Below are 144,179 nucleotides of genomic sequence, written 5' to 3'. Positions count from 1 at the left end.
AAGTAAAGTAATAACGGCATCGTCCACTGAATTGGATGTCAGTGTCTGACAATATGACGTAAAGATGATCCGAATGAGGCAGTGAAATTTCACCCGAATAATGTATAAGGATTTTGTTTTCTTGTTGCTCTAATTTTGTTTGTATCTATCTGCGGAATGATTTAGTATGCAGCACAAATAAGAACACTTTGTTCACATATGACGATTCTTTGCAAAATGCAATTTGCCCTTTCAGTTTTCTAACTTTGAACCAATTTCCAAAACGAGAGTGCTATAGGGCAGTATATGAAATCCTTGCAAATGTAGTGATTCATGTCTGAATTATATTACATACTTATGTCATAAGTAAGTTAGACAAAATAAGATAAAAAAACGATCTCACAATACATATATTTTGGGTACAAGAATACATAAATACGGTTAAGATATATGAAGATCCCAGTGTTTGGTAATCAGTTTCTTATATTACATATTTACACATCTTTAGAAATAGAAATAAAGCCAGTCATTGCTTGGTCGTCGCTACTGTGACATTGTGCTTGAATATTTTGTCGTTACAAACAGGAGAGCTGCTGACATAAGTTATAAGTAGTGAACAGAATGGTTTACTTGAAATTTAAAGATTGATTGTATAATTTAATTTCTTTTTCTATTTTTATAACTTTGAAATAATTTCCAAGTCTTGAATGCTTTCCAGCAGTACAACAAGTCACTCCAAATATATCGATTCATTTGCGATTAATATCCAACATTAACCATATAAACTTGCTGAAAGTGATTAATATCCAAAGCATTTACCTCAACACATTTAGTTTTGAATAAATCCACAAATGCATACCGAAACGAGCATCGAATTGTCCATTTCAACGTTCGTGTTATGATACGTAGAGACATATACGATGTATGAGATATATAGCCATAGATAGTTTGTTAATACATGCAGTGGACATTTGTTTTTTGTATAGTCAAAAAATGCAATAAGGAATTTAGAAATAAATTCCAAAGAACAATATATTATTTCATCATTTTTCTTTTATGTAGTCATATTAATTGCTTCTATCGAATTAAGTATTTTTACTTTCCTTTCTTTCCATTATCACCTTCACAATAACAGCTTGTAACTATTATGAATCCACATTTTCTAATACTTTCTATAGTCATCAGAGACACACACACAAACATTGAAAATTTGATCAATATCTCTTGTTATTCCGTTTAATATTTTGGAACTATATCTCCCTCTCTCTCTTGTAGCGGTCGAAAGTTGAAATGTTAGAAAAGCAATATATGAAAAACAAATCATAGATAACATTTTGTGAAATACTGTTGCAATTAACATTTTTTTGCTGGTGTAAAGGCATTAATGTAATTATTTTCAATAATAGTCATGTAAAGTAATAGCATCATCGTCCAGTGAATTGGATGTCAGTATCTGACAATATGACGTAAAGATGATCCGAATGAGGCAGTGAAATTTCACCCGAATAATGTATAAGGATTTTGTTTTCTTGTTGCTTTAATTTTGTTTGCATCTATCTACGGAATGATTTAGTATGCAGCACAAATAAGAACACTTTTTTTCACCTATGACTATTCTTTGCAAAATGCAATTTGCCCTTACAGTTTTCTAACTTTGAACCAATTTCCAAAACGAGAGTGCTATAGGGCAGTATATGAAATCCTTGCAAATATAGTGATTCATGACTGAATTATATTACATACTTATGTCATAAGTAAGTTAGATAAAATAAGATAAAATAACGATCTCACAATACATATATTTTGGGTACAAGAATACATAAATACGGTTAAGATATAGGAAGATCCCAGTGTTTGGTAATCAGTTTCTTTTATTACATATTTACACATCTTTAGAAATAGAAATGAAGCCCGTCATTGCTTGGTCGTCGCTACTGTGATATTCTGCATGACTATTTTGTCGTTACGAACAGGAGAGCTGCTGACATAAGTTATAAGTAGTGAACAGAATGGTTTACTTGAAATTTAAAGATTGATTGTATAATTTAATTTCTTTGTCTATTTTGATAACTTTGAAATAATGTCCAAGTCTTGAATGCTTTCCAGCAGTACAACAAGTCACTACAAATATATCGATTCATTTGCGATTAATATCCAACATTAACCATATAAACTTGCTGAAAGTGACTAATATCCAAAGCACTTACCTCAACACATTTAGTTTTGAATAAATCCACAAATGCATACCGAAACGAGTATCGAATTGTCCATTTCAACGTTCGTGGTATGATACGTAGAGACATATACGATGTATGAGATATATAGCCATAGATAGTTTGTTAATACATGCAGTGGACATTTGTTTTTTGTATAGTCAAAAAATGCAATAAGGAATTTAGAAATAAATTCCAAAGAACAATATATTATTTCATCATTTTTATTTTATGTAGTCATATTAATTGCTTCTATCGAATTAAGTATTTTTACTTTCCTTTCTTTCCATTATCACCTTCACAATAACAGCTTGTAACTATTATGAATCCACATTTTCTAATACTTTCTATAGTCATCAGAGACACACACACAAACATTGAAAATTTGATCAATATCTCTTGTTATTCCGTTTAATATTTTGGAACTATATCTCACTCTCTCTCTTGTAGCGGTCGAAAGTTGAAATGATAGAAAAGCAATATATGAAAAACAAATCAAAGATAACATTTTGTGAAATACTGTTGCAATTAAGATTTTTTTGGTGGTGTAAAGGCATTAATGTAATTATTTTCAATAATAGTCAAGTAAAGTAATAACGGCATCGTCCACTGAATTGGATGTCACTGACTTATAATATGACGTAAAGTTTATCCGAATGAGGCAGTGAAATTTCATACGAATAATGTATAAGGATTTTGTTTTCGTGTTGCTCTAATTTTCTTTCTATCTATCTGCGGAATGATTTGGTATGCAGCACAAATAAGAATTCTTTGTTCACATATGACGATTCTTTGCAATATGCAATTTGCCCTTTCAGTTTTCTAACTTTGAACCAATTTCCAAAACGAGAGTGCTATAGGGCAGTATATGAAATCCTTACAAATGTAGTGATTCATGTCTATATAATATTACATATTTATATGATAAGTAAGTTAGATAAAATAAGATAAAATAAAGGTCTCACAATACATATATTTTGGGTACAAGAATACATAAATACGGTTAAGATATAGGAGATCCCAGTGTTTCGTAATCAGTTTCTTTTATTACATATTTACACATCTTTAGAAATAGAAATAAAGCCAGTCATTGCTTGGTCGTCGCAACTGTGACATTGTGCTTGAATATTTTGTCGTTACAAACAGGAGAGCTGCTGACATAAGTTATAAGTAGCGAACAGAATGGTTTACTTGAAATTTAAAGATTGATTGTATAATTTAATTTCTTTGTCTATTTTGATAACTTTGAAATAATTTCCAAGTCTTGAATGCTTTCCAGCAGTATAGCAAGTCACTACAAATATATCGATTCATTTGCGATTAATATCCAACATTAAACATATAAACTTCCTGAAAGTGACTAATATCCAAAGCACTTACCTCAACACATTTAATTTTGAATAAATCCACAAATGCATACCGAAACGAGTATCGAATTGTCGATTTCAACGTGCGTGTTATGATACATAGAGACATATATGTTTTATGAGATATATAGCCATAGATAGTTTGTCAATACATGCAGAGGACATTTGTTTTTTGTATAGTTAAAAAATTCAATAAGGAAATTTGAAATACATTCCAAAGAACAATGTATTATTTCATCATTTTTCTTTTATGTAGTCATATTAATTGCTTCTATCGAATTAATTATTTTTACTTTTCTTTCTTTCCATTATCACTTTCACAAAAATAGATCGTAAGTATTATGAATCCACATTTTCTAATACTTTAAATAGCCATCAGAGACACACTCAAAAAAAAATTCAAAATTTGATCAATGTCTCTTGTAATTCCCTGTTTAATATTTTGGAACTCTCTCTCTCTCTCTCTCTCTCTCTCTCTCTCTCTCTCTCTCTCTCTCTCTCTCTCTCTCGTGTAGCGTCGAAAGTTGAAATGATAGAAAAACAATAGATGAAAAACAAATCATAGATAACGTTTTGGGCCATACTGTTGCAATTAACATTTTTTTGCTGGTGTAAAGGCATTAATGTAATTGTTTTTAAAATTAGTCAAGTACAATAATAACGGCATCGTCCGTTGAATTGGATGTCACTGTCTGACAATATGACGTAATGATGATCCGAATGAGGCAGTGAAATTTCACCCGAATAATGTATAAGGATTTTGGTTTCTTGTTGCTCTAATTTTCTTTGTATCTATCTGCGGAATGATTTGGTATGCAGCACAAATAAGAACACTTTGTTCACATATGACGATTCTTTGCAAAATGCAATTTGCCCTTTCAGTTTTCTAACTTTGAACCAATTTCCAAAACGAGAGTGCTATAGGGCAGTATATGAAATCCTTGCAAATGTAGTGATTCATGTCTGAATCATATTACATACTTATATCATAAGTAAGTTAGATAAAATAAGATAAAATAAAGATCTCACAATACATATATTTTGGGTACAAGAATACATAAATACGGTTAAGATATAGGAGGATCCCAGTGTATGGTAATTAGTTTCTTTTATTACATATTTACACATCTTTTGAAATAGGAATAAAGCCAGTCATTGCTTGGTCGTCGCTACTGTGATATTGTGCTTGAATATTTTGTCGTTACGAACAGGATAGCTGCTGACATAAGTTATAAGTAGTGAACAGAATGGTTTACTTGAAATTTAAAGATTGATTGTATAATTTAATTTCTTTGTCTATTTTTATAACTTTGAAATAATTTCCAAGTCTTGAATGCTTTCCAGCAGTATAACAATTCACTACAAATATATCGATTCATTTGCGACTAATATCCAACATTAAACATATAAACTTGCTGAAAGTGACTATAATCCATAGCACTTACCTCGACACATTTAGTTTTGAAAAAATCCACAAATGCATACCGAAACGAGTATCGAACTGTCCATATCAACGTTCGTGTTATGATACGTAGAGACATATATGATGTATGAGATATATAGCCATAGATAGTTTGTTAATACATGCAGTGGACATTTGTTTTTTGTATAGTCAAAAAATTCAAAAAGGAATTTTGAAATACATTCCAAAGAACAATATATTATTTCATCATTTTTCTTTTATGTAGTCATATTAATTGCTTCTATCGAATTAATTATTTTTACTTTCCTTTCTTTCCATTATCACCTTCACAAAACACAGGTCGTAGTATTATGAATCCACATTTTCTAATACTTTCTATAGTCATCAGAGACACACAAAAAATTGAAAATTTGATCAATATCTCTTGTTATTCAGTTTAATATTTTGCAACTATATCTCTCTCTCTCGTTAAGCGGTCGAAAGTTGAAATGATAGAAAAGCAATAAATGAAAACAAATCATAGATGACTTTTTGGGAAATGCTGTTGCAATTAACCTTTCTTGCTGGTTTAAAGGCATTAATGTAATTATTTTCAATAATAGGCAAGTAAAGTAACAACGGCATCGTCCACTGAATTGGATGTCACTGTCTGACAATATGACGTAAAGATGATCCGAATGAGGCAGTGAAATTTCACCAGAATAATGTATAAGGATTTTGTTTTCTTGTTGCTCTAATTTTGTTTGTATCTATCTGCGGAATGATTTGGTATGCAGCACAAATAAGAACACTTTGTTCACATATGACGATTCTTTGCAATATGCAATTTGCCCTTTCAGTTCTCTAACTTTGAACCAATTTCCAAAACGAGAGTGCTACAGGGCAGTATATGAAATCCTTGCAAATGTAGTGATTCACGTCTAAATAATATTAGATATTTATATGATAAGTAAGTTAGATAAAATAAGATAAAATAAAGGTCTCACAATACATATATTTTGGGTACAAGAATACATAAATACGGTTAAGATATAGGAGATCCCAGCGTTTCGTAATCAGTTTCTTTTATTACATATTTACACATCTTTAGAAATAGGAATAAAGCCAGTCATTGCTTGGTCGTCGCTACTGTGATATTGTGCTTGAATATTTTGTCGTTACGAACAGGAGAGCTGCTGACATAAGTTATAAGTAGTGAACAGAATGGTTTACTTGAAATTTAAAGATTGATTGTATAATTTAATTTTTTTGTCTATTTCTATAACTTTGAAATAATTTCCAAGTGTTGAATGCTTTCCAGCAGTACAACAAGTCACTACAAATATATCGATTCATTTGCGATTAATATCCAACATTAAACATATAAACTTGCTGAAAGTGACTAATATCCAAAGCACTTACCTCAACACATTTAGTTTTGAATAAATCCACAAATGCATACCGAAACGAGTATCGAACGGTTGATTTCAACGTTCGTGTTATGATGCATAGAGACATATATTTTGTATGAGATATATAGCCATAGATAGTTTGTCAATACATGCAGTGGACATTTGTTTTCTGTATAGTCAAAAAATTCAATAAGGAATTTTGAAATACATTCCAAAGAAAAATATATTATTTCATCATTTTTCTTTCATGTAGTCATATTAATTGCTTGTAACGTATTAATTATTTTTACTTTTCTCTCTTCCCATTATGACCTGCACAAAAACAGTGGGTAAGTATTATGAATCCACATTTTCTAATACTTTATAAAGCCAACAGAGGCACACTAAAAAAAAGATGAAAATTTGATCAATGTCTCTTGTTATTCCCTGATTAATATTTTGGAACTCTGTCTCTCTCTCTCTCTCTCTCTCTCTCTCTGTCTCTCTCTCTCGTGTAGCGGTCGAAAGTTGAAATGATAGAAAAGCAATAGATGAAAAACAAATCATAGATAACTTTTTGGGCTATACTGTTGCAATTAACATTTTTTTGCTGGTGTAAAGGCATTAATGTAATTATTTTCAATAGTAGTCAAGTAAAGTAATAACGGCATCGTCCACTGAATTGGATGTCACTGTCTGACAATATTACGAAAAGATGATCCGAATGAGGCAGTGAAATTTCATACGAATAATGTATAAGGATTTTGTTTTCTTGTTGCTCTAATTTTGTTTCTATCTATCTGCGGAATGATTTGGTATGCAGCACAAATAAGAACACTTTGTTCACATATGATAATTATTTGCAAAATGCAATTTGCCCTTTCAGTTTTCTAACTTTGAACCAATTTCCAAAACGAGAGTGCTATAGGGCAGTATATGAAATCCTTTCAAATGTAGTGATTCATGTCTGAATCATATTACATACTTATATCATAAGTAAGTTAGATAAAATAAGACAAAATAAAGATCCCACAATACATATATTTTGGGTACAAGAATATATAAATACGGTTAAGATATGGGAAGATCCCAGTGTTTGGTAATCAGTTTCTTTTATTACATATTTACACATCTTTAGAAATAGAAGTATAGCCAGTCATTGCTTGGTCGTCGCTACTGTGACATTGTGCTTGAATATTTTGTCGTTACAAACAGGAGAGCTGCTGACATAAGTTACAAGTAGTGAGGAGAATGGTTTGCTTGAAATTTAAAGATTGATTGTATAATTTAATTTCTTTGTCTATTTTGATAACTTTGAAATAATTTCCAAACCTTGAATGCTTTCCAGCAGTATAACAAGTCACTACAAATATATCGATTCATTTGCGATTAATATCCAACATTAAACATATAAACTTGCTGAAAGTTTGATCAATGTCTCTTGTTATTCAATGTTTAATATTTTGGAATTCTCTCTCTCTCTCTCTCTCTCTCTCTCTCTCGTGGAGCTCTCGAAAGTTGAAATGATAGAAAAGCAATAGATGAAAAACATATCATAGATAACCTTTTGGTCTACACTGTTGCAATTAACATTTTTTTGCTTTTGTAAAGGCATTAATGTAATTATTTTTAATAATAGTCAAGTAAAGTAATAACGGCATCGTCCACTGTATTGGATGTCAGTGTCTGACAATATGACGTAAAGATGATCCGAATGAGGCAGTGAAATTTCACTCGAATAATGTATAAGGATTTTGTTTTCTTGTTGCTCTAATTTTGTTTGTATCTATCTGCGGAATGATTTGGTATGCAGCACAAATAAGAACACTTTGTTCACATATGATAATTCTTTGCAAAATGCAATTTGCCCTTTCAGTTTTCTAACTTTGAACCAATTTCCAAAACGAGAGTGCTATAGGGCAGTATATGAAATCCTTGCAAATGTAGTGATTCATGTCTGAATCATATTACATACTTATATCATAAGTAAGTTAGATAAAATAAGATAAAATAAAGATCTCACAATACATATATTTTGGGTACAACAATACATAAATACGGTTAAGATATAGGAAGATCCCAGTGCATGGTAATCAGTTTCTTTTATTACATATAATTTAATTTCTTTGTCTATTTTGATAACTTTGAAATAATTTCCAAACCTTGAATGCTTTCCAGCAGGATAAAAAGTCACTACAAATATATCGATTCATTTGCGATTAATATCAAACATTAACCATATAAACTTGCTGAAAGTGACTAATATCCAAAGCACTTACCTCAACACATTTAGTTTTGAATAAATCCACAAATGCATACGGAAACGAGTATCGAATTGTTCATTTCAACGTTCGTGTTATGATACGTAGAGACATATATGTAGTATGAGATATAAAGCCATAGATAGTTTGTCAATACATGCAGTGGACATTTGTTTTTTGTATAGTCAAAAAAATCAATAAGGAATTTTGAAATACATTCCAAAGAACAATATATTATTTCATCATTTTTCTTTTATGTAGCCATATTGATTGGTTCTATCGAATTAATTAGTTTTACTTTCCTTTCTTTCCATTATCACCTTCACAATAACAGCTCGTTAGTATTATGAATCCACATTTTCTAATACTTTCTATAGCCATCAGAGACACACACACAAACATTGAAAATTTGATCAATATCTCATGTTATTCCGTTTAATATTTTGGAACTATATCTCTCTCTCTCGTGTAGCGGTCGAAAGTTGAAATGATAGAAAAGCAATAGATGAAAAACAAATCATAGATAACTTTTTGGGAAATACTGTTGCAATTAACCTTTTTATGCTGGTGTAAAGGCATTAATGTAATTATTTTCAATAATAGTCAAGTAAAGTAATAACCGCATCGTCCACTGAATTGGATGTCACTGTCTGACAATATGACGTAAAGATGATCCGAATGAGGCAGTGAAATTTCACTCGAATAATGTATATGGATTTTGTTTTCTTGTTGCTCTAATTTTGTTTGTATCTATCTGCGGAATGATTTGGTATGCAGCACAAATAAGAACACTTTGTTCACATATGACGATTCTTTGCAATATGCACTTTGCCCTTTCAGTTTTCTAACTTTGAACCAATTATCAAAACGAGAGTGCTTTAGGGCAGTATATGAAATCCTTGCAAATGTAGTCATTCATTTCTGAATAATATTACATATTTTTATCATAAGTAAGTTAAATAAAATAAAGATCAAACAATACGTATATTTCGGGTACATGAATACTTACATACGTTTAAGATATATGAAGATCCCAGTGTATGGTAATCAGTTTGTTTTATTACATATTTACACATCTATACTAATATAAATAAGGCCAGTGATTGCTTTCTTGCTGCTTGTATATTATGCCGATACAAAAAAGATAGATGCTGATAAAATTTTAAATAGTAAAGAGAATGATTTTCTTGAAATATCATATAATCTTTGATTATTTTGATAACTTTTTTTGAAATAATTTCCAAACCTTCAATGCTTTGCAGCATTTTATCAAGACAGTATACATATATCATTTCATTTGCGGTTAATATCCATCATTTTGCATATTAGCATGTTGAAAGTGAATAATATCCAAAACATAGACCATGATATATATCATTTTTAGTAAATCGACACATTTTGACTCCATAGTTTCTGTTACTTTCTTTAAGTAATCATGTATGACAAACAACAAACGACCTGAAAATCTGATAAATTCGTCTTATGAATCTTCATTTAATCTTTTAGAACTCTCCATCGTCTAGACGGAGAAAGTTGAAAGTATAGGAGAGCAGTAGATGGAAAACATATCATAGATTCCTTTCAGGATACGAGAGTTGCAATTAGACATTATTGCTGCTGAAAATTTTACATTATAGTCAAGTAAAGTAGAAATGGATTCGAACGCTAAATTGAATGTCAGTTTCTAGTTTTATCATGTAAAGATGATCCGAATGAGGTTGTGGAATTGCAACCGAATAGGATATACTGATTATTGTTCTTAATGCTCTAGTTTTGTTTGCATCTTTTTCTGGAATTATGTCGCAGGCAGAGGAAACTAGAAAGCTTTGTACACATTTAAAGATTCATTGTATAGGGCAATTTACCCTTTCATTTTCCTAACTTTGTTTAAACGAATCTCCGAAAGGTGCGTGCTGTTGTAACTTTGTTTGAAATAATTTCCAAAATGTCAGTGATATCCAGCAGTGTATCAAGAAGCTGCAAATATATCAATTCATTTCCGATTAATATCCAACATTTTTCATATTAACAAGTTGAAAGTGAATAATATCCAAAATAATGACCTGGATATATATCATTTCGAATAAATCGATAAATTAATGCCGCTAAATGTATGGAACGTTCTATTTCAATGAGTTTATCATGATATATACAAACATATATGATGCATGGGATATTTAGACACAGGTAGCTTCTCGATAGCTGCAGTGCACGTTTGTTTTATTTTATAGTGGAAACATTGAATAAGTAATTCAGAAATATATTCCTAACAACATAACATTATTTCATCATTTTCATTTTATTTAGGCATATGACACGCTTTTATCATAGTATTATTTTTTACTTTTCTTTCTTTCCATTATAACCTTCACAAAACAGAAGGTAATTATATTTACTCCATAGTTTCTGATACTTTCGTTAAATAATCATGTATCACACCACCAAACAAATTGAAAATCTGATAAATTAGTCTTCTAATTGCATGTTTAATCTTTTATAACTCTCTGTCGTCTAGACGGAGAAAGTTGAATTTATAGAAAAGCATTAAATGAAAAAAAAAATCATAGATTTCTTTTAGGATACGAGTGTTGCAAATGGCCAGTCTTATGCTGCGAAGGCATCAATTTAAATATTTTACATCATAGTCAAGAAACGTAGAAATGGAATCAAACAGTAAATTGAATGTCAGTTTCTGATTTTATCATGTAAAGATAATCCGAAGGAGGTAGTGGAATTGCAACCGAATAGGATATACTGATTAATATTCTGGTGCTCTAGCTTTGTTTGCATCTTTTTCTGGAATGATGTCGCATGCAGCAGAAACCGGAATGCTTTGCTCACATTTAACGATTCATTGTATCAAACAATTTCACCTTTCATTTTCCTCACCTTGTTGAAACGAATCTACTACTGCGCGCTTTTGTAACTTTGTTTAAAATAATTTCCAAAATTTCAGTGATATCCAGCAGTGTATCAGGAAGCTGCAAATATATCATTTCATTTGCGATTAACATCGAACATTTTCCATATTAACAAGTTGAAAGTGATTAATATCCAAAAGAATGACCTGAATACATATCATGTCGAATAAATCGACAAATTCATGCCGCTAAAAGTAGCGAACGTTCTATTTCAAACGAGTTTGTCATGATATATACAAACATTTATGATGCAGGGGATATTTAGACACAGGTAGCTTCTCGATAGCTGCAGTGAACGTGTTTGATTTTATAGTCGAAACATTGGATAAGTAATACTGAAATACATTCCAAACAACAAAACATTATTTCATCATTTTCATTTTATTTAGGCATATTAATCGCTTCTATCATATTATTAATTTTTACTTTTCTTTCTTTCCATAATAACCTTCACAAAACAGAACGTAAGTATATTAACTCCATAGTTTCTGATACTTCTTTTAAAAAGTCATGTAAGACACACAACAAACGAATGGAAAATCTGATAAATTAGTCTTCTAATTGCATGTTTAATCTTTTAGAACTCATTGTCGTCTAGACGGAGAAAGTTGAAATTATAGGAAAGCAGTAGATGACAAACAAATCATAGATTCTTTTAAGGATAGGAGTCTTCCAAGTAGCCATTCTTACTGCTGCAAAGGCATTAATTTAAAAATTTTGCATTATAGTCAAGTAAAGTAGAAATGGAATCGAACACTAAATTGAATGTCAGTTTCTGATTTTATCATGTAAAGATAATCCGAATGAGGTAGTGGAATTGCAAACGAATAGGATATAATGATTATTGTTCTTGGTTCTCTAGATTTGTTTGCATCTTTTTCTGGTGTGATGTCGCATGCAGCAGAAACTTGAAAGATTTGTTCACATTTAACGATTCATTGTATAAGGCAATTTCCCCTTTCATTTTCCTAACTTTGTTTAAACGAATCTCCTAAAAGTGCGTGCTGTGTTAACTTTGTTTGAAATAATTTCCAACATTTCAGTGATATCCAGCAGTGTATCAAGAAGCTGCAAATATATCATTTCATTTGCATTTAATATCCAACATTTTCGATATTAACAAGTTGAAAGTGAATAATATCCAAAACAATGACCTGAATACAATCATTTTGAATAGCTTGACAAATTCATGCCGCTAGAAGTACCGAACGTTTTATTTTAACGAGTTTGTCATGATATGTACAAACATATATGATGCAGGGGATATTTCGACACAGGTAGCTTCTCGATAGCTGCAGTGAACGTTTGTTTTATTATATAGTCGAAACATTGAATAAGTAATACTGAGATACATTCCTAACAACAAAATATTATTTCATTAATTTCTTAAATAGTCATCTAAGACACGCAACAAACGAATAGAAAATCTGGTAAATTTTCGTCGTCTATTTCCCTGTTTAATCTTTAACATCCCTATATCGTGCATAAATTATAGGAAATCAGTAGATAAAAACAAATTATAGATTCCTTTAGGATTCGAGTGATGCAATTAGCCTTTCTTGCTGCTGCAAAGGCATTAATCTAAAAATTGTAAATCAATGTCAAGTAAAGTTGAAGTGGAACCGCACACTGAATTGAATGTCAGTGTCTGCTTTTATCATGTAAACATGATCCCAGTGAGGGACTGGAATTTACACCGAATTGGATATACTGATAATTTTTCTTGTTGCTCTAATTTTATTTGCATCTTTTACTGGAATTATATTGCTTGCAGCAGAAATAAGAAATCTATCATCGCATTTGACGATTCATTGTATAATGAAATTTCTCCTTTTATTTACCTAACTTTGTTTAAACGAGTCTCCTAAAAGTGCATCCGGTCCAACAGTATATAAAATCCTTACAAGTGGTGCGATTCATTTGAGACACATATTAAACATTTGTGTCATAAACAAGTTGGATACTAAAAATATTGAAACCATATATTTTAGTACATGAATACACATATACGGTTAAGATATAGTAAGATACCAGTGTATGGTAACCAGTTTGTAGCATTGAATATTCACACATCTAAAGAAACAAGAACAAGCCAGGCATAGGTTTTTCATTGCTACAAAAACATCTTGTTTGAATATTATGGTGGATACAAAGAAAGAGAGCAGCTGATGGCATAAGTGTCAAATAGTAATGTGAATGTTTTTCCTGAAAATATAAAGATTGATTGTATAATTTAATTTCTTTGTGTATCGTTGTAACTTTGTTTGAAATAATTTGCAAAACTTCAGTGCTTTTTAGCAGTGTATCAAGACGCTGGAAATATATCGAGTCCTTTGCGATTAATATCCAACATTTCCATATTAACAATTTGAAAGTAAATAATATCCAAAACACTGACCTGAATACACGTAGTTTCTGATAAATCGACAAATGCATACCGCTAAAACTATCGAACGGTCTATTTAAACTTTTTTGTTATGATACATACAGACATATATGGTGCATGAGATATTTAGACATAGATAGCTTGTCGGTAGCTGCATGGAACGTTCTTTTATTTTATAGTGAATACAGTGAATAATTAATAATGAAATGCAATCGAAACACAATATATTATTTTATCATTTTCATTGTATTTAGTCATATTAATCGCTTCTATTATATTATTAATTTTTACTTTTCTTTCTTTTCATTATAACCTTCACAAAACAGGTGGTAAGTATTATGACTCCTTAGTTTCTAATTCTTTCTTTAAATAGTCATCTGAGACACACAACAAACGAATTGAACATCTGATAAATTCGTCTTCTAATTCTCTGTTTAATCTTTTAGAACTTTATCCTGTAGACGAAGAAAGTTGAAATTATGGAAAACAGTAAATGAAAAACAAACCATTAATTCATTTTAGTTAAAGGGTGTTACAAATAGCCTTTTTTTGCTGCTGTAAAGGCATTAATTTAAGCTTTTGTAAATCATAATCAAGTATTGTAGAACTTGAATCAGATCTTGAATTGAATGTCCGTTTCTGATTTTATCATATAAACATGATTAGAATGAAACAGTTGAATTTCAACCGAATAGGATTTACAGATTTGTTTCTCTTGTTGCTCTATTTTGGTTTGTACCTATTGCCGGAATTGTGTCGCACGCAGCCCTTTGTTCACATTCAACGATTCGTTCTATAATGCAATTTCCCTTTCATTTGCCAGCTTTGTTTGAACGAATCTCCTACACGTGCGTGCTGTCAAACTGTATATGAAATCCTTACAAGTTCTGTGATTCATTTGAGAAACATATTAAACATGTGTGTCATAAACAAGTTAGATCCAAGAAAAATATTCAAACCATATATTTCTGTACATGAATACGTAAATACGGTTAGGATATAGGAAGATACCCGTGTATGGTAACCAGTTTGCAATATTATATTTTCACATATCTAGAGAAACAAACAAAAAGCAAGTCTTTTCTTGTTCATTGATTGAATATTATGGTAGATATAAAAGGAAAGAGTTGATGTCATACGTTTTAAATAGTAATGGGAATGTTTTTCTTCAAAATAGAAAACTTGAATGTATAATTTAATTTCTTGGTTTATATTTGTAACTTTGTTTGAAATATTTTTCAAAATTGTTGTGCTATTCAGCAGTGTATCAAGACGCTGCAAATGTACCGATTCATTTGTGATTAATGTCCAACATTTCCCATATTAACAAGTTGAAAGTGTCTAATATCCAAACCACTTACCTGAATACATATAGCTTCGGATAAATCAACAAATGTATACCGCTAAGAGTATCGAACGGTCTATTTCAATGAGGTTGTCATGATACATACAGACAAATATGTTGCATGAGATGTTTAGACATAGAGAACTTGTCGATAGCTGCAGTAAACGTTTCTTTTATTTGTATAGTCGATACACTGAATAATTAATACTGTAATACATTCCAAACAACAAAATATTATTTCATCATTTTCATTTTTAGTCATATTAATCGCTTCTTTCATATTAATTTTTACTTATCTTTCTTTCCAATCTAACCTTCAAAAAGCAGGTGGTAAGTATTATGACTCCATTGTTTCTAATACCTTTTTAAATAGCCATCTAAGACACACAACAAACGAACTGAAAGTCTGGTCAATTATTCTTATTCCTCGTTTAATCTTTCAGAACTCTCTATCGTGTAGACGAAGAAAGTTAAAATTATAGGAAAGCAGTAGATGAAAAACAAATCATAGATTCCTTTTATCATAAGAGTGTTGCAATTAGCCTTTATTGCTGCAGTAAAGGCATTAATTTGAAAAATTTAAATCGTAGTCACGTAAAGTAGAAATGCATTCGTGCACATAATTCAATCTCAGTTTCTGATTTTATCATGTGAAGATGATTCGAATGAGGCATTGGAATTTCAACCGATTAGGATATACTAATTTTTTTGCTTTTGGCTCTAGTTTTGTTTGCATCTATTTCCGGAATTATGTCGCATGCAAGATATATAGGAAACCTTTTAACTCTTCTAACGATTCATTGTATAATGCTATTTCCCCTTTCATTTTTCAAACTTTGTTTGAAAGAATTTCCAAAACAAGCGTGCTGTCCAGCTGTATGTGAAATCCTTACAAGTGGTGCTATTGATCTCAGAATGATATTAAACATTTGTATTATAAACAAGTTAGATGCAAGAAAAATATCCAAACCATATATTTCCCTACATGAATACATTAATATGGTTAAGATATCTCAAGATACCAGTTTATGGTAACCAGTTTGTTATGTTACATAATCATAGCTGCTAGCATAAGTTTTGAATAGTAATGGGAATGTTTCTCTTGAAAATAAAAAGATCGAGAGTGTATAATTTAATTTCTTTTTTTTTCTTTTTTTTCTTCTAACTTTGTTTGAAATAATTTACAATACTTCAGTGCTAGCCAGCAATATATTATATCTCTAAAATATATGAATCATTTGTGATTAATATCCAATAGTTCCATATTGACAAGTTTAATGTGATTAAAATACAGGACACTTACATGAATACACATAGTTTCTGATAAATCGACAAATGCATATCCTTAAGGTATCGAATCGTCTATTACATATAGCTTCGAATCAATCGACAAAATTCATACCACGGAAGGTAACAAACGGTCTAGTTCAAAGAATTTGTTATAACACATACAGACATTTATGGTGCAGGAGATATACATTCATAGAAAGCTTGTCTATAGCTGAAGTGAACCTTTTTGTATAGTCGATAAATTGAATAGATAATACTAAAATTCATTCCATACAACAATATATTATTTCATCATTTTCATTTATTTAGTCATATTAACTGATTCTATCAAATTAGTTTTTACTTTTCTTTCTTTCCATTATAACCTTTACAATACAGAATGTACGTATTATAACTCCAAAGTTTCTAATACTTTCTTTAAACAGTGATCCAAGACACAACATACAAATTGAAAATCGAATAAATTTATCTTTTAATTCCCTGTTTATTCTGTTAGATCACTCTTTCGTTTAGACGAAGAAAGCTAAAAATATAGGAAAGCGGTATATGAAAGAAATCATAAATTCCTGTTTGGTTCAGACTATAGCAAATAGACCTTTTTGCTGCTGTAAAGGCATTAATTTAAAAGAATTACATTATTGTAAAATAATTGATAACAGTATCATCCACTGAAGTGAATATCAGGTTCTCATTTTATCACATAACGACGATATGAATGATGCGGTAAAAAGATATATTGATTTTGACTTTTTTGGTTGCTTTATTTTGATTTCATCTATTTCCAGAATTATATTGCAGTCATCACAAATATAAATGATTTGTTGATATATGACGATTGGCTGTATGATGCAATTTTTTCTTTCATTTTTCTAACTTTGAACGAATTTCCAAAACGTGAGAGCTTCAGGGCAGTATATAAAATCTGTGCAAGTGTAGCGATTGATTTGAGAATTATATTAAACATCTGTATCATAAACAAGTTTTATCCAGAAAATAATACTCAAAACACATTTCCTTCAATGAATACATAAATACGGCTAAGAAGTAGAAAGATCCTAATATATGGTAACCAGTTTGTTATAACACATATATACACAACCGAAGAAAGAAATATATATCCATTATCAGCTTGTTTATTACTACAATGACATTTTGCTTGAATATTATGGTCGATACAACGAAAGAGAGCTGCTGACATAAGTTCTAAATAGTAATGGGAATATTGTTCTTTAATATAATGATTGATTGTATAATTTAATTTCTTTGTTTATTTTTCAAACATTGAATTAATTTCCAAAACCTACAGTGCTATCCAGCACTATCTGAAGTCTCTGCAAGTATATTGATTCATTTGCGATTCATGTTACACATTTTTGTCATTAGCAAGTTAGATCTGGAAAAAGCACTACAATACATATATTTCGGGAACAGGAATACATACATACGGTTAAGGTATAGGAAATTACTAGTCTATGGTAACCAATAAGATATATTGATTTTTTTCCTGTTGCTCTAATTGTGTTTGCATCTGTTTCCTGAAGTATGTTGTGTGTTGCAAAAATAGGAAGTGTTTGTTCATATGAAATAGTTGATAATATAATGTAATTTCTTCTTTGATTTTTATAACTTTCTATTTGCTAATTTCGAAAACGTGGTTACTGTTAAACATTATATGAAATCATTGCAAGTATATCAATCCATTTGCGAATCATAATAATTTTTTTATCATAAACAAATTTGATTTTGGAAAAGTACCACATTAGATTTCACTCACATTCTTTATCTTTATCATTGTATCACTCTTGATGCCACCATTGCCCCTATCTTCTATCCCTTTAACCATCTCTTTCCCAGTCTTAGAACACTTACTAGAAAGGGGTGGCTTAACGGGTCAGTCGGGAGGTAATTTTACCGACTGATTATATCTAACGGGATGAATCGGGAGGCAATTGTGCCTATTGAGAATAGCATCACTGTATCCCTGCCACTTGAAAAGTTTCTCCTTGTTGGGCTCGAAGAGGGAGCACGGGCACTGAATTTTAAACAAACCAACATGTATAATTCCAAAAGAGATAGAAACAAAATCTGTATCGGACTCGGATCACGAACCATGTAGTGTTGAGTCATGTCCACGCTTTATGGTTATGCAGTCTAAACATGCCTCAAAACCGCTTGCCGCACTCTCTCCCTTTGTGATTGAAAAAGACAATTACGGAAACAATCGGAACACCTAAATATGTAACAAAAATGAAATCGGGTTGCCTTCTTGTTGAGAGTCATTGACGAGGTCAAACAGAAATTATCAAGAAAATGAAAACTTTCTTCCATATTCCAGTGACCTTATTCACTCACAAAACTCAATAGGTCCAAACGCATGATTCGCTGTCGTGACTTGGCTGGTGCCAGCGACACATACAATTGAATGGATGAAAACGAAGGTGTCACTGCAGCCCGCAGAATACGTATTAAACGTACTAAGAATCTGCACGACACCAACAACATTGGACTCACCTTCAACAAATCATCAGTACCAAGAGTGGTCAAAGTTGGCTTTATGCACGTGAAGGTCGAGATCTACATACCGAACCTCCTTCAATGTTATAAGTGTCAGAAATGTGGCCATTACTAAGACCCTTACTCAAAAAGCTAAATATGTAGTCGATGCGTAGACCATTCCCATCAGACATTTGAATGTAGAGCAACTCCACAGTGGAAAGCAGCACCATGCCAATTCCAAGGATTGTGATACCTGGAAACAGAAGAAGGAAATACATTGGGTAAAGTACAAATCTAACATTCCCTATCTATAATCCGGACAACTTGTACAGGCCAAAACAGCCCATCATGACCCATCCTTCTCCGCTTTAGTGAAGAACAGTCGCAAAACAACGAAAGACCCTCAAACACAAATATATCCACCCGATTCAACATCCAGCTCTAACACCCCCACCCCCCATTACCAAGCACACAAAAACACATATACTCAAACACATTTCAATAATACACCGCCACCAAAATCACCAATAAATATAAACAAATCTAAAGGAAATAGGTAGCAAAAGGGATCGGATGATCTCATCAAACTCTATAACAGGTTTGGAGACATTCAGGACATGGATGCAGAAGCAACTGCTCCATGTGCTCAAGGTGGCTCGAGACCTACCAACAAAATATTTTCATCCCCATGCTTCCTTCAGAGAAATAACCACACAGATTTCCTCCTCTAAGGTCTAACCTAGCTCCACAGTCTTAAATTTAAACTTATGATGAAGAACACCATCAGATAATGGAACTGTCGAGGACTTAAAGACAACGAACATGATCCTGCAGTAATATGCCTTCAGGAATCATTCTTGAAAGATACGGATAACTTCACACTTCAAAATTACTCCCTGTTTAACACCTGTTTTCAAAATGTTGACAGGGCCTCAGTAGGAGTTTATGTTGATATGAACAATATAAACCCTGATAGCGTCATCCCTTTATCCGTTTAAACACAAATTTGCAGGTCATTGCTGTAAGCGTCACTCTACACCGAATGATTACCTTTTCTTTTATTCACATACGACCAAACACCAACCTAGTACCAAACAAATTAGACAATCTTGTTCAATAACATCCCACGCCCTTTGCTTTATTTGGGGATTTTAACGCCCAAAACATTTTATGGGGATCGAATCGCATAAGTCAAAGAGGCCACAAAATAGAAAACTTCATTTCTAGACTCGATTTATGTCTATATATCACCAAATCATCCAAATAGTTACACCAAGGAACGGGTACATACACGTTTATCGATTTGACAATTTGTGCAACTTCGTTACATTTAGACTATGAATGGAAGGTCGCTGATGACCTTCACAGCAGCGATTATTTTCCAATCTCTTTCCGATCAAGGATGAGAAAAAGGCTGCTGCAACCTTTTTTAGTGGAAAACACACAACAAAAGTTGGCTTTGACAAATGGTACATCAATATTTCAGCCGAAACCAGAGCAATAGGCCTTGCTCTGCAGTATATCGAAAACAAATGTAGTTTAAAAAGCATCATCTTCTCCGACTTACTATCAGTACCTCAGTCGCTACACAATAGAAACTGGAGAACCCATTATTGACCAATATACTCGTCAGAAATACTGAAGTGAATACCTCCCACAATATAATGTCGGTTACCCAGCCATATTGGTATCAAAGGTAATGAAAAAGCAGATCGCGCTGCGAAAATGACCCTAATCCTAGAACCATCTGATTTTGAAATACCGTATACTGATTTTAAACCTAGTATCAGTGAATAACAAACTTCATGCAATCAAACCATCCCTCGGAGAATGGACTCCTTCCTACAGAAACATCCGTAGGAAGGCGGTAGTCATTTCAAGAATTTGAATTGGTTATAACTCATTGCCATATACTAAAAGGCGAAGACCCACCAGAGTGCATTTCTTGCAATGAACCATCCACAATTAATCGTTTGTGACGGAGTGTTTCGACATCCAACCTATGCGCGATCAGTAATATAATGTGCCTGACATGTTGGAACTTTTTGATAATATAAACGTGACTTGTATTATTGAATTCCTGAAAGAAGTCAACATTTATTACTTTATGCCATCATCTTGAGTAGTTTTGTGTAATGTATACACCGTCCCTTACTTTCAATGCCTTTTCATCTGTCTTCATTAACATACAACATTTAATTCCCCATTGAACGGGAAGATTTATTTATTACCGTTTTCATCTTGTAGTTTTACTTTCAACTCTTTTGTTTTATATCGCTGGTCGATGTGAAACTTATTACCACTTTTAAATGATCCTACATATAAACTTTTGTATGGCGCTAAATAATCTAACAGTGCTGAAACGCCGTAAAAAATATAATCAATAAATCAACATATATATCTGGTGAAAGATATATATTGCCATATATAGCGTGTTCAATATTACAGTGATATTTTGCTTTAATATTATTTCGGTAGAATGAAAGAGAGGTGTTGTCGTCAGTTCTAAATAGTAAAAATTATGACATCAGGTTCCTTTAGTATCTTTTTATTTATTTTTACGTTTCATTATATTCTAACAAAAGAGAGAAAGGGAGCACTATATCTCCCTATTTTCTCATGCTTTCTTATAACCATCATCTGTCACACGGTTCAAAACAATAGAAAATGTGATATCTTTTTCTTGCAATAGCCTGCTTCGTGTCTAAATCATTAAACAAAAAGAAATGTCATAACATGGGAAAGAGTAAATAACATATCTATCTATCTTGAGAGGGAGAAAGCTGAAACTAGCAACGATCTAGATTAAAAAAGTTATAAGTTTCATTTGGAGCAATTGTTTTACCTTAAGTTGAGTTCATTACTGCACAGAAAACAATAATATATATGTCTTGACTCAATGTGCAGTAATGTAATGTCGGTATTGTCAACTAAATTTGGTTGTTCAAATTTTAATTCATTGAATTTCAAAATTTGTTTGCATGCAGCCGAGTTTGGATATTTTTTGACATATAAAGATTGATTGTATAATTTAATTTCTTAGTTTTTCTCACTTGTTTGAAAGAATTTTCAAACTTTTAATGCTATTCAGCAGTATATCTATACTCTGCAAATACGTCGATTCATCTGAGAATCATTTTCAACAGGTTTGTAATAAACAAGTTGAGAATAACTAATGTCCAGGAAAAAATGTCACAATACATATATTTCGATTAAAAAACAGATGAATGGGGATCAAGATGTCAGAAGGTTTTAATGTATGGAAGCGAGGTTGTTATAATAAATATTGACACGTTTGGTGAAAGAGGTATATATAAATATCTAGCTTCGTGATTGCAACGATATAAGTTTAATTTGCTGTTATGGTCAATGCAACGAACACGTAATGCTGAAATAATTTCTAAATAACAATATATTGTATTATCAGGTTCCTCGTTATAATGATATTAATCGGTAGTATCATATTATTGATTTTTATTTTTGTTTCTTTTCATCATGTCCTTCACGAAACAGTCGGTTAGTATTATATCTGTATATTTTCTTATACTGTCTCTTAACAGTCACCAAAGACGCGGAACATCAGTATATGAATTATCTGTGTATATATTGATTCATTTAAGATTCTTAAGTAAAATATGTTTCTCCGAAAATATATACCCAATCATATTGGATAAAAACCTTCCCAACCTCTCCGACATGCAAGCATCCTCGTTAATATCTCGCTCAGCAAAATTCTAGCGACACCTGGTCATACGAAGGGGATGTAAAGGAAAGAGTTATTGCCCTCCATCTATTGAAATAAACAGAGCAAGAAAAGGTTAGTCTTCTAATAAGGGTGGATTCGGGAGGTAGCAGGCTAATATTCATAGAGTAATGCGATTGGGTAAATTTTCTAGGAGAAACATAATTTACTTAAAATCTGCTTTCTGTAGAGTAGCAATATTGATATATCTATTTTGAATTATGGTCCAGTAATTAAATGATGGTATTTTTAAATGAATATTTGCTTACACTTTGTGAATATATCCAGTAAATATAATCTGAATGAGGTAAAAAAAATCTCATTTGCATCAAATAATTAGATTTGTATTTGTTCTTGATGCTAAATGTTTGCTTGAGTCTATTGTCATAATAATGTTGTATCCAGCAGAATGAGAAAACAATCTTCACTTATAATGATTGATTGTATAATTAAATATCTTATTTTGTTTTCAACTATTCTGTTAAATCTCCTCCAAAACGTGAGTGCTATTCAGCAGTATGTGCGGGCTCTGAGTATATATCGATTTGGTGTGAATAATAGCCAGCTTTTTCACAAAAAGTAAGTAGAGCATGGCTAATAACCAGTAAAAGCAATACAACAATATATATATTTTCGGGTACACAGATACACGCATACGGAGAAAGAACAAATGCAGAACCTGTGAAATAAGAACTAACAGGTCAACCAATACTATAGAGGACGAAAGCTTAAATTGTAGATAACAGTGAGACAAAAAACAAATTCGACATACCATTACAACCAATAATTCTACATTTATGTTTTTTCGTTTCTGTAGAAACATTAATATTTATATTTTAAATCATAGCCCGGTGGTGTAATGTGGATAACGTTTACTGATGCTTGTGTATGTTTGTGTTTATATCCAGCATAAAGTATCCGAATGAGGTAAAGAAATCGCAGCAGCAGCATCTTATTTGATTTTGTTCGGTTGTTGGTCGAATATTTATTGAATCTTTCTCCAAGGTTATTTTGTATTCAGCAGAATAAAACAATTTTGTTTAAAATATATTGACTATTTGCATCAATAATTGTTTTTATTTCTTTTTTAAACTTTGAAATAGTTTACAAAATGAGAGTGCTTTCCATGTGTCTGAATGATGTGGGAATATATTGATTCGTTTGCGAATTAAATCCAACATTTTCATCATAAGTAAGTTGAGAATGACTAATATCCGGTACAAAATACCACAATACATACATTCTCGGGTACATGCATGTTAATACAGATATCTCAAGATCCTAGACAATATGAAGGTGTTTGTTATATTATATACAGACAACTATGGCGAAAGAGATATTTAGTCATATATCCCTCCTTGGTCCCAACCATGAAATTTTACTTTGTTATTATGGTCAATTCACTGAATAAGCAATGCTGACATAAATTCTAAATCAGAACATTTTATTTTCTTATGTTACCCTTTGTAATGATAGCAATCAGTACTCTCATATTATTCACTTTTATTTTAATTTACAGAACACATTTTATATTACTTTCTCTCTGAATAGTTACCTTGCACAGATAATAAAAGAGTTGAAAATATCATCATTTTATTCAACAATAAACTGTTTTTGGTGTCACAAATATCATAAACGTCCCTGAAAATAATTAGAAACTGCCGAATCTGTAAGAGAACATTGCGAAGATCAAATAGACTGTAGCCGACGATAATTGAATTTGTTGAAAAGAGATGAAACACAAACTGTAGACGCCATTTGTAGCATTTATTTTCTTTTCTTTAACGTTACAATACCCATACGTCTAGTTTGAATTGTGGTGCAGTACCGAAATGTCTGTAGCGTCCACTGAATATTTGCTGTGACGTTGTGAAAATATCCAATAAAGAAGAGATCTGGGGTAGTGAAATCACTTTCGCTTCAAATAATTTGATTTGGAATTGTTCTTGTTCAAATTTTGATTTAATCTGTTTGCAAAACTACATATGTCAATCAAGTGTAGAAGTCAAATTTTCAGTTTATATTTTTGTAACTTTATTTAAAATTGTTTCTAAAATTAGGTTTTTTCTACATCAGTACACAATCTCTCCAAAATATATCGATCCATTAGAGAATGATGTCCCAATTTTCGAGAATGCCTAATATCCAGGCAAAAAATACCGCATTACATATAGTTACCACATTACTTATACTTTCATGTACATGGATTAATGCATACTAAACATATGTATAATGTGAAAGATATCCAATGATCCTAGTCGATGGGAACTACTTTTGTTATGTGATATATAGACATATATATGTTTAAATAAATAAAAATTATATATATATATATATATATATATATATTGTTCAATGGTAATTTTGCTTTAAATTACCGTCCAACAAACAATACTGATATAAGATCTGATCATGAACACATTACACCCTCGTCAATGACGCTAACCAGTAGCAACATATTGTAAAGGTGTATTTTTCTTTCTTTTCATTATATCCTTCTCAAAACAGAGCGTAAGTATTATGCCTCCATATTTTCTAATACGTTCTCTAACCAATCACCTAAAACTCAGAATAGCATGTCTTTCCTTTGAGTTTGCTTGTATTGTGTCTAAAAAATGATCCTTAAGAAAAAAAAATAAATAAAATACAAAACTTGTGAAAGAACAATAAGCAAATCAACATACAATGTAGAAGCCGAAAGCTGAAATTGTAAAAAAGAGAAGAAAACAGATTGTACACGCCATTCAAAGAAATGTTGTTACATTTAGTTTGTATTCGTAATAATATAAATATGCCTATATTCATTTATAGTCCGCTATGCTATTTTGATGTCTCCGTTAAATTTGGTCTCGCTTTATGATTATATCTCGCACAATTGATTCAAAAGAGTAGTGGAGTTTGATCTGCATCAAATAATTTGATTTTTGTGGTTCTTCTTCAACTTTTGATGAAGCAATTTCCATAATTATGTTGCGTCCAGAAGAATGGAATCGTTTTGTTGTTGATTGTATAATTCATTTTCTTCTTTTATTATTCCAACGTTGTTTGAAATAATTTGCAAATCTTGAGTGCTATCCAGTAGTATAGGAAGACCCGGCAAATTTATCGATTGATTTGAGAATCATATCCAACAGTTCATGATAAAGAAATTGATAATGAGAAATATCCTGGAAAAATGCCATTATACACATATTTTCCGTTATATACATACTGATTAAGATCTTGGAAGATCATACTATATGTGAATGAGTTTATTGTAATACATATCTAGCATGTTCTCGAAGAGATATAAAGTCATATATTGGTTCTTGGAATGGAAAGATAGAATTTTCTATTGCATGTTTCTGTTACAATGACGCTTATCAGTTGCACAATATTTATAGACGTTTGTGTTTCTTTTCCATATATTCTTTACAAAACAGAGAGTATGTATTAGATCTCCGTATTTTATAATATTTTATCTCAACAGTCACCTAACACAATGTATAAGAACATAGATAATATCATCTCTTTCCTTCGAATACTCTGGTATAGCGTCAAATCCATTTTTGAAATAACTAAACAAGCAACGGCAGTTGCTGTAAAAGAATCCGGAGATTATTCTATTCAGTTAAATTTATAGCTATTTCGGTAACGTCAATGTATGTTTGGTATATATTTGTTCCTTCTTTTCCTTATATCCTTCATAAAACAGATAGTAAGCGTTTTATCTCCATATTTTCCAATAGTTTTTTAAACAGTATTTTTTTTCCAATACTCTTGTATAGTGTATACACGCTCCCAGACAAAAGGAAGAAAAATATGCAGAATCTTTGAAGAAAAAAACAATTAGCAGGTCAAACTGCACTGTAGATGACGAGAGTTGAACTTGTAGAAAAGCGCTTGTTGCAAAACAAACTGAAGCCGCTAGAGACAGTAATTTCTTCCCCTGAGTTTCTGTCAGTTTATTATTATATCTATTAAAGATGATTCAAATGGGGTAGTGGAATCTCATCAACATAAAAAAAATTTGATTCTATGTGGTCGAAATTCTAATTTTGACTGAATCTATTTTCAATCTACGTATATTTCTAATACTTTAATGCATGTATACGGATACATATATCGGAATATCCTAGTATATAGGAAAGAGTTTCTTATAATACACGTATAAATATACAGTGAATTATGCACATTCACACACACGCACATATATATATATATATATATATATATATATATATATATATATATATATATATATATATATATATATATATATATATATATATATAGAGAGAGAGAGAGAGAGAGAGAGAGAGAGAGAGAGAAAGATTGATAGCGTGTTGATTGCTACTAGGGAATTTTGCTTTATTATTAATGTGGACGTACCGAATAAGTAATGCTGATATAAGATCTAAGTTACAGCATATTATTTTTTCATATTATTCAGTAGTGTTACCTTTTACATTTTTAATATTTTTATTTTTAATTCTTTAACATTCTTTCATTACAAAACAGTTGGTAAGTATTATATTTCCTTATTATCTAATACTTTTTGTAAACAATAGTCTTGTAAGACTCGTAACAGATTGGGCAAAATTGGATTTCTTTTTCTGCGAATACCCTGTTTAATGTCCAAGAGGAAACTTCAGAACCAGTGGAAGAAGAGTCAAGAGCTCAAACTGTACTGCAGACGACTTAACATGGACTTGTTTAAACGAGTCAGTGGAAAGCATTGTCGACGATGTTGAGTGAAAAACTGTTATGTCTGTTTTATTTGCTAACTTTAATAATATGACTTTTTTTAATTCTAGTCTTGTAGTGTAATGTAGGTATCTTCGACTAAATTTGGTTCCAATTTATAGTTTTGTCTTGTAAGGATGATCTAAATGATGTGGTGGAATCTCATCCGCATAAAATCACTTGAATTTGATTTGTTGTTTTTCAAAGTTTTATTATGTATATTTCCAAACTGCTATTTTCGGTTGAATATGAATGCTTTGTTCACATATACCGATCGATTGCCATAATTGAAGTTTTTTCTCTTTGTTTTCAAACTTTTTTACATATCCAAAACTTGAGTCGAATCCAACAAGATATGAAGTCTCTGCAAACATACCGATGCTTTTGAAATTCATATCCAACCTGACTAATAAATCGGAATACATAACATCATGACTTCAAATGTTAACATATGGATTAGCATATGCGTAATTATATCGAAAGGTCCAAATCATGCCCGTTTGCTGTATAGACAAGGAAACAACATCACAATAACTTATAACCAGAGACATATAGCTGCATTGCTTGTGTATATCTTTTTATGTAACAATAAAGATGTTTTAGTCTATTGTGAGTAATAGGCTAGCAATATAATGTCGGTATGGTTCATTTTGTTCTGTCGATTAGCTGTGATTTTTAAAATCATATTGTTTTCAGCAAAGAGTATAAAACGATTCTCCATAGAATTCACTCTCATATTTAAGTTTTCTTATATCGAATTATTTGCGAAATAGAACATGCAATTTCATTATGCAGAATTTGAGAGCGAATAATTGCACTCGACAAATTCAAATGAGTACAATGTACAAGAATATTCTTTCATTAGCCTTTTTTTTTGTATCCTATATCCGATTTTTAAAACATAAGGAATATATGGAATATATATATATATATATATATATATATATATATATATATATATATATATATATATATATATATATATATATATATACTCAAATCTTTCATTAGTTGATAATTTTTAACCTGGTTTCACCAGGGGCTCCCAAACGCTGTAAACTTGGTGGAATTTTCACTCAAGCAGGGGTTTATTTGTCAGCACTCTCACCATATTTGCATTATCCAGTATATTTGTTTTCAAGCAACATATGTGATGTAGATTATTGTCTTTGATGGTCTCAGTAATTCCGAAACGTAAGAGATGCATTTCCTTGAATACATGGATACAAAGCTATTCAAATTTATTTGTGCAATTAGTTTTAGAAATATCATAACTGAGCATTATAAATATTGGACGCAGACGACAACATTTGTACTGAAATTGACTATTCGAGAAATAAGAAAAGGATAGGGAACAGCATGTCTGCTTGTTTACATTTGTATCTTGAAATGCCAGAATTTTGACATTGTTACTCACCTGTTTTTGACATTCAGGTTAACAATTATAAATCAATGTAGTAAATGACAATGTTCCGTGCATTTTTTATATCCTTGATCCCATTCGATATTAAAATCCATCGGTAGTACAAACAAACATGAGCTATGGGAGCCACTCACAATTAGTTCCCAGAACAACCATCACGCGAGGGGCATAAACTCATGAACAAATATTGGAAATGCAAAGTGATTAATATGTCCCAATGGGCATGGGTCAACAGGGGATCTGGACATGGGTATTGTTGTGGACTTTATTCCCCTTCAGTTTTCTCTTTTGAAGATATATATATATATATATATATATATATATATATATATATATATATATATATATATATATATATATATATATATATATATATATATATATATATATATATATATATATATATATATATATATATATATATATATATGGGTGTGTACTTGTATGCGTGTGAGATCCGACATTAAAATAATAAGAACTTGGGAGAATTCTTTTCAATATAGAATCAGTGTAGGTTGGCATGACAATGTCCTAAATAGTTGCCAAACCTTGCCATGGACAATGCTGATATTAAGGTACCTCGGTAATGTTGAATCTTTTCCACATGGCAGACATAACTTTGGTTTATATCATTAAGGGTAGTATTTTTATGAGTTTGTAGCCCAATTTCGTAAATATATGTTGTTAGAATTTATTTATAAACTTAGAGTCAATATAATTTTGAATTTAATTTGCTTCATTTTAGGTCCAGGTGTTCCAACAGAAATTTTACAAATGGATGAAAGATCTCTCAAGTTGTATAGAGACGCGTTGAAATATGGAAAAGAAAAGGTTTACAATATTAGGATAATGGTTGTTGGCCATTATGGCGTCGGGAAGACAACACTAGTACGACGTCTTCTTGGAAAAGATGTAAATATTTCCGAGAGAACAAGTACTGAAGGCATTGACATCCATATGCACTGTGTGGACGTTTCCTTAACTAGCCAGGAATGGTCTGTGCAAGAAAAAGGTATGCATGACTTTTTTAGACAGTTTAAATACAGTTAGGCAGATTACTTCAAGATGTTGTCATCTCTATAGAATAAGGTATGGCTAATTTTCTTAACACATTTGAAATACAGACTGAGAGCAAGTATCAGTTTATATGTTGTGTTCTTCATCTGCTAAGTATACTCCTGGATCCATTTTAAATTTAAATAACTTGTATAAAGCACAGAACATTATGCTATGATGCTGTCTGGCATCCATTGTGCCTGCTTGTCCTTTTTTAATTTCAGTATCGCACATATGTATTGAGTTTCTGCAAGGAGAGGGATTGTTAACTTTTTCATAAAAGGTACTAGGTCAGGGTTACATTTACTGAACAATAAAACTCTTTTTACACCAGAACGTTTCTTTATACCAAATATCTTGGCCAAACGTTGTCAATCATGTTCATCTGAGATGAGAAAGATGCCTATCAATTTTGGTGATCAATGGTGCCAGAGGTTTCGTCATGATATATACGGTCGTATCCCCTACTTTGACAAAACTTGCATTGAGTCATTGAAATTACCTATTCATTTTGGGATCAAAAGGTCAAGGTAACAGGGATTAAAAAAGGCACGTCCACACAAGTCCTTAACTTCAGCACATGTTTTGAATAAACTTTGCATTTGGCTTGCATTTAAGACGCTAAGGACATCTTTAGCTTTTTATTTGACAAGCAAGGTCAGGTATAAAAGTCAAAACGATTTCAGAAAGGAGAATGGTCTTCATACTATAAGCAAAGCCCGGTTCTACAAACGTTGTGTATGTAAACCAGAATTTGTTTGCGAATGTTGTGGTCAATGACATCATCAACCACCAATGTCTGCCTGGGTTAATATCTCGGGTCGGCCAGCACGGCTATACGAGAAACCTCGAAGGTGACTGCATCTGAGTCTTTATCGGGATTTCATTCGGGTTCATCCTCTGCCAAATAAGCTGGCCACCTGGTATAGCCTATAAGGTTTCGTAAAATGTTTCTAAACACAAAACAAAGCCCACGATATTTGTTTCTTTTATATTCCCACATTTAAGAACACAATTTAATATTTCCAGCTTAATGGTATTACAGGGACAGACCGATTGCTTTTATATATTATCTAACTGAAAGTGTCCTTTAATAAATTAGAAATGTAACCGCAACTTCATAACTTAAACAATAGCTCAACAGTATTTATAGAGGCAAACAAGTGGAATAACTGGAGCGTCATGAGACGATGAATGAATATTTTTTCATTTATGACATGCATTTCATCTAAATTACTCCCAATATCATTAATAAGTATTTGCTCCCTTTATGGCAGAATCATTTGCCCCCATTTTAAAAAGCAGCCTCTACCAAGATTTTGATATATTAAAATTTTGATATATCAAAATGGTTTTAGCTTACGACTCATAGAAACAACATTTTTATTTTGGGATACAGCTCATGAAGTAAAAACATTACACGGCTTTGGCAGGTAATATAGGCGCAAGCTTTTAATACCGCATGCCTTTTACCCTTAAGCAAGTGCACCTAAACTAGTGGTAAGCCTTTACCTCATTGGTGTCCGCAAGTAAAGTTATCATACAAAAGCAAAATATTGGCAGAGTGATTAATGCATTCTAAGAAATAGTTACTTGATTTTTACTATTTATAAATCCGTTATTTTTATTTGTCAGGACGTCTTGGTCCCGTATCTGTGCACGAAATCATCGGGCATTTTCAATTTCTGTCAGTAGACATCAAGAATAATTATTAATTGCATTGCATTTAAGTTGTGCTGCGGCGAGAAGTGCCAAATAAACACGTATTCGTGAACGCAGGCGCATTGAAATTATTGTAACATCACCGCTAGCCACACTGGCTATTAGGGATGTAGCACTGACAGCACATTTGCTTGTGAAACTATAACGGTTGCTGTGGTCTGTGGTCGCTCAAAAGAATCCGTAAATAGCATCTCCCAACAACCTTTCTTATATTTCAAGAGAAAAGAGGTTCTCATGGTCACTTCATCATGTAGCTGTTCAGCTTTGATTATTTCTTTAGTCCGTAACAATTAGATTATAACATGGTTATTCGATAAAGTACGTAATCGAGTAGAATTACTGTTTGAAAATCTTAACTTCTTCAGGTGCAAGACACAATCGCACTTCAATCCATGTACTTTTTTTTAATTGTGCACCTGGCATACAATTTTAGCAAATATTGGCCTGAGGAATATTTAAAACTTTTGATATTATAAGGGCTGGGTACATATGACCACGTTAATATATAAACAGATCAATTACATCATTAAATGATGTCTGAACTGATTTTCTTTCCTCTTCTCTAAATGATTGTTAGCGGAGCGAATGCATCCTTGTTAAATAACAGCCAAGATTTGTGTCTTCCATGCTTAGTCAGTGTGGTATTACATAATAAATAGGGAATGCAACCATACATTTCTCTTCATCGTAGTAGAAACAATCGATAATTACTTTTTAGTCCTGGTTGTATTGTCTAAAATTAAGCATCTTTGCTGATAGTAGTTAAGTGGGATACACTACGGACAATGGAAAAATACATTACAGACCCACTTTGGGAACGTATACAGAAGATATTTTTCGGATCACCCTGGGAACGTTTACGGACAATGGGAATTGAACATGGGGAATATTGAAACTGTATACGGACATGGAAAAGTTGGGTTGTTGTATAGGGTAGCGGGTAGGGGATAAGATCACTGGGCACGATTTGCGTCAATGGGAAATAAACATGTGGAATATTTGGCTTGCATACCGACAAGGCAAAGTCGGAATGTTGTATAGGGTGGCAGGTAGCGGGTAAATTCAGCTAGTTCAGCGGGTAGCTGGTAGCGGAGTGGCAAGTTCAGCCAGTTCATAAACAATACAAATATTGAATATCCTTGACCAAACCTGACGGAGTATCTTCTGTATCTGCTTGCCCATATTGACTGAATAAATAAACCATATGCCTTGACTCATATTCAGAAGAAGAAAATTCCAAAGAAGGTAAATCACCTTCAAACCCATTGTAACGCAAGCACGAAGGATGAACTGTCCAGCAATGAAAGTCCCTACGGGACCCGAAAGATTCTTCTGTCACTCAACATTTACCCGCCACCCTCCAATCGTCCTTTCCTGCGATGACAGTCCCTACAAGACCCGGAACTTCTTTAGACAAAGAAAATAAATATCTTTTCAAGGCATATGAGTGGCCCTGAAAAGGGATTTAAGTTTTCTTCTTGTTCTCTTAATTTCTTCCTTTTCTCCACCAACTTCATATTCTTTCCCCTTCTTTCTTAACAAACCCCAAATATACTATCCACACACGGGAAGGAGAAAACAAGAAACCAAAAATATACTATCCACACACGGGGACGAGTAAAAAAACAAACCAAAAATATACTATCCACACACGGGAAGAAGCGAAAAATCGAACCCCCATATATACTATCCACACACGGAAGGATGAGAATAAACAAAACCCAAATGTACTATCCACACACGGGAAGAGGAAAAATAAATCCCAAAATATACTATATTCACACGGGAAGGAGAAAATAAAAACATCATTATACTATGCACACAACGTACACGAACGCATACAAACACACACTCTACTATCCACACAAAGATACGTGAACGCATACACGTACACACAATATATATGCTATCAACACAGAAGGGGGAGAAAAAAGCCAATATCTACTATCAACATAGAAGAGGAAGAAAATAACCCAATATCTACTATCAACACAGAAGGGAAGGATTGATTGATCGATTTTAGTTTTAACGGCGCATCAGCACTGTAAGGCTATTTAGCGCCAAACAAAATGTTATAGGTATAATCTTTTAAAAATTATGATAAGTCTCATATCGACCAGCGATATTAAAACACAAATAGTTGAAATTAAAACTTTAAGATGGTAACGGTGAAAAATAAGCTTCCCGATCAACGGGGGATGTAAATGTTGTATGTTAATGAAAAATGATGAAAAGGTATTAAAAAGCGACGGTATATATATTGCATAAAACTGCACAAGGTGACAACTTAAAAGTTAGAGTTTAGAGTAAATATTCACTGCTTTCAGGAACTCTATAATACGAGTGATGTTTATAGTATCAAAAAGTTCTTTCATGTCATGGACTATGTAATAACGATCGCGCGTAGGTTGCAGATCAAAACGCTCTATCATAAAGTGCTTGACAGTGAATGGTTCATTGCAAGAAATGCACTCTGGTGGGTCTTCACGTTTTAGTAGATTGGAGTGGGTGATATAAGTATGACCAATTCGGATTCTTGCAGTGACTACCTCCTGTCTACGCATTTTTCTGTAGGAAGGAGTCCATTCTCCTAGAGTTGGCTTGATGGCATGAAGTCTGTTATTCACGGCATCATTCCATGATGCCTGCCACTTCTGACGATAGAACTTTCTGATACAAGGTTTAAAATCAGTATACGGTATTTTAAAATCAGATGGTTCTTGAGTAAGGGCCAATTTAGCAGCGCGATCTGCTTTTTCGTTACCTTTAATACCAATATGGCTAGGTAACCAACAGTATATTATATTGTGGGAGACACTCAGCTCGGTATTTTTGACGAGTATGTTTTTCAATAATGGGTTCTCCAGTTTACTATTGTGTAGTGACTGGAGTACTGATAGCGAGTCGGAGAAGATGATACTGTTTAAAATATGTTTCTTTTCTATATGTTGCAGAGCAAGGTCTATTGCTCTGATTTCGGCTGTAAAATTGATGTTCCATTTGTAAGCGAACTTGCGTTGTGTGATTTCCACAAACAAAGGCTGCAGCAGCCTTTTCCTCATCCTTTGAGCCGTCGGTATAAATTCTTGTGTAGTTTTTATATTCGGTGAGAAGTTCTTGATAACAGCTGTGGAAGACGGAAGGGTTTGTCTCTGACTTTTTTCCATCGTGTAGCGTAAAAAGTACTTTTGGTTGTTTAAGTAGCCAGGGTGCTGTTTCGGAGATGGACGTTTTCTGAATTGTAGAAAGATCAATTTTTGTGCTGTCAAGGCTGGATGATATTTTAATGCCAAAGGAAGGTATGGCGTTTGGTTTGTTTTCGTATAAGGTTTTGTATTTGGGTTGGAAAAACAGCCGAAACAGCAGGATTCAGAGGGTTTGATTTTTATTTGAGAGCATACTGTGCGGAAAGCATTTCTCTACGATGCGAAAGCAGTGATTCATTCGCTTCAGCTAGTAGGCTTTCACACGGGGATGTTTTAAATGCTCCCAGAGCCAGTCTTACTCCCTGATGATGAATTGGGTCAAGCATTTTCAAATATGATTTTCTGGCTGAACCATACACAACGCAACCATAGTCCAGTTTGGACCGTATAAACGTTTTATATAAATTGAGTATGACTTTTCTATCAGCACCCCAGTCAGTGTGCGCTACTACTTTAAGTAGGTCAAGTGCTTTTGAGCATTTAGCTTTCAAGTTCTTTAGGTGTGGAATAAAAGTCAGTCTTCTGTCAAAGATAATACCTAAAAATGTTGTTTCCTCAACAACTGGAATAGGTGTTCCATCCAGCGTGAGGTGAGGTTCGTCGTGATGTCTTCGTAACTGACAGAAATGCATGCATACTGTTTTGGACTTCGAGAATTTGAAACCGTTTGCACTGGCCCAATTTTGAATCTTGTTTATATTTTGCTGAAGTTGTCTTTCAATTGTATGCATGTGCTTCGATCGATAACATATGAGAAAATCATCAACATATAGCGAGCAATCCACACCAGGAGTCAAACATTTGGTGATGCTATTAATGTATCATGGGCCTTATCTAAAGCCTCCCTAAGCTCCGATAGTGAGAACAATTGATTATAACTTTCCGAGTTGTTGGATGTGAATTTTAAACGTGACTTTTCTTTTTGACTTTTAAGTTTTCGGAAGGCTTCTGAATAATTAGATGATGAGGAATTGTTCGAGAAACTGTCAGCAAGAGTATTTGCAATGTCACGTTTTGAACTAAAGTTGTTATTGTTCAGTGTCAGATGTCGGAGAGGGTTTTGTTTTCTCTTTCCGTTTATTTTGCGTATAGTGTCCCAAACTTTCTTAACAGAGGAACGAGAGTTAAAGAAGAAACATATTTCTTCCATGATGCTCTTTTACTTTCTTTGATTGTGCGGCGAGCTTTGGCCCGGACAATGCGAAATATATTTAAGTTTTCGGGCGTCGGATGATTATTAAATTTTTTTAATGCTTCTCGGCGTAGTCTAATGGCTTCCTTACATTCCTTAGTGCCCAAGATTTTTGGGTTCTTTTACAATACGGCGAGGACTTGGGAACGGATTCTTCTGCAATCTCTATTAAAATAGATGTAAAATGCTGAATGGGGTCGTTAACATTGAAAACTGTATCCTCATTCAGCCTAGTTTTACAGAGTGTTTCAAACTTGGACCAGTCGGCCTTCTTTAAATTCCATTGTGGAATTACTTCATTAATTGAAGAGTTAAGATTTACAAGGGAGATTGGGAAGTGATCGCTGCTGTGAAGGTCATCAGCGACCTTCCATTCATAGTCCAAAAGCAGCGAAGGAGAACAAATTGTCAAATCGATGCATGTGTATGTACCCGTGCCTGGGTGTAAATATGTTGGTGTTTTGGTGTTATATAGACACAGATCGTGTCTAGAAATAAAGTCTTCAACTTTGTGACCTCTGTCACTTATATGATTTGATCCCCATAAAATGTTGTGGACATTAAAATCCCCGAGTAAAATAAATGGCGCGGGAAGTTGTTGAACAAGGGTGTCTAATTCGTTTGGAACTAGGTTAGTGTTTGGTGGTAAGTAAATAGAGCAAAATGTAATCACTCGATGAAGAGTGACGCTTACAGCAATGGCTTGTAAATTTGTGTTTAAAGGGATGACGCTATGAGGGGCTCTGTTGTTCACAATAACAGAGACTCCTCCTGAGGCCCTGTCAACATTTTGAGAGTAGTTGTTAAACAGGGAGTAGTTTTTAAGTGTGATGTTATCTGTATTTTTCAAAAATGTTTCCTGAAGACATAGTACAGCAGGATCATGTTCGTTTAAAAGCAGAAGAATATCATTGTAGTTGGCTTTAAGTCCTCTACAGTTCCATTGTAAAATGGTGTTCTTCATTACAACTTTATATTGAAGATTCTGGAGCTAGGTTAGACCTTTCGCGGAGGCAATCTGTTTGGTTATTTATCTGGAGGAAGTACGGGGGTATATTTTTTGGTATTAGGTCTCGAGCCACCTTGAGGACATGGAGCAGATTCTTCTGCATCCATATCCTCAAAGTCTCCAAACCTATTGTGCAGTTTTATTGGATCATCAGAACCTTTTTGCTGCCTATTTGTTGTCGACTTTTTTTTACTGTTTGGTGATCTTGGTGTTGGAGGATTGTTGAATGTTGTTTGTGTCGATGTTGAGTTTTTCTGGGGTTTGTAAGGCGGAATGTTTAAGAAGGAAGGGGATTCAGGTGGGTCTGTTTGGGTTTGGGCTTCTTTCGTTGCTTTTTGGTTGCTCTTCACTATAGATGAGAAGGATGGACCGTAGAGTGATGTTCTAGCTTGTACAAGCTTCCTGGCCTCTGGATATGGAATGTTGGATGTATATTTGACCCTTTCGATTTCCTTCTCCTGTTTCCATGTATCGCAATCTTTTGAATTTGCATGGTGTTCCTTGCCGCAGTTGACACAATGCGGAGTGGCTTTGCACTCGGATTCCCGATGAGAAGGGTCTCCACATCGTCCACATACTTGGTTTCTGGAACAGCGGTCTTCATGATGACCGTATTTTTGACATTTGTAGCATCGGAGGGGATTTGGTATGTATATCTCAACCTTAACTTGTAGGAAACCAACTTTGACAACTTTAGGTACCGTTGGTTCAGAAGGGAAGGAACAAAACCACATTATTTGTCATCCACATAGTGTAGGAACAAGATCTTTGTTAAGATAAAACATACACACACACCCACACACACTTACGCGCATACTTACAAAAACACACACATACACATACACACGTGCACACACAATATCTACTATCAACACAGAAGGGAAGAAAAAAGCCAATACCTACTATCAACATAGGAGGGGAAGAAAATAACCCCACTATCTGCTATCAACACAGAAGGGAAGGAACAAAGCCACATTATTTGCCATCCACATAGTGTAGGAACAAGATCTTTGTTAAGATAAAACACACACACATACACACACACACACACTTACGCTCGCACACACACAATTGTTACTGCATTAGATGACAGTAAGTCTGGAGACTAGTATTTTGAGAGATGGGCAGACAGATTTAGCATTAAAGAAAGAATGGCAAAACAATCCAGAAAAAAGCACACCATTTTTGGTTCTGTTATTTGTTTGCGGTATTATAGGACAAAGACAATTAAGAAAACCATATATTATATGTGAAATATGTTCATTGTTTTCATTCATCCATCAATTTCATAAAAAGGTAGTAAGATATTTATTGTTGACCGACTGCCTAACATTTGCTTAACATATCCCTACGCAGGGTTATACAGTATAATGTCACTCGCGTCTTTCTTGAAAAAGTCGTGAGTTTCTTTCCTTTGTGAAAAACTCTAAATCTAATGCTAGAAATTTATTCTGTAACACATTGCAGTGCCAAAATAAGGATAAAACTAAGATATCTGAATTGTACAAGCTTGTTAACTCAAGATTTTATCTCATCCAACTATTTACTGACTTACAATTTGTAAGGGTGTACGTTTTTAAAATCATGGATGACAAACAGTAAAGTTCACATAATTATGGTAACTATTGATCACATTTTTGGAGAGGCATCTTCAAACGGAACAAATACCATTAGGATCTCAATCAAACTTATTACGACGGAGAGAGAGAGAGACTAAGTTATTCCTACTTTTATAAAGTATGAAGACACTTATGTTTGTTTTTGATGGTAAATATTCGCTAAAAACGTTTTGTTCGAAACACACATTTAACTTAGATTACCAAATCCATAAGAAAAATCCTCCATTAAAAAGAAACGAACAAAACAGAGTGAATTGATGACGAATGCGACTATAACAGTCTCACAGAATAGTACAATAAAACATTCCTTGAGACATTTTACAATACGATTGACACGATTTCCATGGATCGCCCATGGTACGATTGCTCGTGCATTAGTTGAATTTTTTAATTATTTTTGTAAACCGCCTAGCGACAAAATCCAAAAGAAAACATGGCCTATGTGAAGAGCTATTGAAGTCAATTCGAAGCCAACGCAGTAAGAAAAGAAGACTATCTAATGAAATGGCTTGCAACGAGTGATGCATTGTTTTGTTCCAAGGCAGTGTGGCACAATAATGCCTACGCTCTTGCGTTGTTACGTTACTATTGTATTGCAGACAGACTGGATGTGAACTTAAATCCCTCTGTTGTGTGTGGTACCATTTCTTCTTACCACATCAACTACTGAACGGGCACAGTACTGGTCCGCGTTTTGAAACTGACATTTATTTTTTTTCCTCACTTAAACATTTTGACATTCACAGTCACACTATCATGATAGAGTCAGAAGTGTAACAGTATTGAGTGGTATGGTATTTTTTGTTTGTATGAAGTAAAGAAGATAAATTTCAGTGAACGTCAAGGATAATGACCCAAGCTGTCTCTCTATTGATTGGTATATTTACTTAAGAAGAAATATGACCTCTAAAACACAAAGATATAAGGCAAGCATGATTAGAATGAACACAATAATATCTAACTGCAGTAACAAACGGCGGGTTTTCATTCACGTCCTGGAAACTTTCAATGTTCTTTCAAGACAAACTTGGTATTTTTTGTAGGGCTTGAAATATGAAAACTGAACAAACTTCAGCACTTTGCTATATATATTTTTAGCAACCGAATAAACAACATAAATAACATTACAATAATTGAAAGCCTTAAATCTTCTATAAAAAGAAATGATTTATAAACTAATATTAAAGATGAACGATGACTAACCAAACTAAAAAACAAATTTATCAAAGGCAATGCCATGTGTAGAAATGCCTCTCCCTTTGAGAAGGTATATGGATGCTATCTGCCAAACACCAACAACTTGACAAAATGTATGAACAAAGAGAAACCTCAATTGAAAACTATTTTTTCAAAATTGTTTTTGTCTTTTGGGAACATACCTAAACACTAATAATGGGTGAGAAAAGAAAATACACATCAAAGCGTTGACATTTCTGTATAAAAAATTAGGGGACATTCCTAAAGTTCTTAATCAGCTCTATATGCTGGAACAGGTCTGTGGGATATCCACAGATAAAGAAGTACAGATTTTCAGGTCAAATTGCAAGTGTGTGCGGGATTTCAAAAGTGGCATAACTTGAACAGATGCTTTTCTCGTGACACTGGTAAAGTGTAGAGCCTGTCCAAGTGTCATAAAGCAAAAGTCACATAACTTTATATCGTTTGTAGGCATTTCGACTTTAGAAAATGTGACGTATCCCAAACGATTATCATAAAAAGAAGTAGAATATAGGGATTTGATAGTTGTTGTTTAGATAATTCAGTAAACTTTAAAACACACCTGCTCTGTTTTTTACTTTTGTCTTACATCTACATCAGCTGTAGAATCAGCCTTATCAGCAAGAATATCGTCGCTGCTGTTGAAGAAGTTCTTTAAGAAAGGGGTTTAGTATTTTTGTTAAAATATCAAATGAGGGAACACGAATGTTAAATCAGGGTTGGTTGACATCGTGGCCAAAGATAAAGAGGAAGTGACTAACAGAAGGAGATATCGTTGCTGAGAAAGATTTTCTGGAGTGCTATTTTGAGCTGTCAAATATGTTCTTGACAAGTACGGTCTCCAAAAGAAAGTTCTAACAAATATGAATCAAATATCCTTGTTCACTTGAGCAACCTTTCTCCTATGCAACTCTCGGCCAAGATTATCTTTATTCACTAGCTTAGACATGTCCTTTCCTCTTGATTTGTAATGAAAATTGACGATATATTCTTGTTATTACATTGGTTAGCTTTTCATATCACTAGCTACATTCCTATCACGTAATGGAATATTCACTCCAATCCAGGCCATGTTAATTCGAAGGATGCTAACCGGGCAATGACCAAAAAAGCCTAAAACTCACGTAGATATATCCCATATTTGCTTCAGCCACATTTAGGACGATTCTGAAGTAGATTCTACTGATCAATCTCCGTCTAAAAGAAAATCACGAAGATGAGTTATGTAAAGTCTAGAGAAGAATTTCTGAGCAGTTATATTTATATGAACCAATTCCTTCAAGAGACTGGTGTGTTTTATTTAAGTAAAAATCCTGAGCCATCACGTGACAATGAACCTACTTCCTGGTTTAAGAGGAATCAACATTGCTACGCAACGGAGTTCTTGTATTCGAAACCTATTGCTAGGGATGAAGAGACTAGTAAAAAAGGATTTTATGTGTTAAGCAGTGTATTCAAGTTGGATAAGTGGTTGGATCCCACTCTACATGGTGACCATAACTTTACTATTAAACATTACTGGTTAAAATTCAAGGTGATGCATTCTTACTTCGTGTGAAATAGGGTTATCCGAAAGAGTTTGTATATACTTTGAAAGCTAATACAGATTATGAAGCTACAGGAATTGCTGATGCTACTGCATTTTCTAATATCAGTATGTTTCAAGATTATCCTCATCTGAAGGTTGTAAAAGGACAAAAGATTAGTCACACAGAGAAAGGAGCTACACCCTGGTATCCTCTGGGAAAGGTTAACATATATAATTCGTGTTATGCTAACAAAGACAGTTCAAAGTTCAAAGATATTTTAGATGATTTCTTCAAGACAGCTGTTTCCGGTTATTATTTTACAGCAGGAATGGATTTCACACCATTTATTGGTGTGATAGAAACTATCAGTATGTTTCAAGATTATCCTCGTCTGGAGTTTGTAAAATGTCAAAAGATTCGTCACACAGAGAAAGGAGCTACACGCTGGTATACTCTGGGAAAGCTTAACATATATAATTCGTGTTATGCTAACAAAGACAGTTCAAAGTTCAAAGATATTGTAGATGATTTCTTCAAGACAGCTGTTTCCGGTTATTATGAAGAACGGCTGTCAAATTGGGTTTGGCAGGCATCAGAAGTGTAAGAAACCGAGGCTACTGGAGACGCGGTCACCGTCGCTGTAGGTCGTGACCTCTTGCGGGAAGAATCTGTTTTCTGGAGTCTTTTCTGTGGGCTTTTCTTTTCTTTTGTATTTTTTTATGTTGCTGTGACCTGGTCTTGAAACCACTCTTTTTCTTCTTTTGGATCCGTTAGGCTTTGTTGGGAATATTTCTACTTGGGGAGAACTTTGGGGGCATTGGAATTACATTTTATGAGCGAGCGAATGGTGACACCTCCTAGAGAACTGCTACCTCCAGGTTTCAAAATGATTTGCTTTCTGGTTTGAATGTCGATGCGAGGATCGTCCAAGTACGTCAAGGCTACTTTGTTCCTCTCAACAGCCAAAAAAAGTTTGGTTTGATGTGGGATGTGAATGATGCCTTGCAAGAATTGACGTGCTGTCACCGTGAACCATCGTAAGACTTCTCTGAGACTGGCTTCTAATACACGAACACGTATTTGTGAAGTTTTTCTCGACTGATGGCGTACAAGGCTCGAACCAATTTGACGGGAATATGAGACTGAAGGGACGTCATGTTGACGAGGTGTGAAACAGACTCAAAGTGTTCGAGCTTTTTATAGATGTTTGTTTATTGGGACGTGTACACGACAGTCCCTCGGTCTTGGCACCAGTCGTGAAACAGATGGGCACGAAATCGCAAATAATCGGGGGTGGTGGGTATTAAATCCACGAGTAAATATGCGTGAGGAGTTTGAGTGGCATCGTTATACGCACGAGTCCTCCAAGGCGTTCCTAACTGGCTGGCTAAGACTTGCACTTGCGATTTATCTCCTGGGCTTTTAAACAAGACCACGTAATGAGCAGTGTTACTAATGGCGCGATGGGCTTTACTTTGTTGAATCAAATTTTGAGTGATGTAAATGACACTGGCATTCCGATGATGCCCTTTGCATGTAAACCACAGTTTAATTTCTTCTTCGTCTTCTCATAACATGTCGACGAATATGAATAGATGAGTTTGACTGGGATCGTCTTCACTAGGAATGCCTACCACAAACGCGATGGAAGTGTCTTGACTTTCTCGCAAGAGACTCTACGCTGATTTCCACTCTTCCTAACACCACACGATCCGTTGAGGTGGACGAACGATTAAATGATGTTTATTTTCGATCAAACGTTTGACAAATTCAGTTTTCCTGAACCTCTGGGTCCGGCATTTAACATGTTAAGGGGATGGCGAAGATACAAGGCCTCCCAACTGGCACGATCTAAGTGTTCGTCGATGACTTTGAAAGTGGAGGAAGAGGGAGCAGAGACAGCAGAGGTAGCCATATTAGTGAAAGGATTATCACTTTTGACACGAAGACAGGCAAGACAAGAGTGTTTGTACTTTTTTCAGGACACGTTTATTGCAAGTTAAAATGGAACAACACGAAAGACAAAAATACATAAAAGCCAAACGGTATAGTAGAGGGATAAAATACACATCACAACGTATAAAGTGGAATATAAACAAGTCACTGTACAACATAGTTTTGGTAACGAAGGTGTTCTAGGGACAGTGTGTAATGTTTTAAAGTCTCTATATTTGGTAGAGTCGCACATGTGGCCTCTCGGAATGGTCTTTCGGGAATGGTCATGACAGTCCTGCTCTGAAGGGAGTGGTTGCCCTCGGTGACGGGTTCTTTTCTGGCACTGTCATTAATACAGGTTTAAAAGTTGCCCTTTTCACTGGACGTTTGAATTTAGGATCACAACTCTTGGCCTTTATAATTACAATGAACTATTGGTCTTGGAAGTTTTCCCTTTTTTATATGCTGACCAATACCGACGTGTCCATACGGCAAAGTGAAGTAATTGGGAAGTCGCACTCTCTTCTATTATACGATTTTATACACTTTTTCCAAAGGCCGACTGACGATTTGGTGTGTGGGTAAACGTACAATTTTGTGCGGTTCGCAGGTGGTTCCTTTAAAGTTTTCATCCTGTCCAGATTGCAAGGTTTCTTTCAATACTCCAAAGCTCACCAGTCGACTGTTGCGATAATTGAGAGTCAACCATTTCACTTAACGCTCCGTGTTCACATTTCCTTATGGATCCCCGTATTCGTAGCCGTAATGTTTAGGACCGCCACTAGCAAAACTTATAATCTTGTCGTCGGAGTGCTTGTCCGTGCAGACTCCTAAACGGTCACCTTCAATGTCAGGGGGCCGGTGACCCAGCCAATCGATGTAGATGCAACTGTCCGTGTCAAAATACAGGACACGATATCCTAACAGTTCCTAAGCTTCGTACATTTTTAACCGATTGTGGGCTGTCACGTAAACTGCAATGATGCCATTTCCAAATTCGTCAGCTTCTACAAAGTCCAGTTCTTTCTCGTAATTGACTAATATGAAGTCCTCGGGCGTCCGCGTGTTTCATGCATTTAGTTTTGCCGTTAATCATCTGGAAGTAGCGGAAACGTTATGTCAAATGATCCCTCTTATTGAAACACGGTCGTTGTGCCATTTTAACCCACAAGCAATTTAACATCACTTTGGCAAGCGATCGCCTTCCTTCGTTTTTCTCGATGTGGTCTAAAGTGATGTCTTCCTGCTCCCAGTATTTCTCCTTGAATTCCTTTTGGTCTTCCGGAGTGTGGCACCAGGAAGGATAGCCGCTGGCGTATTGCTTCAGTTTCAAAAAAGCCCCCATGTCATCTGCAGAAAAATGCCTTTCTCAGTTTCGTCGCCCTTGTGGTATTTTTCTGTCTTGGGAAAGTGGTAAATTTCGTACACGTCTAACAGTTGGTATCCCAAGTCCAGAGCTTTGAATAACTCCACGCTGACCCACATTCCTGTCAAGACGCGTTATTCCTGGGTGTACTGACATATCTGGTCTTGATTGCGCGTTTAGGCAAAAGTAAGACTACAAGGGAAACATCAGTTTTCCGTGGCTGTAGTTAGGTTAAACGGGATGGTACAAGTCCATGGGAGGCAAGACTTTGCACTTGATCAATCCTTCGTATTGTCGAATGTTGTCCACGTTCATGTGTTCGGTCAGCAATTGTGGGTGTCCTGCTGGAAAGCAACAAAATATGCATTCGTATGGATGCAGCAAACACACGTCCAAGTATCTGTTTTCTTCTCCTTTCTCCTCGTCGGCGTGGTACAGCAAACATGTGGCATTCATCTGTCCTCGTACAAAATGTCCTGCGGAATCAGAGGGTCCACCAACTAGTAACTTTCCGCGATACATTTTAACTCGGGATCGGTTTTCAAACGGTGATCGTACTCGTGTTCCCACATTTCCACCACTTGGTATCCTTGCTGTTCTATTTCAAACTTCAAGCATCGCTGAAAAGTGGCCTGGTGAAAGTCTTCCATGGTATGTTGTAAAAATTGATTTTTAGTGCCACGTTGAGGGTAGAAGAGAGGACATACGTGAAATAAGCATCCGGTAATCTCGTACACGATCTTGGGGTTTTCTAAGTCCCAACCCTCCACCGAATACCTTCCGATGGTCTTCTGGCCTCCTACGTTTCGTCATAAACGTAATGTAGCCAGCGTAGGACTTTGACAGAGTATTGATGTTTGACAAAATTCGTCGTTTGAGGGCTTATGCCAGCCAGTGTGTTTTGAAGCATGAATCGTTGGCGGTACACTAAGGAACTCGCTTAGGCGATAGTGCAGGCTTCTTTCAAAGGATCGATCCCTCCGTGCTTCATGAATATTTCTCGAAATTTTCCACAGCAACGCCGTAAAATGACCACATCGGAACGACAATACTTTAACATTTATTCCTGAAATTCGAAAGGGTCCGAGTGTGGTACCGAGCGTAGAAAGCTTCTCGTTGCTCGATGTGTATATTGTCGGGTCGTAGTAGTGATCCTCATGCAAGTGGGATAGAACGGCATGTTGATTTGCTTCGGTATTGAAAAAGTGTGGAACGTAGCCTTAGGCCATTTCTGTCATTCAAAACGTTTTAGGCATTTTTCCCAATGTCATAGTCAGGTAACTCATCGAATCTTCAAACTGTACTTGTCCCACTTGCACGGAAATGATTTTGGCTCCGTTCAAAGTCACTTTCAGACGTTCGGTACTTTGTTCCGTATAGTATCCGAGAAGAAACTGTCCATCGTACACCAAGAAATTTTTTGCCATCACTATAGCATGGCGATGACAATCTCCGTAGCGTTCGATGTCCTCTTGGCTCCACGTCTCGTCGATGAGGTCTAAGATTCATTGGGCGAAATCAGCTAGTGTGTTGGGTCCCCGAAAGATATTTTCACATCCTCCAGGAATCTCAATGCAGTGAAGGCAATGACTAAAGATAGGCTCTTGGATGCACTTCTCGCACGTTTGATGTGCCACACAGAAATGAGGAATGTGAATGCCGGTCTAATGCATATATTCGAAATCGAAAAAGATGAAATACCATTTCTTCTGGTCATCTTCTTCTTGTTGGGGTTGGAATTTTTGAATGTAGCATTCGTGTTCCAAGTCCACGATTGGCGACAAATGTGACATCGTTTCTTTCCTGAACATACGTGCGCCTTGGCATTATTACTACGTATGACTTGTTCACAAGTAGGACACAATCGAAGGAGTTCACAACCACTTTTCTGATGTGAACCTTGCGTCTTCAGATGTTGATGGTAACAGTCAGGGCTAACGAAAGTGCGCTGACAAGCAGGACAACGCACTCGTTCTTGTCCTTTGTCCAGACAGGGTTGAGCAACCAAACATCCTGAGCATTTCAATCAACAATGCTTGCGTTGCTCTCGACTGTTATAGCCATAGTCACATTTCTCACAGTAATTTGTCGTCTCGAAATATATGCCTCGAAACAATAGAGGTCCACGTACTTCTTGAGCGTGTATTTTCAAAGTGTAGCGTGGAGCCAACACGTCTTTCAATTGTTGCATTTCAGGAATGCCGCAGGGTGTGTCTATAGGTAGCCCTGTTTGCTGCAACAGAAGTTTTGCATTTCTTCGTTCTTTGGCTTGGTTCGATATTTTAATAGTTTGTCAGGATCTTTACCGTTCTACTGTGTCATTCTTGTCGGAATATGTTCGTCTTACGACGATGGCATGGGCTAAACACATCTTGTCTTGAGGATTGTTAATTCGGACGTGACTCGTTTTCGTGCTGCGAAGGTCATCAACCAATAACACCTTTGTGCATCCTGTCCTTAGGGGAAGAGACATGTGGGTCATGAAAAGTGTCGCCTTTCCATCGGTGATTTGAAACGTATCGTTGGGTTCTTGCACGTGCTGAATCTTTACGATGACTTTGGAAGGTGTTAATTCTGCTGGCTGCTAAACTCGATCCAAACGCGGAACTTCAAACTGTCGAGATGAAAGGAAAGTCTCAAACGATCTTATTCTTTGGCTTGACATTGCCGTTTCAGTGTGGTTAACAAAGAATCCCACACCTCGGTGATGAACCCTCTGCCTTCTCCAATGTTACTTTGGACTTGAAATCTTTAAACTTCACCGTGTAAGTGTAAGACATTTTTCTAAAATTTCTAGAGGAGCGATTTTCCGTCTCTCAAATGTGATATTAGTTTTGAGGGGTTAACGGTGGAGGACTTTGGTTGGGCGTATAATCTCTGGGTTTGAATTCTGGCTCATTTATGTCATCTTCAAAATCGCCGGCATGAGTTTGAGCCAAGACTTCCGTTACTGTGCGAGGTGATAAGTCACGTTTCTGCCTCTTACTTTCTTCTTCTTTCTCCACGAAATTAGGCGATCGTTACAACTTGACTTCAAAAAGTCAAGTAACTACATTTTAAACGATATGGGTCCCTTTATATCCATGTCAGACCAGTGTATATATAAAGGGTCAGTCTTTCCTTCCAGTATTCAGTTCACTCTCAAACCGACCTGAACCATGGAAGAGCCAACACAGATCGAACTTCTGATCAGAGCTTTGCGATTTTGTGTGTGTGTGTGTGTGTGTGTGTGTGTGTGTTTTTATGCATGCGCGTCATTAGTGTGGATTGTAATTTGTATTTTTTTTTTCTTCTTCCCTCTGTGGTGTGTGTGTATTTGTGTGTTTGTATGCATTCGCGTACTTTTGTGTGGAGAGAATATTTGGGATTTCTTTTTCTCCTTCACCTGTGTGGATAGTATATTTGGGGTTTGCTTCTTTTTGCTCCTTCCTGTGTGTAAATAGTATATTTTGGGGTTTGTTTTTAGCTCCTCTTCCCGTGTGTGGATAGTGTATTTGGTGTTTGTATGCGTGCGCGTACGTTTGTGTGGATGGTAGAGTGTTTGTTTGTGTGTTTGTATGCATGCGGGTACCTTTGTATGGATAGTAGAGTGTGCGTGTATACGTGAGCGTACGTTTGTGTGGATAGTAAAAAAAAATCCCTCTGTGGTATGTGTGTCTATGTGTGTATTTGTGTGTTTGTATGCATGCGCGTACCTTTGTGTGGATAGTATATTAGGGGATTGTTTTTTCTCCTTCCCGTGTGTGGATAGTATATTTGAGACTGGTTTTTTCTCCTCTTCCAGTGTGTGGAAAGTATATCTGGGGTTTGTTTTTTCTTCTCTTCCCGTGTGTGGATGGTATATTTGGGGTTCTTTTTTTTTTTTTTTTTTTTTGCTCCTTCCAATGTGTGAACAGTATATTTTGGTGTTTGTTTTTTGCTACTCTTCCCGTGTGTGGATAATACAAAAGATGTTTTATGCGCGCGCGTACGTAGATAGTACAGTGTGTGGTTATCTGGATAGTAAAGTGTGTGTTTGTGCATGTCTGCTTACGTTTGTGTGGATAGTATATTTGGTTTATTTTCCTTCTTTCCTCCGTGGTGTGTGTGTGTGTGTGTGTGTGTGTGTGTGTGTGTGTTTGTGTGTGTATTTGTGTGTTTGTATGCATGCGCGTACGTTTGTGTGGGTAGTATATTGGGGGTTTGTTTCTTTTCCTTCCCGTGTGTGGATAGTGTATTTGGGATTTGGTTTTGTTTTCTTCTCTTTCCGTGCTTGGATACTATATTTGGGGTTCTATTGTTTGCTCCTTTCCGTGTGTTGATAGTGTATTTTATGGTTTGTTTTTGCTCCTCTTCCCGTGTGTGGACAGGATTTTTGGTATCTGTATGCGTGCGCGTACGTTTGGGTTGATTGTAGAGTGTGTGTTTATGTGGTTGTATACATGCACGTACGTTAGCGTGGATAGTAGTGTGTGTGTTGGTGTGTTTGTATGCATGCGAGTATGTTTGTGTGGATGGTATCTTTGGGTTTGTCTTTTTTCTCTTCTGCCATCTGTGGTGTGTGTGTGTCTGTGTGTATGTGTGTGTGTGTGTGCATTTGGGTGTATGAGCTTACGTTTGTGTGGATAGCTTATGGGGTTTGTTTTTTCTCCCTCCCTTGTGTGGATTGTATATTTTGGGTTTGTTTTTTTTTCTCCCTCTTTCCCGCATGTGGATAGTATATTTTGGGGTTTGCTTTTTGATTCTCTTCCCGTGTGTGAAAAGTATATTTGGAATTTGTATGCGTACGCGTACATTTGTGTGGAGAGTTGAGTGTGTGTATTTGTGGATAGTAGAGTGTGTGTTTGTATTCGTGTGCGTACGTTTGTGTGAATAGTATAATTGGGTTTGCTTTTTTCTTCTTCTTCCCCTATGGTGTTTGTGTGTTTGTGTGTGTATTTGTGTGTTTGTATGCATGCGCGTACGTTTGATGTGGATAGTTTATTCTGGGGTTTGTTTATTTCTCCTTCACGTATGTGTATAGTATATTTGGGGTTTGTTAAGACAGTAGGGGAAAGAATAAGAAATTGGTGGAGAAAAAGAGAAAATTAAAGGACGAAGCAGAATAAAACCAAAGGCCCTTTTCAGGGTCACTCATATTCCTCGAAAAGATATTTATTTTCTTTGCCTAAAAATGTTCAGGGTCTCGTATGGACTTTCATCGCTGGACAGGGCGGTTGGCGGGTAAATTTATAGTGACAGGATAATCTTTTTGGTTCCCTACGGACTTTCATCACTGGATCGGGCGGATGGCGGGTGGCGGGTAATTTTAGGGATAGTTGCATCTTCCGGGTCCCGTAGGGAATTTCATCGGTGGAGAGGGCGATTGGCGGGTGGCGGTTAAATTTAGAGTGACAGGGGAATCTTCCGGGTCCCGTTGGGACCTTCATCGTTGAACAGTTCAGCCTTCCTGTGTGCCATACAATGGGTTTGAAGGTGAGTTTCCTTCCTTGGGATTGTCTTCTCCTCAATATTAGTCCAGGCATATGGTTTATTTATTCAGTCAATATATGCAAGCAGAAACAGGAGATACTCCGTCAGGTTTGGTCAAGAATGTTCAAATTGGTACAGTTTATGAAGTAACTGAACGTACACGCCAGCCCGCTACCCGTTGAACTTACTCGCTACCTGCTACGCTATACGGTATACAAGCCCACTATTTAACATATTCATTTCCCACTGACTCTAAATGTGCCCACTGAACTTACCCGCTACCCTATAAAATAACCCAACTTTCCCTTGTCCGTATACAGTCCTAATATGCCCCATAATCAATTCCCATTGTCTGTTAACGTTCCCAGGGTGATCTAAAAAATCTTGTCCGTAGAAGTTCCCAAAGGAGATCTGTCATGTGTTTTCCCATTGTCCGTATGGTATCCCACTTAACTATTTATGATGCTATGACATAATGATGACCTCGATTAGGTATTTGTACATTGTGTTGGTCCCAAATGTTATTATCTGTTTGACTCTTAATTAGATTGCATTTAAGTGTATACGAAGGATTTTAATACACCCATGGCGCGATATTCATTGACATGTGGAACAAAATCATTATCGATGATGGCATTTGCTTTAAACCGGTCCAACATCCGCATTTGTTTGAACACGAGGCAAGATGGTGGTTTCAATTGCATTTTCCAGAGTCATTTATGAAGCATTTCCGACAGCCCTTAATACAGCCGCGTCTGCAAATATGTGTAAACGATGCCATGTTAGCTATCCAAAAATTATATAGCAAAATAGCTGCGATGTTCTCTGATAGAGCCGGGCCAATAATAAACATTTGAACTGAATTTGGAAACTTATCACCTCCTTGGACAATTCAGGCTTTTCCACGTTAGGAGAAGGCAATGAGGGTAAAATGTGTGGATCAGTTACAACGTTGTTAGCAAAACGCAAAGTGCTCGATTTGCCGGACATGTTGATATATATCATGATAAGCCAATGTAGTACCATTTAAAAGTATGTATGTATGTATGTATGTATGTATGTATGTATGTATGTATGTATGTATGTATGTATGCGTTTTATATGTTGTATTGGTTCATATTAAGGTAAGATTTAAAAAAAATAACGCTTTTTCATGCCAAACAAAGAAAAGCTAAGTTACTCTTCTATTGACAAATCTAGACATCTGGACAGGGCTGAGACGTTCAATAGCATTGCATCCGAGACCCTTAGAACACGAATCGTAATCTTCAGTAAGCACGAAATCGCTATCTAAATCATCGTGCTTATCTGTGCATCATATTTTAAATCATCATATATTTTTAATTCCACACAGAGTTCACTATTTTGGTTTAGTTTTTCTTTTGTATGAATCACACATCGGTTTTAGAAGCTATCACTGGTGGATGCCTTTGGAATTTGATGTGACTCGAACCTAAATCATGTGAGTCCCCATTGTGGAACCTATTTGAACTCGAACGTTCATGATCCAGTTTCTTTATTGTGGTTGCTATTGAGGACTTGGCAACAACGTTGTATCGAGTTCAGCAGAATCTGGCTCCAACACACATTACATGCAATTGCAGGTGTCTTTAACATATATCTTGCATCTTTAGTTTATGACGCTTGTTGAATAACCTGGGAGGAAAGAGTAGTTTGATTTTGTAGTATCAGTACAGTATTTATGCAACAGTGGTATGGTCTCACGGCAACGAATTGTTCATTAGATTTACGGCCACATAAAAATGGGAAATTAAGTGTGGGTTATTGATTCGTACTTGACGGTACAGTATTCATTCCATTCTATTCGAAATACAAAATAGCATGTTCCGATGATAACATCTGCAGGAAAATAATGAAGTCTGTTTAGGCTATTACGAAATGTGCTACACGACACATTTAAATTCCTGGTCACATAGGATAAGTGTTGGTGACAAAGCAGTGAAAGCAAACAAATTGTATTAAACAAAAGTTTTTCATATGCAGGTAAGTTATCTAATTTCTACATTGAATGAAACTGATATGTTTTGATATGGGACACGTTGATTTTCAGATGCATCGAAATATAAAAGTTTGCAAAGAATCACAAAGCTGTTAAATGAGAAATCGCAAATGGATTATATAGTCATTATCAAGACAAGGTTAAGGATTTAGAGCAACAGGAGAGATCTTGGTGGTAATGCTAGTACGTTAATGTCAGCCCTGAACACAACTACTTATCTACCAATGACCCTTTAGTTACATTTATTATGTTTGGAAATAAGCATTCACACTAAAGATAAACATTGTTTTAACGCTGAAGGCAAATTATTTCGCATTCCACTTTATTGCAAAATATTTCCTCAGACAGTGTATCAGTCATTGCCGGGAACTTATTAGCAGGGTTGCAGTGCGAGATTGCGTTCTGAACAGTATATTCTGATTAATGTGACTATTCTGCTGATGCTTAATAAAGTTGTTATGGGACACATTCATTTTCAGATGCGGATAAATACAAAACATTACAACGTCTCGTGAAACAACTAAATGAGAAATTGAAAATGGATAATATGAGTCATGAAGACGATCAGGTTCAAGACTTCGAGCAAACAGGGGGAACACATGCTGCTTATGCAAGTAAAGGCCCTGGCGAATATGATGTTAAAAAGGTTGATGTCCGCCGTCAACACAAGGAATCAACTGAAGCGAGAATTCCCAATGTGAATGTGAAAGGTAATGCTGAAATGGAAATTCTGCAACTGTTAGTAGAAAATGCAGATAAAATTAAGAGAGTCGAAGAAGATAAAGCAGCATTGTCGATGTGGGACTTTGCAGGTCAGTTTATCTATTACACCACTCACCAGGCATTCTTGACCAGAAGAGCTGTATACCTCTTGGTTATTGACCTCAGTCAACAAATGACAGATATCATAGAGGGAGAGGAGTGCTTTTTTGATAGTAAGGGGATCATCAAGGCATGCAAAGTTAAGGGTAAGTCTGACAATCATTACTGAATTATCATTGTCTCAACCTAGGAGAAAAATACAAATAAATATATCACATCTCCTCTATTTTCAAATTTATTACAAGACACAAATTCGCAAATTATTAATTACTTGCATGTTGCTTTTGAGTAATATTTAGACCAATTAAGATAACAATTTCTTGGACTCACATTGCAACAAGTCATTTCTTCATGCATATACGTATGGATGAAGAAAAAAGTTATACTATCCACATTAATACATTGTTGTATATATGACAACAACAATGTTGACACAGCTTGCAATGTGCAAACTTGAGAGCACACATGTAAAACTTATATAACAGTAAAATGGTTATGTACTTTCAAGTAATGTTACGGCCTTGAGTGCCCATTCGAGAACTTGCATCTTGAACGTTGGTATCAATACAAAATGTAATAATTAAGGACATATCACCACGCAAAGAATTAGATGCAAAATAAATTAAATAAGACGGATACTGATGTTACCCGCAGATAATGCACATGTGCAATTATTTTTCTGACACATTGTTAAAGGAGAATCATTTAGAAAACGTTTTCGTAGTAAACAATTGTGGTAAAGCTTCCCATATTGAATTTTATCACAGCCCAACTTTGCACTCATCATGACTTACATATTAATCAAATTGGCTTCCTTCAAGAATTGCCTTGATATTTGCCTTTCGTGGTGTCTTTATATCCTCTTCAAATGTCAAATATCAGAATGGAAATTCCTCTGTCCCTTTTGTATTTTATATTTCCAATAAGAGGAACATCTGAGACCCCCACCGAATATCGTTCCTACGCAGGGGTGGACATAACATTGCCAATTAGACAAAATGAGCAATGTTTCAGATAAAATGAGACTTTATTCGAGCAAATGTAGGAAGTCTTACCGCCTACGATGTACATTTTGCTTAAATATTAGACTCTTTTTCACAACTCTACATTTGATTATCTCTAAATGCAAGTGGGAAACAAATTCTCACATATGTTTTATTCAACCAAGATGGTGACATGGTCCACAAACCTACACTCAAATATATCACATCCCCAGCAGGTTCACTGTTCAACCAGACTGCCTATCATGGGGTTTAGTTTAGCTATTCAAGTGGAATTGTAAATTCATCCCCTTCTTCAACTGAATCCACGCACAATAGAGTGAACCCACAATGACTCAATTTTCAGCAAGGTTGAACTCTTTAACATCTATTTGTTATCTCTTAAATCTCAAATCAGAAAACATGTCCATTCCATTCCCTTTCTCTGTTCTGGAATCGCATCCATGCGTGTGCCTCTCACCAAATCCCCTCTGATTCCTATACTGTTTAAAGTTGTGTTAACCGAAGTATAAACTAACCTTAATGGCACCCCTCAGGCGAGAGATTTCTTGAATCCAGCAGTGGAGATTATCAGACAATTGCTGCTGAATCTACGACGCATGAAGATTTTACATACCAACTCCAAAATTGTTGAACTAGTACTATTCAAATAATTTGCCAGGCAGAATATCTCATCTGTTTTGTTTATAGAAGTCAGACCAAATATTTACATTGCCTTTTGGAAAATTTTGATTTGCCTCGAATTAAGGACTTTCACCATTTGTCAAAAGTTAAATCTATTGGGTGTTCCGAGATGAGTGAGGAGGATGCCAATCCAAACGCCGTCAATGCGTTTTCAGAAACATGGTTAGCCTACATGGACATAACCCAAGACCAAACGATTGTTTGTGCATTTTGGTTTGCGAGCTTAAGGGCATTGCTTCTAACATATCATACAATCATTAATATTAAGGTCGCGGGTAAGGGTCTTGCATGACTTTCGCGTGTTTCTATATGAAAGACTTTTGATTTCAAAAGGATTAACCTGAACTTGTAAGAGTGAAAATCACGCGTCTTATCGAACCAGTACAATCCTTTGTTTCACAAAACAACCTCAGGTTCTCTCTCGTCATTTATGATACTATAACCATGACCAACTTTAGGGTTAGGGGATGTCATTCCAGCCACATCTTATATATGTACCTAACATGTTAGTATTGGATAATGTATTGAAGAAGATAACAATTTGATTTGTAAAACGTTTACTCGATACTACTGATGCAATAATATATTTTCCTCTAACCATTCCCAAAAAAGGGCAAGCACCTTTGTCCGAACTGTTGAATGTTAAATAGTGGCACTAATCTAACTATCAAATGGGAAAACACTCTCAGCAGAGTTCGGTGATTAAAATAAGCAAATACGTTTGTGCTATTTTGTATTGTTAACCCAAAGTAAAATACACGATTAATACATTTATTTTCGCTTCGTCCACCTGATCTGCCTTATAGCTGAAGAATGTATTATGTTAGGGATTTCACTATCAAATACACCATTTTAATCCAAACACTAGTTTCACCAGTTTGTTATTGCGATGCCGTTACGACAGTGCCAAAACATTATCTGATACTTTCAGACCCTTCTTATTCATAGAAAAATGTACGTTATTATTTTAAAGCAATACAATTAAAATGTCTTGCTTTAAATAGTTCTCTTGCATCAGTCCATGATGTCAAATCGTGCATTTCAAACTAGTGTTTCAGTTTGTGATGGATTGTTTGAAACATAGTTTTCGTCCATCAGGTGAGGTTTCTGAAAAGGGATCGAATGTAATGAAGAGATATAGGTTGGCTTGAAAATATTATGCACTATTTGTTCACATTCTGTCAGATTTTGTGTAATTTTTTAGAATCTAGAATGGAACTTGCTAGCATGACCTTTTGTCTTGACTACTGTTCAATGTGTTCGTGCATTCAGCTCAATGTTTGGAATAATGTTGTATGTAAAATCATGCAACTTGACCATCTTAATCATTAGGAAGTATATATATCATACAAAAAACATATTTCACAGTATCCCACTATCTCTAGCCTGTGACATCCAAGTCTTTTGTGATTATAAAATGGATTGAAAGGTAAGACACTGCATGCAGGAAAATGTTTGACTTGGGAAGTAATGGTCTGTTTTGTATATAATTTGTGTGACATTAATCTCTTAATGTTTACCTCTCATTTTGATATCATTGACTTTGTTTTGAACCACCATATCGAAATATGCATTTTTAACCTTAAGCTAGTATAATTTTTCAGGCATTTACATTGTTTTAAACCTTTCTTGAAATATTTTCTATACTCTGATTCTTATCTGTTGCTGTAACTTTAGTTCAGCTCATATCTCGATTATTTTAGTGTGTTTGCCTGTGCATCTGCCTGTTAATAATAAATGTCTTTCTTCGGCTATGCCATCATCTATTTACTATTCATTTCAGAGTTCGTTGAGGTATGGATGAATTCCATACACACCTGTTCTCCATCACCCAAAGCAGGTATTCCACCTGTGATACTGGTAGGCACACATGCAGACAAGATTCCACAGGTATAAATCGTACCCAATCAATTAGACATTTTGCGATTGTATTAATAAACTATTTTATTCTGAAGAAAAGACTGAAAGGCATTAATATAACTCGAATAGGGATTACAATAGAATGCCGTACTATGTATACGGTACATGTATGATCAATGCTATCGTAGCGTGCATTTCATAAATGTTTCCAAACTTATTTCTACAAGAAAAGCATGGCATTGTGTATTACCATACAATTTAAAAAAATGATATTCTGTAGATCTCCCCCTCAGCCTTGAAAATGACTTACCAGAGCGTATGGCAATTTTCAATGCGCATAGTTGCGTAAGCTGCATTGGCTGTTGAATTTTGAGTTCCATCATTGGTTCATGTCATGTCACAAACAAAGTGATTGCAATGAATATAGTTACTGCCTGTCATCGTTTTGTTTTGTGAGTTTAAATGCATCTAAAAACACTGGCAGATGAAGGACATTTTAGTTTGAGGTCAACCACTATGCCCGTTACTGTGGCGTCTTGCTGCAAGTAAAAACTGGTCACTCAGGAGAACTCCAACAAGCTATTGTTTAATGGCGTTCTTGAATGTTGAATACATATGTCAGAATGTCGGACTATACATAAAAGGTTTAATGACTTTGATTCACATGTAACCATAGTTCCCTTTTAACAAAAAATGCAGATGGTGAGTATTCATTTCAAGCTATATCCCGTCCCCTCGGACATTTTCTCCCATCCAATCTCCCAGTGTGAGAAGCAGGTATATTAAAAATCTTAAATCTTCTCCTAAGGATAAAGAGCATATTTAAAAAAAAATGACATAAATCAGGCAGTTTCTGTCTGCAAGTGGTCAAAGTTTTACATTCATGTTTCAATATAAACATTTACTGCTAACTTAAAATGTTTGTTGGTGTCACAACAATAACCACGGTTTGCTAGTGCAAACTGATATGAAAATGTTTAGCCTTTAGTTCTGATATGTCCCGTGCAACTGGTTCCTTGCAATATATAAATTAAAACATGTATTATATTTGTATTATACCAACCACATTAATTATTTGAGAGTATGTCTTTTTGTAAGTGCACTTCATTATATACTGATATTAAGGGATTAATTAAAGTGATTAAAATAATTGAATTAAAGCGAATCTCTATCAGTGACTGTTCGTGCAATAAAGAAGGTATTTTTCATGAAAAAGATATCGTTGATCAACATTTTGTTGACATTCTATCATCCAGCACCAGTAAAGGAGGAAGATATTTACTTTGAAGTTAGCAGCTACGCTTGTAACCAATTGTCAGTCAAGAACGTGTCAATCTTCGGCGCTATTTTTAACACTGATCTCTCAAAAGATAAACTACCTTATGAATGAAATATTTATGTTTGCGGGAAAAATTATTTTTAATTTGTAATATGAACTGCAAAACTTTATGAGGTCAAATTGTTATATTTTGGTAAAGAGTTGGTTTCCAGGCTTTGTTACACTCCGGGATTTTTTTTCTTCATATTTGCGTCCGTTTTAACTAACCCAGAAACAGGCATAGATTATTAAGACTATTCACTTTTTTTTTAAATGTACTGCAATTATCTTAAGTTTTAGAAATTCATATGTTGACATAATTTTAAAATGAACATTTTATGCTGCATGCTTTTGTTAAAAGTTCCAAAGAAATTGATTCTTAATAATTTATTCTGTATTTAAAACGAAGATGTAATATTGTTTGGGTTATTAACCTACTATAAGTGTGATTTCGTATTTTCTTGTTATCTGTAGTCGAATCTTGTCATAAATAACATATAATATCTTATAGTTTTAGATATGTTTATGATTAAACGTTGAATGAGCCAGTATTACAGCTAATATCAAACTTTACGCAGTAACAGTATTTGCGATGATCTTAAATTAATGTGATTGAAAATGATTAAAAATAAACAGGACAGAATTGGATTTAAAGCCTTTGAAAACGAAACATGTTCCACTCTCATGTTGCAGAGATACAAATGTTCCATCAGGTCTTTCGGCTCTAGGGCACTTTGAAATAAGAAACCATGCGTCAATACAAATCAGTGCAATTAGAGCTGGATTTATATCCTTGGCAAACACCTAGCTTTGCAATTTTGGGCACAATACAGTGCGCAATGATAGATATCATGTGTTCTTGTATGCATAATACAGTACAAGTTCAATAAATTGACAACTATTATGATTGAGGAGAAACTCAACTTTTCAAAGACGATTTCAAAACAACATGCAAAATACGATGACAATTATTTTACAATTTGTACAATCGTATATGTCGCAATACCCACTTCACGACGTAGTTTGTAAACTAATGGACATTTCAGTTGAATCACAAAAGATAAAGGATGTCCTGAGGATATCAACTACTACAGTAATCAAAGAAAATACTTTCCCACCCATCCGACCATGCTAACTGACATCACACACCCATTTTTATGTGTGTGTACATTTGACTTGAATGTTAGTCCAAATGTGTTCATACGTCTTTCGGTTTTGCTTTGGTTCCAAACACAGACGCCGCTTGGGCGATCCTGAAAATACTTTATATATGTGGGATAATTTCTGCACGAGTAGGTTTGAAGAAAATGAAAGTGTTTCCTTCTTTTTTATACAATGATATATAACTTTTATGGGCTTCTTTTCAAACCTTGAAAAAACCGTTTTCTAAATAACTTACCCAAATTAGCATTTCCAGGTGAGCAGAGTAAAGATTCGTGTTTTGTTCTGTACACTACAACGAGTTAATATGAATATCAATGGTTGTAATAACTTGGTTTTAACAAATATATCCAATGGATTTCAGCATATGGTCATATTTCTAATTCAGATGTTATGTGAGACCATAAAAGCAGAAACAGGTTCTGCTTTTCAGGATACACAATATATTAGTGCAAATGTTGTTTGTTTAATTTTAGTTCATCTGGAATCAGAAGCTAACCTATAAAAACAATTTCAAGGAGGAAAAAGTAAATGGAAATGACTTAGAAATGTTTGCTTAAAATAGTTGCTGATATTTTCCTCTATTCCTCTCAGAAGAGATAACTTGCTCTATTTATATTATAAAGCCTATAGGGCAGCTGAATCAAATACACTCAAATACCTGGTCAGCTGTTCAAATTCTAAAATTCCGACTTTGCCAGGTGCATTCAGCTGCAGAGACCGGTGCCTCAGTATCTGATATCCAGATTGAATCTCTAATGCATATTGTGGTCTTTAGCACAATCCTCACATAAAGTTTTGGATGAAGCGAGAATTGTAAGATTAGCATTGTGTTCTTGCTCTCCTTGGTATTTGTGAAAACAATGAACAAATTTTGAGTCTGTGTATACAACAAAGGTGTATACGATTAATTGGCAATTAAGATTCAGTGGCTTTCCTTTGCAAACAGATTTTTTTAGGAAGTTTTCCTCAGTAACACCAACACATATAGATGTCGCCAATCTTAGTCGTATCTGTGCCGTAGTGTTTGAGATCGACTGATGATTACATAGGGCTTTGTTGTTTTATTTGGCTACTTTTAAAGGGAGACAAAAGGCTAGAAAGCATCTTCTCCTTACCGTAAAGGTCGCAAAACTTGTTTATGCTATGTATATCTAGGCGCCATAATAAGCAAGGCAATATATCAGTCCCTTACTGAGACGGAAGTTTTCTTCGTGACAAGATAATACTACCTCATGAATCAATCTAACTCATTCACCATTGGCGCATGTGATGACGCTCTCGTTATTGCGGTCTCTACTACTTTCGTATTCTATCTTTAGCACGCTAGAGCAAGAGTACATTGTTTCAGGGGATTTTAGTCTTAATAAACGACGTGACCTAATCAGATGTAATATTAGAGTAGTGGCCATGGGTCTGTAATTCCTTAGTTGTGTCAATTCTTTTATTGAAGCTATTTCATTCCCACTGATCTGGTAAATTCAACTATGCAGTTGTGTCAGGTATCGTATTACTGCTATTATAATGTGGAGTTGGGGCGGGGGTAACTCTAATTTAAAGGTACAATATTTACTTGTCTCTATTACCAGATTCCCTCTTCCAACACTGATCTGATGTTCCTCAAATACCATGTGTTATTAAAACTGACGATGATTACTGCATATAAGCCTGTGATATGGATAACAAGCTCGTTACATGTTATACTAGTCTAACATCTCATGAACGTTTAACGTCTTAGAGAATGAAATCTTATTTTATACTCTTGAAGGCTATTCCCTCCTGGGCAATGTAAGCTTTATCACCCTTCAAAAACCTATATTTTATTCATTACATTTATTTGATAAGGACTTTGAAGGATTATAATAGAAAACAAAAATGTTTTATTTCCCATCTTCTTCCAGTCGTCACGTGAGAAGGTATGCGAATCGGTCTTCGCTCAGATTCGTTACCAGCTGCGAGACCGACCAGCTAAATTTCATCTTACTGATGAAGATTTCGTGATTGATAACACCCACCTTGATCCTAAGTTGGAGGAGTTAAAGAAGAAGATTGTGAAGCTGGCCTCTCAGCAACCGTTTTGGGGGGAAGAGGTTCCTGCACGATGGCTTCATCTAGAGAATGCTCTGATGAAGCTAAAGACTGCTGGTGTGAAGGTACACGTAGGAATAAACTGCAAATTAAATGGGAATGGGTGTGTAGAAAGTGATTCGTCAGTCAACATGACTTCTCATTTTCTGCTTTTAAAAGCATGACTCAAACGTGTATTGCTCTAATTTGTTCTAAATTAATTTGCGCGTTATAGGAAATCTGCTTTTCTAGGTGTTATACATATAGCAAGAATACACTTAGGACCCGTCTTTATCTAAGCTGAGTATAAGTCTAAGACAGTTTATGCTTCGCTTCTTGTCTTTCATGCATCATATGTCATTCATTCACAGATGTTATGCAGATGTCAATTTCCACACTATATGGCACATTACATTCTGTTTAATTAACTTTATAAACGCTGCCCAAAATTTTTTTATTAAATTTGACAGAAATCAACATACCATGGACGCGAAGATCAGTCATTTTGTTTCTCATAGCAAAGCCATTATCAGCTAAGGCAACTGTGACTATAATTGCAAAAACCCCAAAAACATTGTCAGCAAGTTATAAAACTTCAAAACAAAATTTGTAGAAATCATTATGATATGAAGGTCTTCCATCTTCATGAAATGCTAAGAAATTATTGTATTCCAATAATGCTAAGCACAATTTGACCAGATTCCTGACTTTAAAAATATTCAGGTTTGTACGAATAATGTTGATCCACAATTGGTTGATTGATATAACTAATCTTTCAAAAAAGGAAACATTAAAGATCTTAGTGTATAGGATAGTAGATAACTTTTGGAAGAAGAAAGGCATTATACAACATTTACTCGAATACAATTATGCATCTATAATAAATGTATTTTCTCCCAGCCATTCCCCTAAATAAGCAGCAAATTTGTCGTAACCAGTGAATGTTAGAATATGACACTAATCAAGCAGGGCGCAGACAATTCTTGCAAGATTTCCATGATCCCATTCAGCAAAAGTATTTGCGCGATTTTGTAAATGCTTTCTTTTTCTGCCTCTCGTTCTTCCTGGATTCTTTCTTTTTCAATGCACGCGCTTAGTTCTAGTTTCTCGCGTTCTTCCTGGATTCTTTCCTTTTCAATGCGCGCGCTTAGTTCTAACTTCTCGCGTTCTGCTTCAAATCTTTCTTTTTCGGCTTCCTTTTCCGCCTGAATTCTCTCCTGTTTGCGTTGAAACCTTTCTTTTTCGGCCTCTCGTTCTTCGACACGTCGCTCTCGTTCACTATTTTGTTCATCCTTAATAAACTGTCGAAAGGTTTCCCCTTCATATCCCAATTGTTTACCAAGTTCTGCCAATTGGCTAGTGGACGAAATGATTTTAAATACTAGTACGTTCTAAAACGAGCGTCAATAAATTAAATGCTTCTCTGATTAAAGATAAAAATTCAGTTTCGTTTACAATCAAATATACAATATTATTTCTCAAAACACTCCAGTCTCAAAGGTTTCCCCGACACTGTTGGATGTGCAAACTCAAATTAACAATCCAAAAGTTTTCTCGGATAGAAAGTTGAATCCCACCGCTGCCACCAAAATTGTAACGTAGTCGAGCTGACCCTTTGAGACCGGGCAGGGTTTTAAAGAAACAATAAACACGTTCGTGGATGACAAATGACAATATATTAAACACTGGTACTAATAATATGAAAATAACACAGAAAAGCATATAAAATGAATATAAAACACATATAAAATATACTTTGACTACTATGTCACATTTAAGTAGTCAAAAAGTTCTAGAAACTCCATGTAAACTTCATGTATACAAATATCTCTAGCAAACTTTCATATAAACAAATGCTTGTTGCAAACCCATATAATCAACTACTGGTTGCAAACATTTATATAGTCAGACACTACTGTCATAATTCACATGTAGTCAAACAACTATTTGTTATTGTTCTTTTACTTGTAGTCAATACACTACTTGTTATTGTGCTTTACTTGTAGTCAAAACACTACTTGTTACTGTGCTTTACTTGTAGTCAAAACACTACTTGATTGGAAAATACACGTTGACACGGCCTTCTCTCTAGCACGGTCACTTTTTCCTCCGCACTTGTACCCGTACACTGGTACTGAATTGGTGGGTTATACTAGTAATGGTACACCAGACGTCATGGTATTCACAAGCCCATCCGGCTGCTCATAACCGGCGAGCTGAATATGGAAAATAAACACACCTTTCCAATAGTCTAATTTAATTGGAATGGGTTTTGTTGCAACTACTTTAAGAATATACGATAGGTACGAAGTATGACATAGGAATGCTATGCAATTAAAATAAATATGCGTAATGCTATGACATTAATACATACATAATAAGTTTTCGAAATTAGTCGTGATAGCGACTAGATGAAATTAACTCGCTACCACATTGCCTAGGTTATATCTTAATAGACTGAATTGAAAATACGATAAACGATGTGACCACATAATACAACAATGAACGTGCTTTTACGAAACTGAATAATTATTGTAAATAATAAAAAGAGTTGACTAAAAAAACATTCGACGCACCCAACTGTTTGGCTTTAACTAAATTACAATGGCACCTGCCCGACAGCTGAATATGTTTAAGAGCTTCCCTCTATATTGGCTGTGCCCTTCAATATATCTACCAGATATATATATAGCAGTACGCAATAATACATTATTTCGCACTTGCCGCGCGAGCAATAAAAGCGTCACGCGATACGACGAAAAATTACATTTACAGAAATATTACGGCGCGTGAAACAAGACAACCTGATTTAAATGAAAAGTATGGACGACTAAATGAGCCATATCGGGCATTTCGTAACACATATGTTGTTCAATAAATGCATCCATAAATGTGTATAAAATAAGTAAGATGGTCAGATTTCATATGTGCTTGTAACACGTTCACTGGATTTATTTAAATTAAATGTAGATAAATAAGGAACTGTAATATCCGTACGTAAGCTGTAATATCCGTATGTAAGATGTCATAAAGAAACTTCCGGTTTGTAAAGATAATGTCAATCCACGGTCTAATAATGTGGACAAATTACTGAAAATAGAAAAACATTTTAACAAGAAAATGTTTAACAGAAATAATCTGCTAAACAGATTTAGATTATTTGTAACAGGAATAATCATGACATAAAATATATAGAAACATCTAACACAACTGTCCTCACAGCAAACGCAGTCAACTCCAATTGAATAAGTCTGTATAGTAGCAAGCTACGGATCCTGAATTTTGGGCAAATTATGTTAGTCACTTAGTGATGTCAGTTACTCTTGTCCCTCTTTTCAAATATATCTAAAGTTAAGTACCATACTACGCGTAACATTCCAATGTGCTCACCAGAAATGTTTGTTCAAATAATATTTCATTAATTTACGTACCACTATATTCTCTTCATTTTCATAAATCCTACATAATTGTCACAGTCACAGTTCCTATTGGCCCTACTGAGCACAAAAATACAACTGACAAGCACCATATTTCCTTATCAATCTGGTGACCTGTGAATACATGTGCCAGCAATTATTGGCTCACTTCAGAACTATGGGCCCAGTAGTAATCTGATGTTGGAATTGCTGAACAATGAAAATCAAGGGAACACGTTGGTGGGAATGATACACATTTTTTTCATTTTGTCGCTGTATTATGTATCATTCATTTTAATTAATTAACTATAAATGTATTAACTATTAATTAATGAATGCATGGATCGGCTGTAGTATTTTGAGCTTCAACAAACACAGATGTCAGAGAACATGGCTGTTAAGCGTGCTAATATAATCGATATAAGGTTCATGCATCTTAGAATTATATGTGAAGTTACTAAACACGGGTATGTTTAATAAACATATTCAGTAATACTTCAGTATAATATCAGTTCATATTCTCCATTTCATTGATGCAGTATTTTGTTTGAATTTCTTCTGACTTGGCTATTTATGCTGTTTGGTTTCATAAGCAGTATATAAGTACATATGTACTTGATTGATAATTTTTCATTAGATCATTCTACCCAATGTCTCAGTTTAACCTGGTTGGACTAATATCGTCTCTGAGCTGTACACCCAGGTTACCTTCCTAAGTTGCTCAACATATTTTCAATAACGTTGCTTACTCTAGTAACACTCGATGTGTAGGAGACTCTTTTCAATGACACTTGTAAGCCATAGACACTACATAACTCTAAATTCAAAACAGCTTCACGTTTGTTAAGCATCCATAAGCGAAATAAGGTGAAGTCAGTCCCCTTGTCTCTTATATTTTCTCTTAGTGTATTATGACCAAGTAGCACATTTAAGGAAGAAGCCGAGATTACAGTAAAATATGATTCTTTAGTAATAATTATCATCTCACTGTCGGCCTGTGCTCTCAAGCCATCATTGATGTTGTATATCTGGAAGAGCATTCGGATCTGCTCTAGTAGTAAGTGTTGATTGATGGGAGTTGGTACCAGTCCTTCCATGGTGGGACCACTCTAATCTGACTTCTGTCTCAGCAAGCAATGGATATTTTATAACACACCTCTAAAGAGGCGGTATATATTTTATTCACCGTGTCTTGCTATATGTTAGTTTGTCGACCTATCAGTCTATCTCTTGGTTACTAATTATTGCGACTAGTCCCACAGAGTTTGATTAATTGCCGTGAAATCCGCTAAAATCAAGGTCATCAACTGAAGAGATACATATCGATAAAACACTTTGCTCATGCCATTTTGCTACAGTTATCGTCTTTTCGGTCTTGCCAATGTGTATGACACAATCTCATTAGTACTAATAGTCCCGTAATATTTTATAATTTGTAATGACACTTGGTAAATATTATGGTCATCGCCAGAAAATGCACATCAATTAATAAATCACTTCTGCCGTGCGACTCTCGTTAAAGTTCTCTCGTTTAAGTTATTACACTTGAGTAGCTATTGTAATTTTCGTGAGACAATCTCGTAATCACAACCTGTTCCAAAGTTTACCTTATGTTCTTTTTCTGCTTCGTCTTCTTCTTCTTCTTATATATATATATATATATATATATATATATATATATATATATATATATATATATATATATATATATATATGTTAGTGTCACTAAGAAGTTTTGTACAATTTAACAAACAATTTAATTATCACGTTTATATAATGCATATTTGAGAGGAGTTTCTGAACTGAATCCCAAATAATCTTTGACAAGTTATACTAATGTCCAAATGACTTCAATATTAAGCGTATGTTTCAGATTTCCGAGTGTTCTTTTCCGCCCACAAATACAACGTTTCAAAATGGTGCTCTTTAGCAGAACTCATTTGAATAATTCACAACACTTCCAGACAGTAAAATATTGCCGACCAATGATCACTTTCCATTTCAACAGAATAATCCAAACACACGTTGTCCTCTGATATAATACATAAACACAACATAAAATCCGTTAGCAGACTTGATTATACAACAAAAACACAACAAATAAGAATAATGAATTGCTCAGTACGTGTGGCTTATATACAGAAGAAATGGTAAAAGATGCATTTCTCCCAACTCATACGTGACAAACCGCATTTCTCCAACATCGTAAAAGAACGTCAAATTATATAACACATTAATTCACTTAAGAACACACCATATCGATCTGTACAACTGGAAACAGCCCGATAACTATCAATATATTTACCACTAATTTTATTATTAGTAACTGTCAACACATACATAAACATTCATTTATAGAGCCTATGTAATTGTACGATCGCAGTATAGTAAAATAGACGCTATACACGTATGCCAAATCTAGCCATAGATCATCACTAAAATGTACAGTAATGATTAGAAATTATAAGAAATGATAGATATAAATGACAATCTAACAATGACCATGTTGACAAACCTTTGTATGACCATGATGTTTGTAAGACTTAAAGCCATTACTACCTCCAGCTGGATATAATGGTTAATATAGCTTTGTGAATGATTTGTTTAAAAGAATGCTATGAATCTTAATACAACCTTAGGTGATCAGGAAAAGATATACATGTTTATAAATCACTCTTATATATTCATTCATTACGCAGTAAATTACTCACCTTTTATATAATTAACATCTTGTTCATCAAACAAGCCATAACACATGGTGAGTACATTTGCCAGCTTCGAATGGCAGGATTCGTTAGTTAGCAGATAAAGTCCTACTCTATTATGATTGTGCATGTATAAAGAAAGAGAAATAAATGCTGCTATATATACCTCTTGCAAAAACTACTCTTTATCATCTTTAACAAACAACCATCTTCTGCGGATTTTAAATTTGTTCGCATGAGTATTCTGACTTATTTTTAGGCGATTACAGCAATGTTTTTGTTACATATTTGCCAAATTGTTATGATTGTGGACTTGAGTTTGAAGACAACATTGTCAGGAAAAATTAGGGCAACCTATGCTTGAGATGGATAAATCAAGTCCGCATGCATGTTAGTACACATACTTAGATGCCATTCGTATAGCAAGCTTTCACTTTTGTTTACATATTTGTATCGGTTATACTTTTTTGTCCACGCTTGCAATCTTCTATGGTCCGTACTTTGAACAATAATCAAATCTATAGATTTTTTGCAATTCTTAATTGTATGCTATTCTCAGTTGTAGCAGAGCGGTTTGGTCTTACGAAAGGAATAACATAAAGGATTAAAAATTCCGGGACATTATATGTTACACTCCATTGAACATACAGTTTCATTTCATTGCAAGTGTCATATGAACTCTACAGTTGCAATGCTGGGCTGGTTGTTTGGGATATGGCCATGATTGCAGAATTAATATATTGTATTGTGCATATTGTTTAAGTAACATCCTAATCGTTTTAATTAATTTCTTATACAACTAGTAAAGTACTTTCTTACTTCTACCCAATTTCTCAGGTAACTCAGATTCTGATCACATTATTCATAAGTTAAACATATTGGATCATATAATCTTTATTTACTTAACAAACATTACATTATAATATAGGTTAGTTAAAATGTAGCTTGCAGTAAAACTAACTTAAATGTTTGATATTTGAAAGTCTCAACATAACGTACGTTTAAACTTCTAACGTTTCCGAGTGCTTTATAGTCACATACATAGCATGTAAAGTCTTTGGCTATACTCGAGTCAGATGGTAAAAGGTCAATGTCAGATTAGGTACCTATGTTGTTAAAGAGACGAAATATTCAAACTTTTATTGATTGTTGTAACTTTGTTTTCGCCAATGTTCTCGTCTCAATATTACTTATCTTCATGTTAATTTTAGGTGATTCCATATAGCTTAGTGGAAAGCCTGAACACCAGTGGAACAATTCAGATTAAGACAAAAGAAGAACTAGACGTTTTCCTCAGATATCTTCACGAGATTGGAAGCATACTCTATTTGAAGTAAGATATCGACATATATGATTACATCTGCTGCGTATGTTTGGATATGAAGCTCAGTACTTACCTATAAGTACCTGACAAGCAATATCAGTGTGCCAGCAGATCGGGTTCGTCACTGGTTGTTATTCAAACAAAGCTGCAGTGGGAAGTAGGCAATTATAACAACGTGTATACTATTATCAAGTAATTTTAGATTATGCTTTGAAAAAATGTAATCACCTGGACATTTGTGGGAGAATTTCAACAAAATTGATAGTTTTGAAAAATAATAAATTAACTAGGATGATAAACATTTCTTAGTCTAAAAGGCAATATTTTGTGCACACAAATAGATTTTCTTTTAGTGGGATTCGGTGCTTATTTCAATTTCCAACCATATAGTTTTAATATCTCATCGTGTTGTCTTCTATGTCATATCTCTTTTGTATAATGCTCATATATTCATGGGTTTTTTTCTTCCTTTCTTGCTTTATTTATAACATCACAATTGAAATAATGTTAAAATTATCATTTTGCAAAGGCTGCAATAAATGTGTTTAATTTGATTTCATTATTAAGTGGTTGACAAAATAATATTCACTTTGATATTCAAAACATGAAATAGAAGCATGGCCAGTGGAGCTTATCTATGGTTCTTGAGTCTGCCCTGTGTAATGCATAGTTTCTTCATCCACAATTATTTATTTCGTCTGTGAAGGAAGTCCACTTTTCTGATCCAATGTCTATCAAACGTGAAATATGATTGCCTGAGACTGTAAATGCTGTGTAGGCCATATTTCCGTTCTGATTTTGATCAAACTTGGAATATATATATATATATATATATATATATATATATATATATATATATATATATATATATATATATATATATACATGCATATTTATAATTTAAATTTATTACCACTCTAGGAAGCAATATTTCTGATTTGATATTGAACAAACTTTGAATATATGGCTTTTTCTGACATTATATACATATATGTATATATATATATATATATATATATATATATATATATATATATATATATGAGAATCTAGTTTTAATCAATATGAAATATGGGTTTATAACATCAATATATAGTATATATTCGATTTTTACCAATATGCATTTATATTGACGTTGTATTGTAGTATCTGCGTAGCCGAATATATCAAAACTCTTCATGACACATGTGCTTGAAATGATAAAACGAATTGGAAGCTTCTGTTCTTATCGCTTAAGAACTTGGCTGATATTGTATCATCCGCCACATGCAGGTGGACTGTCCTTACTCACATAATAGCTTTTCTGTCTCTCATCGAGAGATACCTTTCCTTCATGAGAACGAAAATCAGTGAGGAGAGGGCAGCTGCTACTTCATCGGCATACCTAACATACCTCATTTTACATTTGATATTTTACAACACTGAGTGAAGGCATTGTTTGTTGTGGTAATTAGCAATGCCAGAAAAAGTGACCCAACCCTCCAACAACTTATGCCGTGAAATAGTGAATACCACTACCGTAAGGGTAAGTACAATATTATTTTATGCCAGTTTTCCGAGGCCATTGAATCCTCCTAAATCTGACAAATTCAGCAATGCACTAGTGGTAATAAATGCATTACTATTACTATTAAAATGTAGTTTCTTGGGTGAATAGGGAGGTAAAATGAATTTTAATTATATACATTTTTCCTGCCACTATTGCAAATATTCTCTTTTCCATTTCTGGTCTGATGTTCTAAGTGTAATCGTGGCCGAAGAAAAGAGTAAGTCTATTCCATATGAGCCTATCCTGCAGTTCAATTGTGGCTGTGTTTCCTCTATTCAAGTGTGCTAGAACATTTTATACCAATTGGAGGATGTACGTTTGTAGTTTTGATATAAGGACTAACATAATTATTTTCACCCCATCGATAAACTATGTTTCAAGTCTTACCATATGGTGTTCTGCTCTTTAAAGAAAATAGATACAAAAGAGCTCATAAGATTTTGTCTAAAATCCTACGCCTTGTGTTTGTGGACTTAATCCGATTCCGTTTCGCTTTACTATTGCTCTCCACGGTGGAGGGATATAAACCTTCAAATAAAAATTGCCTCAAGACATTCACGCCGACATCAACCCCACCATGTACAACTAATGAATGGATAGCATGGAAATACTGATGCGTCAAAAGTGATTTACACCGAGTTACTGTTTAAAGACTAGATACTATCGGTAACATATTTGAACAACAGATAATAATGTTAAACATGTGTTGTATATTCTGTAATGGTATATTTAGAAAAGGGTGATCAATTTCTTACGCAACAATTTTACGCTTTTCCCTTATCCAAATAAATCGGAAGAAACGTACGCATTGACGTGACGATAAGTACAACTTACTGAGATTCTTGAAGAGAATTAATGTATTATTGCAACTTAAATGTACTCCTCGGAAATGTGGAAAATTAAATTCCAAATTGACAACCACGTTTGCTTAAGAAAGCAACGAAACAAACAGAAAACACTGACCTTTAGTGAGATATGAAGCACGTGCTTAAAACTTAACAAGTAATGCACAGACAAACAGCTCAATATAAACAAATTTCAACCATCCTAATTATGACTGTTTGTGTAATGCAAGGAACTGACCTTTTAATATATTGGGTTAAAATGTTCCTTCCGACGGGTATCTTTCCTTTTCGTATCTTCACTACAATGTTATACAATATTAACCACGATTAGTATCAGCTTGGGTAAGGTGTGTTTCCTGATAGAAACCATGCGAATCGATGCGTTGCACTTAACAGTCTCAATTAATAATGCTCAGTACCATGAGAAATTGTGTACCGTGGTACTCTGCGGTATTTATTTAAATTCCTCGATTTGTTCGACAATAAATTGCAATTATATTGGGAACCAACAATTGCATGTTCTGAGTCAAGATTAAAACACTTTCTAAGTTTATCTTTGACGATAGCCGGAATAAAATATCTTGCTCTCATTGTTATGGAAAATAAGTTTATATTATACACATTATATTATATTTTTTAAATTTGTTCGAGATAAGAGAAAACAAAATATTTCAGCTCAAACAAATGTCGCGTCCACTCACACACCCCAATGGTAAATGGTTAATGCCTAATGGTAGATAAATTTGTATGTACTATTATTACTCAATAAGTTGTAATCAAATACTTTTACTAAAGTTGCACGATTAAGCTAAAATATACTGCGATAACATTAGAGATCATGTCGATAAGAACAGGAAGTGTTGACACCGAAGCCTAAAATACTGATATAAGATACAGAGAAACCTTAAGCTGGTTGCCAACAACTGAATGAGATACTTTTTTAAGGAGGACCACTAAAATAAAACAAACTTATTCAGAAAAAGAGAACATATTTAGTAAAAATGAGAAATTACGTTTTTTTCAAGCAGATAACAATTCTGCTCCTAACAATCTTAGCATGCTGCACAGTCATACAAAATAATACATATATACATCAAAGTATACTTAAACAAATGATATTCTGTTTTCAAATCCATTTTTTTAACGAAATTTGCATTTGCTCATAATGTCGTACCCATTTGGCCACATCGTTTGTATATATGTTAAACATGTGATTAAATAATCATAAATATAAATATATTTGTATTATTCAAAGTCAAGATTTGACAAGTACGGCTGTTTTGTATTTAAAAAAAAATCATATTAAGTTTATGGATTATTTCCTCATTAAAAATAGCATATATTGTTTAATTCATAACAAGATCACCATGGAATTCATGTAGATTCCTTACCGACTGAAAGTACTAAATTACCAGTAAAGTGAAAGAGTATGGTAGAACCTATCACCAGAAGAGAGTAGCTGTAATCTAATATACCTGTAAAATCGTACACATGTACGAAGTATAGTCCCGCCTTTAGAACAAGAAGATTGATAATTGTTCATAATTATTCTGAAATAAACTTCTCGCTGAAATGATCAAAAATAATGTGGAAATTGGAAACTTTCAGACGTTTAGAGATTTTAATTTCAACAATTTCATGGCCTTTTTCAAGTATGTATTCTCTCCATATACGGTATATTACTTTACCGCTGTGCTGTGGTTACCTAAACTAAGTGGATAGAATGCACGACATAGACACATAAACGAACTTGAATTTTCAAACCATGACAAAACTTTTTCTGATTATAGTTTATGTACCTGAATATGTATAACCATTGACTTTTTATTATTTTAATTCGTAAGATTGTACAAAATGTCCAAATGTCAAATATCGAAAATTTAAATAATTGTTTAACTTTGATAATTACATTGGAGAAACATTCTTCAAAGCATAAGCAGAATAACGAAAACCATTAATGTGAACGATGAGGCCACTAGATGAAGAGCACTAGAGAATAATAAAATATATAAATTGCTATGTAAGCACGTACAAACAAGAGATGTTTCAAATGATAGGTGCAACTTATTAAGATTACACATACGGAGGCGATTTTGTATTCCATCATATTGAAAGGAAGAGGATAAACTTCACTACTGCTAGCAAATTTCACCGTTTAACATTTTGGATACAATAAAAGCCAGGTCATGTATATAGGTGGGGTGGCTAAGAACCTCCAGCAAAGATTATACAAGTGACAATAAAGAACCCTATATCTTCATAGCTTGGTAATACGAATGGCAATGCATATACCTACATTTCTGCAGTATGGATTTCCTCAAAATATACTTACTTACTTTGTTCCACAAATCCGAATTACATGACATGAGTTATGGGTTCCAAACTTTGATACACTTTGCGAAATTGTACTGTAATTTCGACTTCATTTCCTTCAGATATCACATTCTTACTTTACTGGATACAAAACGAAAGTGATATTCCAGAGCGTCTTTTTGATAAATTGAGCCAACATAATGCATATTTATCCCACATCATGATTAAAAACAATCAATGACAGAACAAAAACACAGTTTCAAATGATCCCTCAAAGCCGACCCCTCCACTGCTCAAATTATCTGTATATTGTACATAATGGACCCAATAAATACAATCCATGAAAAGCAGACAAGTAAAATTGTGATGCAAGCAAAACTCATCCATTCCAGACCAACTGGAAAAGTTATTCCAGTGCGCATTCATTCACAATATGACTCTAAATTTCAATTTTAAGTAGGTCAAAATAATCATTATTACACTAATGCTGAGCGTGCAACGAAGTTCAATGAACTCTGGGCGGTGCTGTGTGCGCATTAATATTGTTACTGTGTATTGGTGAATCTACAGTTGTGTATTTATTTTAGAATACAGCATACATCCAATTGCTTTGTTTCTTGTGGTGTATTATTGTATTATTAAGCCTTACATCAGAACATTAAATGAGTATATAATAAAAAGTTGATTAGTTCATAATATTTTATTCCATCACTGATTTATCATTTACCATCATCTACCAGTATAATGGCCTGTTTTTTTTATCACATTGCTTATTGTTAACATTAATGGGAATGAAATCAATCCAGAAGTAAAATCGCTGTTGGTCTGTTCGGTTATAAGTTCGCTCATTTAACAGTGCCACTAAGTTCTGTTTGTGAATTATGTTGTTCCATGCTATTAGTTTGCAACTGAAAATTTATCATAGAAAGGTTTATATTTCATACTACATGTAAATGGAATAACTTTAGCTACTGTTTGTGAAAAATCCCGCTACTTTCATAAATAATACAAAATGGTAGTTTAAATTATAAAAATGGAAACGAAATCTCAATAATGCATTTAATTTTGTTTATGCATATACAGTCATCAACATCAGATATCATCCTTTAATTAATTTCAATTATCAATATATGATTGTATGACCAATTGTCATTGCATTTTGTTAATATTAACACAAAAATTTATTTGGCAGTATGGATCTTACATTATTTGCGTCTGAACTAGGAAATATTTTTTATTAAGGTAATGATCACGCACCTTACTTTATAAAAGTAAACAAATTGTTCTCGAAAGATGGAGGTAAATTGGTCATCCTCTCTCTCTCTCTCACTCTTTCTCCCTCTCTCTCTCACTCTTTCTCCCTCTCTCTCTCTCTCTCAGCCTCTTTATATCATGCATCCTGGATTCATGCTGGATTCATAACCTTTAAACAAGGCCAATATTATTGAGACCACGCCCATTCCGCGATGTGTATCGAATGCGACCCCCTCAGAAGGCGTGGTGTGAATACATATTATCCTCGAGACGCCGTTGCAACTTCATCAGGACTTTGGGGGACATGGTGGAAAGATCTTGTTAATCTTTTCCACTCTGTTTCCACCAGTTCGCGAAGGGTACGAATTCAACAAATCTCATGAGAGACACAGTCTCTTAGGCATATTCAGAAAGTCGGTGTCTCTGTCTGTGTTTAAAAATGTTAACGTAGCAAGTTTACAGTAATGTCTAGCACTGGAGCATCATCCAGCAAGCATGTAGAATCATGTCCCACCCAGTCAAATTATCCTGACAACAGGCCCCTCAGCCCTAACACGTAACTGTTAAACACTACCTTGCATACCGGGGCAGCTGCTAGTACCATTTTATACGCTTTTGAGACGGACGATTCAACCACTTATTCCACAGGAGAGGTTATTCAGGAAGAAAGGATACTTGAGAATTTGTATATCTTTCAAAACTACAAGACCAGGTACCCACGAATGCAAATAAATCCAGGGTATTTCAAGATAAAGTAGAACCCATCCTGATTAAGAAGAATCTAAAGTTAACCTGTATACATTCACTTTTTACCTTTATTTTGGTCATAATTTTACATTGCAAAATCATTATAAACTATTATGTATATCGTTTCCTCTCTTTTCATTAAGATACAACATTAATTGTGTGTATTAGTGTTAGATATTTTAATTTTCAGCACCACGAAATTGAAGGATAAAGTTGTACTGGACCCCCAATGGTTCATTAACGCTCTGAAGTCCCTTATCACTGCTGACATGTTTGTTAAAAATCAAGCCATCATCGACATGTGGCGTGAGTTCAAGGAGAGTGGAAAACTGACCCCAGAGCTGATAGGTTTGTAAATGCATTGTAACAGCCCATTCTGCTGTCTGTCTCAAGACATGTGACACTACTTATTTCACACTGAAAAATATATGTTTGGAAATGATTTGTATGAATTCATAATATTATGTCATAGTAAAGCATAAATGGTTCTGAATCACGGACTCATGTTTGCAAACAAAGGAAATTCACTTTTGCTATGTGTTAGCAATATATGTCATAGAAGATCAGAAGAATATAATTCACGGTCGATTGTATCTCATGCAGTTCTCGGTAGCAATTAAACCAATATTAATGAGGCAAAAATGGGCACAGCATGCAATTATTTTAAAAGTTTCCTTTCGAAATGTTCAGCGTTGAAAGTGTTTACTGTTTTTCTGACAAACCGTATTTACTGGTGAAACCTTCTTAATTGTTTATATTTCTATCTCCAATGCAATATCATTATCAGTTATGCTTCCAAGGGCAATGGCAAATGCTGGGCACATTAGTATGAAACGAAATGAGTATGGGCGTATCATTCCTATCATGCTGATTAATATTATCATTTGGTATGTATATCTATATGCTTTAACCTCTTGGTACATTATTTTATCTATACTGTTTGTAACATTTATTCATGATTGTAAATTATAGTCATTTTCTTTAGTTAGATTTTGCCTACATGTCTAGCTCTATTTTTATAGATATTAAGATAAAGAAATTGCATTGGACCTAGATGATTTCGTATATGTTGAATATTAATAATAATACTCTTAATAGTAAGACTTGCTGACGACTTTGGGGTAATTTCTCAACGGCTGGTGGAGTTGGACAGTTATAGAGGAATTATATTTCCCACTGTGTGGTTTAGGTCGCATGAATGGAAAGTTTGAAGCATTAGAAAAGTATATGATATGTCAGGTGGAGGTATGTGGTCGTAATGCATATATATATATATATATATATATATATATATATATATATATATATATATATATATATATATATATATACAAAGGAGAAAAATGAGCAATCAGATTCATTCCTATTTTGGAGACATTTTGATTTCTTGTGTTCCTGCTGTAACTCTGCAGATGTGTTTTATATTGAACTTTGATATTATTTAAAAGGATATCATTTGTTTGGACTGTTCAAGGGAAAAGGAAAGTGCTTTTTATTTGACTATCACAATACTCTGGAACTATTGTGAATTATTCGAAGTGGTTCTATACAGCGTCATTTTTACAACGTCACGATTCATGGCGGAACAGTACATATACGGTTCTGAGATTTATTTGCAATGTTTAGACTTTAAAATAACTTTTCAGGATTAGTTTGTATTAAGTTCATCATTCTGTAAGTTTCTCTCACATTTTTATTTATAACATTTTTAATTAAATTATTTGTTAAGTTTTGCAAACGTTGTTCAATGTGCTTCCTTCTGTTACTTAGTGCATGACCATAAAGTCGTAATATGTTATTTCCAGTGTACATATTCAACTTTATGGCGTTTTCTTGTTAACATTACTGGCGTTAGACTAGTGACTGCCAGGGACAAATAACTACACACGTCACTTTTGCTCTTGAATGCGCGCGTTCCAATATCTGAATGGTACCAATTAGATGTAAAAATGAAACAATCACTGATTGCTAAAATAAATAGCTCCAAATTCAATTGGTAACTTCAACATTGGAAAACTGAACCATATTCCCTGCGTATGCTTGTTTGCATTAGGAGGCCGTCACATGCACAAACAACTTGTATAATCAGCTGGCCACATAACAGTTAATCTATGTACTTGTTCGGATGATAGGGTTCTGCCAAGAATTCGGATTTTTATAAAATTGCTTCCTCACACTACTTTCAAATATACTATATACATCAACTGGATCTTTACCTACAGCGAGTCTGCCTACATGGATTTGTATCTGATTAACCACATTGATTTGAAACATAATACATTACTTATTTATTTATAACAATATTTGTTAAAATACTGTATGCTGTACGTTGGTAATGAAATCATATTTTTAGGATAAGACTTAAAGTGTTTTCGGAATACGAATGTATAACTCATAATCTGTCAGTTCATATTATTGAATATCAATTATGCTCATAGAAAAAGATTGTATTTGAAAAGACCATGTTAGATTACTAAATCTGTATCATTTTACAGTTATAAGCAGCGTATTATCCGACGATTAGGAGCAATTTCTTAGCATAAGCACTGCCCACATATACCTGATGGTACACCTGCTACAATTATCACACTCTATCCAATGAATGCCTTCGATTCTCATGAGCATCAGTGTCCCTTCATTATAACAGCTTCTACATGTATTTCTATTATTGATACTTACTATTAACTATGGCGACTTTTTCTTTCATTTTTATTTTGTTTCTGTATCTTTTCCCTTTCTATTTCTCTTCTCTTTGCTCTATTCTTCTCTCGAAATCAATCTGGAACATAATTGATATTAAATAACATTTATGTAAGGTTTGCTTATCCATATGGTAATCAGATTTATTGTTTGTGTTATTACATTTTGCTTGTTTATTTAAATTTTACATAGTGTTTAATGGCTTTACTTTAATTTTCCAATCACGAATAATATGCGCAAAAACACTTGTATGATTGGACAATGATGGTTTTAATTAATCAAACAAGATTCAAACTTGTTATGCTGGAATAACAAAGATAAAATCAAACGTTTGTGAAGAAAATATTAACTAGTTAGCTTGTAAGCAAACATCCACATACTTACTTAAACTTCTAACATTCAAAAGCTTTCAAATTTGTTGTCGAAGGTCTACTGATCAATCACACATTTTGTAACATTTTATAATATCCTTTACAGCAAGTACAAATTAGTTTCACCAATTTTAGGTACCACCAAACTTAAAGACACTTTTCGGCAATGGTGACAATTAAGGAACTAATAATGGAACAATTTTTTAGATATATATTTGTGAAATAACAGTGATATAATAACGTCATACGTGAGGGTAATCCCATAAAACAAAATGTATTTATGTTCATTTTAATTATAAAATGTTAGTACGGTGTAATATTTTTGAATGTAAAAGATCAAATAGAACAAAATTTAAAAATATAACATGCCTAACTTAACCATGCAATATCCTTTTATATATACGTAGCAAATAACGTTATTACTCTCTCAAACGTTTCTCTGTTTTGCTCTCTCTCTCTCACTCATACACTCATATATACCTATATGTATAAATTACTATACTTTGTAGGGAAAGCTTTACTTGCATCCATATCTAATTTCACTTTTAAAAACTCTCGTGCAACCATGTTCATGGTCCCAGGTACATGTGTAGTGACATTGTTGTGCTACATTCAAAGAAAATATCTGCGAAAGCGAAAATGCTTTGATGTGCACTGTTTACAACATATCTTTGTAGTAAATATGAACAGTAACACATTTGTTACCTAGAAACGTATCAAGTCCATGCTAAGTATAGAAGTTTTCAACAGAAATAACTTTAACCTATACTGGTCAATATGTCCAACATTGACAGCTAATTTCGATAGTAATATCAGACAAATGTTGCTAAGTTAATCTTATAATGAGTTTTAATTTCTAAAGTTTAGGTTTTTGTAGATGACAATAATTCAGTTTTCAATATTTAAGGAGAAAATTAATTAAAACAGAGTTTTAGACGCTATTTTAGTCTAACCATATGTAGTGGCTTTACATATAAAGTTTTTACATGATCCGGGAAATAAGGTCTGAATAGTTTCTCCCAAAATGCAATCCTCCTGACATCACACATGTATCTTGACATTTTCATTATTTTCATGTTCGGTAACATTACGTAATTGAAACTGTCTATATGGAGATGGCTTTGAATGTCAACAGTTATCTAGGCCAACTACAACCCATGCTTCTTTAGCTGTCCTGAGAAATATCAATATTTTATATCGGTACATGTGTTGTAACTCCTAAATCTTGATTTGCACAATGCATCTTATTCTGAAGCAACACAAGACCTACCATATTTCCATACAATGTCATGGTTCACACAATACATGTCAAATTGCCACCCTACATCATCATTCACACAATACAGCGTAACCCCGACATAAAACGTTTCATTATAGCACCAAGTAAACAATAGTTTCACCCGATTTTGAAAAATTACACCGCCTTAAGCCAAAAGAAAAAATCTATTTGATTTAATATTTTGGAAAAATATTTTGTATTCTCAAAGAACTAAGGTATATTCTTGCCTCTGTTTGGAAAGACGAATTCTTTAAATGCTGATAATTGTTAAACTAAGTATTATCGAGCTATCAACAATTAAGCTGTGAAGTCTTTGATTTTGTCTTCAGTGCATCCTCTATACAGTTGTTGGTCAATGCAGGAAATATAACAGCCAATAAGCGTTTTCGTAGTCATCTTATATAATCAACCAAGCAGTACAGACGACTTAAATGTGTCTAACACAAAATTATATACTAATTTACTCACATGTTTACGTGAAACAATAAACCGTAAATGCCATCCTAGGCATCTACTGACAAGGACAAAATACAGTTCCAAATTACTCCTAGACAAAATAAACGGTAATACTAAATTAACATACAAATAGCTGGTACTACTTCCGTTGATCTTTACTTAAATGAAGCCATTTGATCTGCTTAATTTGCTAAAATAACTAAACATAAAACTCCCAATTTTCATCTCAATAGTGCACATTCATAGTTTTAAATACATTTTTAATTAATGCAGCATATACTGTACGTATTCTATCATCGTCTCTAATAGACTGACTCAAATGGTTGAAGGATTTTACTCTTTACCCATGCAATTGAATGGCTTGCTCTCTTACTGGGTCCCGTCAATTATATGCGATGGTTGCAGTGTTAATCGAAAATGCATTAAAAAAGTAAATAACTGCATGATTCTTTATAGAAACTACCAATGCCTGATTTATGTCTTTTCTTGCTGGTTAGAAATCTAAAATTTAAGACATGTCCAACAAATGTTTCCTAAATACAGAGTTTCAAATTCAGTGTGATGGTATTAACTCGATGTTGTCAAATGGATCTAGGCACACTTGCCATAGAATTAATATTAATAAATATAATCAGATTGGCTGGCGATTGGTCAGTACACATACTTTATTTACAAGTAATTTGCTCATTATGTATACATTATATGTTTGTACCAAAATTTATATCAATATGTAATAACTACTTTAAAGAACTCTTGTTTAATATGCTATAAAATGAGTACCGTGTCGATAAATTCCAAAGTTTTGTTCCCACCATCGCTAATCTTGTATAGCAAATAGGATGCACATAAACTATTGTCTTCAGTTCACCGACATGTGTGCTTATGGCGCAATGTAATACATAACATGATGGGATGGCGTTCTGCAGACCCGGGTATCGTCTTATAGCAGGGTTTCACTGTACATTTCATATTGTCACCCAATACCTTCACTCACAATACAGATCATATTCATGCCCGTGTAATTAGTTACACAGTGCATAGCATATTGACATTCTGGATCGTGATTTTCATATATTGTCATATTGGTATCCAATTACCTTTTGAAGCTTATTTCTGATATGTTCATACCATTTATTTGTCCATGCCTTTATCTATTATCTTATCTCATCATAAAAAACTAGGTGGAAAGTCATGTCATTGTGTAGGTATATTGGCCTAATGGTAACTATCTGCATGAAAATTCTCATTGTTATTGACTAAGCAACTGGGGTGATGGGTTGGATGTAAAATAACAATTACATTTCCAAATTTTTTGAACAGGCATCATATATACACCCAAAGCTTCGGCCACTGCTTAGTGGTTTGGAGAAATTATGAGGGGCGAGATGGAATTGCATGGTATTGAAATTGTTGCATTATAATATTGCATCAGTTTTAACCCTTGCAAATGTTTTGGGAATGTTCAGATTTACAGACTGATGTGATATCATTTAATATAAGATCTTGGTAGAATATGACAGAGCGATCACATTGCATCTGTATCTCAATTGTTTCCTTCTCCACCCTAGATGTCATCAACATTTCGATAATGTTGAGTGTTAAATTGTTATTTCTTTCTGATTTAAAAAGGAGCTTGGCCATAATATAGTCTCATCTGGCTTTGTTTCATATTTCATATATTGTTCGATTTTGTCAAATTATTGCTCATTTGACAATGCAAGTTACATACGTGCAAATTACGTATTTATAAACTTGTAACATCATGACCTCTGTATGCTGAATTGATTATAAAATAAGTCGTAAATTATAAAAAAAGTTTTTTCAAGTTACATTGATCTGATAATGAATTACATTTTCACCTTCTCCTAGATGCTGTTTGGACAAAACGAGAAAACCCAGAGCTCTTTGACAACAAAGAGCATATCCTCCTGCTAATGGAGCAGCTGAACATTGTGGCAAGGCCAAGAGCTTTCAGTGAAAGTGGAGATGAGGTCAAGGTTAGTGAACATAACACATGGATGTTCTGATAGGTGATGCAAGACTCTTGTATAATGTTTGAAACGGTATTTCATTACCTCTTCTCAGTTAAATTAATATTCGATGCTAAAGTTGCTGCGATGAATTCAATAATTAGGACAATGCTGCTTTCAAGCCTAATTCTTGTAACCTAATGAATACAATTGGACTAGTGATTAGTATTCTGGACATGAATGTGTAACATTTGATACCCATTAGACCTCACGTCGGCTTATAGTGTATGTCCTTTGGCAAAGGGTTTTACATCCACTGCCTCATTGCAGTGTTGCCATTCAATACACCATTTGAAAATGTGCGTGCCCTGATAAATAATTCACCAAGTTGGGTAATTACAAAAAGGATTACATAAGACAAATAATTGCATGTCTTATTTGATATTCTGATGTGAAGTAACAATAAAACATATTTTCAAATGGTGTATTTAGATGAATTCAAATCTATGGAAAGGAAGGCTAACATTGGAGTTTTTGTTTTAGTCATACTCGTTATATAATTAAAAATAAGCTATACAAATTATCGATATACCTAGCAACAAATTTGAACATGTCCATCTGTGTTGGACAGTGAACAAATTGTTTTCAAATTGATAAGATTACGCTGTTACACATGTCTCCACTTTACTGACGATCAGAGGGTTAAAAGTGCCATGCATGACCATTGAATTGCAGCCCGAGTGGGGGACAATCAAGAAAAAGTAATATTATTATAATGGCTGGGGGATGGTGGGCGCAAACGTTGAAGTGACAAAACTGCTTGCGATTACTGTTTGAGGAAACTCTTAATATCTTTACTTATGTATTATATTAAATGATCATATCCTTTACATTTTCTAGGTAGAAAGTTATTGCATTGCTCCCTGCATGCTTCGCCAGTCAACTCCTAGACAATTTATCATCCCAAAACCAAACCCTCAGATGGGGAGCACTTCAGTTTTGTGTTATGCCTTCAAGGAGAAATTTTTGCCTCCTCCCATTTTTCATAGGCTTATCGCTGCATGTTTGGCTTGCTGGCCAATTGCCAAGCAAAAGTCAGAAAATCTGATATTTTGTGGCTGCTGCATATTTGACCTTGACCTTGTTCACAGGCTATACTTGCACTTCACGGAGTATGTCATATTTGCAAGGATCACCAGACTGGGAATCAAGGAGAGAACGCCAAACACCAAGGTCTGTAGCAAAGTCAGGGAGTTCATCACTGAGAAAATCTCTGAAATTCGTGGTTGCTTTTGCTTGAGCCTGGAATTTGAGTTGTGTATCCAGTGTCCTATGTGTGATGGAGGTTCCGTGGACCACGTTAAACCGGTGCCAGTGCTCCAAGTGAATGAAGAACTGCCTTGTCATTGCCAAGACCAGAGTCATGTGATCGTTTCACAGGACCTGCTCAAATGTTGGTTTGAGGATAAGGTTAGTGATGAAGAAAACATTTTTCGAACACTATACGATAATGTATACGACAGAGAACTTTATGCATGAAAATATAACTTGTTCTCTATTTTATAATTAGTGTAAGTCATCAAAACTGACATGGTGCAGATGGGTTGTAGGTTGACAATTTATGTTTGTCCATATAGACCCGTGTTAATACTTAATAAAATAAACCAAAACTGTCCACTACTATAAACATAGGAATATTTGTTTTCCCAAACGTTGGGTGAGACCAAAACATTTATTGAAATGCATCTTTAATGGTGAAAGATTTACTAATGGACCTATTTATTTTAAGATACATGTGAATTTCAATATACTGATACAAATTTTATTAATATTAAACATATGTATGTGACATTTTAGAATTAGCAAATTCTTTGACAGCAAGAAATGTAATGATTACACAGAATATCAAAACGTTGGCACAGATAATTGTTATCCTCGAAGAACTTCAATCCCATCAATTCCTTCGGGATTGTGGCAGTGTTCATTCTTTTTACCAGATATAGTTTATATTACTCATAGCATCAACACTGTATGTTTTTTATAACATCACTAACAAAATTATAGATCCAAAAACCTTTCATGCAACGTTTGTAGCAAGGAATGCAACTAAAATATAGGTATATAATTAAACTAGTAGCAGCTACTAATGATAACATATTAAAAATACTTTATAAAGTAAATATCCACAATAATTTCGCAGACTAAGTTCAAATAAATTCCCACGTGACACATGAAAATAACCATGGATGGCAATATCAATGGTTATATTCTTCCATCTGATCGCATATCAGTTAATAACAAGCAAACCCTCCAGTTTGTCAGTGTTTTCAATGCTTTGTTTCTTTTTATGAAATTATTGGTGCTTCCAGCAAGAATATCCTGTTAAGTATACTACGTAATCAGCGATGTTTGATATTTATTATTTGAAATTGGTGGTTGCTAATTGTCCGATTACAAGGAGATATGATTTTAATGATATTGTCAACTGTATATGGTATTTGTTTACTCAGCGTATCTCACTAGTGGAAGGTATGTATTCGTTTGCAGTGAATAGCTTCTTTATTATTTGTCGTAATGCAAGTATAACTTATATGTGTTATCGTTTTTCAGGTTTCAGCAGGACACGTTCAAGTTGGTGAGTTAATATTTGTACACGCATTAGCTCTACTGGTCATATACGAGAAGCTTATGGGGTCGTTTATCAACCATACGTCATCCATTCATCTATTAGCAAAACTGTTGATTGTACTTATTCTAACCCTCTTCGAGAATTATTAGGAAACTTTACATACATTTTTTATGCTAAAATTGTCCTAAATGAAATATATTTGCTCATACATCCAGAATGATCAACATGGCCGTCATCTTGAAATGAGTCTTTTTATCAATGTGAGATTCTCACGGAAGACCTTTGACGATGTGTAGTTGTTCCTAAATAAAATGGTGCTGACCAGACGTTCCAAATTACCAACATGGCAGCCGTCGTAAATACCATTGTACAATAAAGCATGTCTTCACTGACCTCTTTTGTATGCGACCATCTGCTATGTAAGACCACACGTGCTCCATGTGTTGATTTTATTATATAAACACACCGTCGTCAGCGACTGCCTACATAATTCAACCAGCGACCATGTTTGTCTGCCAATAAATGCATTTCGACACTGTTATCAACGACATTTTTGTAGCACCATGGACATAGAAGGCGTTAATTTAATCCGTCGTTACCGTGAACGCTTAGGTGTGTTGACACACACAGTGCTAAATCATCTGAAACACTACTGTCATGTGTAGAAGCGTCGCAAAATCAGACGTAACACTACTATCATTTATTTAAATTTTTGAAGCCATGACCATTTATGAGGGTGAAGCTGCTAAGAAGACACCATGAAGCGAAAGTTGAATACGTGCTCCAAAAACGTGTGTTGCAGGTAGAGATCGTATATTAGAGTCCGTAATCTAGACTAAAGTCCATGCACATGTCATCAACAGCCATTGTAGTGTAGACGTCCTGTAAATCCCAAGCATCACAAACCATTACTCCTTCAAAACTAGCAGTCACAAATACGTAGATAAAATTTCAAACGTTTGTATTGTTATTTGCCTTGTGTGAAACCACAAACGCGAAAATTGCCCTGATTATAATTATTTTGAATGGGTTTCACTTCAATGATCGGGTATATTGTTTGACAATGAAATGGAAACATAATGCCTGGTGTGAATGAAGACTATCTCCTTATCATTACAAATGTGATTTTTGTTTTCCATACCCGATTCTCATTTTAAAACATTCTTGTTTTTTGTTCATTTTGTTCATATTACCGTTATTTAAACCCAAATAATCAGCCTCCATTTGTTCACTGTGGTGCAGTCTGTTTCATGTTTTCTTATTCGCGTTTATATATTTATGTAGTCGGAGATTTAAGTGTTTTAGTTGTGCGTTTAAATAGATCTATTTTATTTAAGGATATGTTAGTTTTGTCTTTTGATTTCATTAACTGGTATATACATAATCCACATTTACTTGAAACATGATCAAAACCGGTACATTCCAATTCATGCACAGGACGAATAGCTCTTTATCGTACCTAACTAAACAAAAAGTGATTTGGAGATGTATGAACATATCATGGTAAACTCTGGACAGGGGAAAAATATATTACCTTAATTCTGAAACATAGGAATAAAGAATAAAATGCATGTGTAGTAATTGGGAATATTTTGTTCTCTTCCACCTGTTGAAATTGACCTTCAAAAATTGGTACTCTTCTATAAATATGAAAATACACCCATCTTGGGACACCGTTTTTCGTTGTCAGAAAGGGTAATGTCGCAAGACAGGTTTCATCGACTATACCAATAATCCTTTTGAACGAACGTCATATTAACATGGGAAATTCACCAGAAGTCTTCGTCTGAAACCAAGCTGGTTCTAAATGAAATTGGTGCCTATCTGATATATTTGTTATCTTGTAATACAATATCATAGTTCCAAGAGGGTTTTTAACTAAATATCTTTTGTGCCAGGTCATGTTTGTCTTAAATGCAAATTGCTCTGCTAAAGCATCCGGTACAGCTGCAACTGCTGACAATTGCAAAATCTTGTTATGGCTACACCTTCTGAATTAATATGGGGATTTTAATAAAATGCTTCTTATAATGTATAGCTTGTTCAGGTGCATATCGTGGTTCTTACACATACAATGTGGCCACCGCAGTAACCACCTTTACAATCTTATTGTAATTACTTCTCCTGAATGAATGATCATATGAACATGATGGTTTTACTACAGCACGTATTATCATGCATAGATGGTCATAAATGAAAGTGGTGCCAATTCTTAATTGAAAGTAGGTGCATTTCAGTTAATTAAGATGGTGTCCAAAACACAGGTAGGTAGGGAAACCAAGACTTGCATATATTGATGTGATTGAAGTAACAATTAAATGAATGGACAAAACTACATATTGCTAGTGATCTTTGCTTTACAGAACACAAACTTCAATCTAGAATTTCAAGGTCATTTGGGATGACTAGCATGTGGGATACATGATGTAGTAAGACTAAGAATCTGATGTAATTCCGTTATTAGTAATTGGTTTCAATGTACCAATCGAAATACATCAGGCAGTTTGCCAATATTACATTTTGCACAAATTAGAGTAAACGATGAGACCAAAACAGCAATACAAGTCTAGAACTGAATTTCAAACCTTCATCAATAACATAAATCATAATTAATTACGTGGTAATAGTTCTACGGCCACGTCAGTATAGGGCAAAGCGGATGGACAATAGTAATAAAATAGTGTCAAAATCAAAATGTAACGAGTAGAACACTTTTGTTTTAAACAGCCATTTTTCTTAACTTTTGAAGCAAACACTATTAAAGCAAAATATATACTCATGATATATCGTTGACAGCTTTGGAACTATTACATATTTTAGGTTCAGCAACATTGATGCACGATTTGACAATAAATTCATAGATTTAAGGGTGACAGGTATCGATGTATAAGGCCCATGAGGATACATTTTGCAGTATGACATATAACCTAACTTGCTTTGCTTTACTAGCAATGAATATATAGACCTTAATATAGTAATAGTGTACTTGTTACTAGCTGGAAATTTTCACTCATTCCAAGTTTCCGGCTTAAAGTTTCTGCAACAATACCATAGTCTGAAACATAACGGCAGTTCAATGTACATTAATAATGCAGTTGTCACAATCGTTTATCAGAAGCATGCATATACCATGCTTTATTGTACTTTGAACAGAAAAAGTTTATATTGTAATTTGCATATATTATTATGAAGCTAAGACGTTAATTCTTTGACATACTTGTTCACACCTTATTCCTTACAGTGAAGGTCCCAGTAATAGATAATTTGTTTTTAGTTCAAGTTACGGTTGTATTTGCTAATATTTCCCAAACACATTAATACATGGCAGTAATTATTAGGAAGCTAGGAATATTGATTTCCATAACATGCTTGCTCATCTGTTTGACCATGGAGTCAAAGTCAGTTATGAGCAATATGCGGTTTGCTTAAACATTTTTCTCCATGTATTATGTCGGGGTGTTGTCCATGCATAAATCTGTCTGTCTGCTATCAGTTTGATTTCTGCACAATAAATAGTGTTGTACACCATATACACCTGTCAAAGGTTTTAGATATTTTACAGCTTGGGTAATGACGATACCTATTGATCTTATAAGATCAATTATCAAGTTCAACTTGACTGAAAGAAAAAAACTTGGTTTCTGAGAACTTAACAAACTTTGTGAGTGACTTGCACATGGGTAAGGAATATAATAAATAGTTCACGGTACAAAGACAAGGGCACTGCAACTAATACAATACATTGCTTTTTGCACAACGAATTAGGTATAGATTACATACGTGGAGAAATCTTTTTGGATGGCTTGCACTGTAGGTAAGGAAGAAGCACATTGGTTGTTGTGTCAGACGGTCACTGCCACTGTAAATAATAGAGAAGAAAATATTTCTGCACAGGCAACATGGGATGGTCTTACGACAGTATGACGTACTGTTAACGATATGCGTATGTCCTTTCCTTAACTTTTATATGGAGCATTGTTCATGCATTGGATGAATCATGATGAAGAATGCTCATGCATTCTGTGACATATATGCCCATCCTTATGTAATGTTTCAAGGTCACCTAACTGCAATGTTTTTTATCATTGTTTCTTGCTGAAATGTTTATCATATGTCATCCACTAACTATAATTTACTATATTTCAGATTCCGTACCTTCATGCCTTCCCGTCAATATCCAGGATACAGTTCCTCTGGAGAAGCAACTGAACCGACTTTCCATGAAAATTGGCAAGGAGTTTCTTCAGTTAGGTCTTGAATTGGATGTTTCGTTGTCCAGAATTGAGCAGATACAAATGGAAAACCCCACCATTTCAATGCAGTGCTTTAAGATCTTGCAAGAATGGGTACACAAAAATGCGGCCCAGGCCACATTTCGAAATCTGGAGAGAGCCTGCAGATGTGTTGGCATTGATGTCAGTATCCTGAACACGATATTTTAATTTGTGGTTCAGGGATTTTGTGTTTAAGATGTCCTGAACTTAATCGAATTTGTGGATAAAGCCTTGTTGTTTACTAACACGTTTAAGCATTATATACATGTCACTTTTCTTACAATAAACAATAGTTTCTTTTGTCATCTGTGAAAAAGCAATGTTCTCTTTGACATGTCATTTAAGATATATGTCTCATAGCTTTGATCAAAATTCAGTCAAGTGCAACAATGAAATATACAGACAAACTAACAACGGAAAGTAATATGCCTAGATGTTAGAATCAAGAGAGTAATTAGTTATCTCACTGGCTGTAAAGCAATACCAGCTGCTGATCGCATGGCCCTTCATACATGACGTATTGTACTTCCATTGTTTGTCAATAATTTATATTTTCAACATCGTCTCAAACACCACTTGATTATTTTCATTCAACTAGGTAATTGGCCAGAACAAACATTTACATTTCTAATTCATGCAATTTATTTCGATCAACCATCATATAGGGTTGCAATTACAAAATAATAGTAAAATCTTTAAGCAGCTTGTTTCTTCAAAATCAAACTTATTAGAAAAGGTACATCAGATGAAGCCCTTTCAAATGTATACAGGTGATGCCAAACCTCTACCCATTGTGATCCCCATTACCAAATGTAGAACTCTCTTCGAGTGGCGTGTCCATAAGTACTGAACAGAATTTAACCAAATCTTTCTGTTTTGTACAAATAATGCCATAAAACGTGGCCACCATTAGCAACAAAAAATGACTTTTCCTACACCGATTATTAAACAAAATTAACAAATTAAACAAAACCTTTCATAGAGAAAGACCTTAGAAACTTGTACAGGCGAGTCAGGTTCTCCCCCCCCCCCCAAAGAAACGAATAGCAAAACCATAGAAATTACTAATCCCAACTGTTAAATATACATAATTTGGTCAAAATGATCGGAATCAACTATGCATAAAAGAATTCAATTTTTATAAAAGATAATAGTATTTCATAAAGGATGGTCACCGTTACTACAAATAGAAACGTCTTTGAAAGGCTTCCTCAAAGGACCGCTGAACATAATTGACTCAAGTTGATGGAATGCATCCTGGCATTAAAAAAGTTAATTTTGTGCAGATCATGATGCTGATCTGTCGTCATTTTTGTGCCACAATCACTAAAAATGAAGCATATTTAAAATGACTTCCCAAAAACAAAGAAGCTGAAAGTTAATATGTTTAACAAAAATCAGTTGTTCCTTTGGAACTACAATAGGTCAGGATCGTATGATGGTAAACGTACAATAATGTTCTAAGCAACATTGCTTGGAAGGACCGCATTGCAATAGACATAAGCCCACGACCTTATATTAGGTGGGACTGTTCTAAGACAACAATGGTAGAGTACTGCTACTAGTTTTCTAAGACCTACAGGTCAAAATATAGCATTGTGTGCCACAGATTGTAAGCCGGTGTTGAATTAATATCATTATTCCATTAGTGAATTAACACATGTATTTTGTCTTTAAATGGGTTAATTCTGTTTATTTTATTTAATCATTAGTGCATATATATTCCATATTTACCAAACTCCTGATCAAAATCATTAATTCATTGCCTTGATGAGCAAGATTTATCATAGCTGTGTGATTCGCATGCTTCATTTCAAGTAACCCTGAACTGTATGGACATGTGTACTTGACTTGTAGACAGGATAACACATATTATTATATTTAATTTTGCGTTTCATGTGTTATTACATGTAGACTAATCATTAAATAGAATCTTCAGTGTTTGATTATCGATGTAAATCTTTATGTTGTATAGCATTATTTTGATATGAAATCAATGTATTATTTTAGCAAGAGTGGATTAGAGACAAAACAGCTTGCAGTGTATCACAGATTTCACTTTGTGACAGAAAATAATTATTCATTACTCACTGCGCACTATTGTCAAAATGCACATAGACAGCCTCACAATATTGATTAAATTCTAAAGAACGAGTACTTAACATTAAATCAATACAAAGAATGCTCAAATGAAACTTAGGCATAATCAAGTAAATTACAGAGGAATATATCCACTCTAAATACACTGGGAACATTTTTGTGGGTACTGACCTGCAAGTAAAAATTTTGATCTGTGTCTGATACTGCCAACGTCTTTTCGAAAAACTGCAGTGACATTTTTATATTTGCATGCAACACTTCTTTCAAACTCACTCACAAAGTATTGTTTTTTAATTTTCATTGCAAACAAGGTTTTTGACAGCTGTCAGAAAATGAGTACTAATAGTGCACAGCAGGGTGCATGTTTCAGACAAGGTGCTAAGAGATACCAAAACCAGCATTGTCATGTCTTCTTTAATTTTAGGATTTTTTTAATGCAGGTAAAAATGTATTCCCGTACAAAATACTGTATAACTGAAAATATGACTAAGATGTAAAATATTGATATATAAAATGTAAATTAAATTTGTTTAAACAAATGTAAATTCAGAATTATTTTATACATGAATTCAATTTTCATATATACTGTACAAATTAACTTAATTGACAGCAAAGGTGACCAATGACCGTATTTGAAACTAATGGCCGCATGGGTGTATACAAAATACATCATTTTGCTCGGGAGTAAGAAATTCAAAATAGCTCTGTGATTTTTTCGGCAAATTGCAATATGCTTGTTCAAATGCATATATATGTACTGGCTGATAAAACAATGACAAGAACTTTGTTTTAAGTTTATTGTGTGAGATAGTTAGGCACGTAAGTATACACATATTATTACATTCAAAATGTCCATTCTGATGGAACCAACAACATGTATTTTAAGCACAATCCCATGAGTTTAAATGCTATTAACCACAAACAATACTAGTATGATAGAAAATGTCCATTCTGATGCAACCAACAACATGTACTTTAGGCACAATCCTTTGAGTTTAAATGCTATTAACCACAAACAATGCTAGTGTGATAGAAAATGTCCATTCTGATGCAACCAACAACATGTATTTTAGGCACAATCCTTTGAGTTTAAATGCTATTAACCACAAACAATACTAGTGTGATAGGAAAATACAGCTCATGGGTGGCCTACCTCACGGAAACGTGGTGCCGATGCGTGTAAATAAGTTCTAGGCTATGTCATTGACAGTGCTAGATAAGAGTGCGATGGTATGTAATAATTATGGTAACTTATGGCGGAAACATTTCATCGTCTTAATGAAACATTGGTATGATCACCTGACTCATGGAAAGCTTCCATGCTAATCCAAGTATTCCACCTTGTTAAGTGTAGCAATCCAGACCTGAACATCTATAAACTAATTTACCTAATATGAAAGATCTGTATGATGTAGGTAAATGAAGATAATTTGTAATATATGTGGATATTTCAAAATTCTATTCAGAGTGAAAGCACATGAAAACAAATCATTAAACAGGACATAGTTACATGGAAATGAAGTAACTATTCCTCTAAAAATACACGAAGTTTCCAGAAATATGTCTATCATAATCTGTTCAGCCATTTACAGATTAAATAACTAATAAGGTACAGTAGTTATCATAAAGTTTAAAGTAATGTTGGGATAGTGAGGTTTGATCATTGGTGCAACACTTTGTACAATCCATTATGTAGGGACGTTAAGTGATTATGAACTAAATTAATGGATTTTACCATAAGTAAGCTAATTAGTGAATGACGTAGAGTTGGGGTATTTCAAGTGCATTCAACGGATTATGTGCCTCACAGATCAAATATACGAACACATATATTCTGTAGCACGTTAATCCGAAATTCGGAACAACAAACATAAGTACGGATGACTATTTGCACACGTGGGATATGTACTACGAGCCTGTTAAATTTATCCTAAAACGTTAATTCTGATGTTCTTTTTGAACATTTCTTGCCCATTAATAATATTATCAGCTAACACCTGTTTAGCAGAATGGTTCAGTAGAATGTAATATGAGCTGATGCTACCGTGTCACATTCTTTAAAATAAATAAACTATGGTATATTAACATGTATTACATAGTAATAACAGTTTTGAATATTTCAAGTGCATACATCCAAACATGCATCTAACCTGTCAATAAAAGGTACACTTAGATTCAATACAATGTACAGAATGTGACATTTCGATCGTAAATATTCTAAAAGGTTTGGAGACTTGCTCATGTGGATAAGAAAAAATTACAGTACATTAAGAAAAGTTGTACTACTTAATTCAAATGATCCATTGAAACATTTAGTGTGTAATTTCCAGTGTCAGTTACAGTTATCATTAGCAATTAATAATGATTAATATAAAAACTTCATTAGAGTAAGATATCAGCTTATGTCACAATGCTTCTTTTTGTCAATCAATGTCTTAACCAAAATTAACAATAAAAAGGATGTATTCTTGTCAGACTTGTTTCTTTTTTTGTTTTTCTTCAACTAAAGTAGGGGCCCCGAGTGGCCGAGTGGTATAAAGCGCTCAACGTTTCTGATCATTACCATCTCACCACTGTCTGCGTGGGTTCGAGTCTCAGATTCGGCCAATGTGGGTATGTGAGAAAGCTTGCCGTTAGTTTCTCGTGGGTCGGTGGTTCTTTCCGGGGTTTTCCCGGTTATTCCTCCACCATTTATACTGGCCACCATATATAGCCTACCCTGTGCTGAAAAATGGCGTCAAAAATCCTACAACAATAACAATCAACTAAAGTAACGAGAGGGTAGGGAAGTACTTTTTGTCCCTTTGACTGGTATTTTTGTTGCACCGAGGATACCCTACCGTACAGTTTTCATCCACATCCTCTCATTACATACTATATAGCTATGTTTATAGACAAATTACTGAAAGACATTCTTGCAGATTTGTGTTACTTGTTTTATCAACCGTTCATAAATACATACATTAACTGTTTGGACGTTAAGTGATCATGAACTAGATTAAGCGATATTACCATAGTTACGCTAATTCGTTATGAACGCAAATTTTGGAGTACTTAAATGCATACAACCGATTATGCGCCTCAAAAGTCAACTATAGGTAAAAGTATATTATGTATCATCAAGTAAATCTGAAATTCTTTTTGAGTTCATCTAGTGTAGCCAAACATTTCAGAATATTAGCCCTTCTTACCATGACATAGCACATACACATTAACGAGGCAGACAAAGGTAGTATCATTCTGTCTGCTTGACACTGGAACTCGTTGAATCCCATTCAGAGATTGACCAGTGGATTGATTATTGTCTTTCTCTAAGGAATCTAGCTTCGCAACTCTTTTTCATTTTGCTCCTTTTATGCGATTGGGATCTCTGCACACATTTTGCCATGAAATAGTGATATAAAAATTGGTCGTCTAATATGTGTTCCTCAAAATTGAAGTGTTAAAACTGAATAGTTTGAGAGTCTTTGCAGTCTGTTGGATGTACACACTGTTGCGTCTGTAAATTGGCCCTACCTAGGTGACATATGTTCTCAAAAGTTGATGCTGCTGAGGCATGGTTTTGGAAAGCTTGAGTGATGACTGGTAAATGATTATACAGAAATGTCTGAGATATTATTGGTTGAGTAAAAACTATTGGCTGTAGATGGGACATTAGTTTTCTTTATATGTGCACACTATGGACCAAAATTGTCTCTGAAAGCTGTGAGTTGAACCTTGTGGTGCAAATGTATCATTCTTGACCTGTCCTGTTTCGCCCTGTGATGCATAGCTGTTGATCTCTCCAGCCCAGTTGATATTTGTTGTGGTGTTCCACAGGGGTCTGTTTATGGACATGTTCTCTTGATTATATATACTCAGTCGCTGTCAAATGTCATAGTTCATCGTCTAGTGTCTCACCAATTGTACGCTGATGATACCCACATATACAAATCGAGCCACCTTACTAAAGTTGATGATGCCATCGAATTTATAGAGAGACGCATTTCCGATGTTAAATTCACAGTCAGTACGAAACCTAAGTGTTACTCTCGACAATACTCTATCATTGCACCATATCTTGAACATATGAAAGGCTGTAAGTCTTGAGCTGAGACGCATCATCTCCATTCGCAATTATATTTCAGTTGATGCCACTAAAACACTTGTGTGTTCCTTAGTACTTTCAAAACTTGATTATTTTAACTCAATTTTCTCTGGTTCAACTCAATATCTACTTCAGAAACTTCCAAAAGTTCAAAACACAGTTGCTCTGATCATCCTTAGAGTACCACGATCAGAGCACACCTCCACCTGCTCTGTACCCTACACTGGTTATCAATTCGATCCGGAATCAAACACAAAATGTATTCTCTGTGCTACGTTTCATTAACGGGCTCCAGTCCAACATACCTATCCGACTTCATCAGTGAGTACACACTAACAAGATACTTACGTTCATCCTAAGACACTAGTATTCTCATTCTTCCCACTATGAAAATGAAGTTATATGTTCAACGTTCTTTTACTTACCAGGGCACAGCAACGTGGAACTAATTGGCCACTGAACTTAGACGAAAGACACAGTTATTGCATTCAAGAGCGCTCTTAAAACGCACCTAGTTCGACTGCAAGAACAGACTTGAAGACCTAACAATGTTTCTTTGCCATAAATATTTTCAGTATGTTTTATGTTTTCTAATTTCATCGTGTTTACTTTTTTTGTAATCATTATCATTATGTAAGTTTTTTAGGTGTTGTATAATGTTGTAAAGCGCTTAGAGCTTCTACATATTAGGCGCTATACAAAGTCCACGTTTTTAGTATTATATACATGTATACATGTTTTCCGTTTGTAGTAACATGGTATCTATCTGCTGAGGTGCTGCATTTTCTTGCATATTAGAGAAAAATTGTTGTTCTTTCTAACTGAATTATTTCAAACAATGGAAGGAGTAGCTTGTGATGTTTGGTTTGTTAACTGTAATCTTGATAATAGACTGGTGGTGTGGCCATGCACTATTGTCCTGGTTGTTGTCAGAATCGGGTGATAATGTTTCGTGTAATCCATTATATGTTCCTATGTAAGAAAAAGAAAACAAAACGACAGGCACGAAATGGAAGCATCAACGTTAATAACCCTATTCAGCACTTTACTTCTATTTTAACCAAGATTGCAGAAGAATCCATTCCCAAGTCATCACCGAACTGTAAAAGAACCCCAAAACCTCGGGTCACTAAAAATATAAAGAAGCCATTAGACAACGCCGAGAAAAATTGACACTCGTCCGACCCCCGAAAATTTAAGTAAATACCGTATTCTCCGGGCCAAAACTCGCTGCAAAATCAAAGAAAGCAAACTAATATCATGGAATAAATATGTTTCTTCTTTAAACTATCGTTCCTCTATTAAGAAAGTTTGGGACACTATCCACAAAATAGAGAAAACGTAATTCTCTTCGACATCTGAAAATAAACAGTTCAAAACGTGACAAAGCAAATATTCTTGGCGACAGTTTATCGAAAAAGTCCTTAGCATCTGATTATTCAGAAGCCTACAAACTCAAAAGGGAAAAGTCGTGTTTAAATTCACATCCAACAACTCGGAAAGTTATAACCAACTGTTCTTACTATTGGAGCTTATGGAGGCTTAATCAAGGCCCATCATACATCTCTTGGGCCTGACGAATTACATTACCAGGTTTTGAAACACCTTCCAGAATCATCATTAACACTTCTTTTGAAAATTTTCAATGATTTATGAATTACTGGTAATGTACCTAATATTTGGAAAGAAGCAACAGTAATACCAGTTTCCAAAACCTGGTAACTATAGCGCAGAGCCTACTAGCTATCAACCATTGCATTGACGAGCAATGTGCGCAAAACAATAGAATGAATGATCAATTCTCGGCTTGTATGTACTTGGAAACTAACAATTTAATATCTCCTTTCTAAAGTGGTTTTTAATATAGCCGTAGCACCAACGATCATCTGGTTAGACTGGAACATTTATTCGCTACGCTTTTATCAAGGAACATTTAATAGCGGTTTTTATTGATTTAGAAAAGGCCTATAACACGACATGGACATACAGGATACTAAATGACTTGCCGTCTTCCGTCTTTCATATCAAACTTTCTCTCAGACAGAGAATTCAAGGTACGAGCGGGCTCCACCCTCACTGACATGCACGAGCAAGAAATGGGTGAGTCCCAGGGCAGTATTCTATCTGTGACACGTTTCAACATCAAAATCAATAGCATCACCAAGTATTTGGCTCCTAGTGTGGATTGCTCCTAATAAGTTGATGATTTTCTAATATGTTATCGATTAAAGCACATGCATACCACTGAAAGACAACAACAGCAAAATATCAACAAGATTCAAAATTGGGCCAGTATTAACGTTTTAAATTCTCGAAATCAGAAACGGTATGTATGCATTTATGTCAGTAACGAAGACATGATGATGAACCTAAACTCACGCTTACGGAACACATATTGCTGTTGTTGAGGAAACAAAGTGTTCGGTATTATCTTCAACAGAAAAGTGACCTTTATTCCACACCTAAAGAACTTGAAAGCTAAATGCTTGAAATCTCTAGATCTACTTAAAGTGGTAGCGCACACTGACTGGGGTGCTGATAGAAAATTCATCCTTAATTTATATCGAAGGTTTATTCGCTCCAAACTGGACAATGGTTGCATTGTTTATGGTTCAGCTAGAAAGTCATACTTGATAATGCTTTACCCAATTCATCTTCAAGAAATAAGACTCGCTCTGGGAGCCTTTAAGACTTCCCCTTGTGAACGCCTTCTCGCTGAAGCAAATGAACCACCTTTATCACATCGTAGAGAAATGCTTTCCGCACAGTATTTCTCAGATAAAGATCAAACCCTGGCTTGTTGGCTGTTTTTCAACCCAAATACAAAACCTTATACGAAAACAAACCAAACGCCATACCTTCCTTTGGCATTAAACTATCATCCAGCCTTGAAAGAATCAAAATTGATCGTTTTAAAATTAGAAAACGTCCATTTCCGAAACACTTACCTGGCTACTTAAACAACCATACTTACACTAAACGAGGGAAAGAAATCTGAGACAAATCCTTCAATCTTCCACTACTCTTATCATGAACTGCTCACCGAATTTGAAAACTACAAAAGAATTTACACTGACGGATAAAAGTATGAGGAAAAGGCTGCTGCAGCCTTCGTTAGTGGAAAACATACAACACAGGTTCGCTTACCAAATGGTACATCAATGTTTTCAGCCGAAATCAGAGCAATAGATCTTGCTCTGCAATATATCGAAATCAAACGTATTTTAGACAGCATCATCTTCTCAGACTCACTATCAGTAATTCAGCCACTACATAATAGAAAACTGGAGAACCTTTATCAACTAATATTCTTGTCCAAAACAATGAGCTGAGTACCTCCTACAATATAGTAAACTGTTGGTTACCTAACCACATTGGTATTAAAGGTAATGAAAAAGCAGATCTTGCTGCTAAAATGGCTCTTACTCAAGAACCATCTGATTTAAAATACCGTACACTGATTTTAAACCTAGTATCAAAGAATGTTTATGTCAGAAGTGGCAGGCATCGTGGAATGATGCATTGAATAATAAACTTCAGCCATCAAGCCAACCCTTGGAGAATAGACTCCTTCCTACAGAACCATCTGTAAAGAGGAGGTAGTCATTGCAAGAATTCGAATTGTTCATACTTATTTAACCCACTCCCACATGCTAAAAGGTGAAGACCCACCAGAGTGCGTTTCTTGTAATGAACCATTCACTGTTAAACACATATGATAGAGTGCTGAGACCTGAAACATGTGCTTGACATGAACGAACTTTTTGATACAATAAACGTCACTTTAAAACAACTAAACATTTACTCGAAGCTATAACGTTTATGCCATCGCCATGAACTATTTTATGTACTGTATATATCGTCCCTTATTTTCAATAACTTTTCATGTCTTTATTACCATACAACATTTACATGCCCTGTTGATCTGGAAGCTTTGTATGTTGCCCTTACCATTACTTTCATCTGGTTTTGATATCGCTGGTCGATATGAAACCTTTTATCATTTTTAAATGATCATACATATAACCTTTTGTATGGTGCAAAATAGCCTAACAGTGATGGTGCGCCGTAAAGTATTCAATCAATCAATCATTTCGGATAATTCCTTTTTAATGAATGGTTCTTATTGTTTATGAAATCAATAAATAATATCATCAAACGGAGTTGTCATCCAGGAAAATTTATTTGATTTGTCTATAGTTGATTTGCGTAGGTCCTGTAATGATACGATCTACCTGATAGGATGCATCTTAGTAGAGTGAAGCATTACAGTTTCAAGTTGCTTTGTTATCTGGTTGTGTGCCTCTATTTGCACCCCCCCCCCCCATTAATGTCCCTATTCTTCTGTGTTTTATAGATAATGAAGATTATTTGTTGCAATTTGGATCATCTTTACGATTATAATAGTTGAGGAAAATGAGTTTGTATGTTTCAAACACTCCTGTGATAAATACGTATACATGATTGCCAATTGTTTGTTAGGGTTTTGTTTTTATGTTTGGATAGTGGTTACAGGACTGCACCGTTCTGGTGAGAGCACTCTTCGTGTTTTATATTGGGATTGGTACTAACTGGGCTGTCTAAGAGGTGTGATGGTAGCCTAGCAACCGTCAGTTCAGCTAGTGCTAAATGATATGTCTAGAGGGAGTTTAGTGGTAGGAATATGACTGTAGGTGCTTGCTTAATGACAGTGGCAAAAGTAAAATGAGACAAAGAAAACATGATTTGATAGATACAAAAAGGCACATTGTAGGGGAGTGTATTGCATGTATAATTGGGAAATAGTATGTAGATTGATGAATAAGAATCGAGTAATTAATTAATAGCAAATTATATGTAAAGGGTTATATCATTAGGAAAAATGAATTGCTACATTATTAGCATGAGACTGCAATAGAGGAAAGAAAAGCAATGTGAGAGTCCGAAGGCAAACATGATCCAGGTGTGCAACTAATGGTGTGGAAAGGCATCATGATTTATTGTAAGTTCCAAGAATGCGTAATATGATACATATGTTGTAGATTTCAGAACGTTGTCAGCCTTGTAAATACATTAATTTTATATATAGTGTTTGTGGAATTCTTGATTTGTATTTGCCATAGAAACTTTTTATTCTTAAATGTGTTGATTTGTTAATGGTTATATTTTCTTTCTTTATTGAAGCTATGAATAAGCTCTTTCACAATTCTCTTTATGTTTCATGTTTCTGCTTTTGTTTTCACGTTCATGCTCCTTTCGTCTAATGGTATGCGTAGATTGTTAGACACTGCACAAGACGTTTCAGATTATGTGTGTGGGGGTATTGGATAGTATACGTGATACATTGGATATATTTGTGCGATTTCATCTTCTTCAATTACATCCCACCCGTTTCGTACAGTAGTAGGGGATTTTAGAAACTATGCAAGATGTTTGAAATAGTGTGTATTAGATGTTAGATGGTAGAGGTGATGTGATCGATGGTATGTTTCATTGCTTTCATCTCCTTCTTTACATAACCTTTCTTCTGGTAAATGGTGTGGTTATTTTAGACACAAGGTTTTTGGCTGGGCATTTTGTGTTGTGTGTATGGCTTGTTAGATGGTGGATAGATATTCCCGTATTAAATTCCCATAGACGTCTATAGACATCCATAGACATCTATACATTTTGGAAAGCTATTCCGGTATTAAATTCACACAGACACATATATTTTGCATAGTAATCAAACTATGGGTGCTGGATTGTAAGGTGTCTGTTTGGATTTTAATAAATATATTAACAAATATTACTCAAACAAATGTGTGTTAGAGAGTTTCTAAATATCTTAACATTACATTTTCGTTATGTCCCATAACTGATACCACAAGGAAAGGGTCATAATAATTATAAAGGTGCCATTGTATTTTTGCCCTTGCCTTTATAAACACGTTGTCCCCATAACTACTTTGTCCCTATATACACTTTTGTCTCCGTAATCACTTTTGTCCTTATATTACAGTTCCCATGTTAAGCCTATGGACAAATTTAACATGGGATTTCTCATACATACCTATAGTGCCGCATATTCAGTTCAACCCTAACAATGTTACTAAGACACCCCCGTTGAGGTCAGCCACTTTAACAATGTTATCATGTATCCCCATACATACCTTTGTCCCTATAATTCCTTTCACATGTTAATCTTACAGACAAATTTATCATAGGATGTACAAGCAATTCATGTCATTTTATTACAATGCATCAATTTCCCCAAAAGTCGAACAATGTCATTGCTGATGTGTTATATGTGGTGTTAAAATTAGTGCTTAAAACATGTATGCTAACCTTGGTGCAGATGAACATTCAGATAATGTACTGCATTCTCTTCAAAATGAGGAAAGCAAATAAAATCTAAAAGAAAATTAATAAAGTTTAATGATGCATAACAGTACTTAGTGAGTCAAATTACATTTGTATCTAGGTCTATGTCCACTGAGCTAAAGGCTGTTTCATTTTAGTAGACTATTACATCACTCTGACAATCGAAATTGAGCAAAAGCCAGGTGTAGGTCGGATCACAAGCTCTTTTATTTAAAAAAAAACAATAATTTTGCTATTGTCAAGAGACTTACCCATTCTGTACAGGATATGTATCCGGAGTAAATATTAGAGGCACTGTTCTGAAAACCACTCTTTGTAACTGAAGTAAAACACAGAAATAATCCCCAAACATTTCAATATATTTTAGATAATTCTTTATTTATTTGCTACATAAATATAAAAGGTTCTCGTGTTTTGGGAACACACATACGATATACATTTAAAACATACAAACTTTAGGACACTAAAAAACACATTTCACACAAATGAAAATTTAAGGAAAGATATTTATTTCACAAAGATAAAGTATGCATCAGTGTATAACAATACTAGATTAAAATAAAACATAAACACATAATGCTTTATACGAATATCATATTATAGTATACTGCAATCTCATTGCTATTCAATATGTTTAGCTAAGATAAATAATATATAATTCAAACACACGCACATATATGTCCAGATATGTTCGTGTGTACTACATGACTACAGTACAAGAAGGTAACGCAAACAAGTCTTCCACTATTTTCTTTTCCGAGTTATCTTATTTGTTTGTGTTTTGGAGTTAAGCTCATTTCAGAGCGCAGGATAGGCTATGTATGGTGGCCAGTATAAATGGTGCAGGAAGAACAAATGAAGACCCCATTAAGAATCCCTGACTCAGGTGAAGCTACTGGCGGCTTTCTCACATCTCCACATTGGCCACGTCCAAGCCTCGAACCCACACATACAAAGGTGAGATGACAGTGATGTGTAAAGATGAGCTCTTTAGACCACTTGGTCACCCTGAGCCCTCTTTTCTTAATTAAGACATCCAAACATCATTTTTGCTGCATGGTTTGCAACAATCATATCTGCTTCTAACAGTCAGCATGTATCAAGAATCACAATGATAGAAATCATATCATTGAGGAAGCAGCTCGCAGTAAAAAGTATTGTAAAAATGGCACAATGACTGTCAATAAAGGAAATGTAAAAGTCTAACAACCCTACAACGTCTATTGAAGCAAAGAAAGTATGTCAAGAAATGAAATAAAAAAAGTCACAAGTACTCTACAAGACATTATAAATCAATGAAATTACTGGCAAGAAATGAAATAAAAAGTCACAAGTACCCTACAAGACATTATGTGTCAATGAAGTTACTGTCAAGAATGAAATGTAAAAGTTATAGCAAGCCTAAATCATGTTATGAAACAAACTACTAAACTAAGCAAAAGCTAACACAAATTAACAATTTCACTAATTCTGTGATCAGTTTAATATTGTAATTGAAAAGTATACAACGCAGAGATTGCAAATTATTTTTAAATTCTCATTCCAAAATAAAGTAGATTACACAAAGTAACGAAAATATTAAAATAGGTATAAATTATTTAAAAAATCACCTTCAAGATATCATGTTGTATACATAATAGCTAACGATAAATAAAAACGTCTATATACATTGTTCAGTGATTTAACGTACAGGTCATTGACTATCTGACAATAATAAGGCCAAGTTTCATGAACATTCTTCCAATTCCAGATATCCGAATTCCTATGGTGTCATTATGTGTTATGCTACTGAAGTCTTGTCAGCTATAATAAACCAGTCATTGAAACATTACAACTGAAATCTACCATTACTATGTGGTTTAGCTATAGGTTATGTTAAAGTGTGTCAAACATTTTTGAAAGACAGCATGATGCTAAATGCAGGTGAACATGAAGTTATTAAAACTGTTAAAGTTTTCCATCACAGAGGTGAAAGGCAAAATTAACATTGTATCTCTTTACTCCATGAATATAAGTGCATAATGGGTTTAACGGCTGGTGGTATCAGAAAGCAAATCTGCTAATAAATGACACAAACATATTTCATATTGACACATGCAATACAATTATAATAACAAGTAATTGCTATGGTAACCATGGAAATTGTTGAAATTAATCCAGAGCTATTGTAATGTAATGCTGATTAACTGAAGATGAGAAAAGATATAACTGACATAAAATATTTAAAATTTACAACATTAGTAATGGGAGGTATGAAGGTAAGGCATATAATACAAATCTCATCTATGTGATATCTAGAGACAATGTTTAGCCATGAGATCAGTTATGATTCTATACACCCTGCATGCTCAACAACACTAACCCTGTGACACGACAATGCATTTTCTTAAGTCACTCTCCACTGCAAGAGTCAGCATCATTAAATCCACATATTTATTCTGAAGTGCATTAGTTGAACATAACTTAAAGAGGCAAATATGATGTAGCATGCAGCACAGCAGTTCTAAAAAGTTGTTGATGCCCTTTGTACTGCACACTCAACACAAAAAGAACCCTACCAAATGATGACCCTCTTTGATAAGACACTCTCACATTCTTTAATTGAGAAATACACATAACACAAGTACAAATATACCATTTGTATGAACACTGAACCTTTTAAAATTTAACCAAACTTGAATTATCTGCTGTTTTAAATTCAGCAAGTCTGGACAAGTGAAAAAATCAAAATGCAGAGTTGAAATTAGCAAATCAAATGCTGGGTCTGAAGCCACTTGAGGATACTAAAAAAAACAAATTCCCTAATAGCAACATTATAATATTATTATAAGCCGTCAAGGCAAAGAGGTGTAAATATGAATAAGGTGTTTACCTAGGAAACTGGCAGCCATGACTTTAATCCCATGCTGAGGAAAAACAAACTGGCTGATTATATTAGGTTTTACAAATATATTTTGATCAAAGTATTAAGACATATATTTTGCTAGACAAAGAATGAGGGCAGTTTGCAGAGACTCTGACTTGGTGCTGCATTTTAAGTACAATAGTGATTAATGTCAACCAGATGCATAATCCTCTGCTGCCAATGTTCTTATGAATGACTAGCATTATTAGTTGTTTGCATTGAACAATAACTAAAAAGCAGACATATTGAGTAAATATTTGGATTTTTATATCTGATATTTATTAATCAGTGCAAAACATAAAACATGTGGTGAAAGAGGAAAACTGTTTCAGTTAGAATATTTTTACTGTACGTATTCCTAATTTCCAGACATGTCAGAACTCAAAACACCACTATCCTGGGGTATGATATATATCCCTCATATCAAATGTTGTTGTAGACTGGTGGTAGGGTTGATGAATAGGAGCTGAAAAAAGGACTTTCTATGAGATTGATACATTTGATTATATAGGCACTTAACTGTTTACTAATAGATAAAATCTTACTACCAGTGTGATATGTATCTTGCCATTATTCCCAAAAGCATAACATTTAGTGATACATGTCAGTGAAGTCATACATTTTGTATTTTATGATAAAAAGGGGGATTACAGCTGTTTAGTAAGTGAAATCATAAGAATATTTGCAGTTTACGACACAATGTATGGATACATACATTTAGTGACACACGCAAGTGAAAACATAAGAAACTTTGAAGTTTATGATAAGATGGATGAATACAAAGTCTACTGCATCTGAAAACACTGTTAATGGAGAAGAAAATGAGACAGTGCTAACCATAACCTGGAAAAGTTCAACTTGTGACAAAACTACATGCTGAATTTTATATGTACTTTATAATGTTTCATTGATTTACTACCTGACAGTTTGTATTTGAAACATTTATTAAAATAAAGTGACCTTGTCCGACACCATTGACTGTCTTACCACATATGACCAGATGAATAAAATTAATGAAAAGTGACGTACTCCAAAATTACCTATTCCATTACCACGTATCTTAAAAGGTATTGTAGAGTAACCTAGCCCCAAATTACTGAATGCCTTGCCTCCTCTGACCAAAGTTGTGTAGTGACCTAGTCCAAAATTACTGAATGCCTTGCCTCCTGTGACCAAAGTTTGTGTAGTGTGACCTAGTCCCAAATTATTGAATGCCATAACGTCCTTTGACAAAAGTTAATGTAGTGTAACCTAGTCCCAAATTGCTTAATGCATACGTTCTGTGACAAAAGTTAATGTAGTGTCACCTAGTCCCAAATTACTGAATGCCTTGCCTCCTGCGACCAAAGTTTGTGTAGAGTGACCTAGTCCCAAATTACTGAATGCCTTGCCTTCTGTGACCAAAGTCTGTGTAGAGTGACCTAGTCCCAAATTATTGAATGCCATACGTCCTGTGACAAAAGTTAATGTAGTGTAACCTAGTCCCAAATTACTTAATGCATACGTTCTGTGACCAAAGTTAATGTAGTGTCACCTAGTCCCAAATTACTGAATGCCTTGCCTCCTGCAACCAAAGTTTGTGTAGAATGACCTAGTCCCAAATTACTGAATGCCTTGCCTCCTGTGACCAACGTTTGTGTAGACTGACCTAGTCCCAAATTACTGAATGCCATACGTCCTGTGACAAAAGTTAATGTAGTGTCACCTAGTCCCAAATTACTGAATGCCTAGCCTCCTGTGACCAAAGTTTGTGTAGAGTGACCTAGTCCCAAATTACTGAATGCCTTGCATCCTGTGACCAAAGTTTGTGTAGGGTGACCTAGTCCCAAATTACTGAATGCAATATGTCCTGTGACAAAAGTTAATGTAGAGTAACCTAGTGCCAAATTGCTTAATGCATACGTTCTGTGACAAAAGTTAATGTTGTGTCACCTAGTCCCAAATTACTGAATGCCTTGCCTCCTGTGACCAAAGTTAATGTAGTGTGACCTAGTCCTAAATTACTGCATGCCTTGCCTCCTGTGACCAAAGTTAATGTAGTGTGACCTAGTCCCAAATTCCTTAATGCTTACGTCCTGTGATAATAGTTAATGTAGAGTGACCTAGTTCCAAATTACTGAATACTTTGCCTCCTATGACATCAGTTAATGTAGAGTGACCAAGTCGCAAATTACTGAATGCCTTGCCTCCTGTAACCAAAGTTAATGAAGATTGATTTGCCCAAACATTACAGACCGTGCTAAGAACTAAATTTAATGTAGATTGGCTTAGTTCAACATTTAAAGCTGTCTTATGATCAATGACTAAAATTATATATGCTGTTATGTGTGATTTCATTGCATAATACACCCGGTACCTTTTACTGTAAACCAGTATTAATGGAATGGTTGACCTGGTTGGAGATAATGATTCTTATGCAATGCATATGGTCAAAACATGTGAGCAAGAATGGTAAATTTCATTTGCCTTTTTCATACCTGCCATCGCAAGAAAATATGGATCAAATGATGAAAATGAGGTGAACTTAAAAGTATCATTAACAAGATTGCAAGTCGAAGTGACTCAGACATATTGTGCCAACAACTGAAACCTTACTTATTTTGATATAATGGTGAAGAAAAGGAGCAAGAGAAAAGAAACCAAATGAAATAAAGGAAATAATATTAAACTATACAGAGCCACATGTAGCAAAGAGTTACAATTAAAAAGAACATTCTATATTTAGCCTTAACTCACATCTTACATAACAACTATGGAGAGATACACAAACAGCAGATATCAAGTAGAACAATATGAAAGGTTACTGAAAGAAATTCATTTTTGTTTCTATGTGACTAATAACCACAGAATTTAAAAAATGAAAACAGAGATTGAATGTAGCACTGGGTAATACAATTACATTTCTGCACATTAATTCAAATTATTCCATTTGTTTATTTTGCTATTAAGTCCAATTGATTAGTGGCTACATGACAAGTAGGTAGATAATACACAAGGATGTTAAACAATGCCAGACTAAAACGACTCTTTATGTTTTAGTCTTACTGGAATCTCTACTGATAATATGTGATTAATTCAGAGATGCTGCCAGGGCTTTGTGTACAGCCAGGATCTACCCATGACAACGATCAGAGCGAATAGAGGAAAGGAGAACGGATGAAACATACACATTTCTCTATTTACCTAACACTTATGTCTCACTTTCTTCCACTCCACTCTGAGATTCTATATGATTGTCCACGACTCATAGGTATTGACTTTTGGATACTTCTGCAGCAAATTAAGAATTTTCACTAACAAAAGCTCTGCCAAGTTTCACATTCTTAAATCAGTGATTTGCTGACTAGCATGCCAGATTTCTTATCTGTTCCATAACGCTATTTTAGGGATTTAAGTCGATCAATGTCATAGTATCGTCTTTAAGAGTGTGATATTTTGATCAAATACAGGCATAACATGTTCAATACAGGGATAACATGTTCAATACAGCGATAACATGTTCAAACCTTTGAGCACAACCACACACAATTGCTTCTCAATGTTCATGTCACTGAACAACATGGTGTGTGGTATTGGACATAATTGATACACGCTACAGTATGGAAACATACGCTACTTATACGGATTTCGTGGAAATATTTTATTCTGTAATGCTCATGTTGAAAAAAGGAATAAATGATAACAACACAAGATTAGTTTCTTTCCTTTTATTATCAACTAAGCATTTTATTTACATATTTTTTTGCAACCTGCAGTTGGGGTGGGGGAGCAGAAATGCAATACAAATTTATTTCATTTCTTAAGGCTTGGGACATATGACCAAAGTGAAAAATTGTTTCACCATAAGTTCTGGGACAGGAAAATAAATAATTATTTGATCGTGAACCAATATATGCAGTAAATACGGTGTTATACATTCATTTTCCAGTATTACACATTTATATTCCAGTATTATAAATTCATTTTCCAGTAATATACATTTATATTATAGTAGTATACATTCATGTTCCAGTATTATACTTTCATCTTACAGTATTATACATTCATGTTCCAGTAATATACATTTATATTATAGTAGTATACATTCATGTTCCAGTATTATACTTTCATCTTACAGTATTATACATTCATGTTCCAGTAATATACATTAACATTCCAGTATTATACATTCATGTTCCTGTTCCAATATAATCCATTAGGTTTTCAGTATTATACATGCCTATTCCAGTAATAGACTTTCATCTTGCAGTATTATACATTCATGTTACAATATTATCCATTCATGTTCCAGAAATATACATCCATGTTGAAATATTATACATTAAAAGTAGAAACTTGTTAGAACAAAGTTGAACTTATATCATTAGATACAAATCAGAAGCAAAATTAAATAAATACCACTATTTTCTACACATTTATAAATAGTTGAAAAATCAAATACGCTTTAGGGTTTGTATTTACAACTCTGCATCTCAAAAGAAACTAACAGTCTATTACATGACAACAAAATAAATTACCAAAACTACAGCTAAAGTAAAAAAAAGAAAAACAATTTGTATATTACATGTCAACAAAATAATTAAATGTAGACATATCTGCAAAACAAGCCTCTTTTCAGCAAATTACAAATATTGTGATGTGTGCACTGTTGCAGTTTTTATTTTTGTATCATTTAAATGAATTTAATAGTTTAAAACTGATTTATTCATACATGCAAAAACTTGCTTGAGATGATGAAAATTTGAAGTCCTATTACTTACCCTGTAATAATCAAAGAACTGATAATACTGATGCCTTGGAATGTTGATACAATATTATATTAATCAGGTTCTTAGCAGTTATTGGCTGGATGATTGATTTATTAACTGACTAAGAATCAATGGCACATCAGTGCATTCTAGCCTACTTTTAGTACCATCAAAAAGCATGATAATAATGTAAATAATAAAACAATATTTATAAATATAAGTATATAAATGGTAGAAAGGTAACAGTTGCAAAGCAATGAATGAAAACATGCAAAACATCAATTTTAATATTTCAGTACTTCATGACTGTAGCAAAATAAAATCTACTGTTATAAATCTGCACCATATATATATATATATATATATATATATATATATATATATATATATATATATATATGTGTGTGTGTGTGTGTATATATATATATATATATATATATATATATATACATATATATGCCAACAAGAGGTCGAATTACTGAGAATACTGATTGTATGGAGGGTTGATTTGATATTAATTTATAGACGATCGGGAATATAAATCCAGACATACTGTTATTTATGGTCCTTTTACATCCAGTTCACAAAGGGTTACTACATACGACTGACATTTATATTTTACAAGTAAAAAACCAAATAAGACAATATATGAGCTTGTAACTGAAATATGTTGAATATTGCATGGACATATAATTTTTGCTATCTCTTTGACATCTTATTCAGGGGCTGCCTGGTTTGTGGGTTCAGCAAAGAAACTCTGAAAGAAAAGCTATTGTGAGATTCTGATTTTACATTGATCAAAGCCATTGATATTTGTAAAATAAGTAAAGGTAGTAATCAGAGTTTAAAGTTTGTATATAATGAAGAAAAATCAACTTATGTATAAATACAAAAACACTTCAAAAGTGCACCAGAAAGGGAGAAGAAAGGGCAGTTCAAATGCTACATCAAACTTGCAGATAGTAACATTTCCATAATAAATGCACTTCTGTGGGATAAATTTGGAGAAAAGACAAACTGAGGAACCACTTTGCATGCATGTGCTTGACGTCAGCTGATGCCAATCAGATTACCTCATCAGTGTAAATTATTTGGAATTTGCCCATTATTGATCCCATCCAAGATCTCAGTGATATATGCATATATTTTACGCATCATCAAAATAAGTTCTAAATGTGGATTTGAGAGGGTAACAAGCTCCACCAATGCATGGTCACATCATAATATGCAGGGATTTAGCTCATTAATGAATGCATCCGAGATCGTCATAATATTAGTACACCAGTCCCTTGATAACTCGCGCCCTGATAACTCACGAACACACTTATAATGCGGCGTCAGATGTGGATCCCATTTGTTAAACCAGAAAATACACAAAAATGTATCCCAAGTTCTTGAACTTGAAAAACATTGCAATCGAAATTGGTAACTGAAACATTGATATATTGCTCATTTTATGGTTGAAAATGGTGATAGGACCTGTAAATTTTAATCAACATTTTGAAATTATCAACTTTTAATAAGAAGTCATATAACTGGTTAGATTTTGTTCCAAACGACATTCTTAGTACATCGTAATTAAAGAAATTCAAGGAAATTTTGATTAATGATAATGTCACTTATGTCTTGTTGAAGGCAGTGCATAAATATTTCAATTCCAATTAAATAATTTGTATTAAGTGAAATTTATGTTTTAATTTTATCTTTTCATTCCTCTTAAGTGTAATCATCTTAAATACAATGTGTATTTAAATGTAAAATGTGGCAAACTACCGCAACAGCCATGTCTGCAAGCATTTCTCTGAGAAACTAATTAAGTGCCGACCATGTTTTGGTAACTGATTTGCGGAAGTATTTGTATTGTTGCACTTAATTAAAATATGGCCTCCTCTGTATTATCTTGCTAATTATGTATTTTGAATCAAATATAGGAGGTGCAATAAAAGGAAAGGTAAAATGCATGTAAATCCTACAATCTTAAAATCTAGCGGCCCTGGTTGTATGTCGGGTGAACTCACTTCATTCGATCAATCGAACACTGTTATAAATGTTATTGTGTATGTATTATAAACTACCTTAAATTAATGGACTCATTCATAACTTATCAAAGATAGCAAGGCAACCAAGCAAAACAATTAATTCGTAAAATAATGAGCTTGGTTTAACATATACAGACCATTGTGGGCAAGCGAGTTTTAGAGACTTCCTGAACTGGCACTTAGAGATATCCTCAAGGATGATACGAAGTTTCACTATTACTTCGAATGAATTTTTTCAATTTTTGGAGGTCCTTCGGTAACTTGCGCCCTTGTTCATAGTGCGGCTTATGTTTGTGGACCTCGTTGTGCATGAGTTATCGAGGGAGAGGTGTATATATTCCATGCCTGATCATAATTGGAAACCGAAAGTAAGCTTCCCGAGTGGTAACAAACTCATCCCAACTTGCAGATCCAACATCAACTCATTATTACGTGTGGACCTCTATCATTACAGAAATCAAAATGTATTGAATAATCCAAATTGTATCAAATCTGGATAATAAATACGTCTTCCAAATTGGTAACAAGGTTAACCAATCAGGTGCAAGACAACCACACTGAGATGTATGGCTCTCATTCATTATTTAACTGGACTATGAATTTTTTTATATAAATCCCTATTCTAATTTTGACTTCAGTCAGATCAAAACAATGGATTTCAGCATAGCAACAAGCAATTGTTAATGGACCCAAGGGGTCATGGCCATGGGTTTGATACCCGTCTAGGGTATATCAAGTTTGATGCTATGTCCTCGGGAAAGCATTTAGCTCCTATTTCCTGAGCATGATATGAACAATAATGTGTTTCAAGTGCCATTAAGAAAACATCCAACTGCCCAACCATATCACAGTGAGTGCCAGTGGCATTGTAATGTTGTGCTACAGCTGATGTGGAAATAATGAAATCATTATGAGTCATTTTTCATGAGCCAACAGACTGAGTAAGCTCAATGGCTTTAATACGAAAGGAAAAAACAAGTATTTTATTTATAACTGATCCCCAAAAGTTCAACCAAGCAAGCAAGCTTAATGTTTTGAGGGGATGTACGAACACTGAGCTGGATGAGCTGAGCAATAAACTCTGTACACTTAATACATATTTTGGAGGGAAACTAAATTAAATGCCACTAACTCAGAATCTCATCTGCACTCATTGTGTTCTGAAGAGATTCAAAATACACTGCAAGAAAATATGTGTTCTAAATACACTGTACAAATGAGAATTAAGGTGTTTTAAAGAGACTGTAGATACACACTGTGAGAAATAAGGTACTCTAAAGACACTAGAAACACAATATGAGAACCATGGTGTTCTAAAGAGACTGTATTAATATAACACACTGTGAGGACCAAAGTATTCTTAAGGTGTTCTAAAGAGAATGTAGAAGAAATTCACTGAGAGAATCAAGGTGTTTTAAAAAGACTGAAGAAATGCTCTGTAAGCAACAAGGTGCTCTAATGGGACTGTACAAATGCACTGTGTGTGTTCCAAAAGGCTGTAAAAATACACAGTGTTCTAAAGAGACTGTAAAAAGTCACTGTGAGAACCAAGGTGTTCTAAAGAGGCTGTAGAAATACATTATGAGAAACAAGGCATTTTGAAGAGACTGAAGAAATACACTTTGCAAACCAATGTGCCCTAAACAGACTGTAGAAATGCACTGTGAGAACCAAAGTGTTCTAAACAAGCTATAGAAATACACTGTGAGAACCAATGTGTTCTAAAGAGAATTTAGAAATACAGGGAAAATCAAGGTGTTCTAAAGAGACTGTAGAAATACACTGTGAGAACCATAGTGGTCTAATGAGACTAGTAATAATGCACACGATATGGACCAAGGTGTTTTAATTAGACTAGTAATACACTATGAGAACCAAAATCACATGGTCTTGCACTATTAGGACTAGAAATACACTGTAGCAACCCCCAAAAATGGTCTAACACTCTTGAGACTGTACAAATACACTTTGATTGCCACATTTCTTGGGACTGTAGAGGTACAATTTAACAACCAAATCTAGGATCATCCATGCAGAAATAAACGGAAAAGATAATGCATGATCACCTACCAAAATTAGAAGCCCCTTTCGGGCCACAACTCACAAGCAGTGTTAAAGGTCAGATAGAACTAAAATGTGCATGCTCAAAATGTACCACTTGTTCAACTATGATAATGTGAGAGTGAGGATTGGAGATTCAAGCTGGTGATGAAGTGAGAGTGAAGATTGGAGATTCAAGCTGGTGATGAAGTGAGAGTGAGGATAGGAGACTTATTCAGTCCAGGTCATGATCATGAAAATATGATCTGTCTTGTCAATTTATTCTTTAAAATGAATGATATTTTTACCTTAGTTACAGACATAATTTAATGAGAACAAATAGTAACTTGTTGATACTCACAGTCATTCAACATATCAATACAAAACTGATTGGTTATCAAGCCAATCACCAAACAGAAGGGAACTAAAAATGACACTACATTAAGTCACTAATCCAAAACCTTTATATATGAACTGAAACAATACAATATCAAGTGACTAATCCAACACTAAAAATATACTATATCAAGTGACTAATTCAACAGTAAAGAAGAGAGAACTGAAAACAATACTACATCATGTGACTAATCCAGCACTAAACAGGAGGGAACCAAAACAATGCTAGATGAAGTGATTGATCCAGCGCCATTATATAAGAAATGAAAATAATACTACATTGAGTGACCAATCGAACATAAAACAAGAAAACTGCAAACAATGTTAGATCAAGTGACCGACACCAACAGCAAACTTGAGGGGACTGTTAACAATATTACATCAACTGACCAATCCGACAATAAACTGGCGGGAACCGCAAAATACTATATAATGTTTCCAATCCAACACCAAATTGGAGGATAATGCAACCAATACTACATCAAGTGACCAATCCAACATCACCACACTGCAAGTGAATTCTAATGTGTCTGGAACATCCTGGTGAAGTATGATCCATATGTCTGCATTCTTAAAGGAATGTGTAACATACATTTAAACATGCCGTTTAGTAAGGACTGTTCAAGAAGCTTTATCCTAAGTATATAAATCAATCACTGATTATTTAATTTTTCTAGGCTGTAAGACTTTTCCAGAACTCATTCAATGACATTACCTTTAACCAATCTGCTCATTCAATTAGTCATTTGCAAGCACTTTGATTTTAGTTGCTTTATTACCTCTGTGATATCAAGCATTCAAAAGGATAATAATGTAATCTGCAATGTGCAATAATGTGAGAGGACACTAATGTTAAAGCCACATTAATTGTAGTTATCTCGTTTTCAACATTATTGCTTCACATAAAAAGGAAATGTTACAATATTACTAGTAAACTTTATTAGGAACTAGATGGTGGTACTCCAGAAAAAAAACCAGTTCTGCTGCCAGCCGCTACTGTGTGTAATATTTACAGTAAATTCAGTTTATATTCTTGCCATGAACCTTGATTAAAAAAGAAAAAAAAAAACATAACTACAGTAATGATAGCACATTACTAATAGTTAATTGCTCACATGATAATCATATGGTAACACTACAGATGCATGGTTAAGCAGTAATTACATAGTATGATTGTAATAATATGGTTGTACAGAAATTATATGGTTACATGAAATGATATCTATTTCAAGCATATGCAATGCAGAAAAGACAAAAATTGACAATACAAACCTGGAATGATAGAGTAAAGTGTGTGCTGGAGAAGTTCAAAGTGCATTGCAGTGCACAGAAGGATACTTGACATGAGTGACATGTATATTCTACAACAAGTCGATGACCAAATGAGACCATATACCAATATGTAACTGATAGAAAACACAAATTATGAACACTAACCTGGGCTGACAGAATATGGTAGGTCACCAGGAGCCTCTTGCCCATATGCTGCACCAGATGGCTCTGATTGCTGAGATTCTGTAGCTCCTGACTGAGGGTAATATGGAGTTGAAGCTGGGAATGAGGACATTTGTGTGGTTTGAGTTGAACCTGAAAAAAATGGGAATGAGGACATTTGTGTGGTTTGAGTTGAACCTGAAAAAAATGGGAATGAGGACATTTGTGTGGTTTGAGTTGAACCTGAAAAAAATGGGAATGAGGACATTTGTGTGGTTTGAGTGGAACCTGAAAAAAAATGGGAATTTCGATCGAATCTGAAATTTGATTATTTGATATTTAATTTAAAAGGGTTGAATGGGAATATGCATGCTGACATTGTTGGTAATTTTCCATACAATGTTTTTCAAATTATTTATAAGATGTATAAATAATAATGGGTAACACAAACATATTTAACTAAACTAATTAATATTTAATTAAACTATTTAACAGTATTTACAGTTAAAGTATTTATTAAGTAATCATACCAAAAAATTAATTGATATCTACAATTATACAAATGATTAATATTTACCATTAAAACACTTATTAAGTACAAAATTTGCAAATGTCTGATAAAAATTTTTTTAAAATATAAAGCAAGAGTACAACAAATGTTATATGAAAACTCCTTCAAAATATGGTTAGTTGTTTGCATATAATTACTACAATACACACTGATGACATATGAAAAGACATGTACGGATATGAACGTTGAATACACATGAAAAGACAAGTATGGACACGCACATTGAATAAACATGAAAAGACAATTATGGACTTGTACACTGAATACACATGAAAAGACCAGTATGGACTTGTACATTGAATACACACGAAAAGACAATCACAGACAGGGTTCTGATAGTACCATTAAGTCAATCTTCACCGTATTTGGGGTTCATTCCCAAAATAAAATTTCACCAAGACTTGAGATGTTATTCTGTGCTTAGTTACATAAGTAGTAGACCTGATTGTAAGTAGAGGTATGCAGCCTGCTTGTATGGGATGAAAGGGTCACAGGAAGCACTTAAGTGTACGTTATGGAATATAAAGACTGACTAGTTGACTAGTTAGTTTTATCATCAATTTTAATAGAATATGTTAAACATGGAAGGCTTGATATATATAAAAGGTTTTTAAAAGTGGTTAAAACTTAGCATTTAAGAATAAAAAAAGTAATAGCAATTATATCAAACAGCAATTACAGAGAACATACAACTATACCATAAACAGTTTGCAGTAAAGTGTATACTTTATTAATGTATTACTGAAAACAATTAGATTTGTAGAAACTGTTCATATTAGAGTGGTAACACTTCAGCTGCTATAGTTACAAAAGAAGCAACAATACAACAAAAGATGAATACATGGGCACTATCAGTCTGGCAGTATGGTGTATCCTCCAAGGAAATTGCTATTTTCCTCCATTATTATTCAATTCAGCAATAAATTGAACATAGTTTTTTATACTAATAATTACTGATACATTATCCATTGTTAACTGCTGGGCTACAATTGGGCTATTAAATATGAGGCTGCAAGTCAGACAGCTTTGTATAATAACAATGATACCTTCTCCAAACAGAATCTGAAATTATCGATTATCAGTTGTCCGATTACGAAAACTTCCTCTCTGAATTAATTGTTGGGCTACAAATGGGACTGTTAAATATTATACTCCGTCAGATGGCTTCATGAATTGTGAATGATGCCTAAACATGCATGTAATCAATATGTCTCTTTGAAATGATTTCCTTTTGTCCAAATATATAATCAACTTATTGTATGCTCATTTTTTTCTCCGTTAACTTTACATTGTCAGAATCATTCAGTATTTTAAGATATTGCATACTTTCATATTGCATTCATGTGCATAAAGAAACTTCTTTCTATTGTTAACAAACAATGGATGCAAACGCCAGCACTTTTGATTTGCAAACAAATCATGTACACTCACGTAGTAGGCGCTTTATGTTGTGGTTGTTTAAATTTGTTTCTGAATAATGTAAAGCAGATGTTTCCTGGACTGTCACATACCAGCTGCTTTGGCACATTCCACGTTAATATTTTGATACAGTGTTTCGGATATAGCCTAGATATACAATGGACGCAATAAATGGTCCTTACAAATAACATAACAAATAGCATACAAGTGACAAGGCATAAACTGTCTTCTTTAGCTGGTGATAAGAATGGCAGCAAAAAATATACTTACAGTTTTACATCCTGAATTCCTCAAAATGTACTTTCTTAGTTCTACAAATCTGAATTACATGAGCCATGTCATATGTTCTCAATCTTGATTACTCATTTCGAAATTGTAAAGTATTTTCAAACATAAGTGCAATTACATCCTCCTTACTGCACTCAAAATGAAATAAGCATTAAATTCCATAGCATATTTTTGATAATTGCAATTGAAAAACTTCATATTATTCCCCACATTATGATTTCAAACATTCAATGACAGAAACAGAAACACATTGCAGATGTCAACACGCTTCTCCCTCGCTTCTTCAATCTAATGTATTTCATGTGGAATTGTCACATATAAATCCAGTCCATAATCATAAAATTTTGTAGAATCAAAACAAATACCAATATCTACTCATTCCAGATCAAATGGAAAAGTTGTTCTAATGCGCATTCATTCACAATATGACTCCAAATTTCAATTTTAACTACACACTCCATTTTCTTTCGAAAATTTTTGTCGTGCATGCGACTAAGTTCAAATTTATCTGGGCGGAGTTATGTGCACAGTAATAATGTTGTTGTGTAATGATGAATCTGCGCTTGTGCATTTAGTTTGGAATACGGCATACATTTAGTTATTTTGTTTCTTGTTGTGTATTTTGTTAATATAATTAAGCATTAGGTAGAAAAAAAAATGAGCGTATAATAAAAGGTTACTGCATTTGCATGGGAAAGCATGAACTCGTTTTGTTGGATGGATATACTTCACCCCCAAGATCGTGCAGTATTTACAGCCAAAAAACTCGTTCATATTTCCCCATACAAATGCAGTAACCTATAAATACAGTCTATTCCGAAGATTCTGATATGCAAGCTGAATATGAACAAAAGTAAAACATTTTCATGAAAATGGAAATCAATGTCAGAGGTAGTCAAATATACCTAATGGAAATACACATATCAATTACATAATTTTGTGAAACAAAAGCAAGATTTATTGGTACTTTTGTTGACTGTCACACCAATAAGTCATGTTGCAAGCAAACCTGTGTTATTTCTGTCATGTGACAAGTCCACATATGCATATTGGTCTGTTTACAAAATGTCATTCAGCTGATTCAATGAAGGTTGCATCAAGAGGTAATTAAATAGCTACATTTCCTAATGCAGAGAACAAATGTGTTTCACATCATTATAGTGTACAGGAAAGGTCTAACAAATGAAGATTTCTGATTGTGTTTTATATCATTCAGTTCTCCCTTTAGTATAAAATATATCGTTCAGTTAAATTGGATTAACCGTACAATTATATTTTAACAAAAAAGCTCATTCCAATTATGCTTTATGAGAGATTCTTCACTAATTGCTAAGAGATAATATGTACAGTGTTTACTCAGTTTGCAACGAATCTGACCCTGACACTGATAATTGAAGATGGCCAACACATTTACCATAAAAATCCAATTAGTGCTGGGTAATTAGACCTGTAAAAATAAATCAGATTATCAATCTTAATCTATGGTCAAATACTACATACATGTATATTCAGTGATATCCTGAGTCCACCTGTAAACAATATAGAACTGGGTTTGTCATCACATACTGCACTGGCATATCAGGGTCACGTTTGCTCTTCTGATTACTCTAAAAAAAGCATACACACAGGCTGGCCAGTACATTATGCAGTGGCAGATCAGTATCATGTTTGTTCTACTGGTTACTCCATACAAAAGGCATAGACACAGACTGGCCAGTGCATTATGTGGTGACAAATCAGGATCATGTTTGTTCTAATGATTACTCCATACAAAAGGCATAGACACAGACTGGACAGTACATTATGTGGTTGGTGATCAGGACCATGTTTTTCCTACTGGTTACTCCATACAAAAGGCATAGACACAGACCAGCCAGTGCAATATACACTGACCAATCAGGGTCATGTTTGTTCTACTGATTACTCCATACAAAAGGCATTGACGCAAACTGGCCAGTGCATTATGTGGTGACATATCAGGGTTATGAATGTTTTACTGATTACTCCATACAAAAGTCATTGACACAAACTGGACGGTACATTATGTGGTAGGTGGTCAGGGTCATGTTTGTCTACTACTTAATCCATCCAAAAGGCAGAGACACAGACCGGTCAGTGCATTATGTGCATTATGTGGTGGCTGATCTGGGTCTCTGCAGTTTGCAGTTGGAGAGTACATACAGTAAGCGATTTCTACTAATGATTCACAAAGGTCTTTAAAAGAGACAGAATGTGTAAGGTAGAAAATAATAACTTTTACATAAAATATACTTATGATAATTTTATTTCCATTACATGTTCTATTGACTGGTAAGGAGAATAAGACAAACCAGTTGCCATCTTCATTCCTTCAAGACAGATCAAACGATCAGACACTTCTGATCAATATGAGATATTCACCAGTATTTTCTAGGACAAGGTCCATCACATGTTTGCCGGTGTCCGAATCTTTTGCCAGTATTGCTTTGGATAAGATCATTACATGTATGGCATGATCAACATGAGATCTCAGCCTGAATTTGTTGAAACAAATACATCAAAAGTATACCATTTTCATGATCTGTATCAGGTCTTCACCTTTATTTCTTTGCATACATACATCACAGATATATCGCTTTCATGATCTATATGAAATCTTCACCAGCATTTCTTTGCAACAGATCCTCCACATGTTTCACAAAAGTATCATATACAACAGATTTTTTAACAAAATTCAATGTTGAGATACCTCTGTGAATATGATGTATCATATAAGTAAAGACAGGAAGTTTACAGGTTTACTTCAAGTCAGAAGTGAATGGAATTTCCTGCTCTCATTCGTAGAGAGCTGCTGAGCTACTATTAAGGCTACCATATTTATGTAGCCATTTTGTAAGTCATTTAGTCTCTCTTCTTTCTTTTGGTCAAATTCCATTACCCAGGAAATGGTAATTATCATGCATATATTCAAACAAGAATGTTAAAATGACATTCTTGCACCAAGATTAAGGTTGCTGGTTTCAGAGAAAGTGTGAGAATTTAATGACATGTGAAAAAAGCTGTATTAAAACTATATTAAACATTGACTATCTATTTTTAGTAAGCCATTACCCAAATATCTGACTGATTATGCCAGCCCGAATTTTAATACTAGTACAGCTCTCCCTTATTATAACATGGTATTAGGGGTCATCACAGTGTTTCCCTTTACGCACATTTGTTGAAAATTGATGCACACATTTTGTTGCCGTGCGTTTTTTTGACACAAAGGATTTGCATAATGCAATCAGGATTTATTTAATATCTAATGCATTGGACGAGGGGTGGCATCGTGTATACTTCAAGCATAGGCATTGACTGGTTCCCTGCTTTGTTTACTGCCTGTGTTGTGCTCCTCTATTCGTATAGCGGAGTGCAACGCAGGAACATAAGAAATAAGGAACCAGACTAGCATAAGCAATGTTATGACGTTGTAGCTTCCCCATATCTCGAGAGCTCTCACATGATTTCCATCGAGCTCAGCAAGATGCCACCTCGATGAAAATATTTTGAAAATTTGTCAGTACAGTTTTTTACCATCAGTTTTACACCCCTGGCTGATACACTGCGCCGGTCATCCATCACCACTGGAAGTGTTAAGTATGGATCTGCATTATAATGAGAACAGTGGTATGTACATAACCATGTTATAATGAGAACAGGGGTATTTACCAAAAATGAACTATAGTGGGAATGATCAAAATTGTCAAACAATAGTGTTATAAAAAGGAAATAAAGTTAAAACATGAAGCTAAATGATGTTTTCTTTCAACCCATATTGCCATTTTGGGCTCCATAGCAGTACCATGTTGTACGTCTAGAACCATGTTTAAACAACATAAGTCACAATGATGGAGAACTGCACATGTTTTAGTAAGTCAGATGGTGTAAATAAATATTAAGAATGTGTGAAAGGAGGTGCAAATTAAATGCTGTCTCATCAAATCTTAAAGGAGACAGCAGAAAGTCGTCATATTCACATTTGTTAGAAGGTTAGTAGTAACAGCTATTTTAGCAGCTGACCTCAAACGAATATTAACACATACATGCATGCAAGCAAATATTCATGGATATGAAATATTTAGAATACAAATATCCAAAATATATGTTCCCAAATTTTTGTTCTGCAAACAAGTAATCATTTATATTATATATGCCCTTTCTACACTGTTCTTTGTTCTACTGATTACTCCTAAGAAAATGCATAGACCAAGATTTGCCAGCACTGTGTTGCTTATATGGGTCTATGCAATTTGCAGTTGGATCTGTCTTACAAGTAAACAAATGGTATGCATATAAATATGTGGGACTGACAAGACCAAACTAAGACTAAATCAAGATGACAAACTGCAGTGGGGATGCACATACAAGTTATAAGTGTATAGTACTGAAACAAATGCCACTAATTCACACATGGAAAAGTAAATGCTGCTATATTTCACATGAAGGAAAAAACATGCTTGTAAAATGTATGTTATCCCCCATGAATTATCTATCAGAAAAGCAAGTTTTCTTACATGGAATTTGTAACACAATATTATTGCCACTGCATAACATTTAAACAAAAATGTAGTCTTATTGTTTTGTAGGAAGGCAATTTTTTTGTTGTGTAATTTAATTTTTTTAAAGAATATTTACCAAATCATATTAACATTAGGAATATAACCCTGCTACCTCCTGAATCCAGCCCTGCTACAAGAAGAAAAATTTGTCTTGTCTGTTTCTATCATATTGACAAAGGGCATTAATTCTTGCCCATTACCTCCCTTTGCCACCACCAGATGTAAACAGTTTTAGGGTGTGTTAACTAAACATGCAGATAGCAGGGTGGTTGGGAGGGTCTTCAGGTAATGAGGTCAGGTAAGTATGCTTTAGAAAATCAACTTGTTTTCTTCTTTCAACACATTCCCCAAAATCACATTAAGACTAGCAGAGTAGGTAACAGGTGGAGACAATCCTGAGCATCCTACTCGGGTATCATTTTAGGGAAGAATGACTGGATTTCCCCATGAGAATGATGAACTGTTCTCTTGCTTAAAAAACAATGTATGTGGTCACATGATCCATGTCTGATAGGCTATCAGGTTAAGATGATTATGTGAAGCATTCTTACCATCAAACTTCACTGGTGAATCCAGCAAAGCTAAGAGGCTGTGTTGGTTTAATTAGGTCAGATGGACATCTGGGCCACAGCCACATGACTAAATTCATATTATGTCTTTCAGAAAGTAAATCCCTGAGATAAAATATGCAGAAGATTGACCCTGCATGCCAACCTACAGCTTCTGTGATGTCTTGTATTGAAACATTGCATTTAAACATGAGGCTCAGAAAGAAAGCTATAATTTCACAAGCTGAAATTTTCACAAAGCAACTTTTATCTTTTGAAACATCAGCCATAAAGACTGCACTTGAGAGGTAATATCCTGCTTTGCTGCCTTCATGGGAAGAATGAGTGTTTTACTGTTGCCCAAACCAAAACTGGTATCAGTGCAATTTACATATTGCTTGAGGTCCTGGACAAAATCTTGCATGGCCACAACACCTATGTGTTCTCTTCATGATGAATCAGCTTTTTCCAGGCTGCTACAAGGTGTTTTTAGTAGTTGTTATCTGAATAAAAATGATGGAAATTATGTTGCCTTGACTTTTTTAATGAAAATTATGACATTCACTTAATATGCTGATTTTATTTTACAACATTATAATATTGTTTTCTGTTTTCTGTTCAGATCACATATTAGACCTCTGATGTCATTGACATGTAGTTTGCGAGATTTGTGTAGTCATTTGACTAGGCCTGTAAATGGCAACATCTAGGTCAAATTTCATCAACGCTGATAACATAAATCATATTCCAATTGATTGCAGGTATATCTCACAGGTATACATGCAGGTATATCTCGATGAAAGGTTGTTAAAGTCTGCTAGGTCAGCAAGTAAGCGACTATCCTTTGTCGACACCTAATGGTGTCGGTGAGTTCCAACTTTTCAATAAGCAATGGACTATGACCCTACACCCCAACAAAAATGTCCAAATATAAAGAACGGGGTGTTAAGGGTCAGAGGAGAATTGGATTATTGGCATGTGTAGGAAAGCAACTGGCATAATCTAGTGATGGAGATTATATTTTTGCTGTAGCAAATGTAGCAATATTTATACCCATATAGACTCAGTTTGGGTTAAATATCTAGAACAACCATTTAGCATGCTGTGTTATTGTCTTTGCAAGTAAAATAAACTGTCCATTCCCAGTGAACAAGACTACCCTTTATCAGTAAGTGCATGTACACTTCCTGTAGTTATTTGGCATTTGGTTTGTTCATTGTTCATGCCATCATTCCTTTGAACTGCTCTGAAACTTCTGTCAATGAGAACAAAAGTATTTATGACAGAGAAACTGGCATTTCCTGTAATTAGATAATACCATTTCACAATATCCTATGGGTAGTCTCATTTCAAAAAGGACAATTTACAAATTAGGCAGATGTGATGCCACACATAATGACATTATACCTAGAAATAGCCTGATGTGGACAGTGTATCAAACAGTACTGAAAAACATAACATGCCTACTAAGTTTCACTATATTGATGTTCCCAATGTGAAATTACCTAACAGCATAATAATAGGTCACTTATGCAGCTGAAAGGGGGTATTACAATGTTATCAACATAAAAGTGGAAATCAGCTACTATCTTGTAATACATGCAAAAAGGTCACTATAGTGGTGTGCAATGCATTTGTTATAACTGTCAGATGTTATGTACACGGTTTGGACTAGCTAATAAATGGTATATAAACTTTGGACTTGGAGACATAATCAAGTTTATGGCAAGATCATCAAACACAGAAATGTTGGGAGTAGTATTTCTCTGTATAGATATTTCTCAACATTATATTATGGCATGCATTCTTTAAAATAATTATATTTTGTTGACTGATTTGCCTTCTCATGACAATTTGGTCACATACTAATCTTTTAATACCTGAAAAGTTAATTCATGAGAAGTCTTTTATTGTGCATAGTTTTTCTCTTCATAAAAATTCAAATAATGTTCCAAAATTCCTCCACCAGAACAGTATCAACAACTATGTGGCCTAAGATTCTTCTGACGACTTATATTCACCTGTCAGTTTATAATTAAATGGAATGCACAATGAAATGGATGAACAAAGGGAGGTAGGTCCATATAGGTTGGTAGGTTAAAGTGTAGGCATAAGAAAAAAAGAAAAAGGAATGAACAAACAAACGAAGGAGCAATTATAATGCATGCAAGAAAAGATTAGGAAACATATGAAATATATCAATTTACACTAAATGGGAATAAATAAGATGACAAAAAAGGACCATATGATTTTGGAAAATTTTATGGAAACCAAAATTATCAAAAATTGAAATAAAACATGCCAATTAAAATAGTAAAGGAAAGTTATTATTTAATGGGGTCTTTATTTACTGTTTCATTAAACCAAAGAATGCAACAGGTATCTTCATAGCCGATAAATCACTAGTATCCCCCATCCCAAATTTTTAAGTCTATTAAGCAAGTCTGTATTTGTAACTACTCAATTTGTTTAATATTTTGTATTTTTGTGTCACTTTGTGCACATTGATGAACAATGTCAGTTGGAATGACTCTGCCAATGCTGTGACGTGTAATTAGCATGTAAGTAACACTGCAATGACATGCGGTTCTTGGGACAATGAATATCATAATTAAAAGTAGAAGTAATTGTTCATTCAGCGATATTAATTGATAATTGAATATCTCTCCTTGTATGTCAGCAAGATCACAATCATCAGATAACTGAACAATACAGATCACTATCTTCATGAAACCTACCTCTCTCTCATACACTGGCCCTGGAGCATGTTTTATTTTGACCATATTTACCAAATTAGCTGGACATGTTTATCCCAATCATGCCAAAACCAATCTGCAAACATTTTGTCCCACATTAAATGTGCTGGTTTGTAAATTGGACTGTGTCAAAATGAGTTTCTTACATATGATGATCTTAACTAACAAATTTATCTCAGCCTTTGTCTAAGCACTCATGAATATGAAATAGCTACAGCCAGGATTTGAACCTGGGACCTTCTGTCGTGTAACAGATGCTCTTCCACTGAGCTACTGGAGCAAGTACTCAAGTCCTTGTGGTGACAAAGGGCTTATGTTGCTTAGCGACTGACCATTTATATTTCCAGAAGTAGGGCTGTTTTTTTTCTCAAAACATTCTAGCCTTCAAACAGGTTAAAAAATTGTATTTGCTCTGATTTATAGCCAAAAACCCACCTAGCATCAAACAAAAGACCCAACATTATTTTGAGGTAAAAGAAGAAAAAGTATCCAAAATCAAAAGACAGCGGGTCACAACTGCAGTGGACTCATAAATAAGTGATTTTCTGTTGCCAGTCAATGTTTGCATAAATACATCCTTTCCTTCAAATACACCTGGAAGGAATTCTTTCTGGTATGTAGTCAGACTTTCAATATTAAACTTACAAAGTATCCTTTTTTGAAGCCAATGTCCTCAAGAAATCCAATAGATGTCTTTAGTGCAAAGTACACAAATATCAGATCGATCCACCAAGGTACAGACAGGGCAACATATTGGAACCTTGACTAGAGAAGATAAAGGAAATTGCACTATTCTATTTTGAATATATCTCCATAATGACATCCAAGCTTAAGTGAAGACATGAAATTGGAAATATCATTTTTAAAGCATTCATACAATACAAAAGTAAGGGTGATGGCCAAGAAGAATAATGCATCGGATCAAATGGGGATGAGAATTGCATATTAATAGATGCTACGTCTATATCTGTCACTGTTATCTTCATACTGGAAATACAACCAATATGTCAACACACATCAAAGCACATCACCTTCCAATGACGGACATTCTAAAGACAGAAAGACAATCAAGCTGACGTTTATATCTATAATGTATTATGTTGTATGGTGTGTAGCACAAATCGTATTGGTACATAGCACAGGTGCATCATTTCATCCCAATCAGCTTGTGAAAAGAAACATGAGGCAGTGTTTGGATTGGCTGTATAATGGAAGTGGCCAGCTATAATTGTTTGGTGTTATGGTGGCTGGGAAAGTTTGCTTAACAAAACAAACAGGAGACAGAGTTTGGTGTTCATAGTTAGCAGATAGCATTTTGGCTTGTCGAAAGAAACACAAGGTGTGTAAAAAGAAATAAAGGAGACAGAGTTCTGTGTTTATCTTGATCAAGAAATAATTTGGCCCAGCAAAAGAAATAGGAGACAGGTTTAAAACTCACAATCTTCAATTCACAATCTTCAACATGTTCAAACTGATCCAGTGTTGGTGAAATAAATATTGTAGAGGAAAACTAAGACATTATGGAATGGATGGGATAAAGGGGTATTTAGTAATTAATGTCAGGTGATAGTAGGTCATAACAGATTAAGCATCTGGAGAAACAAAATAAATGTTTAATATCCCTGGCCAGTTCTCATAACATACAGTGTTGAAAGCATCTCTGACATTCTTCACCAATACCAAGATTTTAGCCACTGTGGCAGTCATATTGGATTTAAGATTTGTACCATTTTCATCTAGGATGAAGTAGACATCATTAAGTCTTTTGGTGGAAAGCCGATGTAAATATGACCACTCACTAATAAGGAGCATAAATAACATTATCCAGAAGGCTACCATGGTGTCTATACTGTATGTCAAATTAGCACCATTTTCATTTAGATCCAACTAAACATTTTAAGAAATGTTTTGTGAAATCCCCATATAAACAAAGACATCATATAATTATTATGTTGAACATATTATGTGTTAGTATGGCAGGTATTAATATAATGAGTTATCTCCCCTGTTCCATCATCAGTGATGAACTTGTAAAACACGCAAAAAAGAAACAATATAATGCTTTTCAGCATTTAACATAAATGAAAAAGATATCGCTCTCATGCTATTTTTGCAAGGAATAATGTCTAATCCTTGACATAAATCATTTTTCATTTCCAGTGTCACAAGTAGTCTTCTCAATATGAAAGTTATACTCAGAGTAATTGTCTAGTACTAGATGCCAAAGTTTTTTCATAGCAAAGGATTGGCCTCACCATCATATCAAATATTTCAAACATACCATTGTTTTATGATTTTGAATCTCTGTGCATTGGAAAAAAGATATAGGGTTTTCATATAATAAAGCATTTGCATCCAATTTTTGAGATTATCTGTGAATCTGCACTAACTCTTCCAGAGAAAACTGACTGATCAGGAGGTGCACAAGACAGAAACAGCAACAAAAACACCAATCCATTCAGGATTCACTTGTACAAAGCAAATCATGTAGCTAAAAGGTGGAGCCAAATTTTATCTGCCAATAAGATGAACAAACCAAAGGACATGGAAATTAAATGCCACGGCTTTCAACTTTTTCATAACTGACAAACAAATATTTGCAAATGGTGACTTTATTTTTATGTTGGTAGCCAGTCTGTGACCATTAGACCTACTGTACTTGGGGTCTTGGGATTTGCTTCAGTTCAGGAAACATTTTGTACAAAAGTCAGGTGCTGAATAGCATAATATATTGTTATGGATACTGTTGTCGTTAACGATATAATTATTGTTGTCTCAAAAGCAATGCCTATCTCTTGACATTTACAAGAAAGTAATAAAATACAAGCAAAGGTAGTCCATGGCATAATCACGGTGACAAGTTCCATCTGACTGACCAAGACCACACAATGAATCTCAATTACAGCCTGCAGTACAGTACTTTGGAAAACTGCTATGTTGTAATATAACACAATAAACACTGGATGAGGTTTGTTAATAATACAGAACTCAAGTTGATGATGACGATTATGATGATATCCATGACAAGCAATAAATTATAGCTCAAGTTCTGCACACTTCAAACATATAATTTAGATCAAATGAATGCAGTCATCACTAAATAATACTAGCAGTATAGATGAAATAAAATTAATTACTTATTGTATTCAGTTGAATACAGCAACTGATGTAGAATATATATTGTTGATGTCATTCATGTGATTGCTGCTGATATACTTTGGAAATATTTGATTTAAAAAGGTTACTGTAGCTCCCCCTCCCTTACATCAGTATAATGTGGGATTAACATGTTAAGAATAGCAATTGATTTTATGAGTCCTTTACCAAAACCATTGTAGGGCAGGGCAAAAGGTATTTGCACATTATTTTAAAGTGGACTGAAGTCATTCCATTACTATAAATTGAAACTTATACTGTGGCTAAAGCATAGATTGAAAACTTTATATCTAGGTCTAGAGTACCATTACTCATACATACAGAATAGCGATCTAATTTTGAAAGTAATTTGTTTCAAGAGATATGTCGGATTCTGGGTTTTAAGAAAACCAGAACTACAACTGCAAGACCCCAATCAGATGTTATGGTTGAAAGAGCCAATCACAACAATGAATATGCTTTCAGCTCTTGTGTCTGATCAACAAAGAGATTAGAATGAATACGTACCTTTGGCAATGATGGCCTAGAGGTCGAAGTTCAAGAAATTACTGGAACAAGTCCATTTTTAATGACCTTTGGATGGGATATTACTTAGCCCATAGACTACTTATTAGGTCACCTTGAGAAACTGCAGTCTGAAAGTCAGAAATATAAAACGAATCAGATGAAATACATGAACTTTCCAGTACAAAAATGCAACTTTCTGATGAAAGCATGAAAAAGAATTATGATCTGATGGTCAATTTCCATAACTACAATTTAGGTAAAAAAGTATCTTGACCCCAAAAGAATAAGAGGATTGAGTCCAAATTTACCAAGACCCTGAATAGGTCCATTTAAAACCATGTCAAAACTTAATGATGTGCTATTTAGAGTACAAGAAAGCCCAGTGCACATGCCAAAGACTGGACATGATGACAAATTCAAATCAATTCATGGGTAATTTGCCACCTCTTGGTACAAGATTACTAACTACTGCATAAAACATGACATGCTCCATGGCCCACAATTTATCCGAGTTGACTGAAAGTTTATTTTGATTCTTTTATTACAATTTATTATTCATTTATTTTTTACATAAACTGCTGAGTGAAGCTTACTGAACACAAATTGCTTTCAAGCAACAGATGAAATGTAGTTTACCATCATTTTTTAAGTCTGATAATCTCAATAATTCCATAAATTTTGGTGTTACATCAGGAGATTCCATTTGCTTTGAAATGCCAATAAGTCAACAGTGTTATTGACCCCTTGGTAACATTCAGGGTAGAAATAAAAATCAATGAAATGAATAAGTTTTGTTCATTTTTGATACCCTGGATGCTTTCTATTTTTAGTAGTTTTGAGGGTGGTTTCAAACAAATGAGAGAGTCTGTGAATACTATAACAGAAAACTGTTCATGAACAATCCTTATATTTTTTGGAAAAGTATGAATTTTCTGATGTATATAAAAAACTTTATTCTTTTACTGAAATATTAACAATGCAACTGTTCAATCTATGTTATTTTTTTAACGCTTGATATACATTTATGAAAGTCTTCATGTAAGCAATATTGTTTAACAACTTGCAAACTTATGTGGAAAAGTACAATCCTCTATCCATTGGCTAGATTTGGATCAGACGTACGGCTTCCAAAGTGGTGATAAGGAAAACCAATCAGGTACAAGATCACTACACATGGATTATGTCTCTCACTCATTATTTAACATGTCGAAGAATTCAATGATATAAACCCATAAGTTTGGTTGAAACCAGATCAGATATATGGACTCCAGATAGTAACCAGCAATTGTTGATGGATGAAGACACATCATGCATGGTGGATGACACCCACTGGGCCATACCATAAATTCACTTGGCCTTATGGAAATGTTAGCTAATATCAGTTGGCAGGACCTTAATGGACTGCTAATCAAAGAAGAAATGTCATATTCTGCAGTCCCAAGTTGTGGACCATGAGGTCATACCTGTGCTAGATTACAGTCCTGCCTGAGTCAAAATATAATCCACACAAAAATGTACACCATGATTACACATCAAACTGTACACAATGATGTCATATAAATTGATAATAATAATCTAGATAACTACGCATGTATTCAAAAGACTTATATCCCTATTGCACTTTAAGTGCAATTAACCTTATATCCCAAATCATCTGAATAATACTGAATCTTGAAAGATACTGCTCCTAATTATTGTTGGGTTCCATTAAAACCAGGTAACGTTTATGTTTCATCACATTATGACCTATGTAATTTTTCCCCCTAAAAATAACAACCCAAGCCATTTTTTTTGCGTGTATGAATTAATCCAATGTTGATCGGTGACATCTGTGGATAAACCGATTTCATTTGAAAGCTGCAACACAATATTTGATGAAGTCACCATGGAACCATAAGAAGCCAACACCTGCTATGTTGGATTGTCTTCAGCCCATGTTCACCCTTCATAGCATTCTAGGGGCCAGCTGATCACCAGTATTCACCCAAGTCTTATTTTTATCTAATGCATGCTCTTTCTTTTTAGATCCACTTAAAAATGCAGGCCTGCATCTCTTCCTTCCCTTTTGAACCAATCTGTGCATCATGTGTGAATATTTGTATTATTAGATTAGTCACTAATGGTATTTGTCCAATGGATCATGTCACTACTTTTGGAGCAAAAAAGAATGGAATTATGAGCAACTTTGCTGACTAAATTAAGGGGTGGCATTTCTTAATTTGAAGCTGAATATTTGAACATCATTTAAGCCTATCATCTTTATTATTTCAAAGAATGGTTTATATCAGATAGCTTTTAAACAAATCATTTTCTTCCTTCCAAACATGAGTTAGATTGGAAGAATGGCAACATTTATGATAAATGGTGACATCAGGGCTTTGAACTGTTTCATTAGCATCATACTAAACTTCATCATTAGGTTGTTGTTGTGGGGTTTAACGCCATTTTTCAGCACACGATAGGCTATACATGGCGGCCAGAACACGGGAGAACCCCGGGAAGAACCACAACCCACGAGAAGCTACTGGCAAGCTTTCTCACATACCCACATTGGCCGAATCTTAGACTCGAACCCATGCAGACAGAGGTGAGATGGCAGTGATCCATAACGGACAGCGCTTTAGACCACTCGGCTACTCAGGGCCCCTCACCATTAGGTACCAACTTGCTAACTAACATCGACCACCCACACTCAGCAATAGTTGTAGAGAGTTGGCAGACCAAGGGGTCACAGCCACAGGTTTGATACTCATCCAGGCCATATAAGGATTTTTGTTTTTCTGTGTCCTTGGAAATGGCACTTAACTCCCACTTCCTCGACAATAACGTGTTCCAAATGACATGTAAAAACAATTGCCAAACCCTGTCCAAGTGTGGCAGTTGCATTGCAGACTTGTGCTAAAGCTGAAATGGAAAGAATGGAATCACTATGAGTTATATTTCAGGACCAACAGACTGGGTAAACCAAATGGCCATATTTGTAAAGAAAGCAAGTAAGCATCTCATTTTTAGTGATTCCCAAGATCTCAACCAAGCAATCAATCACAAACACTAAACCATGTAAACCACTCAGGAAAGCATGAGTATCATCCAAATGTAATGTTCAGAGGGGATAACCATAACTCACCATAAATGTTAAAGGTCAGATGGAACTAAAATGTTTAAACCATAAGCAATACTTTTGACAGGCATGCAGAAGATTTATTATTTGTTAAAGCTGTTGATAATTTGAGAGTGCAGAGATTGAGATTCATGCAAACTAGGTCAGACATGAAAATATGGTTTGCCATGTCTATTCTTTATGAAATAAGACACTTTTATCATAGTTACAGACATCATTTAATGAAAACAAAGAGAAATGTGTAGATACTCACAATCATTACAAATACAGACTGTTTTATTTAAAAGTAATTCAACAAACTGGAGGGAACTGAAAACAATACTACATCAAGTGGCAATCTAACACCAAACTGGAGGGAACTGCAAAATACTGCATTAAGTCACCAGTCGAACACCAAACTGGTGGGAACTACAAAATACTGCATCAAGTGACCAGTACAACACCAAACTGGAGGGAACTGCAAACAACACTACATCAAGCCAACAGCAACAAGTAGAACCTAATAACATTCAGAGGAAGTGTAAAAGATGTGGTATGCTAGAATGCCAGTTAGGCTTGGCTGGAGGTTTCTGTGAATCAAGTTGGTTTGCTCTGAAAAGGTATATTGTTTTATCCAGCTGATTGGTTTTGCTGTATGGTATGTTTGGTGTAAAATACTGTAGCTGTTGGAATATGTGACTGGACAGCTGGCTGGCTGGTTCCCAAGTCTGAAATAAGTGAATTGTGACCAATATTTTGGTATATGGCTAGCTACGAGTTCGTAGCCTCAATTTGATTTGTTGTGGTTGAGGCTACAAACTGATCCCATATCATGTAATTTGAGCAAAAAAAATCATCACTAAAGTCAGAAAAACAAACCGTGTAGAAATCAACTACATAAGTATAATCATGTTGTGAAAGAAGTTTGGCTTATTTTGAATTTATTAAGCCCTTACACGATAAAATAGATTGGCATGGTTACTCTAACCTTATTCTGTCCACCATGACAGATAACGCGAGACTCTCGCCGTAACCCCTTTTCTACGTAAGGCTTGCCAGACCATATTTTGGATATTCTACGCTATATTATTATCAATCAAGTGCGAATAATTGCTTCTTGGTGGAATTTCAAAGTTGCCAATAAACCGTATTTACTTTTAATGCTCAGAATTTATGATGCAATCAGCGCCAAATTTTTACTACGATTTGTTTACATTTCCAAATAAGGCGACAATGTCCTTATATGGCACACAAACAAACAAGGCTGAGAACGCAAGTAATCATTATTTGAAATAATATGGTGGACAAACTAAACGAAAATATCGGCTAAAAAAGGTAAACGAGATTTACAACTATTTCTACAATGATTTTCGATACTTCCGGTATTAAATAAGAGGACTACTCAATTTATGGGATTCTATGCAAGGAATGTGTTTAAAGTGTTATTTTTAGGCTAAAAGAGCGCCGGGTGTGAATCACACCCTGCTTGCTCCATTAACACATATATGCTCATGTTAGTACCCTGTCCACGAGGTACGAGTAAGGGTACTAATATTAGTACTAGTATATGGCATGTTCATATGGCTGGACCATCTGTTTGACAGTCATAATGACATACGGAGGATGATAAATGCCATGATTATTGGGAGGTACACACAGCAGGTCATACATCCATCTGTACACATCAAACTGTAGCTCCGCGTAGCCACACAAGTTAAATAATACACCATCACATCAGGCAAGATCATGCAAGGATGGTTTATGGATATTGTATATTCACACCTTATTGCGTGATTCTGCACCATCAGCCCCCATAGGAGGGGGTCGTGTTTGACATAGAAATGTCACAACATGTGGGACAAGCAAAAGGACTATCTCCAATGGACTCCTAAACATGTTCCTGTTCTTTCACAGACAATCTTGACAATAAAGCCCCATTTATTAGATAGAGCATACTCAATTCAAAATCTTGATTGGAATCATCTCTATTTCCAACCATATTAACATCTGGGGGTGGATGGTGCAACTAGCCATCCCCCATGGGACTTGTCATAGATTCTGAAGTAGGACAGAGGCTCAGTACTTTATGCCGAGAAGAAATAGATATTCCTCTTTTTTGCACTGCAACAATATATATATATATATATATATATATAAAATTGAAACAAATGGCAAACATGTTGTAAACAATTCTTGCTTAGAGCAAATGCCTAAAGATAGCACCTGAGAAATTCAACCAGTGATGTATATGTTGCTGTTCTATGTCAAATGTGACGAAAATTGTTATTATAATTTTAAAAAAATATCAATAAATCCACTTACAAAAATGTGCATGCTATATAAAACATCTTTACTTAAAGTACCACCAAAACTAAAAAGAGTTTGAATTTAACACATATATTCAATACAATTAACTGGCTTGTATGGAAAATATCCCAGCTCAGAGAGCTTAAGTGAAAAAAAAAATGGTTTAAATTGGATACTGGCAACTAGTGGGAAGCAAAGGGAGATAACCTGTAAGAGTTGCTTCCTTTTGTTTATATAATCTATAAAAACTGAAAAAGCTTTTGTTCCGTCTTTCTAAGAGGGCTGGATCTGCAGGAAGCAAAGCCAGGTATCATAATCTAATGTGTTCAGCTATTTTCAGACACTTTCGCATCATTCAAATAGCTGCACTTGTAATTAGAATTGTGTTAAAATGGGTTTGGTTCCTGTCTTGACCTTAATTAAGAAGTTTATCTCTGACAGCCTTTGTCAATGCACTGGTGACTGAAATAGCTACAGCCAGGATTTGAACCTGGAACCTTCTGTCTTCTAACAGACGCTCTTCCACTGAGCTACTGGAGCAAGTATTCAAGTCATTGTGATGACAAAAGGACTTTGTTGCTTAGTGGCTGAACCTTTATTATTCCTGCTCTAAAATAGCTTAAAAAACCATTCTAGCTCTGATTTATAGCAAACAAAACCTAATATATCCATTATCCCATGTCAAAAGAAAATCACAGCCCCTGCCCCCAGCATACCTCAATGCATGTGTTATCTACCATGCAACCAAAAGGGTAATTATATTTATGGTTATAAAGATTAGACATGACTGATGTTGGCAAATTTTTCTTAGTAGCAAAAATTTTGTCATTTTTATTTCTAGGAACAACAATTTGCAAAAATAATAGACTTGTCTTTGATTATAATATTTGTAAATGTCCAGATAAATATCTCTGAAATGATATGTTCTGAGGAAATGCTTGACCATACATGACTTCTATGATTTATTTCACATCAATTATGAGCAATGGTTAATGTGATGTGATGTGATTTTGATTTTTAACATAGCTTTAACAATTTTTCTGTCATATCGCTACGATGTCTGCAATGAGGCAGTTTATAGTGATGTCTAGCACTGGGGCATCATGCCGCAGACATGAAGCATGATGTCCCACCCAGTCACATTAACCTGACACCTGGCTGGCCAGTCCTAACACTAACCTCTTAATGCTGAACGCCAAGCAAGGGAGTTGTAAGTACCATTTTTTAAGTCTCTGGTATGACTGGGCTGGGGATCGAACCCACGACCTCCTGCATCCGAGGCGGACGCTCTAACCAATAGGCCACCGGAGCGGTGAGCAATGGTTAATACACTATGTAATACTTCATTCTGATGGAAACATTTCCCACATAATCCAAATGTTGAATCAAATATGGGATGCACATGTGGGATATATGAATATTTTGCAAAAATATTATTGAATATGAACAGCAAACTGAAACCCCCCAACCTAATTCCAGACCTGCTAACCATAGCAAGAGTGTCTCAGTAAATCTGACCAGTTTTCAGTAAGGTGTAACAAAACTCTATTGTAAAGTCCAAAAACATGTACTTAAAAGGTTCAGTGTTCAAAACTAATGCAGTGACAGTAAACATGTTCAACAGAAAAGTTTGTAAAGTACACATATACCTTATTTACCTCTAATACAGTTGCACATACTTCAGTTCCAATCTTCATGCAGCTCAATGGCTTGTTCCTATGTCTGTATTTGACTAAATTCATGAAATTATTTTTTTCCATTTCACAATTTCAATTAAAGCATGTCGTACAAATTTCCAATGGATAAATAATTCAGTAAAATGGACTAAAGTGACGCGACCTGATGTCCACAACTATCTCACATATACTCATGGTAATGTTTTTTTACAAACTTTGTCCTGAAGTAATTGTACACTTTTTGTTTAACCTATTCTTCTCTTAGAAATTCAACTAAATCAGATATTAAAATATTGATGCTGTTATTACTTATGATCTATAATGATATAAGTCATTACAAATGTTTAATTAATAAAAATAATAATAAAGTAATACCAACAATACTTATGTGGTAGTTTATTATTACAAATATTTAATCAGATTATTATTATTATTATTTTTGGGGCCCCGAGTGGCCAAGTGGTCTAAAGCACTCACCGTTACGGATCACTGCCATCTCACCTCTGTCCACGTCGGTTCGAGTCTCGGATTCGGCTAATGTGGTTATGTGAGAAAGCTTGCCAGTAGCTTCTCGTGGGTCGGTGGTTCTTTCCGGGTTCTTCCTCCACCATTAAAACTGGCCGCCATGTATGGCCTATCTTGTGCTGAAAAGTGGCGTTAAACCCTACAACAACAACAACAACAACATTATTATTTTTAAACATGCTACAATTATGTTGAAAGGTCTACATACTTTACACTGTAAATCTTCGGCATATCTATAAATTTCTCCCACATGCTATGCAGGTCACTTAGAATGGCAGATATTTTCACCTCGACAGTCATATATATGAACTGAAAATGGCTGGATGGGAAAAAGTGCCAGGATTTCTGACCCAACCTATTACAGAGAATCAGACTGTCACTTTCTCAATCTCGCAGGAATCCCAGAAGTTGACCATCCGAGCCCTCCTGGGGTGATGCAGCACCTAATAGCCCAAGGGAGAAGGTCAGCAATATTCTCGAGTTACAAAATGGAGGAAGCGGGAAATACCTCTGTTTGTGCGGTGTGACATTTCACTGTTTACAAATGGCATTTCCCAGTCAAGGGTAGGAAAATTGGTTTCAAACCCCACTGCCCTTTGTGAAAATGCATTAGTAAAAATCCTTACAAATTCATTTCTCTGGATTACCCCTGGAAGTGCCTACAAAAGAACTTAGAATCAAGGTAGAATAAATATATGGGGTGAAAGTCCTCACAGTAAGAATGGCAACATTTTGGGATTTCCCCACCATTTACGCAGGTATAAAAATCCTGTAAATGACAGAGGATGATGCTAAGAAAGTTCCCTCATTCATGTAATGGGATTTCTAGTTAAATCGTGGCACCATGGGTGTTACCAACACCAGACATGTAACAGATGCGGTACAAAAGGTCATGCACCAAAAGAGTAAAAATCCAGCACTATATCTCACTATCTGGAAATAGCACATCAAGAAAAACATCTCCAACGACAAGGATATAAACATGGAACACAAACCTCAGTGGGAGAACTTCTCATTTTTCCCTGCAAACTTTGATGCCTAAATTATCACTAAAGTGAAAAGAACTCTGTCAATAGAGGTTGTAGATTAAATACATTTTACACCACAGAGGGAAGTAAAGTAAGTATAGTAGACTGTAATATCTTGGGTGATAAGGTAGCTGACCACAAACCAGTCAGTCTACAAATCAAGACAACTAATTTGACTCCCTGGGGGAATGGGGCATGGAAACTGAATGATGCTCGAATGATCTAGATTATGTGAATCTTATTCACCACAAACTAGACCAATTTAGAGAAGAAATAAATATAGATATAGTACACCACTGGGAAGTTTGAAAGCACAAATCAAGGCACTCAATTACACTGCAAAACAAAGAAAATACAAAGAGACAGGATCAAAGAAAAATATAAAGAAATACAAAGCAAACATGGACATAAAACAGATGTCGAGAAGAGGACACAATAACAAATGAATGAGACTGAAAACTATATAATGCAATAGGCCAAGAAAAGAGTGGGCAAAATTAATGACATAAACACAAAGAGGAGGGAAAGAGGAAAGGACAAAAAAATAGACAAGACACAGGAAAACGTGATATATTAAATGAGATAAGAAATTGAATAAACAAATATACAAATCCCAAAATATCGATCCAGAAACCATCTAAGATTATATTCAAAGCACACATTTAGAAAAACAAACCAGACCATGCCAAAAACATGTGATAATTTTATCACACGAAGAGGTATTAAAATCTATAAATGACCTATCAAGGGGAGGTAATCCCCTGGGTCAGAGTGCTTGACATCTGACTTTATATAACGTTCCCCAATAAACTGGTTAATATTCTTGAATTGCTCTACAATAATATTGTATTTAAGGATGAAATGACCAAAACTATGAGGGAGGATATAATTAATCTACAAGGGAACAGGAGAGCACCACAAAATAAAGAATTGTCATTTGCCAACCCTCCAAAACACTTATTATCAAATATTCAGTCAAGTTATTACAACTAGGTTAAAAGTATGTAGAGGTTGAATTGTGCATACTAATCAAAGTTGTGAGGAGTGGAGAGAAATATCTTAAACAATACTCTCTCAATAAAAGCAATAATAGAATTAATAGCAAGCAGAGGGGAGAAGGGAGCCATGCTCATTTTCGACCAGGAAAAAGCCTTTGATTGAATCAGCATTGACTTCATTGTAAACAATTCATATAATGGTGGGCTTGATGAAAATTTTGTAAATGGATCAAAACCATGTATAATAAAATTACTTCAAAAATTTACATTAATGAAGCTTTGACAATGGACTTCCCAATAGAAAGATCAGTGAGACAGGGATGCCCGTTGTCAATGCTCCTGTATGTAATATCAGTAGAGGCATTAAGCATAAACATTAATAATAATAACAATAAACAGGATATACAAATCCGGAATCTATTGAAATACTTAAAAATATTATTATATGCAGATGATTGTGCTAATTTCATTCATGATGACTCTTCATTTAAATATTGTCAAAAAGATTGCACTGAGTTTGGGAAACTACTGGGCTCAGCCATAAACCATGATAAGACTGAAATACTTCTAATAAGGAACTGGAGTGCATACAGGTTGTTAAGGCCTACACATATAGTCAACTTACATATATTACTCAGAATACTGACCTCAATGACTCCATGCTAACAAAATCAAAGAGAAAATAATTTGCTTCATTTGGAACCTAAGACTGTACTATGTGCCTAGAAACTATACAAACCAAAGAGTGAAGGAGGTCTAGTTCTTATACACCTACCAACTATATGTCACTACCACATGTGATTCCTGCACCTCCTAGCAGGATTTAGTTAAATTTTTCTTAGATAGGTTTTGAAATAAATAAATAAAGACAACTCTTAGAATGATTTGCTCCTTTTATAAAGCTAGTCCTCACATATACACAAGGGATATAGGCAATAATAATAGCACCACGCACACACATCCATCCCAGGCAAGGATCACAAAATATAGTTAAAGACATAGAAACCAGCCCCGGGAAATACGAGCCTTATGAAACAAAGCTGGGTTTGAGCAGCTGAGAGAACCTTAATTCAAAATTAAATGAAAATTCTTCTCAAAATTCTTTTTGATTTTTTTCAACAAGACACACAACAAACGACTAAGAGGTGAAACAAACATACATAAAAGCCTTCAAAGCTTTCAGGCAAAGGGTTCCTCTCAAAGCTAGCCACCTTAATCACAGGTGGAGGATGGAGAGGGGTCCATACCAATAAACATAACTAAGCTGCGATTAACTATTTGGTAGCTATTTCTTAAAGAATGATGACATTTTATGCTGCCTTGTTGGAATAATTTGTATTTTCATCTCTTACTGCCTCCCAGACAATGCTTTACTATTTTTACAGTGGCACCATATTCACCAGCATTCTTACTTACTGAGTGTAAGGTGGCAGTGTTCCCTTCTCCAGTAACCAAACATCCAAGATTCCCCCAAGGGTACAGAGTGTATGAAATAAGGCTCAGTTGTGCAAGATTTCAGATGGACATCGTTTATGTTCTCAGTCATCTATCTCCTTTCAAAATAAAAATTTGTGTGTAAATTCCAATATTACAGGAATAAAAATACACAATCAACAAAAACAATGCAAAATGCTGCAACATGCAACAAACTTTATAAAAGTTTCCAAGTCATACAGTAAAACCTGTTATGAGAGACCGCCCCTTCTGCCAAACAAAAGCGGTCTCTCAAGACAGGTGGTCTCTCATAAGAGGTGTGTGAAAATGGACTGGTTTTCAGGGTCAATAGTTAGCATTGTTGAAAAATAAATAATACCCATACTCACTGTACATGTATCATATCCTTTATTCATGAATCTTGTTAAATATTGCATGCATTCCTCTCAAAATATCTTTATATAATAAAGATATACATCTATCAAACAACGAGAATAAAATTTATATTTCAACATCACATTAATATGTACAAAAAATGAACAGTTAGATATGATGTATATATCTTATTTTATACACTTATTCACTTGTTTTCTTAAAAGAAATCCATTATACTTCTTTGTTGACATGTTTTACTCAGCTATTTGGTCTGAACATGTATCTCAATTACTGCCTTTTCCGGAATCAACTTTCCACTTACTGGTATGTTTTCACTCCTTGCAACACAAAACTACTCCCATACTCGCTCGTTCAGATCTCCGTAAACTGTCCGTCGTGCCGTGGCATATTTCCTCTGTGCTTGTGCACCTTTCTTCCATTCGTTTCTAATGGACTTCTTGTCTTTGATTACATTTTGAACTTGCGTTTTACCGACGCTTACGCTGACTGCTATTTTGCGAGTGGTCTCGCCTTTTTCATTTCTTTCAATGACATTAATCCTTTCTTCCAGTGTTAAAATTTTTCTTTTTTTCAGCGGAGATTCTGCCGTTGTTATTAGTGTTGACGTTATAAAGACTATCGGTTTTGATCAGGTTTTGGGGAATTGTGGAATAAATATATATTATGTACCAATGAATGAAACCAAAAGACATAATTAACTCATCAAGAAACAATACATGTATTCTGAGACGAAGTTTAAATCAACAGCGTTATAGCTCGATAAACAAATGTTCCGACCATCTGCACAAACGTAAACAGATTGTGGCTTAGTGAAACACTAACAAAAGAAATAAAAAATAATTTTAAAAACATCCGGAAATGATTCTCACTTACTAGTATTAAAGACAATGAGCTCATTCACCCTCCCGGCATTATGGATTAACTGGAAAGCAAACGACGTACTCAAACCAACACTGAAGCCCTTTCAAACGATTTCTCACTTGGTCATAAGGACTACCAGCGTTTTGTGAGTTTTCATAAAGATAAAGAAAAAATACAAACCTCTAAATTGACTGCGTATATCCATCATTACTCCCTTTGATGTTACTCTTACTGGCTATTCACATGACTTCGGCACTACAATGGCGGTTAGTGACATGTACTTTAGCCTGGTTACTGCAGTTTACAAATGACACCGTACGCTGGAGTTGTAAATTTCACAAAACTGGTACTGTAGCAAGACAAATTATTTTTAAATACTTTATTAGAGCAATCTTTGCTATTTATGCAGTCTTTGTTACAAAGGATTAAATGATGGGTAGAGGTGTTTATCCTGATATATGGTTGTTCAACTATAGTGTTATTTAATGTGCACTTTGTTTGTAAACTACATTTATCCCGAGCTCTAGTATTTACAAAGGATTAAGTTAAGGTCAGTGGTGTCAATCTGTTTTGATTTTTTGGCGATGCGGTCGTTCATAGCAGTGTCAAAATGCATATTTTGCCAAGAAATCGCGGTCGCTGGTCGCGTTCAGCAGGTGGTCGTTCATAACAGAGCGTTTATATAGTAAAATCGATCCGTGCATTATGATTGTGGTCGGAAATGACAGGTGGTCGCTCATAGCAGAGGTCGCTCATGACAGGTTTTACTGTACCAAGAATTAATGAAAGAAAATGAACTATTCAGTAACACCTAGGTTCTCAAATCAATCATAGCAAAACATAAATTGTATTAATTGGACATTTGAAAGGAAACCACCCCATTCTAACCCCAGACAAAAATTTAAATTAAACTAAGAGCACATTGACTCTATTTTGGCAAAAACTGCAAATACATAAAGTACTTATGAATAATAAATAACTAAAAAACATACACAAGCATGGGATTACAGACATATCAATGTGCTAGACAGAATACAAATTACCACAACATACTTTTATAGTAGCATATGGTATGAATGTGACATAAGAGACTTTGAAATATATCAATAAAACTAAAAAGTTAATAAATGAAATATATCTATAAAATTGAGAAGTTAATAATAAACTATATATGGACTAATAAAATCCACCAACTTGAAAAAGCAAATCTAAATATAGAAAAAATTGAAGGAGGGGTAAAGTTACACAATCTCATATGCAGACAACCAACCACACACATAAATAGAATTAAAAACATGCAAAACAATGAAATACTGCAAACCCATATAAAGCCTTATACATGGATTGGTTTGAACTAATTCTAAATAAAATACCTGAAATTTACAGAACTAAGCACATAATCAAAACCTTGAGGGCACCACAATTAAAGTACTGAATCACAGACATGATAATGGAAAATGAATACGACAGGTACCAATATATGTTAAAGAAACAACACCATAAAAAAAATACACCCATTGCCATATTGGAAAATTATAACACCTATGATGCATGTTGGACAGGAACAAGCATATAGGAAAAAAATAATTTTAAAAAATTCCTTCCATGCCAGGTATGCAAAAACCAGAAACAGACAATAAATATCATATAACATTACACTGTCAAAAATTCAATCAAGAAACAAACAAAATCAAACAAGCAATAATGAACCACCTACGAACAGTAAATAATAACAATTTACTATATACAGAAAAAATTAAGAGAGTTCACATATCACATTATAAACACTAGGAGAGAAACTTTTGGAATGGCGTAAACACATATACAATACAAACACATATGGGAAGGCAACACCTGTTACTAACATACCTTAAAAGGGGCTGACCAATCCATCAAACAAAAGGAGTTATACGAACCACTAAAACATTATAAAACTATATTTCACAATAAAGAAGCACACTAAGCCCTTTATTCTCACAACTTTTACAAAACAATAAAAAGCAAAGGCAGAAAGGAAAAATAGGATATACTCCCCAAACTTGGGGAATCCCTGAAAAGGACATCTCACCCCCACCCTCTGAAAAAGAAATTCTAAACAAATCTTAAAAAATCTAATACCACACCTGCCAACCCTGACGAGTATGGCAGTTGATTTTTGTCCGTAAGTTTTACCAGTTTTCAGTAAGGTGTAACAAAATATCAGTTACTGCTAGTGTGAAACTGGAAAACGTAATTAAAAGTTCGGTATTCGAAACATGCAGCGACGATAAACATTATGTTCAACTGAAAAGTTTGTAAAGTACACGTAGACTGTATTTACCACTAGCACATTTGCACAAACTTTAGTTCCAAACCGTATGCACCTCAATGGCTTGTTACTGTCTCTCAGCTTGACGTAATTGTTGGAAATTCTTTTTCCATTTCACAGGACGACGGCAATCATATCTCCCACCACGAGTCATATTCAAACTGGCATGTGATGTCCAATAAGCATAACTGTGTCCCTTCTAGCTTTTTTTTCACAAGAATATGAATATCCCTTTTCTTCTTCTGTGTTGATTATTAACACTTTTCATTAGGCTTATTTTCCATCTTAAACAGGCATTGCTTGCTTGACGACATTTTTAAAACAATTCTATAATCAACAGTTTGATCATGCAGACGCTTCATATGAACAAATAGGTGCAATTTAAAGCGTCTGAGGTGCCACGTTAAAGTTAGTCTGATTCCCTCACTAATTTCACTAATTCTAATATGAAATCCAAATCCAAACCAACCACAGATGAACAAATTTTCTAGATTTTTTGGCAATGATCTTTTCTCCATAGTTTTTGCTTTTATGCCATAAGTCTGTATTTTATGGGTAATTTTCGTAAGACTTACAGCAAAATCATAAGGGTTGGCAGGTCTGTAATACACAATGAAAAAC

General features: G+C 34.5%; 1 protein-coding gene and 1 long non-coding RNA gene across 2 annotated transcripts; one reads left to right on the top strand and one right to left on the bottom strand.

The window, feature by feature from the left end:
• The first annotated feature begins 29,640 nt into the window (after positions 1–29,640).
• On the top strand, positions 29,641–93,583 carry LOC149790484 (uncharacterized). Its single transcript, XM_089972532.1, has 10 exons — positions 29,641–29,953; positions 52,744–53,232; positions 56,555–56,661; positions 61,012–61,263; positions 68,510–68,631; positions 75,521–75,678; positions 82,006–82,133; positions 83,007–83,576; positions 84,717–84,741; positions 88,882–93,583. The coding sequence occupies exons 1-10, from the start codon at positions 29,716–29,718 to the stop codon at positions 89,175–89,177; spliced, it is 2,385 nt and encodes a 794-aa protein (XP_089828658.1). The 5' UTR covers positions 29,641–29,715; the 3' UTR covers positions 89,178–93,583.
• A 16,049-nt stretch (positions 93,584–109,632) lies between these two features.
• LOC149790483 (uncharacterized) lies at positions 109,633–143,875 on the bottom strand. The gene is made up of 5 exons (XR_016423623.1): positions 143,571–143,875; positions 139,976–140,112; positions 128,926–129,053; positions 115,104–115,253; positions 109,633–109,948 (listed from the first exon to the last, which is right to left on the bottom strand). It is a non-coding gene; the product is annotated as an uncharacterized LOC149790483 (long non-coding RNA).
• Positions 143,876–144,179: the final 304 nt, after the last annotated feature.

This window comes from Sinohyriopsis cumingii, chromosome 10 (assembly GCF_028554795.1).
Source record: "Sinohyriopsis cumingii isolate HCF-2022 chromosome 10, ASM2855479v2, whole genome shotgun sequence".
Taxonomy (NCBI): Eukaryota; Metazoa; Mollusca; class Bivalvia; order Unionida; family Unionidae; genus Sinohyriopsis; species Sinohyriopsis cumingii.
Note: the sequence above shows the minus strand (reverse complement) of the source record. Positions and strands in the feature narration are given on the sequence as shown.

Coding starts and splice junctions, on each gene's coding strand:
- LOC149790484 (XM_089972532.1), top strand. CDS start 29,716: ATGGATGAAAGATCTCTCAAGTTGTATAGAGACGCGTTGAAATATGGA. Junction 82,134..83,006: donor AAAGTGGAGATGAGGTCAAG/GTTAGTGAACAT, acceptor TACATTTTCTAG/GTAGAAAGTTATTGCATTGC. Junction 84,742..88,881: donor AGCAGGACACGTTCAAGTTG/GTGAGTTAATAT, acceptor ACTATATTTCAG/ATTCCGTACCTTCATGCCTT.